Genomic DNA, 112520 nt, shown 5'->3' with positions numbered 1-112520 from the left:
TACAAAAGCATAGATAAACTTGAGGACATTATACCAAGAGAGAAATAAGTTTGGCACAGAAAGACAAATATTGTAGAATCTCACTTATTTTTGGAATTCAAAAAAATGTCAACTGATGAAAATTGTGCTATTTCTATCAGTAGGACAGTGGTGGGGTAAATGTTGAGATGTTGGTCAAAGGGTATAAACTTCAGTATAAACAGCAATTAATTTTGGAGATCTAATATACAACAAGGTGATTATAGCTAATAATACTATCTTGTATATTTGACATTTGCTAAGAGAGTAGATCTTGAATGTTCTCACTAAACACACACACACACACACACACACACACAATGGTTATCACCAGGCCTGTCAAAAATGTTTTTTTTTTTTTTCTCATTTTGTTTTTTTGGTGCTGGGGATGAAACCCAGGGCCTTGTGCATGCAAGGTAAGCACTCTACCAACTGAACTATATACCAAGCCCCAAAATGTGTTTATTTCTCGCTGCTCAGTTTTCTCCAAAGAGTTCTTGTGTTTTCTCAAAATACAGACCCTGAGTTCCACAAACAAATTTATCAAAAATATAAATAATGGGATTTGCCAATCAATTAACTTTGGGGTTTGGAAATTGGCATAACCATCACTTCCACTTTGTCAAAGGAGACAATAACTCATCCTTAAGGTGTGGGGACATAAACCCTTATCTTGGGATTAGGGGCTTCAAATTGTATGTGACCATTTAATATTTTCAAGTATATTAAATATGTTATTTTCTTATATTTGAAGTCATTAACAACTGTTTAAAAGTAGTCATAGAAGTATATTTGGGACATAACAAACAATTACTGCAAAAAGCACAAAAATAATATTTGTAAGAAAATATTAAAAATTATTTAAGAGACTTAACCCAATCCTTAATCCCCTGATAAGGATTAGCTCTGTGGTACTGATGGCAGGTAGGGTATGGCTGAAAGAGGTGAGTCATTTGGGGCATGTGTTTAGGATTTACATTTTGTATCTGGTGAATGGAGTCTGTCCCTCTGTTTCTTGGTGCAATGCCCTGAGCCACTTTCTTCTGACACATTCTTCTGCTTTAGGTTCTGTCTCTTTCTTGGTCCCTGAGAAATGGAGTCAGCCATCTATGGACTGAGACCCTAAACCTCTAGGGCCCCAAATACTCTTTTATTTTATTTTTATTATTACTTGTTCAAAAAATTACATAGCTCTTGACATCATATTTTATACATTTAATTCAAGTGGGTTATGAACTCCCATTTTTACCCCATATACAGATTGCAGAATCACATCGGTTACACATCCACATTTTTACATACTGCCATACTAGTGTCTGTTGTATTCTGCTGCCTTTCCTATCCTCTACTGCCCCCCCTCCCCTCCCCTCCCCTCCCATCTTCTCTCTCTACCCCATCTCCTGTAATTCATTTCTCTCCCTTATTTTTTCCCTTTCCCCTCACTTCCTCTTATATGTAATTTTGTATAACAATGAGGGTCTCCTTCCATTTCCATGCAATTTACCTTGTCTCTCCCTTTCCCTCCCACCTCTCGTCCCTGTTTAATGGTAATCTTCTTCTCATGCTCTTCCTCCCTGCTCTGTTCTTAGTTGCTCTCCTTATATCAAAGAAGACATTTGGCATTTGTTTTTTAGGGATTGGCTAGCTTCACTTAGCATAATATGCTCTAATGCATTCCATTTTCCTGCAAATGCCATGATTTTGTCATTTTTTAGTGCTGAGTAATACTCCATTGTGTATAAATGCCACATTTTTTTTTTATCCTTTCATCTATTGAAGGGCATCTAGGTTGGTTCCAGTCTAGCTATTGTGAATTATGCTGCTATGAACATCGATGTAGCAGTCTCCTTATAGTACGCTCTTTTAAGGTCTTTAGGGAATAGTCCGAGAAGGGAAATAATTGGGTCAAATGGTGGTTCAATTCCCAGTGTTCCAAGGAATCTCCATACTGCTTTCCAAATTGGCCGCACCAATTTGCAGTCCCACCAGCAATGTACAAGTGTACCCTTTTCCCCACATCCTCGCCAGCACTTGTTGTTGTTTGACTTCATAATGGCTGCCACTCTTACTGGAGTGAGATGGTATCTTAGGGTGGTTTTGATTTGCATTTCTCTGACAGCTAGAGATGGTGAGCATTTTTTCATGTACTTGTTGATTGATTGTATGTCCTCCTCTGAGAAGTGTCTGTTCAGGTCCTTGGCCCATTTATTGATTGGGTTATTTGTTTTCTTATTGTTTAACTGTTTGAGTTCTTTGTATACTCTGGATATTAGGGCTCTATCTGAAGTGTGAGGAGTAAAAATTTGTTCCCAGGATGTAGGCTCCCTATTTACCTCTCTTATTGTTTCTCTTGCTGAGAAAAAACTTTTTAGTTTGAGTAAGTCCCATTTGTTGATTCTTGTTTTTAACTCTTGTGCTATAGGTGTCCTATTAAAGAATTTGGAGCCCGACTCCACAGTATGTAGATTGGAGCCAACTTTTTCTTCTATCAGATGCAGAGTCTCTGTTTTGATATCAAGCTCCTTGATCCATTTTGAGTTAACTTTTGTGCATGGTGAGAGAAAGGGATTCAGATTCATTTTGTTGCATATGGATTTCCAGTTCTCCCAGCACCATTTGTTGAAGATGCTATCCTTTCTCTATTGCATGCTTTTGGCACCTTTGTATAATATGAGGTAGTTGTAATTTTGTGGATTGGTCTCTGTGTCCTCTATTCTGTACCATTGGTCTACCTGCCTGTTTTGGTACCAGTACCATGCTGTTTTTGTTACTATTGCTCTGTAGTATAGTTTAAAATCTGGTATCGCTATACCACCAGTTTCACTTTTCCTGTTTAGAATTGCTTTTGCTATTCTGGGTCTTTTATTTTCCCAGATGAATTTCATGATTGCTTTTTCTATTTCTGCGAGGAATGCCGTTGGGGTTTTGGTTGGAATTTCATTAAACCTATAGAGTACTTTTGGTAATATGGCCATTTTAATGATATTAGTTCTGCCTATCCATGAACAAGGTATATCTTTCCGCCTTCTAAGGTCGTCTTCTATTTCTCTCTTTAGGGTTCTGTAGTTTTCATTGTCTAATGTTCTATCTTCCAAGTGTTCTACTCTGCTGGTAATACTCTCATTTGAGTTTTTAATTTGGTTTATTGCTTCCTGCATTCCAGGATTTCTGGGGTTTTTTTGTTTTGTTTTGTTTTGTTTTATAACCTCTATCTCTCTGTATAGTTGATCTTTTGCTTCTTGGATTTGTTTATGTAATTCATTGTCAAAGTGATCTTTCATTGTCTGATTTTGCTGTCTAATGTCTTCCTTGAGACTCCAGATCATCTGAAGCATGTACATCCTGAATTCTTTATCTGACATTCCATCTGCTGCAGCTATTACCTCTTCTAAAGTTGAGTTGAACTGCATTGCTTGTGGGCCTTTCTTTCCTTGCCTTTTCATACTGCTCATGTTTCTTTCTGCTTTCTGAAACTATTGTGTTATTGATTTTCCCCCTATATATTTATATTGCTCTTGTACAGTTCCAAAGTCTCCCTTTTGTGGAGAAAGACAATATTAACAGTTCCCAATATGAATAATACATCATCTAAGCACACGTTTTCCTTATTACTACATTTATAGCTAGACTCTATGTCTACAAATGTTGGTTTAGATTATCATTTACAAATATAGTCATTAGTTTCAGGAAAGGCATACCATTTCTGGTAGCATGAAGAAAACTGAATTTCCGGTGTAGGATGTTATGTTTAGGGGGAAAGGAATGAGGGTATGGGTTAATCTAACTTAGCAACTTTGGAGAGCTCTAACCAATAGATGGGTAATTTATGGAAGAATGTATAGATTCAAACACCTATCTGTATTTATAAGATTACCCTACTTATAAATAATAAAATTTAGGGGGTTGCAAGTGGGATAGAGGGAGTAAGAAGGAGAAAAACAAATAACAAGGATAGAAAGAGAAAAAAGAGAGCGGGAAAAAGAAAATAAGAGAAAAAAGAAAAGAAATAAAAGAGGGGAGGGAGGTGGGGCATATGCAATTCTTCTATATTATATTATTCTAGTGATTCAGTTGTTAAAGATCTTTTTCATGCACAATTCTTGGTTTCACATATGTTGAGGTTGCAAGGACCAGAGGGGGAAGGGTAGAGGAGACTGGATGAATGGATGAAAAGAGAGACAGAAGAGAAAAAAAAAAAGAAAAAAAAAATGTATCTCAGAACTATGTTTTCTTTTCTTCCAGTAGGTGGCGCTGTCTATTCCTAGCTTGAGTCTCTGGGTTCAGGGTGGTGGTGGTAGTCAGTGTGAGAGGACTTGAGCTTCCACCTGTGGCCTCTCTACTCTTATTCTCTGAGATGTAAACCAGGTGCCTGATCCGCTGCAGAACCAAGCTGGTAGCCATGTCCACCAGTTGATGGGTTTTAAGGGTTGGTGGGATTTTCCAAGATGAGTTCCATCAGTTTTTCTCATAAGGTGTTTGATGAGGTGGGGGGTGTTGGGGAGACCTTATGTTTGTCCAGAGCTCAGTCCGGTGACCACACGGGCGGGCGGCTGGGGCCCTCCTCCAGTTGGGGTGTTCTGCCTACCACAGGGACGGGAGGCTGGGCCCCTTCTCCGGGTCGCGTGTTCTGCCTACTGTGCAGGCGGGAGGCTGGTCTCCTCCTCCAGTTGGTGTGGTCTATCTACCGTGCAGGCGGGCCGCTGGGCCCCTTCTCCAGGTCGTGTGGTCTGCCTACCTTGCAGGCAGGAGGCTGGGCTCCTCCTCCCCAAATAGTCTTTTAATCAGAGACGTGAAAAAGCTGACTAAAATAGTCATTATTCATACAAGTATGATAGATATGCATATGATTCTATAAAATTAAAAAAACATATATGTGCTTCAGTCATATGAAACTTATTTTTTGTTGTGATTTGTTTCATTCACACTAAAAAAAGTAAGCTATAACAAACAATCTTAATGTTTTCAATTTCAGTACAGTGTAAGTTAAACCACATAAGTGAAGAAATGAGGATATAATTTTTTTTTTACTTGAATGTCTATCTTCTTGTTCAAAACTTAAATAGCATCTAATGGTGGTATTACAAGCTCTAAATAAAAATTCAGAAAACTTGATGACTGAAGACAGTCTAACTAATATAATTCTACTTCTATATTTCTTGCATGCCTAAGAAATTATACATGAGAATGCTACAAATAAGACTATAGTTCAAGAAGGATATGGCATCTTTCTCAAATTTCTAACCATTTAGCTATAAATTCATTACAGATTTTGTAAAATCTTATTCTTCATATATGCATTAAACTCAATTTCAGGCTTAAGAGCAATTGCATGTAATTTTAATTAGGAAAAAAAATACTGAATTATTAAAAATAATTTCCCCCATAAGCATTGTTATAGAATTATTTCTATAAACCTTAATAGAATATCAAAAAAGTATTCATAAATCAAAGTAGGTGAGCATTAACTCTGAGAAGGGATTTGGCACCATAATGCATTCACTATAAATCAGGGAGTTGTTAAGTAAATTAATAAAACAATTGTTCTGAGAGCACTTCTACAAAACTGAATCAGACATTGTAATATATAAAATTGTTTAAAAATTAGAAACATATAAGATCTAAAAATGATGAATGTTTGAAATATCCACTGCAAAGCTTCCTAACTTGCTAAATGATTGTATAATGATGGACTATGTTGACCTCCACAGGACCATTGATAAACTAATACAAATACAGCACATTCAGCATAAATATAAAGGTACTCATATAGAGCAAATTATCTTGGTCTTCAATAACATCATTTTACTTAATTTGTATTTTATTATGAAGAACAAAAATATTACATTACATAGTACATTTCATCAATATTAATGTCAATATTTATTCAGTTTTGACATCTCTGAAAGTGGGCTTTTGCTTACAGTCAATGTCAAGTCATGGCTTAATTGCTATTATTTTTTCTTTGATGATTATAGAAATGAAAGCATATGTCTAAAATGAAAAAGAAACTATGTATTTAAAAAATATTTATCTGTAAAATATATTCAATTTCCAAAGAATGCATGATACACACATACATTTTCAGACTCTAATAATTTTGCAACAGCTATATAGACCTGAAGTTTACAGTTGGAATGCATGTGTATAGTCTGGTCTAATCCACATAAATTTTTACTTGGGAACAAACACATCTTTATGGAGGACAGTCTAGTATCTCTTCTGTAGAATATGTATTTCATACAATGTGTTTATTCATATAAGTAATGTCTATCATAGATGATAAGCATATAGTACATTTTCTAACCTAGAACACTTTTAAGAATATGTATCCTCATAAAACTGGTAAATTAACATAAATGAACAAGTTAAATCCCAGGAAAACAAAGACATATGATCACTGTCTATAGGGGTTAATTTAGAAACAGGGGAAAATTTAGAAAATTATTTCTTCAGAGGATACAACCTGCTCAGATGAAATTTATTCATAAAAATCAAACAGTGGTTCTTAAAGTAGGTTCTACAGAACTATAGAGTTTCAGAAATCTTTTCAGAGGCACTGCAAGTTCAAAATTTTTCTTAAAACAATATCAATTTCGTTCTGTTAAAATTGAACTAAAAATGTGAAAGCATTGAAAAATATGAAAGCATTGATATATAAAACTTCCACCATCTTAGTTTTAATCAAACTGTGTCCTAAACTATACTAGAATCATTGGATCTTCACTGTCATGCACTATATATATATATATATATATATATATATATATAACAAAAAAGGTAAATTTGGAAAAAAATAATTCTTTACATAAGGTAATAAAATGCATCTGTATTAATCTTGCACCAAATATCTATACACATATATGCATATGTATTTGTATATAAACACACAATATTAATATCCTGTGTGACAAAAAATATGTACTCATTTATTTAGGCCATCCTAGAATACTGAGTCATGGAAACTGTGAGAAAACAAAACTGTTATTTTAAACAACTTTGTGATAACCTGATGCAACGTGAAAGAAAACTAACAAAGCTAGAAATGGATTTCCTCAGTTTGTATGTTTTGGTGTGATAATTTTTTCTTATTTAGTTTGAAAAATTTTTTGCAACTTTCTCTGTGTACAGGATTCTGGGTTGTTAATTTCTTCTTGGTTCTTGTTAGTTTTTCTGTCAATGCCTTAAAAATGTTGCTCCTATGTTTTCTGCCTTTCATGATTTTTGATGAGAAATTTGCACCTCATCAAATCTATTTGTGCATATGTAATGTATCTATTTTTCTTTTTAAAAAACGACTTAACTTTTACTCTTTCGTTATGTTGTACATAAGTATATGTGTGTGTGCAAGTGTATGTATGTTTATATGTACATATATATTTTTATTTTTATAGTGTTTGGTGTTCTAGGTTTTAGAATACTTGCTTTGGTGCCTATTATAAATTTGGAACATGTGTACTCATTATGTGACCATAATTTTTTTCAATTCTGTTTTTCCTGCCTTGGTCCTTCCCACTTTTCCTTTTGACATTCCAATTTTGTCTATTGTCTTAATTCATTTGGGTTAGAGCAAAATACAGTAGACTGAGTGGCATGTAAACAATAAAAAAAAATTATCAACATTCTGGAGGATAGGAGGTATGAGGTCACATATCCAGCACATCCAGTGTCTTGTGAGAGTGGACTTCCTTGGGCATTTTTTTGCTGGACCTATGAGGAAAATGGGAAAGACCAGCTAGTTTTGCTGGGGGGGGGGGCTTTTTTCATAAATGTACTAATCCTAATCATGAGGATAAAACCATCATGATCTTAAGAGTCCCTTTTCTAATACTTTCACCTTGAGGGACAGGATTTCAACATATGCATTTTAGATGGACACCACATTTATACTATTGCATCTATGTTAGACCCATGTTATACGACAACTCTTAGACATTCTTATTTGTTTAGTTACACACATTTTGTTTCTTTCTTAGTTTATTGGCTTTCTCTATTCATTTATTTTTGTTTGTTAGCTTATTAGCTTTCTCTAAATTTTCACTTGGCTTATTTCCAGGTTTACAATTTTTTTTTTTTATGTTTTGCGTTTTCCAAAGAGTCTGCCAAGGTCATTATTTACCTCTATTGCTGTAGCTTTTACTCTTAGCATGTGCAGTCTACATTCATGTGTATGTGAATAAATAATCAATTGATGAACAGATAAGTGAGAGACTTTCTGCTATCCATGAGTTCTAAGAAGAAATTTACATGATGCAGTGATATATGGGAAAGAGTAATTTAAGTAAGATATCTAGGCCTCTGCTGAGAGAACACCTGACTTTGGGTGAGAAACATAAAATGGACCAGCTATGGAAAGAGCTAAGATGGAGAATTCCAGGCAGAGAAAACAGTAGGTGCAAAGACCCTGAGACGAGGAAGTTTGGGCTTCAGGAAGAGTAAGGAACCCTATGTGGATAGAAGAAAGTGCACCAGGAAGGAGTTCCTTCCCAATTTCTAGAAAGATTCCATTGTTAATAACTTATAGATCTTTTAAGCAGTTCTCAACTTAATTAATTCTTTCATTTTATTCAAGATTGTAACCTAAACTTCCTTTCATTTTATAATATCCTTGTAGTTCAAAGCCGTATCTTTTGCATACCTAAGATTCAGGGGAAAAAATTGACAGATAATACTCACCTGGAATGTATTCTCTGGTAAGTGGAATTTAATTGAAGACTAATTTTAAGTAGTTGGATCATTAGTAAATACACAGCTAATAGAGTATTTTTCTTCTTAATAATTGTAATTGTAGAGACTTGGATAACACATGGTTATATAATGGCTGTATTTGAGAACTCTAACTTATATTTAATGAAACCAAAATTAATCCTTGTGTGTGTGTGTGTGTGTGTGTGTGGTTCAGAATATTTTCTGGTAAAAGCTGCATGCATTATGCTATATGTGTTTATGTGTGAAAATACATTTATTCATATCATGTGTGCATCCTCAGGTCTACCCAATTGCCAAAGTGAATAGAATAACCAGACTCCTAAGTGTCACATTTATAAAATGGGAATTCATAGATTAAGTAAACTATGATCCTTAGTATTCTAGCTTTAATGAATTCCAATATTAATCCCACATGACTCGTCTGTCAGGAAGTGTGAGAATCAAACTGCTCCTTTTGTTGCCTTTCACTCACTGAGAAAACAGAGCAAAAAACAATCCCTTTGGCACATTCATCAAAACTGTGATCAGACTGATTAAAATGCAGATATACTGGGGCTTTTCTTTTATCTGCAGTCCAACAGTGATATCCAATTTGTTTGAATCTCATTAACACTCTTTTTCCATGCGTACTTTACTATTGTTTGCTGCTGTTGCTGGCATCTAATTAAACAAGCACAACTGGAAATGCTGAATGGACATTTGCTCTATACATTTCTCTGATATCATTTGAAACCTGTCTTCCTACCAGTAATGGACTCCTCAGGCATAGCAGAATGGTAATTTGGTGTTGTTTTGCACCGTATTACTTTTGTGTGCGGAATCGTAGGAACTTATAAATTTTTAAATTGAATAACACTCTGTATTAGGGATTTGCTTCCATTTTCTTTAAAGAACTTGCCACTTGTTATAAAGGCTTTTGATGTCTGAGTGACAAAGCTGCATTTCATAGGATATTTATTATTGGACTGATTTCTGCAGTGATACACTATGTGTTTCATTTCTATTCCACACATTTTCACTAGCCTCTTTTCCATCTAGGTGTTCCCACTCTAGTAAGTCAGACCCTGAGAATATCAGATTTGGTAAGTGTTATCTTTTAAAGCCCCATTTACTTTACAGAACTTTACTGTACTAGATGTCATTTTCTACTCATTTCTTTTTTGCCCTTCTTAAAAGAGCCACTCAGCTTCTGCTCACACGCTCCCTGCCCAACCACAAAAGGTGAAGTAGAAAAAAAAAAAAAAGAAAAAGAAATCAGAGAAACATGAACTTATTTTAAACTAAAGTCAATTTCTTTATTCCAAGTTAATTTTTATTCTACAAAATTTCATCAGGGATCATTAAGAGTAAAGGTAATGTCCTATATTAACTTCATGTTATGTAGAATTTGGTTCAGTGCCATGAACAACAGGAGATATATTGTTTATTTTTATGACTGTCCTCTCTTCTCATGTTAATGAGAATAACTGAATTCAAGCCTTGGTAATTGTTAAGGTAATTCAGATATAATCATATTTCAATTATTGTGATGTTATAAATCCAGATTGCACCATCTGATGCTTCTAGAGGGAACAATATAAACAAAAGAGAAAATCTATGCTAAATATATTTTAAAGGTTAAGAAGAAAATACATTTATTGTCCAGAATATAAAAAAGTAAATATATATCAATAATGATATGCATTATTAGTCTTAATTACCCTACTTTATTTCATCTGACTGGATGTGTTTATTCTCCTGAGAACTTTGCACTTAAAGATATTACTTTTATATCTGTTCTGGCCCAACTGCAAGAACTATTTTTAATCATATGCTAAATAAGGACCTAATATTTGATGAGAGTTAAGGAGGAGGTTCTCATGTATTATTTGTGGTGCAAACATTTTGGAGGGAAAATTTATGATGAATTTTGCTTCCTTTAGGCAGAATAATAATACTTCTAGGATTCCAGCAATATAATTAGTAACATGAGTACATAAAAACATATTTACACACCTACATATCATTCATTAAAACACATTTTGTAATGAAAAAAATATTGACAACAATTTAACTGACCCTGATAAATGACTATATTATTATAGAGGAAAAACTAAAATACCAGGCATCACTTCAAAAAAAAGAAAAATGAGACAGATCTATATTTACTGAATTACGAAACTTCATGATATTTTTATAAATGAAAAAATAATATAATGAATATTATGTATCATATTATTCCCTTATGTAAAAATATGTACCCTTGTATATATGTGTAATACATAGAGTATTTATGTATTTTTATGAGTTGCGAAAGGGAGATGCCAATTGCTCACAGTGGCTGCCTGAGGAATGAGGTTGATCAAGAGTATTAAAAGCACAGGGAGAGGAATTTCATTGGCTAACTTGTGTATATGAATAAGGGAAAGTGGAGCATTGATTTTTTTATTTAATAATTTTAGTCCTTTCCAAAAATATTATTCAGTTCTCACAGCTAACAACACTTTCTAATTATGCTTTCTTGGTGGTAGGTATCAGTGCACACTTTCAGTTTTGCATGTGGATGTCACCTGTAGTGTTGGGATTGGCAAAGCAAATGCATTTCAATCAAATTCCCTTGCAATTCTGATCCAGTTGAGAACAATACAGTGGCCTAAATAATATTTATTATTATTTCTTTCCCTTCTATAACAGTTTGACAAATCTAGTCTAACAAAGGAAGCACTGTTTAATGAGGTCATTCAGGGCATTTTTTTTTTCCCCCAAACTATTGCTCTGCTCTCCCCAGAATGGCTATGTTCTTCACCATGGTCAGAATTGGGCAACTGTAGATGAGAAGAAAAAAAGAAGGAGGAGGAGGAGGAAGAGGAAGAGGAAGAAGAAAGGAGAAGGAAACACCCTCAAAAATATTTTTCTGTGAGTAGAGGGAGACCTAAAGTGAGTGCATAATTTATTTCTACTCTCATTTCATTGTTGGTATCTTGGTCACATGAGTACATATAGAAAAAGGAACAGTGTCTGGGGTGTGTACCTTTCCCAATACCCTGTCCACAGGCAAACAATGTGTGTTCTATGTGTGCGTTTATAGATGAATGCATTCTTGAGATATGTGTATTCACTCTGTTAAAATTTATTTCAGAGTAGAGGACTGTGTTCTTTAATTAAATGGCAGCTTACCCCAGCATCAAAAAGTACTTCTGTCCATTAGAAAAATTAAGTTATAAATATAATAACAAAATTTCCTTCAACCTATATGAGTTATGTCAATTGTAAGTTGCAAAACACACCCATGTCCCATCTCATATTCTAATACTTTTAGTTCTTTCAAAGTTGAATAATATTGTCAAATTAATTAGAATCTCCTATCAAAATATCAATTATACAAGTGTACTCAAAGTGCCCAAATGGGGGATCTCAATCAGACATGCTGGGAATGTTACTATGATTATAACATTTTGCTATAAAATTACTAATGCCTTGGATGAAGAAAAATGAAATCAAGGATCTAGCTATTTTCTTTTAATTTTCAAATCATTCTACAAGGCTTCTTTTTAAGAATATATGAATATAGCCAGGCATGGTGGCACATCCCTATAATCCCAAAGACTCAGGAGACTAATGTAGAAGGATCCAATTTTGAAGCTAGCCTCTACAATTCAGTGAACATTGTCTCAAAAATAAAAATAAAATAAAAATATAGGGCTAGTGATATTATGCAGTAGTAGAGCACTTCTGGGTTAAATCCCCAATACCATGAGAAAAAAAAAGAATATTCTCAGATTTTTTAAATTATGTTTGTGTTCCAGGAAGCAATAAAGTTAAAGTTTACAAATAACTATACTACTTAACAAAACAAGTATTTTTTTTTACAAGATTAATGTAATACTTTTTGATTTCTGCTTGTATTTTAACATTTCACTTTCTTTAATGTCATGTATCTAATTAGTTTTAACAAGGGCTATCTAATTTAGGTCATTTCCTAGTGATGCATCAATGAACATAAATTGCAGTTCAATTGTCTCAGCTTTCATTTCTGAGTCAGTGACCCACAAAACACTTATACCACAAATGTAAAATGATTCTCTTAACACACAGTGATTTTCTAGTTTCTTTAATCGAGAGAGAGAGGGGGGGGGAGGGAGAGGGAGAGGAAGAGAGAGAATATGATATATATTCTCCAATCTACTGTTAACCCATTAAAATGAGCCATCTATTTCCGCGATGGATTTCTCATTACTCTCCACACTATCTACTGCTTATTTGCATCTCAAATTATTTGTCATTAAGTTTCTGTTCTCATAAGTGTTCTCAAACTTCTCTTTCAAAGATAATTGTTTAGTTATCTTTGACCCCATTCATTTTTATTCTTATAGTCATCGTCAATTATGGTGTAGTTTGGTAGCTATACCACATTAACAAAAGTCTGAAATTCAGATTCTAAATTTGCCAATTTCTGGTACCTGACTTTAGGTAACTTACTTAAACAGAATCTTATTCTGAATCTTATTCTTGTAGCTAATGCTGCTATTTTATAGAGATGTTATGAACTTCATATGGGATGAGTTACCAAAGGTATTTAATACAGGGTCTGACATACATTCATGACACTATTAATATTAGCTATAATTTACATCCTTAATATTTTTGATGAAGTATATGATGACAGTTGTTACTCCACTTTTCTGAGTACTCCTTAGTCTCTTTTATCATCATCCCTAACTCTAACTTCTTATACCTACATATTCCTCAAAATATTTGATAGTTCACATGCTCCCTTCAATGATTTTATTCTCTTTTCAAGAAAAAAAAAAATACTTCTCAAAGATGGCCAAAATCATGTAACCAGTACTTACCTTCTTCACAAAGAATTAGAACAAAAATTAAATAGCTTTATGTTGAGTGGAATAAATCATACTGGTAACCATGTTGCTAACAATTTGGCCACTGCCGAACAATAGGTGAAGGATAGAGTCCTAGTGGGCATCATCACTACAGATAATGGCAATTCTATGAGAGTCCACAATCATCCCAGGCTTGGAGCTGAGTTAGGGAAGCTACATGTCTTCATCACAGCTTTGCTTCAGATAAGAAATTTCTGCTGTTTTCCCTTAAATATCAAAGCTTAGGCTGCTGCTCCACAGTGCCACATAGTTATGAAACTATGCTGTCATATCACCAATATCCTCCCACTATCTCTTGGCCCAAAAGCACAGGCACCACAATTTCTGCTTTTATACAGAGAATATTCTCGGTATAACATCCTCCTTACCCAATATCTCTAGTACCTCTGCAGCAATTGCCAGAGAAGTTGTTCAAGTGGCCATGCAGTTACCCTACTATTGTATATGACACAACTGAGTGATCAACTAAAGTATCCTCTCCCTTATGTGAGTCCTAGAAAATTGGGTATTCAAACATAGTTCCTCCCAAATCATTCCAAAATCAATCAATTGCAGCCAGAAATATACTTAGGGACAGCAGCAATGCAAGAAAACCAAAACCAACATAAATTTCTAAGTTGATATCCTAAGATACATCTTTAGGAGAAAGTTATTTACCCTGAAAACCACCATACAAAAATGTGAGAGACAATTAATCCACCAGATGTGAAAAATCTCAACATTAAGACACCAAGTAAATAAGCTAACATGACATATCTAAAGAAACAAAATCACTCTTTAACAGCAGACCCTCTTTCAAAAGGATATTAATGAAATGTCTTGATATTAATTCAAAACATTATAATAAGGAAGCACAATGAGTTTCAACAACAATTCATAATGTGAATGAAAAATTCAGAAAGAGATAATTAAAAAAAGAACAAACAGAAATCTTATAAATAAAGAAGTCAATGTATCAGTAAAAAATAAAGTTGAAAGTCAGCAGACTAAATTAAGAAAAAGAAACAATATCTAAACTTGAAGACAAGTTTTTTGAAATATCTCAGACAAAATAAAAATTAATAAAATATTTTCTTTAAAAAAGAATAACAGTCTCTGAGGTATGAGACTGCCGCAGTCTGGCTGGGCACAAATCACGAGCCACTGAAGCAGGAACAAACTTTATTTCTGAACTCCACCAGCACACTCCACACACACTCCCCAGGAACTCTCCCCGATGCCATGCGGCTCCTCCAGGAACCAGCAACAGGAAAAATCCCTCCTCCAGCACTTCCCCAACCAATGGGAACTCTCCAGGAATCCCCACGAGAGCTCAAGCAGACCTCAACGGGAACTCTGCCAGAACTCAAAAGTCATCATCTTAATGGCTCGCTAGCGTCACCTCTCAACCACTACTTCTGGCAAAAATGCCATGCGTCATCTTGACTAGGCTGTGGCCCTCAACATCTCCCCCCTTCTGTTTAATTAAACAACAAGCAATGTGGCTTAGGGACCGTGCCTGTTAGGCTGTCCAATACTACATATGGTCCTTACCCATCATCGGATGAGCTGACCTCAAGGCGTCAGCCTCCTGTCTTAGGTTGGTACCACTGCAATTGGATCATACCCATCACTGACTACCAGTCCAGCATACAGCCATACTTGTGGATAGGCCTTTGCACCAGTGAGGGGGTGAGGTTCTTTGCCTCACCTCTTGTTGGCTCCCAAATTTGAACTTGGTGTCAGTGGGGGGGGGGTGAGGTTCTTTGCCTCACCTCTGTTGGCCTCCAAATTTTAGACCATCACTAGCAGAAGGGAGGAGGATGCAAAATGCCATGACACCAAGCCAAATGATGGCTCTTTTTGGAAAAATTGTACCACCGATGACACCATCTGCAAAGATACGCCAGCACTACCACAATTAGCTGCGTCAACAGATAGTTCACAATGCATACAAGTAATACATAGTCCAGGCAAGTTTTGCAAGCAGTTCAAAGCGGAGAAATCCATCAATATGTCCATTTCCTCCCAAAGTAAATCAACTCCTTGATTGAGCATTACTTGTTGAGTTATTATTCATTGATGCATCAGTTTATACAGTTTGTTTTGATAACTATCAAAGAAGCTGTAGTTTGGTTTTATCTTTGTCTTCACCAGCACTGGGATGAATATAGGAATTCTGGCAACGATGGCTAAAAAAAAAATATGTAACATTCCAACAGGTACTAAGAAAACAATTTTCTGAACAATTTACATTATCCTGAACAGAATTATTAAATATAATGAAAAGGAAAGGTGAAAGTAAACAAACAGATCTGTTAACCTCCTTATTTGTATACATATTAAAACAATCCTCAACAGCTGTTTACCCAATTTAAATTAAACCATTTAAATCACGTGAATAAAAAAAATTCGGATCCATTTTTTCATGAGCGCTCCTCATATATGATATATGGACATACGCACATACAGACATACAACACAAAACACAAGTGTGCACACAAACATACAACACATAAGACAATAGTAAAGGCCTTGTAGATTTACACAGGTGAAATCTCCATTGCAATGTTTAAAAACTCCACAGTCAAAAAATAAAACTGATCAGAAAAACATTAACCTAGGTCTGTATGAGCTCAAAAACTAAAATAGAACTTTATGATGTGGGAAAAGGCAATAATAAAATAGATATTGAAAAAAGCATCCTGGTTAATCACTGTCGCAGATGTAAGAATAGCCAAGCTGGAGCTTGGGATATCAGCTGTTATTGATTTGAGTCAAATCTTCTTTTTCGTCTGTAGAAATCACTTTGGTTAGTCTCTCTGGAATCCAAATCAGCTGCTGATCTCCATGTGGAAACACACAAACAGAACACCGACTCCAGACAATCACTGGGTCAGGACCTTTCCATTGTCCTGTTAGAATATCCTTCCAAAGTACCTTAGGCTTATGTACATTTTTTGGATACATATGCTTTTCCGCAGCACTAAGCCCTGATGAATCCAAATTTAAAAAGTTTATTAGAGTAAAAAGGGTTATTTTAAGTTTATCTTTAGGGGATATATACCCCTTTCCAATTCCCTCTTTTTGTTTTAATAAGTACATTTTAATAGTTTGATGAGCTCTTTCAACTATGCCTTGTCCCTGAGGATTGTATGGAATTCCTGTTATGTGAGTAATGCCAAATGATGAGCAAAATTGTTTAAAAGAGGTAGAAGTATAACCAGGACCATTATCCATTTTTAACTGTTTTGGAACGCCCACAGTGGCAAAATTTTGTAAGCAATGAGCTATAATATCTTTAGTTTTTTTTTCTCCGGCATGAAGGGAGCCCATCAAAAATCTGGAAGAAGTATCAACTGTAACATGCAAATATTTTAATTTTCCAAATTCTGGCAAGTGTGTGACGTCCATCTGCCAAATATGGTTAGGTATCAGTCCTCTAGGATTGACTCCAAGATTAATTTGTGGTAAAAAGGTCACACAATTTTGACATTGTTTTATTATTTGTCTAGCTTGTTCCTTAGTTATTTTAAAATGCTTTTGTAAAGTATTAGCATTGACATGGAACCTTTTATGAAAATTTGTAGCTTCTTCTAGTGTAGAGAAAATATGTATGTCATGTGTAGTTTTATCTGCTAAATCATTGCCCAAACTAAGGGCTCCATGCAATCCTGTATGTGCTCTGATATGTCCTATAAAGAATGTATCTTTTCTGTCCCAGATTAGACTTTGTATTGTGGAAAACAAAGAGAAAACAGTAGAGGAAGGGGAAATCCTACCATCATCTTCAAGGGATACTATAGCATTAACTATATACTGACTATCAGAAAATAAATTAAATACAGAATCTTTAAACATCACAAAAGCTTGTAATACTGCATTAAGCTCTACCTTTTGAGCTGATTGTTTGAGTACTAAAAATGTAAAAATTTGATCAGGGGTAATTACTGCTGCTGTACCATTATTTGACCCATCAGTGAATATATTTGGAGCAATCATGATAGGTGTTTTTCTTTTCATTTTTGGAAAAACTGCAGGATGCAAAGACCAAAAAGACAATAAAGGATTAGATGGTAAGTGGTTATCAAATGAAACATTAGATTTGCACATGATTATTGCCCAAGTATTGAACTCATTAGCTAACTCATCAATTTGATCCATAGTATATGGAGTAATAATTTTATTGGGAGAAATTCCAAACACTCCCTTTGCTGCTTTTATTCCTTTGAGTATTAATTGTCCTACAGCCTCAGGATACCTAGTAAGAATAGTGTTAGGATAATGAGATAAATGTATCCACAATAATGGACCTTCTTGCCAAAATACTCCTGTAGGAATATTTTTGTTGGTATTACAATAAATAATAAAGGCAAACTTATATCAATTCTATCCAAATGTATATTTTCCATGTATGTTTCAATAATTTTTAATGCCTTTCTTGCTTCAGCGTTAACATTCGAGCTGAATTTGGATCTGATGGACCTTTTAGGATATCAAATAAAGGTCCCAACTCTCCTGTTGGTATGCCTAGATAAGGCCTTATCCAATTTATGTCTCCTAATAACTTTTGAAAGTCGTTAAGTGATTTGAGTTGATCTACTCTTATTTGAATTTTTGGTGGATGGACCATGGTTGAGGATAATAGAACTCCTAAATAATTAATTGGAAAATTTAATTGTACTTTATCTATTGCTATCTCTAGATTATAATTTTTTTAAATAAATTTGTGTGGCATAACATTCTAGCACTGTGTTTTTATCTTTATGTGCTAATAATACATCATCCATATAGTGAAATATTTGTAATTCAGGATTTTGATTTCTAAGTGGCTGGATTGCTTTGTTAACATAAATTTGACACATAGTTGGGCTGTTAGCCATCCCTTGAGGGAATACTTTCCATTCATATCTCTGATCGAGACCTTCATGATTTAGTGCAGGGATAGTAAATGCAAAACGTGGACTATCCTCAGGATGAATTGGAATTAAAAAAAAAAAAAAACAATCTTTAATATCTATAGCTAAAACGTACCAGGTTTTTGGCAAAGCAGACAATTGAGGAATCCCCGATTGAGCAGGTCCCATAATAACCATCTCATTATTAATGGCTCTTAAATCTTGCAATAATCTCCATTTACCAGACTTATTTTTAATGACAAAAATGGGAGTATTATGGGGAGATACAGAAGATTGTATATGTCCCTCCGCTATTTGTTGTTTGACCAGGTCATGGGCTGCTTGTATCTTTTCTTTAGTCAGGGGCCACTGAGGAACCCATACTGGTCCTTCTGATTTCCAAGTAATTTTTATTGTCTCAGTGACCCCTTCTGAAAACCCAATCCATGTCTATCTATTTCTTGATCTATTTGTATTGGTGCTGCTATACCTTGTTCTTGTTCTCCTAATCTTTTTCCTTTCCTAAAACCTTGTCTAGCCCTAATAGTGGGTGTATTTGGATTGATGTTATTTGTTAATGTCAAACCTAATTGATCTAGGACATCTTGTCCCCATAAATTTATAGAAAAATGATCCAATACATATGGCTGTATAGTTCCTTCACATCCTTCAGGATCCTTCCAATCTAATACCATTGCACTTCTATGGGGATTAGTCGCCACTCCTAGGCCTCGAAGCGTTTGAGTGGCTTGTTGTAATGGCCAATGTTTTGGCCATTCTTGATGAGATATGATGCTAAGTTCTGCACCTGTATCCAGTAGCCCATTAACTTCATGTCCTTGAATATTTAGTTTTAGCATTGGGCGAGAATCTAAATTTAAAGACAGCATAGCCCAATCTACGCCTGTGGAGCCTAATCCCCTGGAACCTCTTTCTATAGTAGTACTACTGGAAAATTTATCATGTAGGCTGGGTGTTATTAATAACTGTGCTATTGTATCTCCTGGTGAAATTACTGATATACCCTTTGGAGAATTAGCTATAATTTTTATTTCACCTTCATAATCGGGATCAATTACCCCGGAACTTACCATAAATCCTTTTAGAGTAGAAGAATTGCATCCTAACAATAAGCCTACTGTTCCTTGGGGAAGGGGTCCTTTTACTCCTGTGGGAATGACTTAAACTCACATCTCTGGAGTTAGTACTGCTCTGGCGGAGGCGCAGATGTCCAACCCTGCGCTCCCTCTAGTTCGTCTGATGAGAGATCTGATGGATAATGTATCCTGGGCACTACCCTGATGGTGTTGCTGGGTTTCTCCATGGGGTTTCTGGGTTCCTCCAGTGCCCCGTATATTTGTGGCCGTGGGTCCCGGAGCATTGGGCCCCCCTGTCCGTTTTTTGGCAATGGAGCCCGATGCCTTTCTCCACAATATCGTGGGTAAACACCTGGTCCTTGTCCGTTTTTGGATAACGGAGTACCCTCTATGGTGGTTTGAGAACGGCATTCATTAGCCCAATGTCTCCCTCTATGGCATTGTGGGCAAATACCTGGTATTCTACCCCATTGATACCTAGTTTTGTTAAACCCTCCTCCTATGGGGCAATTCCTTTTAAAATGTCCTGTTTGTTCACAATTGTAGCATGTTTTTGGCCTGGCATCTAAAGCCTGTTGTACTGCAGCTGCCAAGACTTGCCCTTGTTCATTAATGTCTCTACATAATTTAATATATGTGTTTAAATCTCCATGTTTCCATGATCTAATGACCTCTCTGCACCAACAATTTGCTTACTCATAAGCCAGTTGTTTTATTAATGGCATTGCTTGTTCTGTATCCCCAAAACTCTGGTAGCTGTTTGAATAAGCCTATCTACAAATTCAGCGTAAGGTTCATTAGCTCCCTGTATTACCTTAGATAATTGCCCTTGTAAATCTCCATGTCCTTGTAAAGTCTTCCATGCCCTAAGTGCATCTGCAGCAATTTGTGAATATATAGCAGGATCATATTCAATTTGTTGCCATTGACCCTCATAAGGTCCTTTTCCTAACAACATATCTAGATTTCTTTGAGGGTAACTGGCTGTTGCATTTTGCCTAGCCGTTTCTCCATGCAAAATTCCTCATTGGCAACCTTCCATAACAAATATTGTCCTCCATTTAGCACAGATTTACACATGCTAGCCCAGTCTGCTGGCATCATGTCCGTCCAAGTTGGTAATGGATTCGACCATGCTTACAGTGAAGGATGCTTGGGGACCATAGGTTGTTTCAGCCTCCTTTAACTGCTTCACTGTTTTGAAATCTAAAGCATGGTGAATTTGCTGCCCTCCTGCCTGCTCAAGTACAGGGCATGCCAATCTTTGAGGTCCTGTCTCAGGATCCCATCTATCAACTACAGGGGTTGAGGGCCACTCAGCTGTCTCCATCGGTGGAGCTGTTGGTTGAATTATGCCCTCTGGTGATAGAACGGAGTTAGTAGCAACTCTCTCCAATGCCACGCGGAGCCTCCAGGAACCAGCAACCGGAAAAATCCCTCCTCCGGCACTTCCCCAACCAATGGGAACTCTCCGGGAATCCCCACGAGAGCTCAAGCAGAACTCAACGGGAACTCCACCAGAACTCAAAAGTCATCATCTTAATGGCTCGCTAGTGTCACCTCTCAACCACTACTTCTGGTAAAAATGCCATACGTCATCCCAACTCGGCTGTGGCCCTCAACATGAGACATCATTAAGTAAGAAACATTCAACTTTAGGGTTTCCCTGAAAACAAAGCAGAGAAAAAACTATATGAAATCTATTCAATGAAACAATAGTTCCAAATTTCCCAATCTTGGGAAATATATGGATATTCAGTTACAGGAGATCTATAGAAGCCCAAATAGACATGAGCAGGAAGATATTATATTACTCAAATTCTTAAAAGTGCAAGACAAAGAAATCTAAAATCAAGAGATAAGTCACATTTATATCTTATTATACTAGCAGCAGAATTCTCAATAGAATATTACAAACCAGGTTGAAACAAAATAATGTATTGTCAGTTCAGAAAGAAAAAAAAAAAAGCAAACCAAGAGTACTCAACCCAGAGATGTTATCCTTCAGAAATTAAGAAGGAATAAAAATACTCCAAGCCAGCTGGAGTTTTGGTTCAGCATTAGAATTTTTGCTTACTATTGGCAAAATCCTGGGTTTGCCTCTCGGCACCCAAATATAAAAACAAAATAAAACAAAAACAACAACAAATAAATTCCAAAATTAAGCAAAAACAGAGATTGAATCATAAGCAGATCAATTTTAAAAGGATACTTAGGAAAGTCCTACAGCCATAAGCAAAATATATCTACCATTATTAAAACATGAAAGACTACAACCAAATAGAAAAGCAGATATACAAAAGAGAAATAGGAAAGAATCAATTAATATTGATACAAGTCACCAAACCATGATGATGACCAAAAGAGAAGAAAAGAGCCAAAGAATATTCAAAGTAGGGTCTGGGGTTGTGACTCAATGGTAGAGCACCTGCCTACCATGTGTGAGGCCCTGGGTTCCAGCATCAGCACCATATATAAATAAATAAATAAAATAAAGTTATTGTGTCAAAAAATATTTTTAAAAAAATCATCAAAATAAACAAAAGATAGTTACCAAAATAGTCTTCACTTACCTATAACTTCAAATACGAATATAGTTAAATTCCACAATTAAAAAATATGAACTTGCTAAATACATTTAAAAGAAAAATGTCTCAAAAACATGGAACTTATGAGAAACTCACTGTCCCAGTAAAGACACAAATAGACTGAAAGGATGGAAAAAGATTCCCTATGCAAATACAATTGTATATTGTAGCATTTGAGGTAAGAACCAATTTAAGGTTCATCAGTTGTGCTGTGTTGGTACTGGGTTTCTTATTTGTTTCCAGTTATCGAGCAGCATCTATGTATAAGCAATATTTTACAGATACATATTGGCTTGTTTTGCATTGTCTTTCTCATAGAACTTTTGCTTATTTATAGTTCAGAGCTATTATCAATAAAATTACTGAGAGGACTCACATGTAAGTTACAGTAAGAATGTAGAATTTCTGAGCCACGGGATAGAAGTTTCTTTAATTTAAAAAAAAAAAAAAGGAAATCATTCTGTCTCCAAAAGTTTACATCATTTTGCACAGTCACAAGCATGTGTGAGTGTTTTAGTAGTTTTATATCCTCCCTGAAAATAAGTATTGCAAAACTTTTTAAATTTAGCACTCCCTGGATATAAAGTAGTATCTCACTTTAATTTTAATTTGTATTTTTATCGCTGAATATATTTTCATGGGCTTATGGACCATATTTTCCTTTGCAAACAGGATTTTTAGTAAAGTTGTCTCTGTATCTATAAGTTGTAGAAATGCTTGATTCTTGATTTAACTTCTTGCACTTTGGGGGGTCTTGATTAAGGAAGTCAGATCCTAGGACAACATGGTAAGGATCTGGCCTACTTTTTCTTCTGTTGGACAGAAGGTCTCTGATCTAGTGCCTAAGGTTTTTTTTATCTACTTTGACTTGCATTTTATGCATGGTGAGAGATAGAGGATTAATTCCATTTTGCACATATGGATTTCCAGTTTTTGCAGCCCCATTTGTGGAAGAGGCTCTTTTCTCCAATGAATGTTTATGGCGCCTTTGGCTAGTATGACATATTTATTTACATGGATTTGTTTCTGTGTCTTCTCTTCTGTACCATTGATCTACATCCCTGTTTTGTGCAAATACGATGCCATTTTTGTTATTATGGCTCTGTAGTATAGTTTAAGATCTAGTATTGTGATGCCTCCTGTTTCACTTTTCTTTGTAAGGATTGATTTGGCTATTCTGGGTCTCTTATTTTTCCAAATAAATTTCATGATTGCCTTTTCTATTTCTATGAAAAATGTCACTGGGCTTTTAATAGGAATTGCGTTAAATCTATATAATGCTTTTGGTAGTATGGCCATTTTGACAATGTTAATTATATCCAAGAGTATAGAAGATCTTTCCATCTTCAATTTTTTTCTTTAGTGTTCTGTAATTTTCATTTTAGAAGTCTTTCACCTGTATTGTTAAGTTGACTTCCAAGTAGTTTTTTTATTTTTGAGGCTATTTTGAATAGGGTAGTTTTTCTAATTCTTTTTCAGAGGATTGATCACTGATGTATAGAAATGCATTTGATTTTGGGGTATTGATTTTATATCCTGCTACTTTGCTGAATTCATTTTCTGGTGTAATTGTTTGGATCTTCTAAATATAGAATCATGTCATAGGCAAATAGTGATAGTTTGAGTTTTTCTTTTCTTATTTATATCCTTTAATTTTTTTTCCTAATTGCTCTGGCTAGAGTTTCAAGGACTAAGTAGAAGTGGTGATAGAGGGCATTTTTGTCTTGCTCCGATTTTTGGAGGGAATGTTTTAAATTTTCTCCATTTAGCATAATGTTGGTCTTTAATTTTTGTATAGATAGCTTTTACAATGTTGAGGAATTTTCCTACAATCCTAGTTTTTCTAGTGTTTTCAATATGAACTGGTGCTGTATTTTGTCAAATGCTTTCCTTGTTTTGTAGACTTAATGGGATCCTGTATTTCATTGATTGAAATTGATTTGTTAAAATTGTGTATGTCCTCCTGATTCAGTTTGAGAAGGTCATATGTTTCTAGAAATTTGTTGATGTCTTCAAGATTTTCTATTTGATTGAAGTATAAATTTTCAAAATGGTTTCTAATTAATTTCTGTATGTCAGTAGTGTACATTGTGATGTTTCCTTTTTCATCATGGATTTTAGTAATTCAAGTTTTCTCCCTTTCTCCTCATTAGCATAGCTAAGGTTTTTATCAATTTTGTTTGTTTTTTTCAAAGAACCAACTTTTCATTTGGTCAATTTTTTGAATTCTTATGTTTCAATTGATTTGAGTTCAGCTCTGATTTTAATTATTTCCTGTCTTTTATATGAAAATATATACATTTTATATATTTTATATTAAAATACATACATAACTAATGTGTTTCACTCTGAAACTTTTAATAGCATAAGTATAAATTTAACTTTAAATAATTTGTTTTTACTTTCTGACTTTTTTCTCTTAAGTGAATATGTATCAATTTCTAAAACAAATTAATTATCACATGTAATCTTTCTTACTTTGAAAAAGCATTTTATTCAAACCTTTTTTCTGAAATAATACTCATTTCCCATTATGAAGTTCCAAAGTAAACTGGCATTAGTAGAAGCCAGTAGGTATAATATATTTAATATTTTTAAACTTGAGCTAGCAAAATATATAATTATGTAATTAGTGCCAATTAAGAAATACAGATGGATATTTATGCAAATAGAAGTTGCTCATAGACTTTTCTATAAAGAAGACCTGGCTAGAATGCCAATCATGAATATCTCTTTAAATCTATTGGCTTTATGATTAGTGAAAGAAATCTAAATTGTCATAAAATATATGCAGATCTTTCTACTACCAATATTTTTCTCTTTTCTATTTCACTCAGATGGTTAACATTCTGCCCTTCAAGGTCTCAATTTAAATGTCAGTATAATAGGGGACATAAAGATTCATCATAACCATCAAGTCCTTCCCACCACCAGCACTGTTAGATTCTCTTCTTATTTGTCTACTTGTTAACTTTGTTTTCTTTATTAGCACTTAACATGGCTGAAAGGTATACTTATCCATGCAAGTATTCAGTTGCTCTGTGTCTCTAGTGTAGACTATAAGTCCTATGAGAGAAGAAGCTGATTCTCTTTTACATCTTGTTCAGTACCTCACACACTATTTGATTCTCAGTAAATGTTTTTTGAAGAAAGATAGAATAAATGAAAAAAATATCATTTGAGAAGATCTACACAGGACCATTTGTACACTATTTGAGGGATTGCCACACAAATAACAGGTGCAGGTGCAGATATAACTAATTAGTATAATGTATAATTAATTACTGGGAGGATAATAATGTACATCCTTCTTTGATCATTAATCTATCCTCATAATGTGACCAATATAATTTTCTAGACACTAAGAGGTATATTAGAATCTCAGCCCTGTTTTCTCCTTTTCTTCCTTTTCTCTTACCTGAAGCACTTGTTGTTTTGTCTCATAATAATTCTTTCCAAATGACTAGAGATATTATATGTCTTGCTTTATATTTACACAATTTTCACATCCTCCAAGACTGCAAACTCATCATTGCAGAAATTAAAATATTTTAATGTTTTTCTATAACATATATAAATTTATGTTTTGAGCCCCTATTATTTTAGGTAGCAGAAAAATTATCTTAGGCAACATAGCAAGTCAACAAATCTCTTTTGCTCAGAACTTGACACAGGTTATTGGTCAGGATTGGGGAAGAAGATAATTGGAAATATATATGTAGGCACGTCAATATTTTAATCAGCATTCACACTGGCTCCAGTGGGTCATCTCTGGCATTGTAGTCTTGGTTCACTGTAGTGTAAGGATAACATGTCTTGACATAAGGGCATTTAGAGGTTTGTGCTCATGGCACATCTTGTGGGGCACAGGCAACAGTCCACTGCCACATTCTGGCATTAGCACAGCTCCATAGAGCAGGGAAAAGGCATTTCATTTCTGAGATGCCAGTCTTTAATACTTCCTTGCTTTCTTCCTGACTCATCATCCTCATTAGAGTTCTATCTCATTGTAGCAGTGTTTTGATATGCTTAAAGCTGTCTAGTTTTCATTTCTGTCACTGTTTTATTCTGAGTAATATTGTAGACTAAGGCTTTCAAACTCAAGTGCTTTTCACTGCTCACCTACCATGATATCCACCCCTGTTGGCAATGAATTATCTTGGAGAACATTTAAATATATTTGAAAGAAAAGCCAGTAAGAAGAGAAAAAGTTGGAGAATAATTGCTTAATATTTGCAAGTACTATCTTATCATTTAAAAAGTTTGTAATATAAATGTGTATTAACCTTAGGCCAGTGTGGTCATGCTTAGCAATGGGGCTGGTAATGTTCCTTCTCTGACTTTTTTTCATCTCAGCAGTTACAGCATGTATGTTGCATTCAGTTTCCTACATTTATCATTGTTATTAACTTACTCTGCATCTGCTTTATCCTCTATTGATTTACTTTGGCTATTCTCCTGACAGTGGCTCATGATGCCAATGAGGCTGTGCATTAACAGGCTGCAGTTGTCTTTCTGGTCCTATGAACACTACTAGAATATAGGTGCTAACCTTGCACTCCTGAAAATTTTTCATTTCAGTGATACTCATTACTCCTGCTACATAGGTGATCCAGAGAACTCTAGTTACAGCATGCAGGAGTATCAAAAGCACTTGTGCTTCTCCTAGATTTGCTTCCAGGAAGGCCACATTCTCAATGAAACTAATAGATCCTTTACTGTATGAAGTTTAATGTTTCCCCTTTAACTGTCATTTCTCAGAGTTTACTGGTATTAGATTTCATCTTAAACATAGGAAAGACTATAGTTAGAAAAGGAGACTTCAAAATATTACTTTGAATACCCAGTCTCTCCATCAAGATTGTTCTAGAAAATGAGAACTCTTCTAACACTTGTTTGCCTGCTTGTACTCTTCTTGATATGCTCTCCCATCAGGGACTAGATTAAAGTATGCCTGTGCTTTGAAGATCCCCTCAGTGACATACAAAGGGCAAGGTTATTTTATTGACATTTTCCTTATCTCATCATCCTATTAGTTGACTAGCAGCTCAGTTTTTCACTACTTGCATTAAAATGCTACAAACTGCTGATTACTTATTATAACTTGATTTTTCTTCATGTAAGAAATAACCACAAAATCACTACTAGTAATAGTATGGATTGGAACTTGATTCTGGAAAATTCCAATTTTAAAACCAAGACAGAAGTGAAGTCAAGAAAACTTGAAGATATGTTTCTCATTATATAAATTCCTTAAAGTTCTATAGATTTGTATGTATTCATTGTTAATGTGGTTCTAGGTAATATTGTTCTAACATATAGTTTCTTTCTTCACCTTCAATATTTTTCAGGTTCAATTTGATTCCCCTAGCTAAAAAGAGAAAAATGAGGGATACATAAAACACAAAGCTAGAGCTCTTAAGGAAAACAAACAAACAAACAAACAAAAAACAAACAAAAAACAGAAGTACAAATGCATTACAAAATATTTGGAAAATTTCTATGTAACCAGTATTCAACAAAGTTAAAGAATATATACAAGATATATATAGGCAGGCTGGGGTTGTGGCTCAGTGGTAGAGTACTTGCCTAGCATGTGCAAGGCCCTGGGTTCAATCCTCAACACCACATAAAAATAAATAAATAAAATAAAGGTATTGTGTTCAACTACAGCTAAAAAATAAATATTTAAATATATTTAAAATTTTCCTTTTGCCCATATATATATCATTTGAGTGTTGTCATCAATCATTTTTATAAACAAAAATAATTGAAAATGGACAAAATATTGTCTAGGCAGTATTCAAAAAAATTTAAGGGGGATTCAAAATGAAAAGTTGCTCAAACTTACTATAAATTAAAGAATGAAAAAATCAGATACTTTTTTTTTTTTTAGACCAGATAATTATTTTGGAGTATGTTATGGTTTGGATATGAGGCATTCCCCAAAATCTCATGTGTGAGACAATGCAAGGTTTAGAGGAGAAATGATCATATTATGTCATCCTTAATCCAATTGGTGAGTTAATTCCCTGACAGGATTAATTGAGTGGTAACTGAAGGCCAATAGGGTATGGCTGGAGGATGTGGGTCATTGGGGGTGTGCCTCTGAGGTATATATTTTGTATCTGGTAAGTGGAGTCTCTCTTTTTGCTTCTGGACTGTCATTTGAGCTGCCTCCCTCCACCACACTCTTCTCCCATGATATTCTGCCTCACCTCTAGTCTTGAGGAATGGAGCCAGCTGTCTATGGACTGAGACCTCTGAAACCATGAGCCCCCAAATCAAATTTTCTCCTCTAAAATAATTCTGCTCAGGTCTTTTAGTCACCACCACCACCACAACAAAAAGCTGACTAAAACAGAGTATAATGAAGTAGTTTTTGAAAGTGTGAAGATTGGAAACATCTGAAGATTGCTCAGTAAGGATTTATTAGGTAGGTAATGAATCATGCTTATGAGTTGTAGTCCACTTGAGGATAATATAATATTTGTGTATATTAATTTCCTAGTAGGAAGTAGATGTGACCACTTGTTAACTGTTTTTTTATTACTAAATAATCATAAAATAGGTTTAAATACTCAAGTAAGCATAATTGAATAAATTACAAACATTTATGAAATATAAAACATTGCCCAGGCACTTGAGAAGCAAATAACGAAATTAGATACAGTATTTACCCTTATTGACTTTAAAAAGAAACATCCAGAGATTGTAATGTTAATTTACAAACTAATTCTCAAATCCATTAGCATTTTAGCATCTATCCTTCATAAGATCAATGAGGACAAAGGTAGTAAGCAGATAATACATTGTGAATGTTTTTTGATAAACACTTATCTATGAGTGGATCATTATGTTATTCTAAGTAATAAATTAACAGAAATACAGCGTCATAAACAACACCCATTTTACTATCTACAAGTTCTTTTGGTCAGAAACCCAGGAGGGCTATAGTGTTTTCTGCATAGGGTGTCACCAAGGCCAAAAAAAATCAAGGTGTTATTTGGGCTGGACTTTAAATGGAGACTCAGAGGACTCAAGTCCACTGACTAGTAACTTTGAAGTCATATGCAAAAAATTGGTTTTAACATGACACCTAACACAACCAGGAAATGCTCTCTCTTCATATTTTTAGTGCCCTGAAGTAGGATGATAAATCTTGAGGAAACACACTTAGGATTTTTTCTAGTCATTTGACTACTAAATGAAGTACAGTAATAAGTGTTAACTTTGAGAAGATATTTGCCTTCCATACTTACTTACAATTTTAAACCAAAAAACAAATAATCAGTAGTTATAAATAATACTATACCTCAGGTTGTTAGCACCAATAAAGGACACTCAATAATAAGATTTCCCTTAAATACATTCACAAGTCAATATGAAGAATTAATAATTTAAGACTAGTAAAAATTAGAGAAAAACCTAAATCTGAGATTAAATTTTATTGAGAAGACAAAATTTTGCCTGTCAGCAGGAAAATATAAAGACCCTAAAATTTAATAAGATTATTTATAAAAATCATGTAGTTTTAATGTTTTTACATTCACCTATTGATTGTACATACTCTCTTATAGTTGTAGAGCAGCAATTGAGTTTAAAACCTAGGTTGCCAGGCATTTTGATAAAACCAAAAGCCACAAAAAGGTTTACATTGTTAATAATACATCATACATTAGAAAGTTGATCTCAGAAAGTTTGAGGGCTGTACTCTTTGATCAGCAATAGTTTTAGATTAGAAGCTGATAGAAAAGCTCAGATTAAAATAGATATTATGGTATATTTACTATCAACCTGGTTGCTACAAGTTGCTTTTTCTCCCTCCATTGCTTTCCTGCCTGGGTAATTCTAGTTCATTCAACTATTACCCTGAGTTGCAACCTTTTAGGAAACACCTACTCCAATGGTTCTAATGATTCTCTTTGGTATTAGAACCCTGTATAATTATTTGTATCAAAGCAATTTTTATTCTCCAGCCACTTCTTATTTACATGTTTTACTTATCTCATATTTTTTACATTGACAGACAAAATCACATAATTATATGTGCTTAGTTTGCATTTCATGAGCATCCCTAAATGCCCCAGAGTGAGCAGTAGACACGAAATTCATATTTTGTGAGTAATTATCCTATTATCCTGGCTAATTATTTTTTTATTAAAAATTAGCCTACAGTATTAGTCAAAAGCCTCAACTGTATCCATTGATCTTTGATGGGGAAAAGGGTCACTTAACCACAATAACTGTAAAATGTGGTAGGTGAGGTTTGGTCTCATGATTTGGGCTGGACCAATTATACCCACCAATTTGTGTGTCTGGCCTCTAAAGAAATAGTAATTGAAAGACTAAAGACTGCAAGGAGAGCATCTAGAGAAGAGACTATTCCTGTGGTGTGGTTTCCTTTGTTCTTAAAAATTCTGCTGGGATTGTCAGTAGAATTGCATAAAATATTGGCATAATGATATGTGAGAAAAATTCCTAGCTGTAAAATATTTTTAGAATTCATACATGTAGAATATGCATTTATTATTTCCAGTAACCACTAAAATATAACAAAGGAAAAAAAAACCTCTCTAAAAACTATTTTCTTGGTCTCTACTGAAATAAAGATTACATGATATAAACTTGGTGGTTTGTAATCTGGAAATAAAACACTTCCCATGCAATAATAAAGAACCCTGTGTGGAAGTCTTACTGTACCCCAAAGCTTGTCTGTGATTTCTTTTTGCTACTGTAACATATTTTAAATCTCTGTTAAAACCCTTCCAATCTATGCTCTCTAGCATCTTGATATTCTTTTCAGTTATCCAGCCTAAGTAATCTTTGAAACATATATTCACTTACCCATATCTGTGTTCTTTTCTATATCATGTTATTCAAAAATACACAATCAGATTATATTCATAACTCTAGCCCCTATCCAACATCACAGATATTTTGCTCTTTTGTTCTTTCTTTATTTGTAATTCCCTGATCTGACATGAGAAACTAGATCCCATTATCCAAAGTGCATTTGCTTACTGGTTCAAATTTTGATGTAAATAATAGTTTCAGAAGTGCTACTGCCTCTGAAAAAAAAATGAATCTACTAATTAGATATTTATTTGGAGTTCATATATTTATTTGAACTTCCTTTACTTTAGCATAAATATACATAATTCTAATAATGTATTCAAAAGTTACTTGGGTTAATTATTTTCATCTAATTCAATATGATTATGTTATTCATTGAAATATGGCTTGGCTTACTTTAACTAATGTTTAATTTTATACATTTTCTTCCCATCCTTGTGAATTCTTTCTTTCCATCTATATATCTATAAATTTATTAATTTGCTTATTTATAAGTATGTAAAATCTTAAAATGGCTTGCAATGGCAGGGCTGTGCAAAAAGATACATTCACAGAAAGGTTAATTTCTCTACTTCCTCAAATTTGCCCATTATACTTATACACATGCCTTATAGGTAATCAGTTTCATTACTTTCAAGGTTATTTTTCTTTCATTTCTTGTGGCTCAAAACTGCAGATATATACGTATTTTCTTTATTTTTCATTTTTTCTTACATTAAAAGTAGCATACTATAGATAAGTGGTCAAGTGAGCATTTTCTGTAAAGGTACAGAGAATAACATGTTAGGCTTACTGGGTTAAAAAGCAAATCAAAGATACTATGTAATTATTTATGTAGCAAAAAAATCCTCAAATTTTAATTAGGTAAAATTTCATATACATATTAAAATTGCATATGATTTTTTTCAGTACATATCTGCTAACAAGAAGAATAAAATTGTTTTGGGGGGATATTTTTCTTAATTGAAATTCAAAGTCAGTGTTCCCATTATTAAAATTGATTGCAAAACCTCATCTGTTAATGCAGCTCTGTAATCAGATTTTACATATGTTGTCTTTGAATGTATCTTTTCTCATAGATAAATACTGCCAAATTCTGATTATCAACCTATGAGCATATGGTTTTAATTGAGCATATTTATCATTTGGAAGACATTTATAGAAGTATATTAGATTCTTCTCTTGATATGTAACTTTTAACATGTCATCAGATTGCAGATCAATCACTTCCAAATGAAAGTTAGGTGGAAGCTCCTCAATTACATAGTTAAATGGATTGTGAAATATGAAATTTCATTTGCGTTTGCATTGACATCTGAGAAATGTAGTGACAATGTCATTATAACTTTGAAAATAAGTTTGCTGCTTTTGGGGTGGGATTGGAGACCTTATTCCCTCTTTTAGCTTTTGACAATATGAATAGTAGATTGTGGAACTGGACATTATTTGTGATTCAAATATTGGCCTCCAAAAAAAATGACTCTGCCACAAAATAAACTTCAAAAATGTACATTGCTTTATCTTTTGATTTACATACAATTCATGAAAAATATTATCATGTATATGGCAAAAACTAATTTGTAAAAATACTCAGTGATCTATAATAGCAGTTTAGAGTGGTTCTTGACATCCTGAAGAATTTCAATCTCGGCCTTGAACTTAAAAAATTGAAACAAAAGTTTACCATTGCTAAAACATAAAACAGCTGTTTGTAAGGTCCCTCAGAATATGAAGCTTTTATTATAACACAAGCTCATAGAATTATCAATGAAAAATAATCGAAAGAATTAATTCCAAATAACAATGAGCATTGAAATTACTGGTTTAAATGCCCATTAGAGAGCTCGGGAGGCTGGGGCAAGAGGATAGCAAATTCAAAGCCAGCCTCAGCAACATAGGAAGGCCCTATGCAACTCAGTGAGACTCAGTGAGACCCTGTCTCTAAATAAAATAAAATAAGGGCTGGGGACATGGCTCAGTGTTAAAGCACCCTTGAGTTCAATCCCTGATACTCCCACACCCCAAAAAACACATTACAGTGAAATACTTCCTTCTTCAAAGCACTGACTCACAAATAATAATAAATATCATCAGCTTTAAACATCTTACATGGCTATAATCTCTGTAAATCTGTCCGGTTAACCTTTTATTATGCCCTACATGTAATTTTACTATTTTGAATTTCAACACTTCTTACCATATTCTATTTCAGATTCTACTGAATTAGTGTCTTCTCAACTTCTATTGTACTTTGGCCTGTAATTGTTAGTTGGAGATTATTCATAGATGCTGATTTCCTGTGTTACTTGGAGATTATTCATAGATGCTGATTTTTTCATTGATGCCTTCATATTTGATATTGACATCCTGAATAAATGGTACAGAAATATCACTTACATCTTTCTGTTCTTCATAATCCAATGAAAACAACAAAAAACCAATTGCCTTGAGTTTTAATTGATTATTGACGCTGTTCCTGATGTTCTTTCAACCATTCAAGTAAGTATTCTTTCTGGCTGAAAATTTCATCTTCTTTAACAAATTTATTGTCTCTAAACACACATTTTTGGCTATTCCAATTTAATTAACTGCCAATTAATGAATGTCTTTCATTGTCTGGCTGACAAATAGACTTAAAACCTTACTTTATTTGTAGTTTCATTTATAATGTTTTATTTTTATGGAGATATTCTGCTCTAACAAACTATTCTTTTATAATTATTATAATTTTTCTGGGAATTGCTTTTTTGCAAATGTGATGAGTACTCATGGTTAAAAAAACAATCAACCCAATTAGAGGCAAAAAACTCAGAAAACTATTTCTTCATGAAAGACATGCAAATGGCCAATAAACATGTTTAATGAGTTTTAATATGATTAGTCAATAAGAAAATGAAAATCAAGACTACAGTTGATATTACTTCATATTTTCTCAGATGATTTTCATTAAAAAATGGAAAATAACAAATATTGTCAAGGTTATGGAGAAATTGGAAGACATGGACATTGCTAGTGAGATATGAAATAGCATATCCACTTTCAACAATTCAAAAGTTGTTCTTAAAACTTTCAACATAATTTTACTGTACAATATAACAATCCTGCACTTAGTATTTTTACAAGAGAACTGAAAACAATAACACCAGGTTTGCATATAAATATTCTTAGAAACATGTTCATAACAACCCAAAATTGGCTCATGTCTAACACCACTACCTAGAAACCAAAATGTTACTAAAACTGCTTGTCATAATAAGGGCTAATGAATCTCAGGTTACAACAGAGGTCTTCAGTCTCTCCAACCTACAATTATTTCCTCAGTCTCCCAATGTGTTGTTGGAATAGTTATTAAATATTGGGAGAATCCTAATTGGTTTCCTGATATCTAGAATCAGGGCTATTATAGGAAATAGGACCAAGTGAACTCCTCTGACTCTTTATTTTTCCCCAACAAAGTAAGACAACAACAATGTCACACCTCATGGAGAATTACAGAGATTACAAAATGATGCAAGGGTGATGATTCCTACCATATCACCACCTGGATCATATGTGGGTCAGCACTCAAATCAAATATATAATAATGCTAAATTATTTAAAATGTAGTTTCAGCCTTAAGCAAATCTCAGTTGTGGTTACAGAAGTGTCTTTATTCTAATAAATTTAATGTAATCCCTGATATCTTATATATAGGTATATACAACTACTAACCTAAATGATGTTTTAGCTTGCATGCATATCAGAAAGATAAGAACAGTTGGTCTTTACATGGCAAGAGCAACATAATAATTCCATCATCTTGAGTAAGAGTTAAGGTAACTCTCTTCCTTATCATAATGTTGCTCAGAGAGTCCTTGATAACCTTACCCAAATTATACATTACAGAAATTGTATTTTGCTGATGCACTGCAAGTAGCAACCAACTCAGGTAACTAGGTAAGCATTTGCATTCCAGACAGAGAAAGATGCATCCTGAAAAGTGGCTTTTTAGTGGCTTTTTAATTTGCAGGCAACATATACCACATACAAGCATGTTGTTAAGCTACATTTAACATGTATCCTAGAAGACTGCCTATGCTCAGTAATATCTAAGCCAAAATAAAAACAGGCAAAAAGGTCACAGTATGTCTAAGCACCACGAGAGTGCATTTCTCGCTGGAGTCACATTACACTGCAGACCTAGTGCTATTGTTAGTATTGTTGTCAAACAGGAAGGCTAAAGGCAGCCTTTGTCAAGCTCTAATAGAGAAAATAGGGAAACAATAACTAGAATTGTTGGAGAATGACACTGACTTCTAATGGCAATTATTCTTAATTCAAATGCAGCTTCTTTACAGTACTTGGTTCTAGTAGACACTAAGCATAAAAATCACAAGATGCCAAGGTGCCCATTATGAGCTGTACATTATCTGCTCAAATAAATCATAAAACTAGATATTGGTAGCAGAATTATTTTATTAAATTGCAAATTGGTGCAGCAAATTTGGAAAGCAGTATAGAGATTCCTTGGAAAGCTGGGAATGGTACCACCATTTGACCCAGCTATTCCTCTTCTCGGTCTGTACCCAAAGGACCTAAAAACAGCATATTATAGGGACACAGCCACATCAATGTTTATAGCAGCACAATTCACAATAGCTAGACTGTGGAGCCAACCTAGATGCCCTTAAATGGATGAATGGATAAAAAATATGTGGCATTTATACATAATGGAATATTACTCAGCACTATAAAATAACAAGATCATGGCATTTGCAGGGAAATGAATGGCATTAGAGCAGATTATGCTAAGTGAAGTTAGCCAATCTTCCCAAAATACAAATGCTGAATGTCTTCTCTGATATATGGGGGGTGACTCAAATGGGGTAGGGAGGAAGAGTATGGGAAGAAGATTACCTCTAGATAGGGAAGAGTGGTGGGAGGGAAAGGGAGAGAGAAGGGGAATTGCATGGATGGTGGAAGGAGACCCTCATCATTATACAAAATACATGTATGAAGATGTGAGAAAAAAAAAGAATAGCATTACCTTAGATTAGGTAGAGAGAAGTGATGGGAGGGGAGGGGAGGGGAGGGGAGGGGGGATACGAAAGATAGTAGAATGAGGTAGACATTATTATTACTGTGTGTATATATGTGACTGAATGACCAATATGATTCTGCAACCTGTACTCTCAGAAAAATGAGAAATTATATACCATCTGATTCAAATGTATGATATGTCAAGGTCATTGTACTGTCATGTGTAACTAACTAAAACAAATAAAAAATTAAAAAGAAATTGAAACTGAATAAGTATGCCTAGGTTCAATCTGTTCCAGAAGGTGAACAAAGCCCATAAACTGTTGGCTGAAACTCCTGGTCTCTCCTCCTACTATTTAACTCTCTCTCTCTCTCTCTCTCTCTCTCTCTCTCTCTCTCTCAAGTCACATCTATAGCTTTATGAAGAATTTACTCCAAGAAGAGCATGAAGTAGGTGGAAAGGTCAATGCAAAATGAGAAGTTATGGATTAAGGAATTATTATTAAACAAAACTGAATTCAAAACAAAAATACATAATAGTGATAAAAATAATACATAGTGAAGATCTCAGTATCAGGAATCATTTTTGACAACTTCAAAATCCATTAAGCATAGCTTAAGTCTAAGAAAAAATAATATAAACTTAATGACAAAATTGAACATAAAACCACCTCTTAGTCTGTGAAACATCATGCAAGAAAAACATGTATATGAAATACTCAATTATTGAAGTTAATGCAACTGATATATTTCATATTCTGAAAATATTGTGGCAACTTTCAATGTCCCCATTTTTTAAAAAATATATTTATCTGTTGATGAACCTTTATTTAATTTATTTATTTATATGTGGTGCTGAGAATCAAACCCAACACCTCACACATGCCAGGAAAGCACTCTACCACTGAGCCACAATACCCCCATTATTATAAATAACAAAACATTTACCCAAGCAGAAACAACCCTTGAATAGTTTAATTTATAGATAAAATTCTGATCAAATATAATATATAAAATATAGCTAATAGAAATAAAGGAAAATTCCACAAATTTTCAAAATATTTTTAAAAATTATTAAAGTACTTTAGATTTAAATTCATAACATTTTAAGATCCAAAATACATATGGTATAGCTCAGACCAACATTAGAAGAAATCCACACATTAGAATAATAAATTACTCTTGAAATGATAGATACAAATATATAATACAAAATGATTCTGTCATTGGTAGAATCTAGAAACATATTCCTAGGCTTATCAGTATTGTACTATTTCTGTAATAAATTATCATAAACCTAGGGGCTTAAAACAATGCAAAATAATCACTCATTGGGCTCAGGTAGGTACTTTGCATAAGATCTCCCAGGCAGAAATCCAGGTGTCAGCTGAGTTGGGCTTTTATGTAAAGCATCTGATGGCAGATCTGCTCCCTGCTCTTTCCTGATGCTGGTTGAATTCAATCCCTTAGTTGAAGGTCAATTCCTTCTCACCTCCTAAAAGCTGCCTGTATTCCTTGGCACCTGATACACTTCATCTTTAAAGATAGCTGTTATGCAGGGCATTCCTCTTATGCTTCAAATCCCTCTGACTTCCCCTGCTGCCACATCTCTTTTTCTATTCTGACTCAGCTGGCAGACAACTATGCTTTAAAAAAAAGTTTTATTTTATTTTTAGTGGACAAATTATAATTATATGTTCATGGACTACAATGTGATGTTTCCATGTATTTTTACACATTATGGAATGATCAATCAGATCAATTAGTACCTTATTTATTAGAAATATCTATCATTTACTTGTGATAAGAATATTTAAAATTCTGTCTTTTAGGTCTTTTGGAATATATTATTATTAACTATAATCACTGTGTTGTGCAACATCAGCACTTATTCCTTTTATCAAAATGTAACTCTTTTTTACATGTTCATTGTATTTTTAAATGTTACATTAGGTTCATACAGATAATCCAGAATAACTGGCAAGGTTTAATGTCAACTGATAAGTAACCATAATTACTTCTGTGAAACCTTCTGCCGTGTAATTGAATATATTCATGATTGTGAATGGAGGTGAGTGTTTGCAGATGCCTGGCAGTCCAAAACTCTGCATGCCACCATGGGAAGGACATTGTGTATTTGTATACCCTCTGCTCCAAAAGCTAAGCAGAGGAAGATAAAATATGTAGAGAAACATTCAAGAATATCTGAACTCAGAAAGTATGATAAGCATCACCAAAATTGAGAAGATGGTAATATATATGGATACAAACACCTCTGAAAGCATTAAGCATTCTGGGTACAGTTCAATCCCTAGGAAGAAAGGCATCTAACATTCAGCTGAAGTAGAGTAGAGGGAACTTAAACAGTTCCGCTTGAGGGGGGAACTGGCACGCAACTCACTTCCTAAAACTTGTCTATAGTCATGGCTCTATTCCTACCTTGAAAAGGAAGCTGTGAAAAGTATGCTAAGATTGCTCTCTGGGTTGTGGTTTATAGCAACCTTTGTTCTGGAATGCTGTAAAAACACATTTTTTTGGCATCCTGATTAATTCAACTATTTCATGAAATCTGAAATGTCATTATGATATTTAGAGCTGGAAGAGGGTTTGGGAGTCAGGAGCAGGTAACATTAAAATTTCCATTTAGGAAGGGTGATCTCAAAGTAAGAATATAGTTTCTAAAGGCACACAGAAAATCTGCCACTCTAAATGCAAAGGAAATGCAACATTTCAAATCAAATGAAAAACAAAACAAAACAAAAAAGTGATGCTTACAAAGACAGCCAAGATAATCAAGAGGAACAGTTTTATTGAAAAATATGTCAAAAATGAAAAAAAATAAGTATAGTAAAAATTTATTAAAGGAACAATGACATAATTTCCTTAAAATTAAAGGAATTATAAAACTGATGAAATTAAATATGAACTTAGGAATCCATCTAAAAATCTTGGACATACTAAACATGGTAGTAAAAAGCCAATTGAGGTTATAAAAACTTATTTAAGCAAATGAAAAAAAAATATTTCTTAAGATAGTTCTAAGAAATTCATATAAACAATCAATGGTAAGGCTTAGGCTTAAATGAAATATAGGAATATCTGACATAAAGTATAACTTGATAGACTATAATGTGTTTTAAAGAATTTCTAGAATAAAATATCAGCAAGAAAGCATTAAAAGTAATATATGGAAAGTTAATTGTGGAGAAACTGCCAGTGTTTGAGATCTTATGCTTTCAAATCAATGGCTCACTCCAGTAATATAGAATAATAAAAGCAAATAAGCCAACCCCAAGAAATTTTATACTGAAGATGCAAAAAGACAAAAATGGAAAAAAGGGGAAAAAAACAAACAGTAGTCAAATCTATCAGAGAAGCACATTACCTACAAATAAAAGAGAATTTGATTCATAGCAGGTATTATATGAATACAAAGACGACAATCAAAAAAGATTTTCAAAACAATAATTAAAAAAGCAAATTTTAAATTCTATTCATAACTTTCATAAAAGTGTTAATGCAAAATAATTATTTTAATGATAAGAAAAGATGAGTATTTGAGCCACAGACTGACATAGTAGGACATTAAAATTTTTTAGAGCATTAAAATGAACCCCCCCTCCAAAAAAAAAAAACGTAAATCAAATAGTCAATTAAAGTCAATGTTGCAGCTTTAAACTATAAGGAACTCCTTTGATTTGCTGAAACATGGATGAATCTGGAAGACAACACAAGTTTTAAACTCCCAAATAAAAACATTTATAAGAGAAAAATACAAAATCTGTATTTTAAACATAAGATGAAAATAAATTGCCAGATGTGGAGGGAGGTCCACCTGTGTAATTGAGCAATTCAAGAGGCTGAGGCAAGAGGATCACAAGTTGGAGGCCAGCCCCAGTAACTTAGCAAAAACCTGCTTCAAAGAATTTTAAAAAATGTATATATTATATATGTAGCTTAGAAGTAAAGCATCCTTGGCTTCAGTCCCCATTAAAAATATAAAATAAAAATAATATAAATTACTTTATGCCAAACAAACAATTTCAAATGCCAGACAAAAGTTAATATTCTTAGGCACATGAAAATTACAACAATTAATTCAAGAAGATACAGAAAATGTGAAAAAATAAAGAATAAGCACTTATAATAAAAAATCAATACATTCATCATTTAATTAGGAAAAATACAAGTCCCAAAATTCATATGACAACATTGACAATGAAAAAGATACTTCATAAAAACTCTATGCATAATATTGGCATAAAGTAAGCATTTATAAAATAGGATTATTTATTGCTGCATGGGACTAGATCTAAAGATTATGTAGTCACAAATTCTCATTTTAACTCCTGGGTTCTTAATTTCTAGGCACAAAGGCAATAGGTTGAGATCTTTGAAGTCTCTGCTTATTAGGTTTTACATTCCATCATTCCATTCAACCTATTAACATCCACTGTCTTCACAATATTATTACCTTTTTTTTAGGAACTAAATAAGAGTGACATATTTTTCTATCTTTTACACCTGTCCCCAGTCATATGAATTCTTCCTCACGAAATTCATGGCTACTGCAAATTTTGTATAGAATTCAAGAAGTCATCAATTCTGTGACCATAACAAGCTGACACTATTTGTTCCTAGTATGAATGCATTGCAGTTGATACATGCATAACCAGAACTTTTAGGTTAGAGGAAAGCAAAGGGCTTATCATGAATCCAGAGGTAAAGTATTTCTCTCCAAAGACTTCTAAACATTAAAATGCAATTGTTTGGCAAAGAGGGCCTCTACCACATGATACTGGAGATAGCTAGAATGTGATACTGTCCAGAAATATGAAATAATACTAGTCATAGATAGAGCATACTGTCTTCATATGTGTAGAATAAATTATATTTAAGATAATTTATTTGATTTCCTTTAGTATATGGTTAATGTGCCTAATTTCTGATTTCAAGTCTCAAAAATAGAAAAGTGACATCCACAAGATGGCAGGATAAGAGGTCCTAGGCTTTACTACCCTCCACTGAGTCAACTACCCACAGACAGAATCACCTTGTTTAAAACTTCAAAACTTGGGAATCATCCTAAGGCTCCTGCATGTACCCTGGAACTGAATTAAAATCTTCACTGAAAAGGTAAATCAAAACAAAAAACAAAAACCAGTCTTGCTTTGGCTGCATTATTCCCTTCCCCCAAGTTGGCCATGCAACAAACAGAATTTCCCAGGCCTATTTTAATTTTTATTGGGCAAAAGATAAATTGTGATTCCTAAGTTGTAAAAGCAATTAAAAATACTTAGGGTTTTTAGTGATAAAGATGTAAATTCTCATCTTTTGTAAAAAGAAGTATTTTTTCCTGTGAGTTACATAAATAGAAAATATTGTCTCTTAATTATAATAATGATAATGCAATTCCTATGGCCCCCTTCATCCAAAAATATACAAACACTCCATGAGCTCTAACTAATTGAGTCTAGCTGCATCTCTCTGAAGTAACATAGCATCAGAATATTATTTCAAATGTGGTGAAGTATATTAAGAAACTTGTTCATAGGGATTTGTGAATCAGCAGTTACTGGTGGTATATCTTATGAATCTGTACCACAATTTTTTTTTTATTGGAGTTCTGGTCTATATTATTTTTTCTAACAGAAATCATGTTTCTAAAATAATCTATCATTTTTTAAAAAGTTTTTCCTAGATCAATTTCATTAAACTGCTATAAGGCTATGATTTAAAGAGGAAATCTCAATTTAAGAACATGTTAAAATAATTTAAAACATAAAGTATGTTTAGGAATTAAAACTGGAATCAATGAGTTCTATTGCATTTGAAAATCAGGTGACAAACTTCTTTTGTGTTCATTTAAAAAAGGAAGAGGGGACATAAACAGACTTCAGAGAAACTTCAGAATGTCTCCAAACAGGGAAAGCAGCTCAAAATCCAAAAGGAAGAACATATTTACCATGAGAATTTTAAGAACAGTAAGACTGAGTTTATGGGGAGGAAATGAGAGATCAGAATAAGAATTTGGAGTCAGGCCCGCTGGGCCTTTCTGTGTCATATACTTGAAAAGCATTTTGCCCTCATTTTTGCCTCTGATTAGAAATGGAAAAGAGCCTTGATTCACATATACAAATTAGCTTTTTTTAAAAAAAAAAAAATTTTTTTTTTTTTTAAATTTCCAGCCCAATTTCTTCTAAGTGTGAATCTCTCACTCTGGATTAAAAGGGATGAAATAATACAATTTAAACAAACTCCCTACTAGAAAATTTAACAACATACTTACCACCTCTTTTTTCCTACTAGAAAATTAATCATTTCAGAAAGAGACTTAGATGATAAAGGTGGCCTGTGTCAATCTAAGCTTTACTCTTTAGCTAATTTCCCTCTACGACTAAATTATTTTTTCTCTAATATTCTTTGCTCTTGTTAGTAGTATAGTTTTAAATACATGAAAGAGCCTATGATGCTAGTAAAACACCCCAGAACTTTTTTGAGGGCAGTTCTGTCAGTAGCCTGCAACATAGCAATGAGTTAAAACTCTCATCAAAAGCTTCTGTTTAGGATAAAGTGGTGAACTTTCCCATGCAAAGAACTGTCACAGCATTTCCCAGGGTTGTTGTCCTTGCTCAACATTCAGCTCTTTCATGACATGCCTCCAAATTACCTTTCCACCTTCACTTCTCCCCCCATACTAAATCTCTGGCCCCTTTGGTTGACTTGCAAACTTATAAACACAAAAAGAATTTTGACATCTCTGGGGCTTTGCTCTTTTTCTTCATTTGAAGCTGAAATTATAATGTCCTTCTTGGCATGGACCCCCTTCACCCATCTCAAGACACATGACTTCTTTTCCCAAAATGCATCCGTACTTACTCTCTGCTGCATTGCCATGCACTGTATGTACCTTCTCTTCTTCATCCATTTCTTAATTCAGCATACATGTATTGCTCTCCCATGTACCACACTGGAAATTAGGAGTATTCAGTAGGACAGAGTCACTTCCTTGGACTTCATGCTTACCACTTCTTTGTTCCTTGGTTTGGGGAATCAGTTGTCACCAATATGTCTGTTATATCTTGAAAAGTTCCCTATCAAGAAAAACCATTGCTCATGTATAAACCCTTTCTACCAATCCAGTTATCTTCCAGAATCAATCCAGTTATCATTCCAACAATGACCTTTGGGGCACATGAACGAACCTGCACTTTTTTTTTTAATTTTTGCAAGCTATACACCATTTATGCACTTCTAATGTGCTGAATTAGAAGCAAAAGGCATTGTAGAGCTCAAAATAATTTTAAAGATTATCTCCAATATTCTCATATGACAGAAAAATGGAAGCATGAGAAAATTAGGAAACTTTATCATAAGTCACAGGTTAAGTTACTGGTACAAACAAAACTAACATCAAAGTTTAGGTTTCCTTGCCATTCCCACTTAACTATCCCATAAATGGGTAGTTGGGTCATGAAGTATCACAGTAGTAATTAAATTACAAATTTATCATTCCTGTTTTAAATGTATTTGCATATTATTTCTGCTGCAAATGGCCAATTGTAGATATAAACATGACAAATTGCATTGAATTCAAAGGGGAGCCATCTCTCACATGGCCTGATAAAATTATCTGCATTCATTAGAGTGAAATTCTAGAATATTAAGTTGAAAAAAAAAAAGAATATAATATTGTAATCATGGCTATTTCAATGAGTGCAATTTAATGTAAAATAAACATAATAATTGTTCAGAACAACCACATACAAAAGTTTAAACACTTAAGTTTCTAAAAGACAAGATAGAGGTATATAAATATAGTCATTGATATTCTGAGGTGCCAGAGATACATTAAGCTATTTGTAGAAATAAAATATAAACAGTTAAGGAAAATTATTGGCACTGACTCATTGTGATACTTAGTACCTAGTGTGTTCTGAGTCACAGTACAATGTTGTAAAATAACATACTTTTTCTGGTTTACTGGCATGAGACTCCTAAAATCCTTGGAATCTCCAAAGTAGCAAATGCTTTTTTATGTGCTAGTGAGTTGACTGAAGTTAGCAGCCTGTAGGTGGCTTCAGTGTGGGGACAGGTCACTATGAAAATAGCATTGCATGATTAGAGACCAGGGATTTATATATTTATTTGTATAAATAAATTTATATAAATTTATATTTATTTATATATTTATTCATATATGGATATATATGTTCAAACCCTAACTCTAACCCTAAACCTATTTCTAAATTTAGTCCAATCTCTACTACTACCCCTAAATAGAAACCTCTTTATATATAAACCATAAATGGTCATATATTTTGAGATATACATTTAAAATTCACATAAAAATTCATATAAAAATTTATACATATACATATGTGTGTGTATATATATATGTGTGTGTGTGTGTGTGTGTATGTTTATATATGTTCTTTTCTACACCCATACCCTATCTTTAACACAAATCATAGCAATTCCCCTTAACATAAATTTATCCATGTATGAAACTTTGGGGAAGGTTGAGGGGTGAAGGTAAAGTTGGTCAGTGATGTAGCCAGCCATCCTAATGTAATAATGACCTCCATGAAAACCACAAAGAACAGGGATGAAAGAGTGTTCTTACAGCTGGATCTGTGGAGGTTCCTGGAGGGTGGCACACCCAGAGAGGGTATGGAAGTTCTTGCCCTTCCCACATACTTCTTAGTGTATCCTTTGCAATATTCTTTATAATAACTGGTAAATATAAGTGAAGTGTTTCCCTAAATTCTTTGAGCTGCTCTAGCAAATCAATCAAAATCCAAGAGTGGGTAAGAAGAATCTTGATATATAGCTTATTGTTCAGAAGTACCAATAATACAATCCGGAGATTGGCATAAGAAGCCAGGGACAGTCTTGTGTGACTGAGCCTTTAACCTGCAGGATCTGATGCTATCTTTAGGAAGATAATATCAGAATTGAATTGAATTAGACATCTGAGCCAATGTCGACTGCAGAGTACTTGCTTGGTGTATGGAGAAAGTCCCATCCCACACATTCAGTCACAGAAGTATTCTGTCATGGTTGTTGAGTAAGAGAAGCATTTTGGTTTGGTTTTCTTTGTATTCTCAGATACAGATAATCAGAGTGTGATTCCCTTCCACAGCCTTTTCTATTCTCTATGGGCCTGATGCTGCATTCTCTCCTTGGGAAAATGTCTTATTGATCATCCTCAGGGTTTGGTCTATGCAGGGAGACTAAATTAGGCCCCAGGAGTGTGAAATTGGTATATTCACAGTTCTTGTGTCTCACTGTGACTCCATTAAGTTGCCCCTTTAGAGTCTGGATGGAAGTCAATCTATGATTACATATAAACCATACTAGAGAGAGAGGAGTTACTGTATACATTGTTAAGAAATGGAGGCATACATGTTATAAAAAATATAATAATAATAATAATAATAATAATAAAGTAGAATTATGTTTCTAATTATTTTTATATAACTTAAATTACAGTCCTTTTATAATTCCATAGGTTTTACAAAATATTTTGCATTGTACATGATTTCATCTAATTTTCACAACCACACGAAATACATATTGCTATGCTCCTTTTGCCAGTGAGAAAATTTTTAAGCGCAAGAAAGTTGGATAATTCATTTGTGACCACAGAACCACTAAGAAGCCAGAAGTAAAACCTGGTCTCATGTCCTTAAATCCTGTGGTCTTCCTCAAAGATGACTCTGTCTATTTGCAAAAGGATTTGAAATAGACCTGTAGATTTTATACAAGACACTTTTAAAAAGAAAATAAGAAAACAAATTATAATTTGTAGTGGGTATTGCTAAAGAGAAAAAAGCTACTTTGATTAATACTCTGTGAGGTTAGCCACTGTTGTTTATAGGTCCCTGAGGGAACGTGTACCAATGTTTACTTTGGGAACACAAAATAAGTAGCCCAGGGTTTTGAGAAAACACTGCAAAGTTTAACCCTATAGATAGTTATTAGGAAAGTACAATTATCTTCTTTGGATGCAGCTGAATAGGTAGCCTGCCCAGCAACAAACAAGGATTACCTTTGACCTCATCTACTCATGTTTGTATTTATTGGACACCTACTGTGCTCCAGGCCCTCTTTTGGCTGTTGGGAACATATCCACCAACAGGACAGCTCTCTCTGCTTCTGGCCTCCCCCCTGACTTCTCACCACTCCAGTCTGTTCTCTACAGACTCCACAGAGACCCAGGACAACCTTCTAAAATGTACTTCTGACCATGTCCTGTCACGACCACCAAACTGTAGATTTTCAGAGATAAGAGATCACATTTGTTGGATTTGCCATTATATCTCAAGATCAGTCAAATCCCAACTCCATAACAGGTGCAAGGCTCTTCACAGTTTGTTCCCTGCCTCTCTTTGACCTCCGTCTCCCTTTTCTTGCCTTATACTGTTTTCTGCAGCCACATTGAACTCCTGCACATAGACTAAAGGGTGTACCAAGTTCCCTCTCCCCTTGGGCCTAAGAAATGCTGCTTCATTTGCTTTGAGGTTTCAGGCCATAGCCCTTCCCTTCCAGTTCTTTTTCTGGCAACTTTTAACATCCTTCTGCCTCAGTTCAGAACTCACCCCACTAGAAAATTCTCATAAGTGTCCCGGTAAACCAGTCCAGTGCTCTCCTGCTTCATTCTGCACTTATCTTTATCTTAACATATTGCCTGCTTACTTATCAAGGTGCCTCCTAAAACAGTAGATGGCACATATCAGATCTGCAGATGTTTTTTTAAATTACCGAAGTCTGTTTTTGTGCTGTTAGACAACCTGAGACTGGACAATCTATAAAGAATATAAATGTATTGGCTAACAGTTTTGGAGCAGGGAAGTGTTAGGTCAAAGTGCCAACATGTTTGGTGATTCTCATTCCAAGATGGCGCCTTGCATGCTGAGTCCTCCAGAGCGGGCAAGGCAAGGTGTTCACATAGCAGAAGGCAGAAGGGAGAGAGAAGGGGGATGAACTCACCCTTTTATAGTGGTATTTGTGCCACACATGAGGGGAATTAAATGAAAATTAAATTACAACATGAGTTTTGAAGGGAAAAAACATTCAAACCATGGCAGGATTATTTAATACATAAATAAATGATATGTGATACTGGACAGTTTGTCAGGAGTTTTGTTTTGTTTGCTTTGTCTTCCCTGAATCTATTACAGTGCATAGTTCATAGTGAGTATACATTGAATATTTTTCAATTTAAAATTTTTTTTTTTTACATTTTAGACCTTAAACTTTATTTTTTTGTTGTTTTTTAAATTTATTTCTCACATACATGACAATGATGGAGTGCATTACATTCATAATTATCCATTCACAGCACAATTTTTCGTAACTCTGTAAATAAAGTATGTTTACACCAAATTATGCTATTATATATGAGCTCTCTGTTTTTTGCATTAAAATTCTTAATACACCTTTATACCACAATTTATCATATCTCTGTTTGTATATAAGGTATGTTGACACCAATGACTAGGAGTTAAATGAATCTTACACACACACACACACACACACACATTCTTAGATATATTAGGATGATTATATGTTATATCAAGACCAAACAAGGGCACTCTTGCTTGGCTAATTGTCACTGTCCATAGGGTGTCCACTGAGGAAGCATTCTGCATATTCCCAAGTACTAAAGGGGTTATATTTACCAACTGTTCTCATCAGCAGATTGGCTGCCATAGTAATATGTTTAAACAAATCTGTGACTTGACTTTCCTGGTTAATGCCTTAAGTGCCCACCCTCCCCCAGGATAAAATATAACCTGTCTAGCATGATTTGCTCTGATAACTCTGCAATCACCTCTTTTTTTTTAAATCTTTTTTTTTATTGTTGGTTGTTCAAAACATTACATAGTTCTTGATATATCATCTTTCACACTTTGCTTCAAGTGGGTTATGAACTCCCATTTTTAGCCCATATACAGATTGCAGAATCACATCAATTACACATCCATTGATTTACATATTGTCATACTAGTGACTGTCGTGTTCTGCTACCTTTCCTATCCTCTACTATCCCCCCTCCCCTCCCCTCTTCTCTCTCTACCCCTTCTACTGTCCTTCATTTCTCCCCCTTGTATTATTTTTCCCTTTCCCCTCATTTCCTCTTGTATGTTCTTTTGTATAACCCTGAGGGTCTCCTTCCATTTCCATGCAATTTCCCTTTTCTCTCCCTTTCCCTCCCACCTCTCATCTCTGTTTAATGTTAATCTTCTTCTCATGCTCTTCGTCCCTACTCTGTTCTTAGTTACTCTCCTTATATCAAAGAAGACATTTGGTATTTGTTTTTTAGGGATTGGCTAGCTTCACTAAGGATAATCTGCTCTAGTGCCATCTATTTCCCTGCAAATTCCATGATTTTGTCATTTTTTAGTGCTGCGTAATACTCCATGGTGTATAAATGCCACATTTTTTTTATCCATTCATCTATTGAAGGGCATTTGTTTTTTAGGGATTGGCTAGCTTCACTTAGCATAATCTGCTCTAGTGCCATCCATTTCCCTGCAAATTCTATGATTTTGTCATTTTTTAATGCAGAGTAATACTCCATTGTGTATAAATGCCACATTTTTTTAATCCATTCGTCTATTGAAGGGCATCTGGGTTGGTTCCACAGTCTTGCTATTGTGAATTGAGCTGCTATGAACATTGATGTAGCAGTGTCCCTGTAGCATGCTCTTTTTAGGTCTTTAGGGAATAGACCAAGAAGGGGAATAGCTGGGTCAAATGGTGGCTCCATTCCCGGCTTTCCAAGAAATCTCCATACTGCTTTCCAAATTGGCTGCACCAATTTGCAGTCCCACCAGCAATGTACAAGTGTACCCTTTTCCCCACATCCTCGCCAGCACTTGTTGTTTGACTTCATAATGGCTGCCAATCTTACTGGAGTGAGATGGTATCTTAGGGTGGTTTTGATTTGCATTTCTCTGACAGCTAGAGATGGTGAGCATTTTTTCATGTACTTGTTGATTGATTGTATGTCCTCCTCTGAGAAGTGTCTGTTCAGGTCCTTGGCCCATTTGTTGATTGGGTTGCTTGTTATCTTATTGTCTAATTTTTGGAGTTCTTTGTATACTCTGGATATTAGGGCTCTATCTGAAGTGTGAGGAGTAAAGATTTGTTCCCAGGATGTAGGCTCTCTATTTACCTCTTTTATTGTTTCTTTTGCTGAGAAAAAACTTTTCAGTTTGAGTAAGTCCCATTTGTTGATTCTAGTTATTAACTTTTGTGCTATGGGTGTCCTATTGAGGAATTTGGAGCCCGACCCCACAGTATGTAGATCATAGCCAACTTTTTCTTCTATCAGACGGCGTGTCTCTGATTTGATATCAAGCTCCTTGATCCATTTTGAATTAACTTTTGTGCATGGCGAGAGAAAGGGATTCAGTTTCATTTTGTTGCATATGGATTTCCAGTTTTCCCAGCACCATTTGTTGAAGATGCTATCCTTCCTCCATTGCATGCTTTTAGCCCCTTTATCAAATATAAGATAGTTGTAGTTTTGTGGATTGGTTTCTGTGTCCTCTATTCTGTACCATTGGTCCACCTGCCTGTTTTGGTACCAGTACCATGCTGTTTTTGTTACTATTGCTCTGTAGTATAGTTTGAAGTCTGGTATCGCTATACCGCCTGATTCACACTTCCTGCTTAGCATTGTTTTTGCTATTCTGGGTCTTTTATTTTTCCATATGAATTTCATGATTGCTTTCTCTATTTCTACAAGAAATGCCATTGGGATTTTGATTGGCATTGCATTAAACCTATAGAGAACTTTTGGTAATATCGCCATTTTGATGATATTAGTTCTGCCTATCCATGAACAGGGTATATTTTTCCATCTTCTAAGATCTTCTTCTATTTCTCTCTTTAGGGTTCTGTAGTTTTCATTGTATAAGTCTTTCACCTCTTTTGTTAGGTTGATTCCCAAGTATTTTATTTTTTTTGAAGATATTGTGAATGGAGTGGTTGTCTTCATTTCCATTTCAGAGGATTTGTCGCTGATATACAGGAATGCCTTTGATTTATGCGTGTTGATTTTATATCCTGCCACTTTGCTGAATTCATTTATTAGCTCTAATAGTTTCTTTGTAGACCCTTTTGGGTCTGCTAGGTATAGAATCATGTCATCTGCAAATAGTGATAATTTAAGTTCTTCTTTTCCTATTTTGATGCCTTTAATTTCTTTCGTCTGTCTAATTGCTCTGGCCAGTGTTTCGAGAACTATGTTGAACAGAAGTGGTGAAAGAGGGCATCCCTGTCTTGTTCCAGATTTTAGAGGGAATGCCTTCAATTTTTCTCCATTCAGAATGATGCTAGCCTGAGGCTTAGCATAGATTGCTTTTATAGTATTGAGGTATGTTCCTGTTATCCCTAGTTTTTCTAGAGTTTTGAACATAAAGGGATGCTGTACTTTGTCGAATGCTTTTTCCGCATCTATCGAGATGATCATATGGTTCTTATTTTTAAGTCTATTGATGTGGTGAATAACATTTATTGATTTCCGTATATTGAACCAGCCTTGCATCCCAGGGATGAATCCTACTTGATCATGGTGCACAATTTTTTTGATATGTTTTTGTATCCGAATCGCCAGAATTTTATTGAGGATTTTTGCATCTAGGTTCATTAGAGATATTGGTCTGTAGTTTTCTTTCTTTGAAGTGTCTTTGTCTGGTTTAGGTATCAGGGTGATGTTGGCCTCGTAGAATGAATTTGGAAGTTCTCCCTCTTTTTCTATTTCCTGAAGTAGCTTGAAAAGTATTGGTATTAGTTCCTCTTTAAAGGTTTTGTAAAACTCTGCTGTATACCCATCCGGTCCTGGGCTTTTCTTAGTTGGTAGTCTTTTGATGGTTTCTTCTATTTCCTCAATTGATATTGGTCTGTTTAAGTTGTCTATATCTTCCTGACTCAATCTGGGCAGATCATATGACTTAAGAAATTTATCGATGCCTTCACTATCTTCTAATTTATTGGAGTATAAGGATTCAAAATAATTTTTGATTATCTTCTGTATTTCTGAAGTGTCTGTTGTGATATTGCCTTTTTCATCCCATATGCTAGTAATTTGAGTTCTCTCTCTTCTTCTCTTTGCTAGCATGGCTAAGGGTCTGTCGATTTTGTTTATTTTTTCAAAGAACCAACTTTTAGTTTTGTCAAATTTTTCAATTGTTTCTTTTGTTTTGATTTTATTAATTTCAGCTCTGATTTTAATTATTTCTTACCTTCTACTTCTTTTGCTGTTGTTTTGCTCTTCTTTTTCTAGGATTTTGAGATGAAGTATGAGATCATTTATTTGTTGGTTTTTTTCTTTTTTTAAGGAATGAACTCCAAGCAATGAATTTTCCTCTTAGAACTGCTTTCAATGTGCCCCATAGATTCCAATATGTTGTGTCTGTGTTTTAATTTATCTCTAAGAATTTCTTAATTTCCTCCTTGCCGCAGTCTGGCTGGGCACAATCAGGAGCCACTTGTCAAAAGAAACTAACTTTATTTTTAGAACCACACACACCAAACAAAACAGCCTCTCAGGAAAAACCCTCAGAGCCCCAACTGCCACCACCGGCTTTCCACAAGCCTCTCTCTCCAACACAAGCTTCTCTCCACCTCCCACAATCGTCCTGCTCTTGAGGCCGATTGGCTGGGTCACGTGGGCGGAGCCAAATGAGCAGCTCCGTGGTCTGAAAGGGCAGGGAAACAGCCCAATGAACATCACCGCAGAGGAGCCAATCAGCTAGATGTTGCTGGGGCCGCTGTGAGCCAATCATCAGCCGGCAGCTGGAAGTTTGCTGGCAGCTGGAAGTTTGCTGGGGCCCCTTCAGCTGTGGCTCTCAACACCTCCTTGATGTCTTCTATAACCCATTGATCATTCAGTAACCTATTGTTCATTCTCCAAGTGATGTATGCTTTTTCCTTCCTTCTTTTATCATTGATTTTCAGTTTCATTCTATTATGATCAGATAGGATGCATGGTATTATGTCTACTCCTTTGTATTGTCTAAGAGTTTCCCTGTGACATAATATATGATCTATTTTTGAGAAGGATCCATGTGCTGCTGAGAAAAAAGTGTAACTGCTTGATGTTGGGTGGTATTTTCTATATATGTCAATTAAGTCTAGGTTATTAATTGTGTTATTGAGTTCTATAGTTTCCTTATTCAACTTTTGTTTGGAAGATCTGTCCAGTGGTGATAGAGGTGTGTTGAAGTCTCCCATGATTATTGTATGGTGGTCTTTTAGACTCTTGAACTTGAGAAGAGTTTGATGAACACAGCTGCACCATTTTTAGGGGCATATATATTTATGATTGTTATGTCTTGTTGGTGTATGGTTCCCTTGAGCAGTATGTAGTGTCCCTCTTTATCCCTTTTGATTAACTTGTGCTTGAAATCTATTTTATTTGATATGAGTATGGACACACCTGCTTGTTTCCGAAGTCCATATGAGTGATATGATTTTTCCCAACCTTTCACCTTCAGCCTATGTATGTCTTTTCCTATCAAATGCGTCTCCCGTAGGCAGCATATTGTTGGGTCTTGTTTTGTGATCCATTCTACTAGCCTGTGTCTCTTAATTGGTGAGTTTAAGCCATTAACATTTAGGGTTATTATTGAGATATGGGTTGTTCTTCCAGGCATATTTGTTTATTTCTGTTACTAAACATGGTTTGTTTTCCTCTTTGATTATTTTCCCCCCTTTACTGTCCTACCTCCCACTGTTGGTTTTCATTGTTATTTTCCATTTCCTCCTCCTGTAATGTTTTGCCGAGGATGTTTTGAAGAGATGGTTTTCCAGCTGCAAATTCTTTTAACTTTTGTTTATCGTGGAAGGTTTTAATTTCATCTTCCATCCTGAAGCTTAATTTCGCTGGATACACAATTCTTGGTTGGAACCCATTTTCTTTCAGTGTTTGAAATATGTTATTCCAGGATCTTCTAGCTTTCAGAGTCTGTGTTGAAAGATCAGCTGTTATCCTGATTGGCTTACCCCTAAATGTAATCTGCTTCCTTTCTCTTGTAGCTTTTAAAATTCTCTCCTTATTCTGTATGTTGGGCATCTTCATTATAATGTGTCTAGGTGTGGATCTCTTATGATTTTGCACATTCGGCGTCCTGTAGGCTTCTAGGATTTGGGATTCTGTCTCATTCTTCAAGTCTGGGAAGTTTTCTCGTATTATTTCATTGAATAGATTGCTCATTCCTTTGGTTTGAAACTCTGTCCCTTCCTGTATCCCAATGACTCTTAAATTTGGTCTCTTGATGTTATCCCATATTTCTTGGATGTTCTGCTCATGGTTTCTTAACAGTCTTGCTGAGCTGTCTGTTCTTTTCAAGTTGAAATACTTTATCTTCATTGTCTGATGTTCTATCTTCTAAGTGTTCTACTCTGCTGGTAGTATTCTCAATTGAGTTTTTAAGTTGGTTTATTGCTTCCTGCATTTCTAGGATTTCTGTTTGTTTGTTTTTTATAACCTCTATCTCCCTGTATAGTTGATCTTTTGCTTCTTGGATTTGTTTATGTAATTCATTGTTGAAGTGATCTTTCATTGTCTGATTTTGCTGTCTGATGTCTTCCTTGAGACTCCAGATCATCTGAAGCATGTATATCCTGAATTCTTTATCTGACATTCCATCTGCTGCAGCTATTACCTCTTCTAACGTTGAGTTGACCTGCATTGCTTGTGGTCCTTTCTTTCCTTGTCTCTTCATACTGTTTGCATTTCTTTCTGCTTGGTGAAACTTTGTGGTATTGAATTTTCCCCCTATATATTTATATTGGTCTTGTATAGTTGCAAAGTCTCCCTCGCAGGCGCGGGCGGCGGCTCTGCCCCTCCTCCAATTGGGGCAATGTGCCTACCACACCGGCAGGCCGCTGGGCCTGTTCTGCCGGTTGGTAGCAGGTCCGCCTACCTTGCAGGCGCGGGCGGCGGCTCTGTCCCTCTGCGGGCTGCTAGGCTTGTTCTGTTGGTGGTCGCAGTTCTGCCTACTTTGCAGGTGCAGGCAGCGGCGCTGCCCCTCTGCAGGCCTCTGGGGCTGTTCTGCCTGTGGTTCGCAGGTCCGCCTACCTTGCAGGAGTGGTTGCCAGCTCTGCCCCTCAGCTGGCCACTGGGCCTTTTCTGTCGGTGGTCACAGTTCTGCCTACCTGGCAGGCGTGGGGGTGGGGTGGGGTATTGGGCGTCTCTGCCCCTCAGCAGGCCGCTGGGCCTGTTCTGTGGGTGGTCACAGTTCCGTCTACCTTGCCGGCCCGGGGGGAGGGGGCGGCTCTGCCTCTCAGCAGGCCTCTGCTCCTGTTCTGCCAGTGGGTCGCAGACCCGCCTACCTTGCAGGAGTGGTTGGCAGCTCTGCCCCTCCGCGGGCCACTGGGCCTTTTCTGTTGGTGGTCACAGTTCTGCCTACCTGGCAGGCGCGGGGGGTGGGGGGCGGCTCTGCTCCTCAGTAGGCCGCTGGGCCTGTTCTGTGGGTGGTCACAGTTCCATCTACCTTGCCGGTGCGGGGGGAGGGGGTGGCTCTGCCTCTCAGCAGACCGCTGCTCCTGTTCTGATGGTGGGTCGCAGGCCCGCCTACCTTGCAGGAGTGGTTGGCAGCTCTGCCCCTCCGTGGGTCCCTGGGCCTTTTCTGTCGGTGGTCACAGTTCTGCCTACCTGGCAGGCGTGGGGCGTGGGGGGGCGGCTCTGCCCCTCAGCAGGCCGCTGGGCCTGTTCTGTGGGTGATCACAGTTCCGTCTACCTTGCCGGTGCCAGCGTTCAGACTTTTTACTGCCTTGGTAAAACATAACTGATGTCATCTTTTTGATGCTATTGTGAATGGAATTTTTTTTCTTTATTTTTCAAATAGTTTATTGTTAATGTGTGGAAATGCAATTGATTTTTGTATGGTGAGAATTTTTACAAGGGTTTTTTGTGTGTGTGGGGGGGAGTTTGGTGAAAAGAATGAGCATCTACCATACTAAAAACTGCTGAATCATTTTTAGATGTGGTTGTTCCAGGTACTCCTGCCAGCTGTGAGGAAAAGCATCTGCTGCTCCACACTGCTCAACCCTCGAGGCTATCAGACTTTTACTTTTTGCCAGTTTCAGAAGTGTGAAATATCTCAGTATTGTTTGTTTTAGTTTTCTTAATCTGACTTAATTAATGAGGTTGTGAATATTTTTCATATGTTCCTTGGCCATATTTCTTCTATAAATTGTTTATTCACTGAATCTATTTTTCTAAGTTGTCTTTTCTTATGATTCCTAACACTTAATTTCATTTCATCATGACCTCAACTTTTTATATTTTTTTTTTTTACATTTTAAATTGCTGTTGAAAATCTGGACTAGTGGACTAGGGATATAGCTCAGTGATAGAGCACTTGCCTAGCACGCATGAGTCCCTGAGTCCAATCCCCAGGATCACAAAAAAACAAACTGAACCAAACAAAACAACCCCCACACCCACATCCCTGTATTAGTACCCAAACATCTTTGAAATTAAAGTTTAACAAGAATAGTCTCTGATTAAAAATTATTATACTAGTAAAATATGCATATAAAGTACATCATTAACAAAATTAAAAGGCAAGGGAGAGAGTAGAAGAAACTAATTGCAAAATACATATCTGATAAATGACTTGTATCCAGAATATACAAATAGCTCGAACACCTTGGAAATAATAAGATGAACAATCCAATCACAAAATGAAAATATTTGAATAGATATTTCATGAAAAAAAAAGATATGAGAATAGCTAACAAGCTCAAGGAAAGATGCTCAACATTATTTGTTATTACCAAAATGCAAATTACAACCACAATGAGATACCATTTCATACCCACTAGAATGGCTATAATAAAAAAAGATAATAAAAATGTTAATGAGGATGTGAAGAAATGGGAACCCTCATATACTGCTGTTGGGGATGTAAAAAGGCATAACCACTCTGGAAAACATTTTTACAGGTCTCTTAGAAATTAAACTTAATTCAACATGTAATCTAATAAGTCTCATAGGTTCTACCATGAAAATGAAAATATATGGCCATACAAAGACTTGCACATTGATGTTATTTATCATTATCAAAAAACATGGGATACAATAAACAAATTTGAAATGACCTAAATTTCCACCTATTGGTGACTTGTTATAGCCATATGGCAAAATACTATTTGGTAATAATAAGAGGGATATGTGCTATAATATTAGTGAAATCTCAAGCATTATGCTAAATGAAAGAAGCCTGATATAAGAGACCACATATTGTATGATAATATTTACTCAAAATATCCAACATAAATTCAGAAAGTAGATGAATGGTTCTGGGCTTGAAAGAAAAGGAGGTAATACTATAGATTCCTTTCTTGATGTAGAAAATATTCTACAGTGAAGGAGTCTTAATAGAAAGTAGGCATTCTTTGGGGGGCAGGTGATAAGAAGTTCTAAACTTTTTGGTGTGTGTGATAGCTATACAAGTTGTTAAGTTTCCAAAATGTCATTGAATTGTACTCATGAGATGGGTGAATTGCATGATATATAAAATTTGCCTTGGGGAACTGAGCGCGGTGGTGCATGCCTGCAATCCCCGTTGCTCGGGAGGCAGAGGCAAGAGGATTGCGAGTTCAAAGCCAGCCTCAGCAACTGTGAGGCACTAAGTAACTCAGCGAGACACAAAGTACATCCTGCAATGATCCTGGCTTCTCACCTAGAAGCATTTTCACACTGAGGTGAGGAGACAGAGAGCCTATAACTGGGGAGGTCTAAGGCAGTTCCAATTTGTGGCAGTTGTCAGAGAAAGGCTTAGGTGAGAAATAGATACATAAATATACATAGAGATCCCCCTGAGTCTATTGTTAAATACTAAGCTACACATATGTAGATGCAGAGAGTTCAAGGTCTGACCAGCCATAGTGCAAAGACTTTAGTGAACACATAGGGCATTCTATACACATGCCAGAAGAATCAAGTCTTAGTAATAGGGCTAAACTAGCCCTGGAGTAAAAACTACCTTAGGCCTATCTTAACAAAGCCAAGAAACAAGCCTTGAAAAGATCAAGCTAAATTACAAGGAATTGAATGAACACTGTACAAAAAGTAGTTAGACATTTAAGAATCACAATGCCTAGAAACTAATGAAAAAAAAACAGACATATAAAGAAGCAAGAAAAATGTGATATATCACTAGAAGAAAAAGAAATCAAGATTATGATACATATCAGCAACAAACCTAGAAATGACAAAAAGTAGTAGGCAGACTCAAGAATAGCTAATGATAAATAGATATAAACATAAAAATGATGAGAAAATAAAGAAAGAAGCTATGAAATAAAAAAACAAGTACTATTTATTCAGCTGGAAAAATATAACATCCGAAATGAATAATTCACTGGAAGTGAACAAATTTTTATAATGAAGAAAAGACCAGTTGTCTGGAAAGCCCAACAATAAACATTATCTGTCATGAAGAACAAAGACAAGAAAGAAAAAACAGGGAATCAATGAATAATTTCAAATAGTCTAACTTGTCATATAGGAGGAGTCCCAGAGAAGTAATAGAAAACATATTTGAGGAAAAAATGGTAGAATTTCTTCCAAATTCAATTAAAACTATAATTGCAAAGATCTAAGAAGTTTAATGTACACTAATGTATAGGCAAAAAGATTAGCCTTATAAATAAATTGCTGAAAATCAGTAATAAAGAGGAAAAAATTAAAGCAGACAGGAAAAAAAGATCCCTAATTGACAGGACAAGAAATATTAGAATGACTGAACACTTCTCAGTCAAAAACAACATAAGCTTAAGACAACTAAATATATATACATATTTTTTTCTTTAAAGTAGTGAGAGAAAAAAAGTCAACCTAGATTTCTATAATGAATGAAATAACTTTAAAAATGAAGGGAAATCATTTTTTTCTCTAGACCTAGAAATGCTTTTCCAACAAATATCTAAAAAAGATAACGATAAAGTTCTTTAGGATGAAGAAAAATAATATCAGATGGGAACTGGGCCTACACACAAAAATGAAGGCCATCAGACATGCTTAATTTGTAGATAATTATAAAGGGACTTAAATTTTTTGTATAAAAGGTAACTGACTAAGTAAATCAAAAATAATATTATATAATGAGGTTTAGGACACATGTAGACGTGAAATGTATGTATGACAAAAACAGCACACACAAAAAAAAAAACAGGAAAAGAAATTTGAAAAATACACTTTGCAATATTCTGATATATTAAGTGGTATAATATTAGTTAAACACAGACTGTGATAAATTAAATGTACATACTTAATCCTTGAATGAAGACAAAAAAAAAACATAGAGCCAATATTTGAGAAATTATATAAAGGAAGAAATAAAGGAAATGAAAGGAGAATGGATAGGTTAAATAGAAAACAACAAGATGCTAAGATCCAATACAAAATTCTATGAATAATTATATTTAATGTACAAAACTTAAATCATGATTGTTGGAATGGGCAAAATGTGAGCTCCCACTATAATGCTACCTATCAAAACATATTTAAAACTCACAGAAATAGGTTAATAATAAAATGATATAAAGATATGAATCTTTCAAACACCAATCATAAGAAAACTTCAGCATTCTATTCTTATAATTGATAGGTATCAAAAGACAAAGAGAAGATGTAGAAATTATTAACCAACTCAACTTGAACGACTTTCACATGATGCTCCATGCAACAGAATAAACATTCTTCCTAGTACACATGAACATACATCATGAAAGCTCAAATGCTGAAAATAAATCCCAATTAATTTAAAAGGATTAAGACAATATAGCACATGTTCTCAGAACCCCCCAAAAAATTGAAATCAAAGAAAATAAGATTTCAAAAAAATATAAGATGTATTTTTTAAAATTAATATTTAATATAATCTATGATCCATAAAAGGAAAAGGGAAATTAGAAAAGCTTTTAAATTGAATGATTCTCAAAATATATGAAAATTTTCAGAGTATAGCTAGTTTTAAGAATCTAGAAAGTAAATAACAAATTAAATCTAAAATAAGTAGGAAGAAAGAAATGATTAAAAAAAACAGTGAAAGAGAAATCTAAAAAAACAACAACAACAACAAAAAAAAAACAGAAAATGTAAATGAAATGATAAACACCAGGTACACTCATCAAAGAGAAAAAGATGACACATATTACAAATTCTATGGATGAAAGGGGGAAGCATCATTATTCATCTTAAGAGACATAAAGTAGACAACATAATGTCAATTAAATCATTTACACAAAATGGATAGAGTACTTAAAAGAAACAAATTATTAACATTTGCAAAAAAAAAAAAAAATCCCAACCCTAAATCACACATATATAAAAAAATAAAGTTATTCCCAGAGATGAAACTCTAGGCTCAAATGGTTTCACTGATAAATTTCTGCAAACATTTCAGATAGAGAAAAAAAAATGCCAATCTAACACATTTTTTTCAAAAATAGAGAATAAGGGAACCTCTCCCAACTATTTTTATGAGGCAAGCCTAATCCTGAGACCCAAACTAGAAAGATAACATAAGAAAAGAAGACTGCAGATTAATTGCCTTCATAAAGTCAAAAATCTTTAACAAAATATATCTAATACAATAATACAGTTAAAAGTGGGGTTTAGCCCAAGAATATTAGAAACACCATGAATATAATTCACAATATTTGCAATAAAAAATAAAAAAAAAAACTTTTCAATAAATGATGGGAATGCACTTGACAAAATTCAACATTTATTCATGATTATCAACAAAAAACAAAACACACCCAAATGCACTCTCAGTAAGTTAAGCATAGAAGGAAACTCCCTCAATCTATCAGGGCATCTATGAGAAAAAGTACAAATATCCTATTTAATAGAAGAATACAAATCTTTAGAATTTAAGAATACCTACTCTTTCTGCATAAATGCAACTCTTCTGTTTAAATTAGTGTTTCCTTATTGCACTTTAGATAAAAATAAAAAAAGTAATCAGACTAGGATACAAAAATCTTCTCATTAATAATGACTAAAACTTGATAGTTATTTTCCAACAGTCTCCCAATTTTATATAATCACCCATTAAACTTTTGCATATTAATTTTATCTTTTCATGTTATGCCCATGTTGTTTTCTCCATATAAATTCTCTCACCAACCAATCCACTATTTCCTTCCAGGCCTGATCAAAATTTTATCTTCTTGGAGTGAGGGATGTGCTCAACAGTAGAGTGCTTATTTGACATGCATGTGGCACAGGATTCAATTCCCAGCATCATATTAAAGAAATTATCATTTCTCTACAAATTTCTTCTATAACTTCTTTTATCCCGTGAGAGAATATTCCTTTATTTTTGCTCTTAGGACTCATTAAAACAAGTGGTAGCACATGGCTTAGTAATAATTTATGTTATCACATGGTTTCCTTTGTGGAGGCCAGTAGATCATGATAGAAAGACCTGTTAATTTGGAAGTAGGATAACTAGTTTTAAGTCCTTGTGAGATACTAGATGTGTGTATATTGGGACAATGAATTTATTTCTTTAAATCACAACTTACTTTGTATAAAATAAAAATATCAAATCTATCCTAAAGGCTTTCTGTGAGGATTCAAAGCAATTAAGTAAAAATCATACATAGTATAGGCCTATATGATAATGATAAAAAAATCTTTAATAATTAGTATTATTGTCAAATACTTCAAAAACAATTTTATCTTTATGTCTGTGCAAATTTCATCTTTGTATCCCACTTGGCTTCAGTCATACATATATACAATAAATGTTCATCAAGGATCCTTTAAATCATTTGATTCTGTAATTAAAATAGAAATGAAACTTAGAAAATATCAAAAATTTTGGGAAAAAAATGGATCAATGCAGGCTAATTTGTCAAGGACAGCAATGTATAAAAATGTAACTTGATTCTGTGGAGACTTTACAGTAGGATGTTAAAACAGGGCATAATTCTTCACATTACCTACAAGTTAAGGAAATGACAAAGTAAATGGAAACCAAACTAAATAATAAAAATAATAAATTACAGCATATTTTGAAGATAATGCACTTTTTACTATCTCCCAAGTATGCACAATTTTTCTATCTACCATTAAGAAAGTGGATAAAAGTTCCTTGAAACAATAGTTACAGTGAGAAATGGAATTAGACATAACTACTTGTAGTTTGTGCAGGTATTTCTTTTATGAACATAATGATAGTGGAAGAAGTAAGAAATAAAAAAAGAAGGGGGCAAAAATGAACAGAAAAAGATAGGAGGAAGAAAAAAGTGTATATATTCAAATTCTTCTAATAGTATAGATATATGTATCGATACACACACACACACACACACACACATCTAGTTTCACCAATTAGAAGATCCTTGAAAAATCTTATTTTTCTGTTTAGGGCTTATCATCTAATTTTGTTGATTTGTTTGTTTGGCAGTGGAGTTCTACCTTTCTCAGTAAAGGTAGAATGGAAAGTCCTAGAAATTCTCCCTTCTATCCCAAATTAAAATCATTGAGGTCCAGGAAAAAGCTGTGTCCCCAGGGTCAGTCTATCTGGACTTACAGATCCAGTCACAGGATGGAAAAAGAAAATGGCAGAATCCCAACCCATCACTACTCCACACATACAACAACTACATTTTTTATATGTTAGCATACTGTGAAAAAATTATAAGTATATACTGATTACTTAATAATTAAATAATGCCCTGTACTTAACAAAGGAAATGCCCAGTGAATATCTGTAAAATTTGTAATATCCTATAAATGTGAACAAATATATATTTAAAAAAAAAATGAAATCAACAAGAAATTCTTATTATTCCAAAGTAACCTGATGTGATCAAGTTTAATGTAACATTAAAAACTGCAGGTAAAATTATAAAATTGCATGCTATTTTCTCTTTCTAAAATAAGTGTGATTAAAATTGCTCAAATATTATTTGATATTCCTTTTATGTTAACATTAATTTCTGTTCAAATATTTGCTAAATTGTTATGTATTACAACCTTATTTCCTATTGTAATTACAATTACCTTAGTGCAACGAACTACTCAGGGTAAGCATCTCTAAAAGAGAAGGGAAACTAACATCCAGAAGTCATTTCATTACCAGTTTCAATAACTTTATTTCCCATCCTCTTTGTGAAATCATAAACTGACATTTGCTGCTTGCACTATCCAGGCCATTACAGAAGAAGGACATGATGAAATAAATTCTATATAAAATTAATTATCTCTTAATTTCATTTCCTTTTCTAAAATGAAAAGCAAATAAACAAATTTTTTTAGTATTTTTAATTTTAATAAATAGTGAAGTATACAAAATGTGAACTGGAAAAAGATAGATAAAGGTGTAATTAGCAGAAATAATGAACAATCTCTGTTATTAACTATTCAATGAATGAAAGTGCACTGAACATATCAAGTTAAAAATGACCTTGGGCTAGTTTTTAAAAGGTTACCTGGTACATCAGAATGTTGGCAGTAATGAGGTCTAATTGTAATAATATTCGATACCAGAAAGTTATCTATTTTGTCAACTGAAGGAAAAAAATTGTCCCTCCAATATAAATACATACAATGATGTAATTATACTCATAATTTATATTCTTTATATTCATAAAGACTAGGTAAGACACTTACCACTCTTGTAGTATTTAAATAAATGAAAGCATCTCATGTTATTATTCAAATGTAGTATTACAAATGTATTTCCTTATTTTGTGTATATTTTTCATAATTTATATTATTTATAAAGGAAGTGAATACCAAAACACATTACATACCACAGGAAAATGTGCTAGCTCACAGAATCAATTAGTACATTTTAAGGACAAATTTATACAATATGTTATTTTGGATGTGCTTCAAGAAAAATAATGAATCATACTTCAAAACAGAAATCCTTTTTACTAGTAAATGAAATAATTTATAATTGTTAAGCTCATTAGTCAGCTAAGACCCATTCTAGTATCATTGTAAAAAATTATTATGCCAAGCTCTTCATTATCCTTCCTTACATAAGAGCATTCCTCACACATTTAGTTGGCACCAAACATCTCAAACCTAAGTTCTCAGAAATCAAATGCTGCATTAAGATCACTTTACTAGATCTACAAAAGATATGAGAAAACTCTTAGCAGATTTAAAACATGGGATATTAGGAGTTATATTGGAGGCTGCTATGTTACTGACCAAATATGAAGCAGGAAAAAATAAGGAGTCACATAACAGGTAATAATAAAAGGAAAGCAGCAAGAAAAGACATCCATAGCAGCAGGAGAGTTAATTAGAAAAGCTGCCTTGTGAGAAAAGAGATTGAATAGAACTCGCTATTTCTGAATCAGTAAAACTGTAGGAACTGAAGGGATGGAGGAACAACAAATCAAGAAGTCAAGAAAGTACAATGTGGGTATGCTAGAAGAGAAGATATAAGAAAAGAAAAAGCACAGGGGAAACTGATTTGCCCATGAAGCAGGGGGTTATAAAAACATAAATCAAAAACTGAAAAACGTATTTTTTTCAGTTTTGGTAAAAATTAAAATTTAATACATCACAGATTATTTAATAAATCTTGACAAGAAAGAACCTACAAGTATTATGAATGTTCAAAAAAAAGTTGTAGGTAAAAGATGTTTATGTTTTATGACCACAGGATCACAGTGAATAACAACAACAAAAAGTTAAGTGACAGGATAGGCTGAAAGAAAAAAGTTACTTAAATTCTAGCTGTATTTACTGAGGAAAAAGAAGTTTCCTTGGATCTTTAATATTAATTTATAGACTTCTTCCTAAGATATTTGCTATTAACTACAAAATCACTATTAATCTTATAGAAATAGTAGCCCTTTTGCACCAAAGAATGTGATAAATATAAAAGATTGAAAATTAGTGTATTGGGGATGGGGATGTAGCTCAGTGATAGTGTTTCCCTACCATGTGCAAGGCTCAGGGTTCAATAACTAGCACTGCTTAAAAAAAAAAATACAACAGTAACAAAATAGCATATTACTGTTCATTTAAATGACAGAATTCATCATATGTAGAAAATTGAATTGGTTTAATTACATTATAAATTCATTCACTGGCTCTGTTTAAGATGACCTTATTACTTACAAACTATATAGCTTCTTCTGTTTTTCAGAAAACCTTAAATCTTTGGATAGAGTTTTCATGTAGTATACTTTAAATAAATGATGTGTCTAGCAGATTCAAATCCAACAAACATCACAAAGTTCCTCAATAGGGCTATGCTTAAACATGAATCTTAAGTTTTATAGAAATTATTTATTAAAATTCTGATTGCTTAGAGGTAACTTGAAGATGTTAATAAGTGTAGTATTATTGTTACACTTGGACTTCAAGTAGAATCATGTGAAGTCTTACATTCAATGGTAAGGTCCTGACTGGCTCCCTTGCACTTCTGATCACCTAGGAAAGAGGGAAATCATATGGTCGTGAATTAGCTCAATAAATCACTCTTAACTGAATACCATCTATCTCCCCCCAAATTGACTCTAATCAAAGAGCAGAAGTCATTTGAAAGATGTAAAGCAGGTTTCTAAAAGCAAGAGAGGAAATGTTTTTGGGAGCAGGAATGTAACTCAGGAAAATATTAATTTACAATGATTTCAATGACAAAACACAATGAATATTACACAAAATATTCAAACTTGTTTTTCTGAGTAAAAATGAACACAATAACAATTACTTCTTGCAAAGTGAATAACATTTCATCATGATTAAACAATGTCTTAATGTTATTTCCCTGGGGGCCAAGCCAAGCTGACCAATACCAAGAATCTAATACACTAAGTAATCATTGCTGGGGGAAAATATACTATGAAATTCTCTGGTGACCAGAGAGAGCAAAAGAGCTAAATACATCATCAGCCTTACTGCAATATTAGGAAAGGCATCCAGAACACAAGGCTTCTCTAGTCTTTCTAGTAATGAATAAAACTACAAACACATAAAATACCAATCAATGTAAACAGTATGTCAGAAGCTCTAACTCTGTACAAGTTTTAAAAATCTAAACAATTAGAATACTCACTTTAAATGTAATTCTTGATGAGAGTACACAGACACAAATTCTATACTTGCTCCCAGTATCTACTGAAATGATGGCTATTTACAGAAGAGACAAATGGGTTCTTTTTTGGATAGAGTATTTGGGAATTAAGAGAATGAATTATTAAAACTATGTTTTGGAAGCCAAAGCACTATATAGCAGACATAAATAGCAGATCTTCTTAGTCACATATTATTAAATTAATACTAATACTACTATCAATGTTATTTCACTTGATCTTTCCAAAAATCCTAAAGTGAAGCTGGTAGGCATTTTTATCCCCATTATATAAATGATGATATAAGTACAAACAGAGATAACCCAAAGATATGGTATGGTAAGTAACACATGACAAGAGATTTCAAATCTTTTAACTCCAATCCTAGATTTCTTATCACAATTATCAGTGTTTCCCAAAATATGAGATTAGTGCAAAGGCAAGGCATTAAATAACAATGAGTCATACACTAAGAACTTAATCCATTTTTAATTCTTTGTGAAATCATTCTTATATGTCAATAAAAAGTCTCACTTCTAACATTTAATAATCTCCTATTTAAGGGCAAGTAAGTCTTAGTGTCAGGTCTTATTAAGTAAAAGCAGCTAGCCAAATCATATAAATATTATTTTTATGTTTATGCTATATCCATGATCAGAGATTTTGGTTTTTCATTTTAGGTAAAATTTTTTCATTTTAAATTATTCATTTAAGTAATTTTATAGAAAACTCAAGTATCAAAATTATCTTAAAGTACACTTCTTAGATAAAGCAATACTTCAAGGCAGTTTGGAAAAGATTAAACATTAAATACTATACTTATTTCATTGTATCAACAAGAAATTCATCTAAATCCCTGGGGGAAAAGTAAGTAGAAGCTATAATACTGCCATAATAAAGGCAATTTTAAAGTGAACCATTGGTATTTCACCCACTTTTTAAAAAGCAGCATCTTATGTTATTAATTCCAATATTTTTATAACAAGACATACATAAATATAATTTCCTAAAAGATTCAGTGAAAAAAAATGTGATTATGTCTTTATTTATGCCCACTTGCTTCCTGCTACTCCAGTTTACAGAGATAATAATGAACCGTAGGATCATATGCATTCCTCCAATCCCACACCAATAAATTCAACATCATGTGTATGTATGTTTCTGTACTACCCAGAAGGTTAACAGTAACTGCCAAAACAGACAAACCCATGTGTGTGATGCCTAAATTACACAAGAAGGAAGAGAAACAGGCCCTGATCCAGATGGTCACTTGGAGACCCTGGTAAGAGGCTCTGTCAACTCATGGTTGTATCATCTTTTTATTTTATTTTATTTAGGGAAGAATTAAAATTTCTTCATTTTTTCTTTTTTGTAAGGACAACATGATCTATGTAGAAAATGTGTCAAAAATTATACGCATACATACATACACACACACACACAAGTACTAATGGTTTAGCAAAGTCACAGAATCGAGGTCACTATGAAAAATCAATTCCATTTCTTTATATGAATAAAGAACATTTAGAACTGGAAATAATTAAGAATAACATCACAAAATAGGAAATATTGGGTAGTAAATAAAATACGTGCAAAATTTATACTTTAAAACAAAATATTATCAAGAGAAATTAGAAAAGATTTAAAATGAGAGCAATTTGTGGTTCAGTAGACTTGATATGGTTAAAATGTATAAGTCTCTCAAATTAAATCTAAAGTAGGTCTTCTCCACCAGGTTTCTCAATTAGAATTAAGTCCTAATCCTCTATAGCATTCATTACAGATGACTTAACATTTCTTCTGTGAATACAGAATAGTACTAGCTATATACCAACCTTGAGGGAAATGAAAAAATAGTTATTCTAATTATTTTCTGTAAGATTCTGAAAAATGCTCAATTCCTCTTTCGTAGAAACTAAGCTAAGAAATACTGATAGATCACCATGAAAACACCTGATGACTTCTTTGTAGACATAAATTATAAGTAGATTTGTTTTAAATATTTATTTTTCAGTTGTTGTTGGACACAATATCTTTATTTTATTTATTTATTTTTATGTGGTGCTGGATCGAACCTAGGGCCTCTAATGTCCTAGGTGAGCACTCTATCATTGAGCCACAATCCCAGCACTATAAGTGGATTTTTAAGATTTATATAGAAGTTCAAAGGCCTAAAGTAACTAAGACTTATCATGAAATAGAAGAATACTTTCAGAGGACTTTGTGCCACCCAGTCTGTATACTCACAATAAAACTTTAACAATTAAGATAGGGAAGTATTGGCATGGGTTAGTTAAAATGATCAATGAAACAGAATACAGCTAGTCTCAAACAGTCCCATAAACATGTAGCAACTTTTCAACAAAGGTGCCATTATATTTCATTGGGAAAGTATTTGAATTGTAAAGAAAATTAATCTTGACATGTCCACTATACTCTTGACGTAGCCTTGTAGGAGCTGAGAATTCACAGAGGCATACTGAGATCATAAATGCCTCAGTTCAAAAATAATACACTTTTTCTCACAATCTACTCTACAGTGTATGCTACAGGGTCCAACCTAAGTATAAAAGGAAAAAAAAAACACACAGGTAAGAATTTTGTGTCTTTGATTCTGTTACTTTTTTCTAGGAGAGCTACATATGAACCACGTAAGATAATGTGTTTCTTTCTATTACTTGCTTTTCTTCCCTTAACAATATATCTTAGAGCTGTTTTCAGGTTATAACCATGTGTAACTGCAGGTACATATATCCACAACTACTTTTATCTAACTTCAGAGTACTCTAGAGTATAAAACATATTTAGCCACTTCAATATTAATGAACATTTAGGTTCCTTTTTTCTCTATTATAAAAATTGCCATAAAGAAATAATACAGCTGTTTTTATTAAATACTCTTAAGGTAATGCTTCTTTCAATGTGTTTACTGGTGATTTTTTTTCATGTTTTATTGATGAACAAACAATATGAAGAACTAATATCCATATGGTTTAATGATTAATCTATTGCATTGGTTAGTCTTTACTGACCTGTAGACTCTTATTAAACATAATTGATTTTTTATTCTCATAAGCTTCATGTCTTTTTATCATTAGGATTATTAATGATGTTTATTAACTATTTTATTTTGATTTTTAATGCATTTATTTATTTGTTTTGAGACTATGGTTGCCTGGCTGCCCTAAAATTTGCCAACCTCGGGCCTCAGCGTCCCAGTAGCTGGGATAGCCATGCATTACCACAACTGGCTTCCACAACTAGATTATTAACCTTTATTTGGAAAAATATATCAAACTTTTTCCTATAAGCCTGTGGTGTATTATGTTCTTCATAAGTTGATCTCCTCTTCCTAAGATTAGGAAATAAGATTCTCTTGTTTTTGTTTCTACTAGAGGTTTATAGTTTTGTTTGTTTGTTTGTTTGTTTGGTACTGGGGATTGAACTCAGAGGGCACTCGACCACTGAACCACATCCCCAGCCCTATATTTTATTGTATTTAAAGACATGGTCTCACTGAGTTGCTTAGCACCTCACCATTGCTGAGGCTGGCTTTGAACTCTCGATCCTCCTGCTTCAGCCTCCTGAGTCACTGGGATTACAGGCATCAGCCACCTCACCTGGCTTGAGGTTTATAGTTTTAACACTAATTAGCTCTATAGTCTATTGGGGATCTTAAGACAAAGTGGAACTTCAGTTCCTTCTAAAAAAGACATTTTCCCTAAGACCATTTATTATACTATCCACTTTTTATTTGAAATGATACATTTATCATGAAACAAATTATCTTTTACAGAGGAATCTGCTTATTTATTCCTGATCTAATACCACTAAGTTTTTATTACTATGCATTTTTAGCATGTTGTGAGATTAGGCAGAATAAGTTTTCCTCCATCACCATTCTATTTTAGCAAATTTTATTGGCTATTTTTATGTATATTCTTTTCCAGAAACTTTGGAATCACCATTTCAATATTAAAGGAAACTCATCTAAGATTTTCAGTTTGATTATATTGAAATTACTCATTCATTTTTAGAGGGAAATTCTCATTCCTTATAATACTCAGTCTTCCATCAAGAAATACAGTAGTCTCTCCATACAACCTTTGCAGCAAAATTAATTCTCATGTTAGTCTTTAGGATTTCTTAATTGCCCTTCTTATGTGAGTTGTATGCTTCACCCCCAGGTCAGTGATCATGAGTGAGCTAATCTGAAGATTGTTGGTAGATTTCAAAGTGGTATGGTAGGGATAATTTTAAAAATGAAAAAAGAATTGAAATAATTTAAAGATTAAAAAATATATAATACAGAATAATTACCTTCTATTATGGTTTGGATCTTAAATGTCCCCCCAAAGGCCCATCTATTGAAGGCTTGGTCACCCAGCCTGTGGCATACTGGGAGGTGGTGAAGCCTCTAGGAAGTGGGGCCTAGTAGAAGGAAGTTAGGTCACTAGGGCATTCCCTTGAAGCGAATATTGGGACCCTGCATCCTTCCTCTCTCTTTCCTTCCCAGCCACCATGAGGTAGAAAGGTATCCTCCACCAAGTGCTTCCAACATGAAGTAATGCCTTGCCACAGGCACAAAAGCAACAGAGCCAAATAACCACAATCTGAAATCTCTGATACCATGAGTCAAAAAAATCTTTCCTCCTTTAATGCTGATTATTTTCAGATATTTTGTCATAGCAATAGAAATCTAACACCTACTTATTCAAACACTGACATGAGAGTTGATGAAAAAGACATTCACTCATTCCACTGACTAAAATAAATTTCAGAAGTTAATTCTCTTAAAACTGATTTTTGGAATTACTGACCAATACCATTCTTCTCAAAATTCTAATTTTGATAAAATTTTAAAAACTCATGATAGATTTAGAAATCAGTGTCTTTCCTGAAGCTTTGATAGTTGGCATATTAGTAAGAGATTTCATTTTTTAAAAATTGATATTCTTTAATTTCTCCATGGTTTTTGACTCAGTAAAAAAAATAGTTTAAAAAAAAAATATATATATAAATAAATATCTCCCCCCAAGGTATCCCTCACATTGTTGGGGCCAGTTTCAGTTAAATGACAATTATCAAAAACACCTGGCCACTAATTCCCACCTATCTGGCCAAATGTCTGGAACCTCACAAAAGAGAAAGATTCTTCTGAGTTAATGTTTTGCCCATTCCTGAACACAGTGCTTTATAATGTGAATTGGAAAGGGAGTTAACTTCCTTATTATGTCATCCATTTATAGCTTATAATAACTAGGTTCCCCCCAAAACAATGCCAGTTCTGATATGGATAAGAAAAAGATAAGCTGGATCCCTGAAGGCAGGGATGTATCTCACTCTTTTACTACTTATCACAATTCCTGGTGCAGAGTAAATCCTTAGTAAAGATTTGGCAAAGGAAAGAAGGCAGATTCAAACTGATTACAACAAATAGCTTTGTGCTATAAAGAAAAAAAAAAAACACATAGGCAGATGGCACATCAAGGAAAAAGTATATCCTTAATTAAATTTTAGTGGCAGGAGCAAGAAAATTTCAGTTCTCATGCTATTCCCGTCTTGATCCATTTGGGCTGCTGTAACAAAATATCATAAATTGTGTAGCTTATAAACAATAAAAATTTATTTTTCATAGTTCTGGGGGCTGGGAAGCCCAAGATTAAGGCAGATGTGAAATATGAGGGCCAGCTTTCTGGTTCATAAACCACAACTTCTTATTTTGTCCTTACATTGTAGAAAGGGAAAGGGGTCTCCCTTGGGCTTCCTTGATAAGGGCACTAATCCTACTCATGAGGGTTCCACACCTCATGGACTAATCATATCCCAAATATCCTACCTCATGGAGGTAAGGATTTCAACATATGAATTTTTCCCACAAATACAAACATTCAGATAGTAGTTTTATTTTTCCTGACTTCATGGTGTTATTTAATAGCTCCACAGACAACTCTTTTATTTCAAATTCTTTTATAAGGTATGTGATTTTTTTTAAAAGAGAAATCCTATTAATATGTAATCTGTGAATTAGAACAGTGCTTTCTCCTGAGACTGGGAGATGGAGAGGGTAGAAGCTGACTAAGAAGAGACAGAGTAAACTTTCTAATGTAATAAAACTGTTAACATCTTGATAGGAATGAGGGTAATACAGATACAGTCACTTCTCAAAACATATTGAACTCTATCAATTAAATCCATGTTTCACCATAAATAAAGCTCACTGTCAATTAAAGGCAAATAAATATGTATATAAAATATTTTTTTCTTTTCTTTACTACATATAAAACATTTAAAAACTAATGTTCAGGACCGGGGCTGTAGCTCAGTGGCAGACCACTTGCCTAGCATTCGAGAGGCACTGGGTTCAATCTTCAGAACCACATAAAAATAAACAAAACAAAAAATAAAGGCATTCTGTCCATCTACAACTACAAAAAAATTAAAAAAAAAAAAAAAACTAATGTTCAAATCATGACATGTGGCCACCATAGTAGGATAAGTATCCACTGGGTAATGACAAGAAAATAATTAAAAAGGAAGAGCCTTTAAATATCATTTTAACATAAAATAAATCCTTTTTTAAGGAAGCAAATTACTGAATCATTTTATTCTGCTTAAAGGAAAAACTGATTAGACACAGCATTTAATTTACTTGATATTGTATATGTATCATTGAAATGGGACTTAATAAATGCTATCAAGGGTGAGTTCTATAAACATAACAGTTGTCTGTTTATATTTGTAGTAGCTTTTATTTTTCAAAATGAAGAGATTTCTATTTATAGTGCTAGCAATTTTTTTTTTTTGCCAATGGAGTTAATAAGATAAAGAAAATGACTTTAGATACTTGCCAAATAATGTAACCAACTCATTTTTTTAGCAGCACAGTTAATTCCTACGTTTAATTTTAATACTTTATTTATATTAGAGCAAAGTGCTTAGGATTAAATCAGTGTTTCCACTTACACAGTTCTAAAATATATTATAATTAACAATCAAATAATGGATACAGATATGCTATAACTTTGGAGATAATTTCAGTGATTTGTATAATTAAAATCATTTAAATTTCCATTCAATCAAGTAATAAATTATTAATCAACTATGAAGTTTTACATGTACCCAGAAATTTAAATTACATAAGACATCTATTTAATAAATGCATCATCTCGAAAAGGCAGCTATCGAAAATAAACTCATCAACTTAAGTAAGATGAACAGAAGCTGGAGAAAGTCCAAATTACTAAATGATTGGAAAATGGCTTAACAAAGGAAGCCTAAAATAATGTGGGTTATTAAAGAACAGAAAGCTGGGGTAAAATTTAGTAATATTTTTTATTCAGTAGTTGAACTAATAGGATGAGCACAGAGACCTTCAGTAATCTCTGTCCATTGAGAAACAGTCTAAAAAGATAAAGTCAAGCAGTGCCCTGAAATGACTGTTTAGGTACCTAGAAAAATTCCCTTTCCAATTTAAAGACTTTAGAGACAAATACCAAAATAGCTATAAAATTCTTATCTCTGAAAATATTTAGCCACAGTAGAAATTACTTCTTAAAACATATGTAGTGAATATTATGTGCTGTATGCCATGTCTACACATATACCCTTCACCACTCCAATGAACAAAGTGCAGCTTCTCACTACAGGGGAAATTTATCAGAACTTAAGGACCCTCTTGCCTACCTGAACAACAATCAGCAAAGCCAAGAAAGTACCAATCCCATGGATATCCCTCTGCCAACGACTGGCAACAGTCAGTATATAAGTACCCTGAGCTTCCTCACAACTCAAGCAGAATAACTTTGAGATGTGCTGTGACAATGGCTCTCAGATTTCTCCATTGTGATTCATCATCAGTTATCCACAGTTGTAACTTGTATAATAATAAAATTCATATTGAATAAAGCCCCTCACTGTCTCATTTTTCCAATATCCTACTGGTATTTCTAGGGATTACCTCTCAACTAAACTACTGGTACTCAAATTCTTGTTAAGAGTTTGCTTCTTTAGTACTCAAACTAAGGTAACATATATATCATTTCTATGTAATATCTCTTATACTTGTATTTCATAATCATTTTAATGGTTCCCCCAATTTTATTTAATTAAAAAACTTTATAAAACAACAAGAAAGCTGGGTAAAGAATTTCAGTTTTCCAAGATGAAAGAGTTCTTGGAATTAATTTTACAACAATGAGCACTTAACAATAAAATTTACCATCTTATCTACTTAATAATAGTTAATATGGTAAATTTTACCACAATTTTTTAAAACTACAGGTTTAAAAAAAATCAAAACACTGGACTAGATGATTGCTATTGAAGATCTCTTCCATTGCATAGTCTTTGAATTAGTATTAACAAGAATTACACAATTTATCACTATCCTAATACAAAGTCCATAAACAAAATTAGAACAGAAAATTATTTATTTCATAAATATTATCCATGATATTGTAACCATTAATCTCTATGATCCAAGGAATGAGCTTCCACAGCACACCTCATAGCATTCTCACAGTTAAACCTAGGTCAAGACAAGTCATGCCCATTTCTGCCACCTCATCCTGATTCTGAATCCCATTGAATAAGACCTTAGCATGCAAGACTGTCCTGTCTTGCCCAGCTCTATGGCAAATTTCAGCCACTGAGTTTATTAAATTGACTGAAATCAGCAAATCATCTGCCCATAAATTCCTAAGTTTCTCAATACAAGCTGATAAGATTTCTAAAGTAAATAAATTTTATTGTAATATTTATTTCCTAACAAAATATGTTTGTTATTAATTTATCATTATTAAATTATCTATATTCTTACTCTGGATTAAATTTAAAATTTTAAAAGATTATTTATACCTATTTAAGTGTATTGTGGAAATATATTTAATAAACACAAATTAACTATTCAATAGTGGAAATAGAAGAAACTATTAGTGATCAAAGTAGTAAATATTTAGCTCACCAATAAACACATAAGGCTCAATATCATTATTTATCAGAGAAACACAAAAATATAGTTCAGCCACAATAAAACCCACCCACATGGATAATATTCAAAATATTGCCAAAATCAAGAAGGAATTATTGGAGTGATATACTTCAAAAATATATGGATTTTGATTTTGTAATGTTTATACAGGTAACTATTATTTGTCAAAACACATCAAACTGTGTACTTAATTAGGTGAATTTTATTATTGGTAATTTATACCTTTTTCTATAAAATAACAATATGGTAAACAATATTTTAGTTCAATAGTTTCAAAAACATTTTTGATCATTTCCCCCTCTTAATGAAAAAAAAATACTTATAATTTACATAGGCACTCTACTGTTTAATGAAAGAATATACTATATAGTATAGTACATTTAAAAATAGGGATTATGAAAGAAAAGGATAAAGATCAAATATTTAAATAAACTATTAATTCATTAGTGAATTTCATGGCATAATATATTATTAGGTAACAGGTTCATCATGGAAAATAGTAGACATAAATCCATACATCAAAAATTATGTCAATATTCAGAACTTTTAGAGGTAGCCACAATATAGACAATGTATTTAATTTGTTATGCGACTGTCAAAAAATGAAAGGAACCCAACCTGTCATCTTCATTGATTCTACTTGCCATGTTAGTGCTATCTTTCAACCTATAGGCTATTTGTAGGAATTTTTTGAAGCCACTTATCCATACTATGAAATTAGTTTAATTAAAATTAGATCATGCATTCCATTAATCCATCTTCCTGAAAACAAAAAATGCAACAAACATGTAAAAGGCTAATAACAACTCCTCTTGCCTCAGGATGGCTCATTACACATGTGATGTGTATGCTTAACCATATTATATCTTAACCATATTTTTTAGGTAAAAGAAGAAACAATTTCTAATATTTCCTTCCTATATTCTAAAAGTCTTCTTGTACAAATGTGGACTAAACATGCTATACTTTAGATTTTTTTTCTTTTAGTCTAATTGCTGTGGCTAGGATTTCCAGGACTATATTGAATAGGAGTAAATAGTTTAGCCACAATAAAACCCACCCATAAGTAAAAAGAGGGCATTGCTATTTTGTTTCAATTTTTAGAAGAATGCTTTCAATTTCTCTCCATTTAGAATGATGTTAGCCTTGGATTTAGCAATACAATTTATATAATGTTGAGGTATGTTCCTACTATCCCTAGTTTTTCTAGTGTTTTAATCACAAATGTATGCTGAATTTTGTCAAATGTTTTTATGCATATTTTGATATAATCATCTGATCTTTGTCCTTAAGACTATTGACGTGATTAATTATATTTATCAATTTCCATATGTTGAACCAGGCTTGAATCCCTGGAATGAACCCCACTTGATCATGGTGTACTATCTTTTAAATATCATTTTGTATGTGATTTACTAGCATTTTATTAAGAATTTTGGCATCTATGTTCATCAGGGATATTGAAACTATCCTTATTTGCCGATGACATGGTTTTAAATTTAGAAGACCCAAAAATCTCCACCAGAAAGATTACAGAACTCATAAATGAATTCATCAAAGTAAGAGGATACAAAATTAACATCCATAAATCAATTGCATTCCAATACACCAATGATGAGTCAGCTGAAAGAGAAATCAGGAAAACTGTCCCATTCAATATAGCCTGATAAAAAAAATAAAATATCTGGGAATCAATCTAACAAAAGAGATGAAAGACCTCTACTTTAAAAACTACAGTACACTAAAGAAAGAAATTGAAAAAGACCTTAGAAGATGGAAAAATCTCCCATGTTCTTGGATAGGCCATACTACAAAAGCACTACACAGATTTAATGCAATTCCTATTAAAATTCCAATGATGTTCTTCATAGAAGTAGAAAAAGCAGTCATAAAATTCATTTGGAAAAATAAGAGACCCAGAATAATCAAAGCAATACTCAGCAAGAAAAGTAAAGCAGAGGCATCACAATACCAGACCTTAAACTATATTACAGATCTATAGTAACAAAACAGCAATGTTATCAGCACAAAAACAGACATGAAGACCAATAGAACAAATTAGAAGATACAGAATCAAACCAACAAAAATACAGTTATCTCATAGTAGACAAAGAAGTCATACCCATACATTCAAGAAAAGACAGCCTCTTCAACAAATGGTGCTGGGAAAACTGGAAATCCATATGTAGGAAAATGAAATTAAACCCAGGGTGGGAGGAAAAGGGAAGGGGTAGGAGAGTAACAAGGATGTGATGGTCATCATTATACAAAGTACATGTATGAAGACTTGAATTTGATGTCAACATACTTTATATACAAACAGAAATACAAAAAGCATGGTATTTATGTGTATTAAGAATTGTAATGCAAAAAAAAAATAACATTACCTTAGATTAGGTAGAGGGAATTGAAAGGAGGGGAAGGGAGGGAATGTGGGGAAAAGAAAAGTAGTAGAATTAAACAGACATTATTACTGTATGTATGTATGTGACTGTATAACCAATGTGATTCTACAATATGTATACTCAGAAAAATGAGAAATTATATCCTATCTATGTATGATACATCAAAGTATATAAGTGCATTCTACTGTCATGTATAACTAAGTAAAACAAATTTTAAAAATTAAAAAAATTAATAAACCCCTATCTATCACCCTGCACAAAGTTCAACTCAAAGTGGATCAAGGGCCTTAGGCATTAGAACAGAGATTCTGAGCCTACTAGTAGAAAAAGTACATCTAACTCTATACCATATTGGCTTAGGAACGGACTTCCTCCATAAGAACTCCTCTTGCCTCAGGATGGCTCATTTACACATGTAGGGAAAAGAAAAGTAGTAGAATGAAAGAGTAAAGGGCAAAGAGTAAAATCAAGAAATCAATAAATGAGATGGTATCAAGTTAAAAAGCTTCTTCACAGCAAAGGAAACAATCAAGAATGTTAACAAACAGTTTACAGAATGGGAGAAAATCTTTACCACATGCACCTCAGATAAAGCACTAATCTCCAGGAAACACAAAAAGCTCAAAAAATTAATGCAATCTAATATAATTCCTATTATGCTCAAAAAATTTAACAACAAAAACCTAATCAATAAACAGGCTAAGGAACTGAACAGACACTTCACAGAAGAAGAAATATGAATGGTCAACATATATATGGAAAAATGTTCAATATCACTAGCAATTAGAGAAAAGCAAATCCAAACCACACTATTCAGAAGGGCAATTATCAAGAATATAAGCAACAATAAATGTTATCGAGGATGTGGGGAAGAAAGTTCACTTATACATTGCTGGTGGGACTGCAAACTGGTGTAACCATTCAGGAAAGCAGTATAGAGATGCCTTAGAAAACTTGGAATGGAACCACCAAGTTGACCTAGTTATCCCACTCCTTGGAATATACCCAAAAGATTAAAAGCAACATATTACAGTGATGCAGTCACATCAATGTTTAACACACTTCAATTCACAATAATAAAGCTATGGAACCAACAGAGGTGCCCTTCAACAGATGAATGGATAAAGAAATGTGGTATATATTGAAATTACTCAGCCACAATACCATAAAGATATTGTGATGCCTCTTGCTTTACTTTTCTTGCTGAGGACTGCTTTGGCTATTCTGGGTCCCTTATTTTTCCAAATAAATTTTACGACTGCTTTTTCTACAGAAGAATGAAATTAAGAAGTTTGCCAGTAAGTGGATGACAACTATCATGCTAAATGAAATCAACCAGTACCAAAAATTAAAGGTAGAATGTGCTCTCTGATATGTGGATAGTAATCCACAGCAAGGAAGGGGAAGATTAGAAGTTCATTGGACTAGATAAAGGGAATGAAGAGAAGGGGGAGGGGGTGGAAATGGGAAAGACAGAATGAATTGGACTAGGTGAGACCATAATGAAAGCAGAAGGAGAGATGATCCTATAGTCATCAATTTACAATATAGTTTTGGAGACAGTACTTACATAAATCAACTGAAATTATAATAATGAAAGAGTCTGAGAAAGAAAGGTATACGGGGTCAGAGTGAACAACTAAGAAACTATCTAGATTGGGAGATCTGACACACTTTCCTGGGACTGTGACTACTGACCTCTACTGTTCTCCAAAATAATACTAAAACATGCACAAATGTAAACTGAAATATAAGCAATGACAGTGATGGATCCAACTAGTACAATGAAGCTTCTCTTGAATTAAAGCTGCCTGTGATATCATTTAGCCTTGATCATTTTCATATTAAGGCTGGTTCTATTCTTCCTCATTATCCCAAAACAATTCAAACATTTCAAACTAGCACCAAAGAGACCATAAACACATGAAAATGCATCAAAATTGAGTGGCAGTCTCAGTTACAATGCAGTGATTCAGATAACGTGGAGTCCATTCATAATTGCATTATAAAGACTATCTAAACATAATGCTAAGTAAAGTTAGCCAATCCCAAAAAACGAAATGCCAAATGTTTTCTCTAATATAAGGAGGCTGTTTCATACTAGGGTAGGGAGCATGGGAGGAATAGATGAACTCTAGTTAGGGTAGAGGGGTGAGAGGGGATGGGAGGGGGCATGGGGTTAGAAATGATGGTGGAATATGATGGTCATCATTATCCAAAGTACATGAATGAAGACATGAATTGGTGTGAATATACTTTGTATACAAGAGAAATGAAAAATTGTGCTCTATATGTATAATATGAATTATAATGCATTCTGCTGTCATATATAAGTAAAAAAATAATAAAAAATTTTTAAAAAGGAATAAAGAGAAATATCTAAACACACATACATACACATACAACAACAATACACTCACATTTAGGATACATGAGAATATATCCAAAGACTTTGAGAAACACCACTCTGCAAAACTATTTTCTTATCTTCCATTCCTTACAGAGTACCTCAAATAAAAATCAATTATTTGTACTCATATCTGTAAAATGCTTTGCAGCTTACAAAGCACTACACATATTTTCTATTTTAGTCCTTATTACAGTCCAAGGTAAATTATTTCTATTTCAGAAAAAAAGAACACTAAGACTGGGCGGCACTTCTTCAAGATACAACCCCAGTATAAAATTTCCCACAGTTGCCCCCTCCTATCAACTGACTCCCCTTCTAGTATTATTATCTGTTCCTCCTCTTTGCTCCCACATACAGAATACATCAAACATTGCCAACATTGCCACTCTTTATGTCATCTTCTGTTTAGCTGTAAGGCACACAGTTCATGACATATAACAGATACTCAACTAATGTTTATCAAATGGGCTCCTGTAGTTAAATTACAGAAAGTGAAGCTCAGGGAGATTTAAGCGATTTGCTCAATGAAATAGATGATCAGTAGCAGACCTAGCATTCTGATACTTACATTTGAGATCAAATTGGAGTCACTTTCCCTTTGGTCCATATCTCTAGTCTTTTGGATCAATACTATTGCTTCATAGGAAGCAGCAAAATAAAAATCACTTTCTTTTAAGAGTATCGTAAAGTATTATAAACGAAAACAAAGGTAGAAACATAATGTAAGCTCAAACATTAAAAACATTATCTAGAAATCATTTTATGATTTCAATCTACAGATATTATAGATCCATTTATGAAAAAATTAATACTAGTCTGACTTACCATTTTTTCTCTTAATCAAGAGATAACAAAGTTAACCTGAGAATCACAAATGGGACAGTGCCTCTTTGAACCTGAGTATATTAAAAAGCATTTTTATTTAAGAATCACCTTCCCTTTTTATGTCCAAAGTACTTTCTTATGTGTAATATTTTCTTATTTAATCTCTCTTCTTTAATTCTAATTTTTTTAAAAAAAGGTGAAATTGTTAAAACATGAAAACAAAGATATAATAATATCCAAAACTATCAGTATTTAATAAGCCAGAAGTAAAAATAATAAAGGGAGACAGACAAAAAAGTCATAAAAAATCATGGCTTTAGTTAGCTATGTAGATTTACGAAAAGGAGCTTGAACAACTTGAGAACCAGAAATATCATTATTATAATTATTCTGTCTATTTTCCTTGACAATAATTTAGCTTTCATTTTCTAGCAATAAGATCTTTAAAGTCGTACTTAGTTGTACTACCAGTTCTTTACACACTTCTGTTTTTGAGGTACACTTTATAAATTACCATTTAAAGTCATGTCTTTCAGACATAAATAATAATCTTTAAGGCAATGTTTAAAAATTAAGGCTATAAAACAGTGAAAAGTTATATCTTTGTATTTAATTGAAAAATTTGCATTCTTAACTGTCCACCACTCAACAATTAATATGTTGCTGAAAAAAGGAATATAGGTAAGTTAAACTGTTTTATGGTTTAGTAAACTGAACTGATGAACATGGTTTTTCCTGGGGTAGAAATTATTGCCTGGACTTTGTATGACCAGGATGTATATTATTACTAATTAAAATAAAAATTGAAGTAACAAATTAGCTAATTATTTTTTATTATTTTTACTACTAGGAATTAAACTCAAAGGAACTTTAGCACTGAGCTCCATTCCCAGCCCTGTTATTATTTTTTATTTTTTGAGACAGGTTCTCACTCAGTTGCTTAGGGCCTCACTAAATTGCTTAAGCTGGCCTTGAACTTGTGATCCTCCTGCCTCAGCCTCCTGAGTCTCTGGGATTACAGATGTGCACCACCATGTCCAGCTTAATTATTATTTTTGAGTTTGGGGTCTGATTTCCAATTTTCAATACTTTTGTCTGTTTTCCTTGAGAATAATTTAGCTTTCATTTTCTAGCAATAAGATCTTTAAAGTCATACTTAGTTGTACTACCAGTTCTTTACACACTTCTGTTTTTAAGATAATCCTTAAATTCTGTAATGATCATTTTCTATATATGCTATTCTTTTCTTTTTTTAAATATTTATTTTTTTTTTTTAGTTGTAGTTGGACACAATACCTTTATTTATTTATTTTTGTGTGGTGCTGAGGATTGAACCCAGGGCCTCACACATGTTAGGCAAGCACTCTACCACTGAGCCACAGCCACAGCCTTGTTTATTTTCTTAATGGTAATATCAAGATAGAAAAGTTGATGGGGAATATAGAGAAAATTGAGCACAAACCTCAAAATTGAGTTTACACTTTCATCTTTCCTTTTTATAGAAATGATTCACTGAGGTGATATAAAAGTAGCTTAAATTTGAAATAGTTTTTTTTTTTTTTGAGAAAACTCTTGTCACTTAGAATAAGGCAAACTTTCTGATTTATGTATATATAAAGATAAAGCAGTCAAGCAGTCAAGGCCAAATACTATTATCCAAATAAAGTTATTTCAGTTCCTTGAGCCCCAGTTGCCTTACTGGTAAAATTGAGATAATACCAACTACCTTGAGGGTTGTTTTAGGCTTTAGAAACAATAAACCAAACATTAAGTACAGAATGGCACAAAATAGGTGCACAGTAGACGGCAGCCACTGTAACTGTAATTCTTTGTTTCATCTGGACTTCTTACAAAAGTAGAAGGGGTAAAGTTCAAAATGATAGCTATTGAAGAAAACTTAGATTTCATAATGCAGGTTGAAATATGACTCATAAGTTCAAGATATAAGATTCCTAATATAACTTCCCACCATATCTCTCACCATCACTCTTTCCTCCATCCATGTCCTGTTTCAGCTCCAAAAACCTACAAGGTTGTCTTTTGCACCAAGTTTTCCAACACTCACTTCCCTCAAAAAACACCTGCTTCTATTCCCCAATTCTTTACCTCTATACCTCAAATTTAGATTAAAAGTCACTCCCTCTGGGAAATCTTCCTTGGATAGCCACATACTATAAATAACTATTTTTATTTGGACCTTAAGTTTCTCTTTGAGACACACATAGCAAACAAACTCAGCTCTATGTTGAGCTCTATTAGACAGAGAGTACATTTCAATATAGATAAAGAATTTCTATTATTTGCTTTGGCAAGAGGATAGATACTATGGCTTGAGGGGGTCCCTACCAATATACATGATGAGGCTTGGTTCCCATAATAATAGTGTTGAGAGGTGTTGGGGCTTTATGAGGAAATAATGCTTTTTTTTTTCAGGAGTATGCAAAGTTGGATTGGTAACTGAATTGGTAGCTATGAGAATGGATTGTTAAAAAACACAACTGACCATCCTCTTGCTGCCTCTCACATGAGCTCTTCTGCATGCACCTGCTCACCACTCTTACACACACTCCAGGCCATCTGCCCTGAGGCCCTCACCAGAAGCTGAACCGACATCCATGCATAGCACTTCGACTTGCAGAACTTTGACCTAAATCAACCTCTTTATACAGTACTCAGTCTCAGGTATTTTGTTATAGCAAGACAAACCTGACTACAACAAGTTTTAAGTGTTCTGTTTAAACATGTTCTAAATTATTCAAATTATATTTAAACAGAGTGTCAGTTATCCAGAAGGTTTCTACTATTTACTCATGTAAAAAGATGTTTAGGATATATTGAACTTTTCAAGAAAAAAATGAAAAGAGTAACAATGTTGAAACTGATATATTAATAGGCAAATTAGATATTAACAGGAAACCAATTATATCACTCTAAGAATAAACTATAAAGGCAACTAAAATAAGTCTATACAAAATCTTACAATGTAATTGATTTGTTGAAGAAGAAATTAAACTCTAGGAGGTTCTTTGGCATAGTTCAAGCCTCTTCTAACTAGAAACTCATTAGGCTGGCTATTAATATTTTATTTTCACCTAAAGTCTTATATCCTACCAGAAAACCACATTTGATTCAAAATTACTATATTTCATGAACTGAATAAAATATTGGAGGTATTCCTGAATGCTTGATTTGAATGTGTCCCCTAAAGTTTATGTGTTGGAAACTTAATTCCCAATGCCACAGTGTTGAGACCTTCAAGAGGTGATTAGATCATGAGGGCTCTGACTGCATGAATGGATTAATGACTTTGTCATGGAAGTGGGTTCATTATCTCAAGACCATATCTTTTCTCACGTGAGTGGCCTCAAGGACTTGATGCATAGATTTTATCCTTAGAGGATCCTCTACAGATACTGAAGGATGATTGTAATAGTAAATATATATTGATTAATATGTATCATATCCAGGTACTATCCTAAATTATTTTATAAATTATAATATTTACTATTTAAGTTAATAAGAGACAGATATTATTATCACTATTGAATAGTTATGGAAAGTATGTCTCAAAATGGTTAGTATTTGTCCAGAGTTATAACTAGAAAGGGTTAGAGTAATGATTTGAATTCATACCTTTCAACCAAACCATAAAGCCTACTCTCTTAAACTCCACCAAATCTATTCTCCTCAATGAAGTGCCCTCAAATACAGGAGAAGTTCAAAAGCTAGAAAGAGCATGGGGGCTGGCTGGGGTGGGGAGGACAATCAACAGTATCAAGTTACAAAGATTCTAAAGAATCTTGGGTTTAGCTTGCCTAAAGTATGCAATATCAACAGTTACATGGGTAGCATCCAAATTTCATAGGATTAAGAACTGGCCAAACAAAAGGGAAATATAGCAGAGCAGTACAGATGACAATAAGGAAATAACCTAAAGAAATCAGTCAACTGGACAGGGAAGAGAATTACAATTCTAATGAGGGGACACATGTGAAGATACCAGAAACAGGTTATCTGACTCCACCTTCCAGAAGAGATTCTTGTGCAACATTATTCAATTCCTTGGTTTCCTCCCTCCATCCAGCATAGTTTGCCTTATTTCCTTTGAACTATTCCATGTTTTTCTCTGCCAGATATGGACTGCTCCATTTTGTTTTTCTTGCAAACTACAACTTTTCGTTCAGCACACAACTTAAGGGTCATAACTTTGATGAAGACCTCATTCTCAAGGACAGTCTCCATCTTATTCCTGAGGCACTTTATATACAATTTCACAACCACAGGAAAAAGCTAATTTCCTATGACAAGGAACCATGTCAAATTACCTTTGAAATCTCATCATTTAATGTAGTGCCTGGCTCATTCCTCTTAAAATATGGTTCTAGGAACTAATCACAATAAACTAACTACACATAAGAAATGTATATTTTCTTAACAGAAAATCAAAGAATACTATTACTCAACAGTTTAAATAATTGTGCTCTTATTTTTATAAATATTCAGTAGAAATGATCAACTAAAGGGCCTTCATATTGGATTGGACTAGCAAAATTTACTTCAATTTTAAACTGGCACTGTCCTTTGAAATATCTTAATGTTTTATGGGATACTAAAAATTATCAGTTTTGGTTCAAAAATAAATATTCTCTTGAATGGCTGAAATCACTGTAATTTTTTTAAAATGACATTCAACTGAAATTCATTTCAAATATAACTCCACCTTTAGAATATCTGCTACAATCTTAATTATGAGAATATTGACCTCTCAGGGAACGAAGCCAATGAAAATCCAATCCCAAAGTAAAAAAAGAAGAAGAAGAAGAAGACGACAAAGAAGAGAAAATATCTTTGCTTCAGTTGATTATCTGGAACAATGGTCTCAAATGAAGAGAATTCTCTTCATGCCCACCAAAGCTAGGACTGGAAGAAAGCAAACCCCTTGACCCTGAGCAGAAAGGAAAGAAAAAGACAAGAATGATGGGGTGCAGAACCTCAGGCTTAGCTCCCCAAGCTAGAAGGGGGGCCCGTTTAATACACCATTGATCAAAACTGATCTAAAAGAAAACTCTGTTATGGAAAATTAACATATCACAGCAATCATATTTTTTCATTTAAATCATTGTGGATTGCTTTGACCAAATAAATTTCTCATTGATATATTGCTAATTATCATGGTTTATTTTTGATTAAATACTACTAGAAATATGCCAAACAAAAGAGGATGAAATTCACTTGGGATTGAAACTGTGGTCTAAGGAATGTGAGGATCTGAAAAAGATTCAATTGTTTTATGTATAGACAGCAGAATGCATTATAATTCTTATTACACATATAGAGTACCATTTTTCATATCTATGATTGTATACAAAGTATATTCATACCAATTTGTGTCTTCATACATGTACTTTGGATAATAATGATCATTACTTTCCACCATCAGTTCTATCCCCATGCCCCCTCCCTTCCTATGGAGATTTCTTGGAAAATTGGGAATTGAATCACCATTTGACCCAGCTATCCCTCTCCTCAGTCTACATACCAAAGGACTTAAAAATAGCTTACTACAGGGACATAGCCACATCATTATCAATATTTATAGCAGGACAGTTCACAATAGCTAAACTGTGTAGCCAACCTAGATGCCCTTCAATAGATGAATAGATAAAAAAAATGTGGCATATATACACAACGGAATATTACTCAGCAATAAAAGAGAATAAAATCATGGCATTTGCAGGTAAATGGATGGAGTTAGAGAAGATAATGCTAAGTTAGCCAATCCCTAAAAATCAAATGCTGAATGTTTTCTTTGATATAAGGAGGTTGATTCATAGTGGGATAGGGAAAGGGAGCATGGGAGGACAGAAAGATTCATTTTAAACCTGAATTTCTTGAAGGTTAGGAGATAATTTTACAGATAATCATAATAAATAATTCTTTTGGAGTTTCACTAACACTTTCTATTCTTCTATAATCTGACAACTCTGGTTGAATCTGTTCTTCAAGGAAAATGTTATTATCTTTTGACTACAGGGATAATACACTGACTCCTCAGGATATACCATAACTTATATGGCAATGCTAAATATTTGGCTGATAGTAACTCAAAAGAAACAATATAGCTACATTGCTGTCTGTTCATTCTGATAACTCAAATTATGAACAAAGATTCACAGTCAACATAGCTTATTTAAATAAAAAAGGGTCTTTCCTGAATATAATCACAAATAATATAATATAATCACATATAATAATATAATATAATCACATATAATGTTTGAATGTCCCAGTTATATAATAAAGACTCATAAGATACAATCTCTCTGAGTCCCTGCCTTAAAAAGGTAAATTAGAGTGTCTCATAATAAAAGAACTTTAGTAAAGTTGAAAGTATCTTTGAAAAAAAAAATTCTTTGAATTCAATAGAGGTCCCTTAATCCCCAGACACCATTGTGCCTGGGATGTTATGTTTAAAAGTTATAGAGACAACACACTTTCTCATTTGGGAGAAAAAGATTTGTGCCCTCCTCCAAGGAAAATGTAATACAGTGAGAGTAGAGTGAACTATAGCTGCAAAGACAGTTAAAGCTGGGAAACAAAGGGAGAAAAAAATTCAGGAGCTATATAGTTCAAGATGGTTTAGGAAATGTCCTCAGTGTCCACAGTATTCCTGGAGTATGCTGGAGCCCAAGATTAAAACAAGAAATGAAATTCTAACTTCTGTCAAGGTTCTACCTTGAAAAGAACCTAATTTGGCTGGCTATGGAATAGTAAGAAGACATTTCCTTTTCCCTTCTCCTGGATTTTTAATTTAGTTATAGAGCAAGCAGGATCTCCCAGATTTAGGCATAAAATAACCCTAAAGAATAATCCACATGAAACTCTTAAACAAATCAATCAAGACAGATGGAAAGGGAGGGGTAGCAGTCCATTTTTAGTCATATCCTACAGAAACACCTTAGTCCAAAAAAGTATTTTTAAAAAGATAATAGGAATACATTTTGGTTTCTAATCAAGATATTGAACTTGAACATTTTTATGGATTTTATTGGATTGGGCAACAATGCCTATATTTAGGAGCTAAGATTATAATATTTCCTAAAACAATGAAAATTTACATAAGAAATTGCTGTAATTTTATATAAAAAGACCATATCATTCTTTCCTCAGAATTCTCTATTCCTAAACAATATTTTACAAAGAAGGATAACAAATTCACATGTGAGGTCACATAAATGAAATTTCATAGAAATAATTTGAGAATCAAACCTTATTTTAACACACAGTGAAATTAGAGCCTTTAGAGCTTTGAAGAAACAGAAGTGTATAATATTAGGATTTTGAAATTGCCTGTTTTCCCAAAATTCCAAAATATATATAATTATGTGTGCGTGAATCACACACACACATGTGCGCGTGTGTGCATGCATGCACATGTGTGCACACACACACACCAACCACACACATTAGCTGTAGGCTTTCTCTTTAATGGTCAAAGCAAGGCTACTGAAAAGTTGAATCAACAGAATTAACTACTCTTGACATTAACACCATGATTTCAGTATCTATCATGAGTCACTAACAAAAAGCTAGAAGTTTTAAAAGGCATTTCTAATACAATTTTCAAATTCCAGATAACATGAACACATTAACAATTCAAACATTATAGACATGTTAAAAGCAATAAGAAATTACTATAGCACCATTATAATCAGTTATAGACAACTTATATCCACAGGGACACTGTTAGAATGCATCAGGGAACTTCAAACATGACACATTCTTGCTAGACAAGTTATTAAGCAGGTGCAAACATAATCAGACTATGGTATTCAGAAATTAAGGCCTTTGAAAGGGAATTAAAATCAGATAGTCAGCAGAGTGCAGTCACCTCAATTGAACACTGGTGGCTTTCTGAGAAAAGCAAGAGACCAAAAAAAAAAAAAAAAAAGGAGACAGTCTCTCTCTCTCTCTCTCTCTCTCTCTCTCCCCTCTCTCCTCTCTCTCCCCTCCTCTCTCCTCCTCTCTCCTCCTCCTCCTTCTTCTTCTTCTTCTTCTTCTTCTTCTCTCTCTCTCTCTCTCTCTCTCTCTCTCCCTCCCTCCCTCCCTCCCTCCTCTCTCCTCTCTCCTCTCTCTCTCTCTTCCAGTTTCTTGCCATGTGGTGACCTGCATGGCCTCAGGACTTTGCCTTCAGGAGAGCCATCCATGGATGTTCCCCCTCAACCTTGGCCACTGTCAGCTAAAATAAACTTCTTTTCTGTAAAACTTACTATCTATGTTATTCACAACAGAAAATGGACTAAGACACCAATTGAAAGTTGGAAAAAATTATCACATTCATATATCAAATTCTGAGAAATGCATCATTAGGTGATTTTGGTCATTGTTCAAGCACAAAATGTACTTATCCAAACTATGATGGCTGCAACATCACCAGGTGATACAGTCTTATAGGACTGCTATGGTACATGTAGTTTATTGTTGATGGACAGTCATTATGTGGGGCATGAGTATATGTATATATTTGATCCCTAGGTATACATAATTTTGATATACAATAGAAAGAAAATGTAAAACAATTCATCTCCTGCAGATTAGATTAACATTCTGGTCTAAAAGATAATTTGAATAAGGTAAGCCAGGGCACTTTGTCTCAAAATATGTTGATTTCTCAACCAAAGTTCTATGATCGGGGGAATAATTTTTGAAATACAATTATTTTGGGAGAAAGCAGCTTATACTACAGATCTCTTTCTGAATCCCATGGACTTAATATGGGAAAAAACCTAACTCCCTTTTTACTGAATATACTAATCAAAAACTGATATTAAATCAACCAAAACAACCAACCAGGATGCTTGAATTCACATTGTTTATTATCACAAATTTGAGGGTTTCAAAATGGTCAACAGTCCTAGCATGTTTCCTAAAGCATTTCAATTTCCAGTCTCCAAAACAACTGTTTCACACTTTCCATCAGAGATGTTACATACCCAGCTCTTAGTTTTCACTCAGAGGAAACTGCCATCATCTTTACACCTGAAATTAATTAAACTACATACCTCTCTACACATTTATTCTTCTAATCCCCATCACAATTATTAAATGTACCCAGTCCTAATAAGAACTAGCCCCTATATTATGCACTACAGCTTCCATCCTCTGTGATTTTACTCTTAATTATTGCATCTGACATTATTGCTGCTTCTGTCTTCTATTTATTTCTCCCTGTCTAGAGATGGTATATAGTGTCTTCCACATATAAAATCCTTCCTTTAATCACAAATTCCATCTCATACTCTGCAAAATATTGCTCTATTTACTAACTTTATCACCTCTCAAGAATTTATCAAGTGCCTTTAAATATAATATAAATTATTCATGAAAACTATACTAAATTTATAAAACTTTACTGCAAAGAATACCAATTGTATAGTAATTCATCTAATTTGTTTAGTGCTGATATAAACAGTATTTTCTAAATCCATTTACCTAATGAATTTTTATTTTGCTATTGTCTTAATTGTAAGTTGATTCTATTGATATTTCAAGGTGGCAAGATAACATCACAAATTAAGGACAGTTTGTTCTTCATCAGATATTTCTTTCTTTCTTTTTCTTTCCCTCAGTATAATAGCCAAAGTTGCCAGTACTGTTTTATTACTAAGGGTGATGTTAGATATCTTTGTCTTGAGTAACAAAGACTACAACAAAAAAGCAATAGCATCATGTATTTACACAATATTCCATAGTTTTCATCAACTTCAAATTTATCCCTCTAATTCCCTTGAGTGAAAATATCTTAATAATAGTACATATCACTTTCCACACTCTCAGGCCACATAGAAAAAATATTACACATGATATTCTCTTCAAGTATAACATACCTTTCCAACTTGTGATAGAATATGAAAGATTTAAAACATTCATCAGATCTTAGAAACAACCTCATGAATGTGTATATGAAATTAAGTAAGAAAAAAAAAAGCCTTACACTGCTTCTTGATTCATTACGCATGTAGCTCTTGGGCAAGAACAATTATTGGTGTCATCATATGTTAATCCTATATTAAATCCAAGCAGCTGAGCTATAATAACTGAAAATCCCTCCAAACTTATAGCATCTGGATACTAAAATAAAGACAATTGAAGAAAAGAGTATTTTAGTAGAAGAACACAGAAACAACAAATAACTTGAAACATTTTTGTTTCTATAAAACTTTACAATTAAATACTTTTATAGTAAGTACAATTTATAATCATTCATTTTGATTTTCATTGATGTGTATATTGGTGCTAATTTACTGATTAAGTAAAATGAACTAGTATAAAACATTAACTATGTCAGTCACTAATTTAAAATATAGTATGCACAAATTTTGCAATTTTGAACACATTATTTTTGATGCAATGTAAAATATTTCATTTTAATCAATTCATGCAATTAAAACATTTCAGTGTATTTATGTGTCAGGCACTGTATAGATGATGGACTTCATCCATACCTAGAGTTTATAGAAAGGGAGAAAAACAAAAGCAGAAATCCACAACAAACTTCTTAAAGGCAAACACATCATTAAAAGTTTCTTGAAGAAAACAAAATACTTCAAAAGAGAATTTTATGAAGGAGTATAAGGAAAAATATTAATATAAGGCAGTTACAAAAACCTCTTTGGTATGTAGGCTGATATGTTAAGGTTGGGAGATGACCCAACAATATAAATATGGGCAGGGTTCTTGAATGGCTACCAGTTAATAAATTATGGTCTGAGTGAAGGGAAGAAATGACAGGACAGAAGCTAGGGATATAAATACAACCATGATAAAGAAATTTGAGGTGGAAAATGATTTAAAATGGTGGCAGAGTGTCAATATATTTCATAATATTTAAATATATTATTCCATATTATTTAACTCTAATGATATTTTACATATTCTTTAATCACTACAAATAAAATTCTTACAGCATTTCTAATTTTGCTATGTGAATTGGTAACCTGTACACTCAGAAAAATGAGAAATTATACCCCATCTGATTCAAATGTATGATATGTTAAGATCATTATACAGTCATGTGTAACTAATTAAAACAAAAAAAGAAATTTATAGTAGAAAATTTTAATTTATACATAGAAAAAATAAAAAAAAAATTGTTTGTATGTATATGCATGTGTATGACTGAAAAAAAAATACATCTAGCAGTATAGAAAAAATCATTTGTAGGTATAATTCCCTAATATACTGTAATACCTGAGCCTAAATATCCCAGTGTTAGAATTTGAAAGAAAGTTAAAGCAGAACAGGACATGAGTGATGATCTCATTTGGGGGCATAAGGTTTACATCTGGAGGCATTAGTTTACATCTTGGGGCAAGGTGTAAAAACCAGAAGCTGGACGGTCAATGCTGGGTAAGAGAGGGGATGGTCTTCTACCTCTCTAGTTATCCAACTGAAAGTAAGCCTCTAGGATAAAGCCTCTAGGATAAAGTCATGTAGAAGTAGAGGCAATTTGTAATTTTATTACAGAATTTTAACAAAATCAATATGATATAATTATTAAATTCTGCAAAAACCAAACATTTTAGGTAATTTGGTCTTAGTTCATTATTTGGCTCAGGAGAGAACAGAATAATTCCAATACATTATGAAGTTATAGAGGAAGAATGAAAGAGGCAGAATGCAGATGTGATTAGCTATTAGCATGAACTTCAATGAGAGGAAGTTGACAGATAATCCTACATTTGAATACTCAAGAAACTTTATGGACATAGTCTTTAAAAATATGGTATAACAAACTATTCCTACAGATGTAATTAAGGGGGATCTTTATAAACACAAAATACACACTGTGGCATTAATATAAAAGTTTTTAAAACTGTGAAACTAATCAAGAGCTATGGGTGTTAGAATTGGATTTCCATTGTGATGCATAGTAAGTGGGAGGAGGCATGATCAAAGGGGTCTTTTCCAGTATTATTAATGTCTTAATTTGTGATCTTTGTGATGCATATACGTATGTATTTATTGTAAAAATTAATTATGACTTGCATAATTTTCTTTATATATTATGTACTTTATAATGAAATTTTTAAGCTGGGTACAGGGGCTCACACATGCAATCCCAGGGGCTCAGGAGGCTGAGGCAGGAGGATCAAAAATTCAAAGCCAGCCTCAGCAACTTAGTGAGACCCTAAGTAACTTAGTGAGATCCTGTGTCTAAATAAAAATATTTAAATGGGGCTGGGGATGTGGCTCAGTGGTTAAGTGCCCCTGGGTTCAATCCCTTAAAACAAAATGAACAAGGAGTTTTAAAACAGCAAGAAACTTTTTAAGAATTGAAGAAGAGGATTTGAGGGATGTAGATTATTCATGTGACTGATCTATCAAGATTTTTCAGTATTAATCTTGTAATACAGTTTGTATTAGTAATTTGTGTAAATATTGCATTTATAAGAATATATGCATTACTTGATAATGATAAAAAGTTCAAGAGATAACATTTTACCCTGGGGTTGCATGCTTCAACATGCATATATAGTTTAAGAAATTATTGCAAATAGTGCTAAGATGACATATAAAAGAAGTAAAAATAGAAAAATATCTATATTTGTAAAAATAGCATAAAGTATACACAAAGCGGTAATCACCAAGTCATGATTTTTTCAATTTCTTGAACTTGAAGGAATTATACAGGAATCTTTACATTTGCTCTAAGTATTTACTTAAAAATCTGAAGCAGTTTTCATGAATATTATGACCAGTTGGTGAATGGGTATACTATTTGTCTTATACTACTTCTGCTTGAAACTTATAAATATTTTTTAACATTCTAATATTTTGTTCTGACAAAACAACAACAAATATACAAAAACTGAAAAAGGAAGTTGTTGTAAACCAAATACTTTCATTAATATTCATAAAATGTAGTATAAGGCTTAAAAGTAGTAATGTATAAAGAAGGATAAAATTTACATACCATAGCAACACCTGCATCATAGTTTTTATTGCATATTGTTCCAGGAAATGTTGCTCCCATATATTTAGGATGTTTCCTGTAACTACACCATTATAGTATTGCCTTTTTATTAAGTTTGCTATTCAGAACATTATAATCTTATATATTAAGTTAAATATCTCATAAAATTTGGAAAATGACTTTGTAAACATACCAAGTTCCAATCTGGATAATACCCAATACATTACACAAAATGCTCAAATTATTGAAAACTGTCTCATTTAAATACCAACTTTCCTCACCTAAATCCTAGATTTGATGTATTTTATTATCTTAAATTCAACTTACTTACATTTATTATACATTCAATGTTTTGATCTCTAAATGTTAAAAAGAAGATAATTTTTAACTTGAGGAAGAAGCAAAGTTACCTGTCCTAAAGAGAAGTTTTTATTTAAAATTAAATTTTATACATTTCACACACACACACACACACATACACACACACACACACACACCAAATCCATTTGTTTGTTTTGATTTGGGGGATTTTTGATACTGGGGGTTGAACACAGGGGTACTTGACCACTGAGATACATCCTTAGTCCTTTATTTATTTATGTGTTCTTAAATGTTAAGACAGGGTCTCTCTAAGTTGTCCAAGCTGCCCATGAACTTGTGATCCTCCCGCATCTGCATCAGCCTCTTGAGTCTCTGGGATTATACATATACCCCACATACCAGGTCCCACAAATCCTTTTTAGTCAAAAACTAGACATGAAATACATTAACATATCATGGGTAATTTAACTGAACAGTGTCCTTTTTACATCCTTAATAAATTACAAATAATGTTGATATCATAAAAGTTCATGAAATGCAGATTATTTTCATATTAATTGTACTTTAAAATATACTGATAGAAAATTGACTGCTATTACTTTTTTTTTTTTTCTATTACTTTTATTTTAATGATATTTCCAACTACATTATCACCTCCCTGGCAAAAGGTATACACATATATATATGTGTATATATATGTGTTTATACTCATATACACATGCACAAACACACATATATATGTGCTTATATATAACACACATATATAAACATTTTTAAAAGCTCCTACAGAAAATTGAGCAACACAATATATTTACCAATTTATTAACTTAGTGAAATTATTATGCATATGTCTTTAATAATGTAGAACATTGTGCTTACATAAGTAAATGAGATATGTCATGGGGCTGTAGGATAAGATAGTTTTGTTTCCATGCTAAAAATCTTTGTAATATGTCATCAGCATCCCCACTGGTAGAAATTTGGTTTTTATGTGACCACAATTCCAAGGAAGACAGCATAACAGTCAATTTGAACTGGGTAAACATCTAAAAATAAGATTCAGGATATATTTTTCAAGCACATAATCAATACATTAAAAGAGTACACAAAATATAAAAAGTTCATTTGGTATTTTGAATATTAAGTTAATAATAGGTATCAAGTCATTAATTGGCCAGAATAAAATGAAAAGTATTTTCAATTATTTTTTTCATAAAATTGGAAATATGAAAAGTTTAAAACTTACAGTGTTGACAAGCCCAATAATCTGGACGATTTTCTGTGTTACAGCCATTATTTCAGATCCCATATAATCATACTGAAAAACAAGTTTCAGTTTTTAGCATTTTTAAAAAATACAAAGATAGCAATTTTTTAGATGGTGAACCTATCTTGATGATACCAGGCAGGAAAACAATTGTTTGTGTCACACATTTTAAAACATGCTACCAGAAAGATAATAAATTTATAATTATATAAAACAACAAAAATAAAGCATACATGGGCATTTAAAACGGATTCCTGTTTTATACGGTAGTGACACTTCATGACCAATGTAAATCCATATCAAGTACAACCACAATAATGGGATCCTAATTGGAACAAGATATACTTATTCTACATATGTATTTTCTGCTAACATGGAAAAATAATTTTAAAAGATACTCTCGAGTGGTTAAAAAAAAACAAACAATTATGCAGACCTCTCCCTACCATAGAGGAACTTCTTGAGTCAGGCATTTTCTATGAAACAGAGGGAATCAAAGTATGTTTCACTACATGCTTGGGAAATTAAGAAGAGTAAATAAACAAAGAAACAGAAATATTAATTGAAATTCAAAAACCTATCTATAGCAAGAAAGACAGAAGTCACCAAGATGTGTAATGAGGTTTACAGAGAACAAAGAGAAGAAAATACAAAAGGACACAAGGAAGATAATGCCCTTTATTTTTCGCAAATTCTGGAGAAGATATAGTTTCATATTTGGGGCTTAATGAATAACCTTCATCATTTCATTTTTTCATCAAAACGTTTAATACCTCGGTCAAAATCACCAATCTTACAAGTTGAAAATAAGGATTCCTACCAAAGTATAGGTGTATATATTCCTGGATGTTGATTCACCATTAGAATAGTTAATGAACTAGGTCCGCTTCTTACAGAGGTAGATAAAAACAGTAATGTCAAAATAACCATGTATTTCCATTGCTTGAATTTAAAATTAAATATACTCTAGGTACAATATTTTCTCTGTTGTACAAAAGATATTGCATCTGGTAGATGGTAGATAGAAGAAAAACATACAAATAAGAAAAATACAATTTGCAATAATCTGTAAATACTTAACCTTATCAAATAGTAGATAAATAGTTTTCTACATTAGATGTCATAACAACTCAAGTGGTATTGTGAGGTCCAAAAGTTCATAAGCCGTTTGTCAATATGTAAGAGAAACACAACAGTGCTCAATCAGTAGAAAATGTTACCTATCATCAAAATATGTTGAGCAAAATTGAGACAATTAAAAGAAGAAATTCAGTGAGATCAAACTGTCATCATTTTGTAAAGTCAGCAGTTGTCCTTCAGACTTCTAGGCCTGAATCACACAACTTTAACAAGCTGATAAAACCTAGCTATTTCTCTAAATATCTTTTCCATAAAATTTTTTCTCAACAACTACTACATCTCTCCCTGTTCTATAGTTTTATTTGATATACATTTCCATGGATGTACATAATGTATCATAGTGTAATTCTCTTGTTCCATATTTGTACCTTCCATTAACAGGTGCACTCTTCATCTGTGGATGCAGTTTAGTGGTAGAGCATTTGCATGGTGTGCACAACAATCTGGGTTCATCCCCAGGATCTCTCTCTCTCTCTCTCTCTCACACACACACACACACACACACACACACACACACACACAAACACACACACAAATAAAAGAAGAAAGCCAGGTGCAAGCCAGTAATCCCAGACTACGTGGGAGGCTGAAGAAGGAGGACTACAAGTTCAAGGCCAGCCTAGGCAATTCAGTGAGACCCTGTCCCAAAGTAAAAAGGGCTGGGGGTGCAGCTCAGGGTAGTTTTCCCTTGGGTTCAATCCCTAGTACCATGCCTGGGTTGCACACACACACACAAAAAAAAAAGAAAGAAAGAAAAGAAGTGATTTCTTTAAGGCAGAATTTCTAATGACTATGTGCTTACCAAATAGTTGACAAAAACCATGTGTGCTCAAAGAAAACAATATGGCCAGAAAGGCTAGAGTAGGTGAAGAGAAGGGAAAGATTGTCACAGGTGAGGTAAAAAAGATACAGGCTGAGCTGGGGTTAGGAGAGGCAGGTGTGTAGGGCACTCTAGGATAGTTTGGGCTTTTACTCATAATGGGATGTAAAGACCACATGTTGTTTATCTAACACTCATAATGTAAAGTGACTTTATTTGGAAATACTGAAAAAATCCATTTTGTCTTTAAAATTACCATCAAATTTTAATTCAGAGGAAGGAAGAAAGAGTGAGAAAAAGAAAGCAAAAGAAAAGAAGGAACACGTGACTTACCAAAGCTTTTTCCACTACGATGTGCATTTCTAAATATTGGGGTAATAGTTTTGAAATAAATTTTTCCTGAAAAAACAACAACAAACAAATGCATTATCAAATGTCATATGTATCAAATTTGTTAACAACAAAAGGTGGGATATAAAGAGGACAAAAATTTTAAACATAAAAATTAATAGTGAAGTATAAAATTTCACTTCAAAATATTCCAGGCATAAAAGATTTACAGTAATCCTGCTAGAGTAATGCAGAGTATTCTTTTAGGGACTGCATGAAAAAGAGAATTTGTGAAGACATCAGTTCTTTGTCTTCATCTGAAGACCTGTCTACACTGCCAGGTCACACTTGAGAATTCTTCACTGACTATCCTCCTAAAGACTATGGTAACATCAACTATGGCTCACTGAGAATCTTTCATTTATTCAGTAGGAAAGGACAGGAAATTATTTCTTCTACAATCTTCCAACACTTGAGAACGTATGGTCTACCCAGAAATTCAGGTGAATAATGTGGTTTGCCTATTAACCTTCTGGGTACACAGAAAAGAACACAGTGCAAAATGTCAGAAATTATTCAATCATTGCAGAACATAGGCCATGTGTAGCTCACTTGATAGCATCTGTCCTCCCCACCCACCCCCCTTTCTCCCACCATCTCCATATATATATTCCCCCTCCCCCAATACTTGGGATTGTACCCAGGGCACTCTAGCACTAAGTCACATCCACCGAGTCCTTTTCATTGTTTTTATTTTGATACCATGTCTTGCTAAATTGCTGAGGTTGGCCTCAAAATTGTGAACCTCCTGCCTCAGCCTCCCAGGTCAGTGGGATTGTGGGCGTACCCCACTGTGCTTGACCATGATGCAATATTCTTGATGATTTCAAGACAGTCATCTCTATATCATCCATTTATTATACCACATGTTAGCACATTTTCTCCTTTTCTAATGTAATCATTTAATGCTATAAAATTTCTTCTTACTACTGTTTTGTGCTACACAATTTTTGAGCTCTTTTATTTTTTGCTTATTTCAGTACATATTTTTACTTTCTTTTAAAACTTCCTCTTTGACCAATTTATTACTTAGAAGGGTTTTGTTTTGCATGAAATATCTTTCATATCCTTTTCTCTTTAACCTGCCTATTTCTTACACTTAAGAAAATTTGTCATTATTTTTATATTATATTGTAAATACTTTTATATTATATTACAAAGAGTCTTTATTTTTACATGCACTTTGCCAATCTTAGCTTTTACATTGGTGTATTTAGACCATTCATACTGAAAGTTATTTTTGATGTTGGGGCTTTAATTAGCTTACCTTGTTACTATTTGTTGTATCTCTCTCTTTTTTTTCCACTGTTTTAGTATTCTCTTTTCATTTTTTTCCTACTGTGGGTTACTTAAAAATGTCAATAACTGATTTTTATTTTTATTTATTTTTATTTATCTATCTCTAAAAAAGAGAGCAAGAGAGAAGAGAGAGAAAATTTTTCTAATATTTATTTTTCAGTTTTCGGTGGACACAACATCTTTATTTTATTTTATGTAGGGCTGAGGATCTAACCCAGTGCCCCACACATGCCAGGCAAGCACATTGCTGCTTGAGCCACATCCCCAGCCCCATCTATAGTTGTTTTTAAGAATATGTTTGTGTATGGACTTTTCTCAAGGAGACGGCTCTAGTGATTGGATCATGTAACATGATATTTCTAATGGAATTGACAATTTATTAGTTTGAGTGAGGTACAGAAAACTTACTCCTCCTCTTTAAGACATTTTACCTTCTCTTTATACTGTAGTTGTCTTAAATATATCTGCTAGGTATTCTGAAAACACATCAAACAATGCTATCATTTTTATTTCAAGCATCTTTATAACTTCTAATTATTTTCTAGCATTTTCTATTTTCTGTTTCTCTGCCAAGACTTCGTGTGTGTGTGTGTGTTAGTGTGTGTGTGTGTGTGTTTGTGTGTGTGTGTGTTGTGTTGCTGAGGATGGAACCCGGGGACTAATGCATGTTAGGCAAATGCTCTACCACTGAGGTACACTCCCAGCCCCATATTTTTAACCAATTCAAAGTATGTTCATTATTTCTTGTTTGGACTTTCTGTAACTATCTTCAACACCTGTCAGCTATTCCAACTTTTACATCATTCCATTCTTGGCATTTGCTGATTATCTTCTCTCATTCAAGTAAAAATTTTCTCAGTTCATGGTGTGAAAAGCATTTTCCTATTGTTTTCTGGGTGCACTGAGTATATAATGAGTCTCTGGACCTTATTTAAATGGTTTGACATAACTTATCTGATGCTGCGTGGGTGAAGACAGCATTTTCTGCCTTATTACTGCCAGCTAACTCAGCCTCCATGGATGCCCTAAGCCTCCATTGATACCACCTAGCTAGAAGGGAGCTTATGACTGTTTCTACTACACATGTGGCCTTCAATAATACTTCTTGGGAGTAAGGCTTGTTATCAACTAAGAGGTGCCAAAAATCAGTGGTTCCTACTCAGCTTTCTGACATACCCCAGAGTAGGGAATGGAAGTCTATGCTCCCTATATGGTTTCCAGTGACACCACAGAGAAAGGGGCTCTACTACCATCAAGGAGAATCAAAGTAACAGAATCAAAAAACACAGTACCTAACCTGCCAAGATACTATTTGTACATAGACAAGTAGACATCTTTGCCTGCAGGTGAGAATACAAGTTTCCCCACTTGGCTATTGCTGAAAGAAATGAAGTGGAGGGAGGCAAATTTTTTTCTTTAGCATTCTATGGAGTAGGATGTTTGTTTGTTTGTTTGTTTGTTTTTGGAAGCTTTGGTTTTGCCAAGTTGACATTTTTCTGATACTTTTAACAAAGAGAGCAAATTTTTCTTTGCAATTTTTGTTTGTATTTACCTACATTTGCAAGATGTGGGCTTCTCCTGCATCCAAGGTAACAAAAGCAGAGAGCTCACCACTGTCATACTGTTTCTTGTGTATAGCGGTGCCCGGCTTATCTGCTTCCTAGTATTTGGCTTTAGAGTTCTTAGGTTTGTCTGGCATAATAATGTCTAGGATTTTTAAGGTATAGGGAAAATTAGAGATAGTGTATCTATCTTGTCCATATCCATAGTCCTTAAAAATTTTAGATTATTTAATGACAAGTCGTAATGATTATTGAAATTAATTTTGAATTTTTAGTGTCTGATAATACTGACATAAAACTGATATTCATTAACTGTCGGTTTCTTTTTCAGCTAACAATCATAATGCATTTAGAAGTGTACCTTCAGTCGTTTTCCACTCAAGACTGAATTTGAACTATGAGCAAAGTGTTTGAAATATAACTGATATACATAAGAAGTCTTGACTAAATTAGTGATATGGAAAAGAACCTTCTAAAACTCTATAAATTCAAGTATAATCTTTAGGCAAAGTATTCAAAAACTTCTCACATTTAGTAAATGCATATGCTACTTTTGCCTAGTTTTGCTTTGTGATCTTCACATTGTCGAGTAGAACATTCTGGCTTCCATGATGGAGAGTTAAGTGCTGACAGATACATACAAGCCACACAGCTATCATCAAATTCTTGAGAAACAGAATTATAATAGGCATTTTGCTTTCATTTTGATTTTTGGCTCACTGATGCAAAAAAAAAAATCCTTTCAGATTTTTAATTTCAGATCAGGGATATAAAAAACTGGAAAAAACTTTGCTTCCATATATACAACGGAAAACCTGGAGAAACTACATATTAGAGATTTTTAAAAATACTTGGATTTAACTTGGGGTTTTCTACTACTAAGCTATATCCCTAGTCCTCTTTTTTTTTTTTTTTTTTTAATATTGCTGAGGCTGGCCTTGAACTTGTGATCTTCCTGCCTCAGGCTCTCTAGTAGCTGAAATTACAGGGCCAGCTATATTAGTGATTTTTATTCAATCTTTTAAGAGCTGAAATTGCAGATTAAGACATTAACCTAAATGTGAAGAGAGATGCGCCTACAGGGTGTAACAGGAACCAGACATTTACATACCTGCTGCTGAGGACACCAAATGCATGTAAGTTGATAACTATATCAGGTAGAATTTGGGACTGAATTTCTAAAGCTCAAGATTCTACAAACCTGAAAGTCTATGAACTATAAAAATAGTTGGTTTCTTAGTTTCTTACAGATTTTTTTTCCTCTAGGAATTCCATAAGCTACTAACAATAAAGAATGGAAAAAACAGGGGCTGGGTTGTGGCTCAGTGGTAGAGCACAAGACTTGTGCTGTGAGGCATTGGGTTCGATCCTCAGTACCACATAAAAGTAAAAGGTATTGTGTCCATCTACAACTAAAAAAATTTTTTAAAAAAGAATGGAAAAAATTAAAAAGATGTTGTTTTCATCAGTTTTTTTCGCTGCTGTGACTAAAGAACCCAATCAGAACAACTGTACAGGAGGAAAAGTTTATTTGAGGGCTCAAGGTCTCAGAGGTTCTAGTCCATAAAAGGCTGGTTCCCTTTCTTGGGGCTCAAGATGTGGCTGAACATCATGGTGGAGTGTGTAGCAGAGGGAAGCAGCTCACATCATGGTGATCAAGAAGCAGAGAGAGTCCTCTACTTGCCAGATACAAATATATGTATCCCAAAGCCAGACCCTAATTCCCACCTCCTCCACCCACACCTTACCACTTCAGTTACCACTTAGCTAATCCCTATCAGGTATAGTGCTATACTTTGATTCTGCTTGATGGTAGTAGTGTCCCTTTCTCTGTGGTTTCACTGGAAACCATATAGGGAGCATAGACTTCCATTCCCTACTCTGAGGTATGTCAGAAAGCTGAGTAGGAACCACTGATTTTTACCACCTCTTAGTTGGTAACAAGCCTCACTCCAAAGAAGTATTATTGGAGGCCACACGTGTAGTAGAAACAGTCATAAGCCCCCCTTCTAGCTAGGTGGTATCAAAGGAGGCTTAGGGCATTAATCCTGACAGGAATTAATTCATTGATATGGTTAAGACTCTCACAACCCAATCATTTCTCCTATGAACCTTCTTTCATTGTCTCACATATGAGCTTTCAGGGGACAGCACATCTCAATCCTAACAGATGTCATCTGGTGCTGGCTGGAAAGGGAGAACATCAAAATCTATTTCCAAAATCTATTTCCTCCATATACAATAGTTCCCTATAATAGAAAAGGATTAATCAACAGGGGAAAGGGCTAAGATGTTTGTAATATGAAGATACTGGTGAAACCCATTACCGGGGGTGGAAAAAATGTTTTACCTTGGCTGGGAGGGAAAGGAGTACTTTATAGATCCAGCATTACAGCTGAGAAGGACAAGGGTAGGTATATCTGTGGATTATATCCCCAAAACCAAAATTCACAGTGCCTGCCTAATATTGAACGTCAATCATAACACAAGACACTCCCCATGTTCTCTGCCTCATTTCAAGCCCGTATTCTATACTATATATAATATATAAAGAAAAAACATCAGTAAAGATAGTTGAAATCTCTAAAAGACTCAGATTTTGTCTGCAACAGAACAAAACAAAGCCAAGTAGAGAAACCCAAAGACAAGCAAGAAACAGACTTCTCTATAGCAAACTGTTGCTCACTGTAAGCAAGATATCACTAGGGAAATGTGAAGAAGCCTGTAGTACAATGGAGAGGCTACAACAACAACTAAGATCAAATATCCCCAATCGACTTACTAGATAACAATACTTTCAAACTAAAGACCTAGGCGAGAAAGAAAGTATACTCATCTCTGGTCCAAAAAAAATATTGCTTCCTTATGCAGTATGTCTAGTTTTTAAAAGAAAAAAATAAGGATGATTACAGATAAGCAAGAAAAAGCACAATCTGAAAGATTCAGTAATCATAAAAACCAAACTGATAGATGATACAGATGTTGAACCTATCAGAAACGGCATTTAAAACAATTTAAATTAATATTTTAAATGGTCTAGTAGAAAAGACTGTACAACATGCAAGATCAGATACTCAAATTCAATACCAAATACTGTTAGGTAGCAGTTTTTCATGAGTAGTGGGGTCAGGGGTTTAAGAAAATACTTAATACTGAGCCAATTAGTTAATTAACGGCCCTGTCTCAGTGGTACCACAAGGTATGATACGATAACTATTTAAATACCCTTTCCTGATCTCATAAATCATTTTTCTTACAACAGGAGGAAGATAGATAAATGCATGAGGTAAGAACCCAACGAGATGGGTATGCTCACTCAAAAGGACCTAATTGCTTAGATCTGCTCAAACATCATAGACCAGAAATTCCAAGACTTGGGAAAGAAGAATGATTCTGACCAGAGCTCACTAAGCATAAATTCTATAAAACAAATTCTAGTTAGAACCTGTCATCTGGATCAGGATGTCCAAGAGTTGCCCTTAGATTATTCACATATGATATTAGTTTTATGATATCACAGTAAGTTATAGCTTTTCTCTCCCTCCTTATGGGTTTCTCTTAAATACCTATGAGCTACAGAACATGTAGTAAAGGCTTGGAAATCTAACGCAGTCAGTCAATCCAGAACTGAGAGGTAATACTCACAGCACCCTCTGAAAACTTCCCCTAAAAACCGCAATAAAACTAAAGAACAAAGGAGAAAATCATTGCTCTCCTCTTCAAGATGATCTACCCTGTCCCTTGGGGGTGACTTGTGTGCCTTCTTTCTTAATAAATTTTGCTACACTTTTACTACATGACATGTCTTACTTGAAATCATCTCCTGCAAAAACACAAAAGCCAAGAAAATGATGCAAATCTCTGTTAATAATACTTCCAGCATAACCACCCAATACAGAAAGAGGTTGTCGGTGGCTATCCTCATGTGTCTACAAATGGTACTTTCTCAATAAGAACTTTACATTTTGTTTTTATAAAGAGGTATTGTTTACCTTACAATTAGAAAGGAACTAGAAAATAAAAAGGGGTTCTTTGTGCTTGTTTCTGAATCTTACATGTTATTTAAAATTTTCTCAGAAACTTCTAGACAAAATTCCTGAGAATCTGAAAGCAAACAGTGGAAGTTTACCAACAATTACAACTAATATATAACTTACAACAAAGCTTAAAAATGACTCACAAGGAAAATAGAATGGTGTGTTAACTCATATAAACTATAAATCCATGTAAGGACAAAAGATGTAGAATACAAGTTTTGGAGAAAACAAACAAATAGAACTACTAAACATCTGTGGAACCCTACACTATACAACTGTATAATACAGAGAGAAACACACCCACTAAAGTCACTGTCAGACATGATGAAATTCAATTAAAAATCAAAATCAAAAGTCTATCTAGAAAAATTCCAAAATACGTATACTTCTAAATGTTCCATGGGTTAATGGAGGAATTATAAAACACATTATAATAAAACATTATAATTACATGCCACATAGAATTCATGAAATGGTGAAATCAGTTAAAATGTGTAAGGAACTATAAATTCTAATATAAAATCAAGAGAACCGACAATAATTGTTAAACTCAAAATTTTCAGAACTGTATAAATTAACCACTGCTTATAGAATTCTAGAAAGTGGGCTTTCTTTCTTTTTGTTTTTCTTTCCTTCAAGAAATGGATTGATCTGGATAAAAGCAGTAACTTTGTGGGATTTAAGACCCATTACTGAGATAACAAAATAGGAAACTGCACACAATAAAGAACAAAGACAGAGAACAAGTTCAAAAATTTCCAAGGCAAATAATTACAACACATAGCCAAAAAAAAAAAAAAAAAAAAAAAAAAAAAAGTGGGATAGGAGGGAAAACTGTATTTCCAGAACTACTATTATTTGGACCATCCAGTTTCTGATTTTGGATGGGGTGTATGCAAAGAATCAAACCACTGTGGCCTAGACACAAGAAAAAAATAATCAATGCACCTATCTATGTGGATGGCTAAATGTTGATCTTGAACATACTAGAAAAATATGTTAGCTATTTTAAGTAATTTCAAACAGCAAAAGGAAATCATGTATAAATAACTAATGGAAAATATTGTAATGATATCTCCTGAGAGAAAATATATCAATTAAAGTATACAAATGACAAAAAGACATAAATTATGGATTTGAAAAATATGCTAACTGAAATTAAATATTCATTGGAGAGGCACAAGAAAGGAATTGAGCAGACAGAAGAAAGATCGGTGGACTTGGAAACATATCAGTTGAGATGATATGAGGAAGAGAAAGAAAAAAAAAGAATGAAGAAAAATGAACAGAGCTTCAGAAACCTGGGAGACACTATCAATGTATATTACACAAATACATAATGAGAATACCAGAAGGAATCAAGGGAGTTAAAGGGGCAGGAAAATATTTGAAGAATTAATAACCCTAAACTTTCCAAATTTGATAAACAAACCAACGAATATGAATTCACACATTCAAGAAGCTCTATGAACTCCAAGTAGTATAAACATAAAGAAATACACTCAGACACATGATAAGCAAACAGTCATAAAAAAAATCTTGGAAAAAAAAACAGGAAGAGGTATCATCCTACACAAGGAAGCCTCAATAAGATTAATAACTCATTTTTCATCAGAGATCATTAAGGTCAAAAGGTGATGGGCCAAATGCATGTGTTGAAAGAAACTGTCAACCAAAAATTCTATAAAAAATTAAGAGAGTTGAATAATGATTGCCTATTTTAGAAATATTTGATTAGGTAGCATGTACAGCTATGTGTCAGAATTCTAAAGGTAATTTTACAAGGCTTTTGGTAGTGATAGTGACTCTGTTCTTCTTGTAATGCTAAATTTATTTCAATAATAAATATTTTCTTTGAAAAAAATAGAAAATAAAGAAACCTTGCATAATGTATCAAGAAATGATACAATATAATTTTTTCAAATATTCTATATGAATTTGGTATATTTTATTTCTAGGTATAGAAAGCATAAATAAAATGTAATATTTCTATTCAGCAGCTAAGTAGTTTCTTTTCAGTATTGAAAATATTCTATAGAAGTAATTTCCTAGTATTTTATAACATCAGAATCACCACAGTTACCTGTGAGCTTAAATGAAATTTGTAGAGCTGGTCTTTCTGCTGAATATGGCTGTAATTATCTGCGAAGGTCAGTACATCTGGATTGCCATTTTTCACTTGGTAAATTATATGCTCAAATCTTGCTGAAGATTCCAGTGGTTCAATTCCATAGCTGATATTTTCAAACTGCAGAAATCCTCTGAATAAAAGCAATAATTATAAAATTTAAAAAATGATCCCATCAAAGCTATATCTGAGATGTTGTGAGAAATTTTTAAAAAAATCATAGTAAAGCACATGTTTTAAAAAGACTTTCTTTTCCTCTTTGGTTTTTGAAATCTACCACTAATTAACAGATACCAAATCTGCTTTGATTTTTCTCAGAGTTTAAAGAAGTAAATGAGTGAAGAATATTTTATAATTTCTGAATAACAACTGCATTCATTCAAGATATATTAACTAGGGTCAAATCCTGCCAGGAATCAAGATATTCACTGAGAATTTCAAGAAAAAAAATTCTTGTTCTTACAGAGGTGAAAGTAATGGATAGCAGATACACAGAATGGAAATCTAAAGAGATGCATTTCTATGAAAATCATGTTCAGACAGCGCCAGTTTTTCACACTGACATGAGTAAATAATGGAAATCAGGTGGCTAACATGAAAAATAAGTTTTTTTTCTCTACTCTAGTCCTTTCTTCCTCTGATAAATCTATAAGTAAGTTTTCCAGCATCAGTGATGAAAATAACCTATTTGTACATTTTGCCTATTAAGTATCTTCTTGTTAACTTATGTCTGTTATTAAACTGAGGTCATATTGTATGTGCCTATTATATTTAAATAACTAAGGATATTTTTAATAGCTGATATAATGATAGAGACCACAACAACAATATTTAGAGGGATATTGTAAAGTTTTCTTTTTTGAAAAGTATACATTTCTGCCCAGTATCCTGGAAATGTCTCCGTTCAGGGCTCCCTGGACTGAAGGCATTTGATTGAAACACTTAGATATTAACATTAAGACAAATCAAAGAAAGACCATGTTAAAAAAAAGTTTCAGATTCTTCCTGATTTGTGTCCACTAGCCACTGAGTTTCATTTTAAAGTTAATCCTACTTCTTTGCTATACAAATATTCTCTAAGATGCTCTAACCTGAGGCCAGAGCAGACACTGAGTGTCACAACAGAATGTGGAGATTCTGCAACATATCCTTGGTAATGGCAATGCATCTGAAAAACAGGATAAACAGTTAAATACATGAATTCTTTCTGAATAAAATAAGGTACTATCAAACATTTCAGAAGACTAAAGATATTACAACATTTTTAATAATTAGAGCATAAATTATACAGAATTATTAATGTAAATGCTTAGGTAAAAAGACATTTGACAACTATCTTCATACCATATGCATATCCATGAGTATTCCTTTGTACCTGGGTTTCATCTTTATCACGTGACATTTCCATGTACAACTGTAAACCCTATAACAGGTCAGAGTTATACAGAATAAAACATTTGAGGGCTGAGGTTGTGGCTCAGTCGTAGAGTGCTTGTCTAACACATGTGAGGCACTGGGTTCAATCCTCAGCACCACATAAAGATAAACAAATAAAGATATTGTGTCTATCTACAACTAAAAATAATTAAAAAATAAAAAAACATTTGTATAAAAATGTCAATATGGGGCTGGGTATCTGGCTCAGGGGTAGAGTGGCTTTCTAGCAGGTCCATGGATGGCCCTGGGTTCAGTTCTAGCACCAGGGAGGGGAAAAAAACCTGTCAGCACAGAACAGAATATCCTAAAGGTAATGATATGTTCATTTCAACAGAAACATATGATAATAAAAGTCTAAGACATCTGACTCTTACCATAACATATGAAGACTCAGATTGCAAAGATCCCGTTTCACTATATGTATAAACCAAAAAATTCTGGGACAGGAATGAGCTAAAAGCAAATCAACAAATAAAGTTTAAGTCATGAATTCAGTACAAATATACACATTAGAAAACATAAATATTGAGTATACACTTTTCAAACAATAACAAAATTTGATTAGAGTAATTTTAGTGTAGCACCATAGTTGAAATTCAGAGAACTGGTGAATCAGAGAAGTCAAGCTTTCTGAACAGTGATGTAGACTGTGACTCCTCTATTTAAGACATTTTCATTTGTGTCAGAATATATTTTAATTCAACATATATTTATTACTGTACCTGCTGCATGACAGGCCCTCTTGTGCAACCAAGTCTCTGGTCTTTATGACGGTCAGAGTCACATATTTCTAGCATGTTATATGACAATAAATACAGCCTTGGTGTTGTGTAGGGGTTAAAAGAAGATCTTAGAAGATGGAAAAATATACCCTGTTCATGGATAGGCAGAACTAACATCATCAAAATAATTTAGACTTAACAGACATATATAAAGTATTTCATTCATCATTGAGTGGATACCCTCTCTTCTCAACAGCAATGAATCCTTCTGTAAAATATACCATGTGTTATGCTACAAAGCAACATTTAGTAAATACAAAAAAAATAGAAATACTATTCTGCATGCTGTTAGATCATAATGGAATGAAACTAGAAATCAACAATAAAATTAAAAAGAAGCTACTCCAAAACCTGAAGACTACATAACATTCTATTGAATGATGAATGGATAGCAGAAGAAATCAGGGAGGAAATAAAAAAATAAATGAGAACAATGACACAACATATCAAAATCTCTGGGACACTATGAAAGCAGTACTAAGAAGAAAGTTCATTGCATTTGAGTTCATTCATTAAAATAATAAAAAGTCAACAAATAAATGACCTAACATTACATCTCAAAGATCTTGAAAAAGAAGAACAAATCAATACCAAAAGCAATAGAAGACAGGAAATAATTAAAATTAGAGCTGACATCAATGAAATTGAACAAAAGAAACAAGTGAAGATCAAAAATTGACAAAATAAAAAGTTGATTCTGAAAAATCAAATAAAATTGATAAACCCTTAGCTACACTAATGAAGACAGAAAACTCAAACTACTAAAATTGATGATGAAAAAGGAAATATCACAATGTACACTACTAAAATACAGAAGATAATTAGAAATTATTTTGAAATTTATACTCAAATAAGATACAAAATATCAAAGGCATCAACAAATTTCTAGAAACATGATATACCCAAAATGAGTCAGGAGGACATACACAATTTAAACAGCTCAATTTCAAGCAGTGAAACTGAAGATGCCATCAAAAGCCCACCAACCAAGAAAACCATAAGACCAGATGAATTCTCAGCCAAATTCTACAAGATCTTCAAAGAAGAATTAACACCAATACTCCTCAAATTATTCCATGAAATACAAAACGAGGGAACCCTTCCAAACTCATTCTATGTGGCTAGTATCACCCTGATACCAAAATGAGACAAAGACCATAAATGAAAGAAAACTTCAGACCTATATCCCTGATGTACATAAATGCAAAATTTATCAATAAAATATCAGCAAATCACATACAATAAGAAGATAGTGCACCAAAATCAAATATGGTTCATCCCAGGGATGAAAGGTTGGCTCAACATGGGGAAATCAATAAGTGTAATTCATCACATCAATAGACAAGAAACATATCATCATCTTAATAAATGCAGAAAAAGCATTTGACAAAATACAGCACACCTTCATGATCAAAACATTAGAAAACCTAGGAATAGTAGGTTTTACCATACCTCAACATTGTAAAAGCAAATCTATGCTAAACCCCAGGCCAACTATTTGCCAATAACATGATTCTATTGTGAGAAGATTAAAAAAAAGTAGCAGGATATAAAATCAATACACATAAATCAAATGCATTTCTATACATCAGTGATAAATCCACTGCAAGAGAATTTGGGAGAACTACCTCATTTACAATAGCCTAAAAATAATAAAATACTTGAGAATCAATCTAATGAAAGAAGTATAAGAACTCTACAATGAAAACTACAGAATACTAAAGAAAGAAACTGAGGGAGACCTTAGAAGGTGGAAAGATCTACAATGCTCTTGGATAGGCCAAATTAACATTGTCAAAATGGCCATACTACCGAAAGTATTATATAGATTTAATGCAATTCCTATTAAAATTCCAATGACGTTTTTCATAGAACTAGAAAAAAAATCATAAAATTCATTTGGAAAATAAGAGGCCAGGAATAGCCAAAGCAATCCTTATCAAGAAGAATGAAACAGAAGGCATCACAGTACCAGACCTTAAACTATACTACAGAGCAATAGTAACAAAAATTGGCATGGTTTTGGCACCAAAACAAATACGTTAACCAATGGTACAGAACAGAAGACACAGAGACAAACCCATATAAATACAGTTATCTCATACTAGACAAAGGTGTGAAAAACATACATTGGAGAAAAGATAGCCTCTTCAACAAATGGTGCTGGGAAAACTAAATATCCATATGTTAAAAAAATGAAATTAAACCTTATCTCTCACCCTGCACAAAAGTCAACTTAAAGTGGATCAAAGACTTAAGCACTAGAATAGAGACCCTGCACCTAACAGAAGAAAAAGTAGGCCCAAATTTCCACCATGTTGTCTCAGGAACTGACTTCCTTAACAAGACTCCTAAAGCACAAGAAGTGAAATCAAGAATCTATAAATGGGAGGGATTCAAACTAAAAAGCTTCTTCTCAGCAAAGGAAACAATAAATAACATGAAGAGAGAGCCTACAGAATGGGAGAAAACCTTTACCACATGCACTCAGACAGAGCACTAATCTCCAGGATGTAGAAAGAACTCAAAAAAACTTAACACTAAAAAAACAAAATAACAATCTATAAATGCAGTAAGAAGCTGACACTTCACAGAAGAAATACTGTCAATCAACAAACATATGAGAATATGTTCATTATCTCTAGCAGTTAAGAGAAATGTAAATAAAAACTACTCTAATATTTCATCTCACCAGTCAGAATGTCAATCATCAAGAATACAAGAAATAATAAAGGTTGGTGAGGATGTGGGGAAAAGGCACACTCATATATTGCTGTGGGAATGCAAATTGGTGCAACTGCTATGGAAAACTGTATGGAGATTCCTCAGAAAACTTGGAATGGAATCACCATTTGACCCAGTTATCCCACTTCTCAGCTTATACATAAAGAACTTAAAAATCAGAGTACTACAGTGATGCAGCCCCATCAGTGTTTATGGAAGCTCAATTAATAATAGCCAAACTATGAATCCAAACCACATGCTGTTTGACAGAAGAATGGACAAAGAAAATGTGGTACATATACACAATGGAATATTACTCAGCCATAAAAAATAAAATCATGGCATTTGTAGGTAAATGTGTGGAGTTGGAGAATACTATGCTAAGGGAAATAAGCCAAACTCAAAAATACAAAGGCTGAATGTCTATTTTGAAAAGTGAATGCAGATCCATAATGGGGTGGGGGGTAGAGAAAGATGAAGGAACTTTGAATTTTGCAGAGGAGAATGAGAAGAGGGGAGGGGCTGTGGGGATAGGAAGAATGCTGGAATGAGAGGGACATCATTAGCCTATATACAGGTATGATTACACTCTGGGTGTGACTCTGCACCATGTACAGCCAGAGGAAGGAGAAGTTGTGCTCCATTTGTGTACAATGTGTCAAAATGCAGCCTACCGTCATGTATAACTAATTAGAGCAAATTAAAAAATAAAAGAAAAAGGATTCTGATATACTATTTGATGGTGGAAACATTAAACACAATTTCATGTGATGGTTAATGATAAAAGGATCAATTCTACTCTAATATTTCATCTCACCAGTCAGAATGTCAATCATCAAGAATACAAGCAATAAAAGTAAAGAGGGTTGGGAAACTAAATTGAAGTAGCATTTCAATAGTTCACTCAAAAGTTCATGATAGAATGATATTATAAGTAATTATATATGTATTTTATAATACTAAGAGCAAACACTAAGGAAATTAATCATAATTAACAAGTTAGTTTTAAAACATTACCAAAAAATTAGGATGAAAACCTAAAAATATTCATATATCTCAGATGACAACATAAAGAGAGAAACAAAGGAAGAAATAAAAGAATAAAACACAGACAAATAAGAATATTTTGAGTTAATATCCTAATATACCAATAATTACTTAAGGGATAGTCTAAACACACATATACCCAAACAGTGAATGCCAGAATAATTTTTAAAAGAAATAGTTCACAACATAAGAACATGGATGGACTGACTATAAGAAGATGAAACTATATCATGCAAACATTCATAAAAATAAATTTCTTTATTACTATCAAAATAAGTAGATATAATAGTGAAAATAAAATCCACTAGAGAGAGAGAGACATTAGATAAGATAAAAGCACTGGCTGTTGTAATGCCCGCCTGCAATCCCAGCAACTCTAGAGGCTGAGGCAGGAGAATCACAAGTTCAAGGCTAGCCTCAGCATCTTGGCAAGACTGTGTCTCAAAATAAAACATAAAATGGGCTGGTGATGCAGCACAGTGCTAGAGCACCTCTGGGTTCAATCCCCAGTACTGGGGGGGGGGGGGGGGGGGGAGAAGGAGGAGGTAAAAAAAGGAAAGAAAGAAAAAGATGAAATAAAAGTACCAATCTATCTGAAAGACATTAACCATTTTAATTGTATAGGTAATGAACATCAGAGTTGGGAAAAAAAAAAAAAACAGAAGCAATCATCATTGATATAGCTAGGAGAGAGATAAACCCACAATAATAAATAAGCTATTTAAAACACTCAGGGTTCAAAGGTACTAGGCAAGAAATCAGTATGAATGTAGAACTGAAAAATTACATTAGTCAGAAATATATACATAAATTTGAAGATAAAGTT

The 112520-nt window shown here is 33.7% G+C and overlaps 1 protein-coding gene across 1 annotated transcript; it reads right to left on the bottom strand.

The window, feature by feature from the left end:
* Window positions 1-42866: 42866 nt before the first annotated feature.
* Window positions 42867-107596, bottom strand: LOC124102291 (disintegrin and metalloproteinase domain-containing protein 18). Its single transcript, XM_046458548.2, has 9 exons — window positions 107516-107596; window positions 106796-106872; window positions 105660-105837; window positions 96622-96687; window positions 94308-94379; window positions 93941-94107; window positions 92741-92822; window positions 89759-89895; window positions 42867-43135 (listed from the first exon to the last, which is right to left on the bottom strand). The coding sequence occupies exons 1-9, from the start codon at window positions 107516-107518 to the stop codon at window positions 43117-43119; spliced, it is 801 nt and encodes a 266-aa protein (XP_046314504.2). The 5' UTR covers window positions 107519-107596; the 3' UTR covers window positions 42867-43116.
* Between the last annotated feature and the right edge of the window lie 4924 nt (window positions 107597-112520).

Source organism: Marmota monax, unplaced genomic scaffold (genome assembly GCF_021218885.2).
Source record: "Marmota monax isolate L192 unplaced genomic scaffold, Marmota_monax_Labrador192_F-V1.1 WCK01_AAM20220418_F8-fsc00985, whole genome shotgun sequence".
Lineage (NCBI taxonomy): Eukaryota > Metazoa > Chordata > Mammalia > Rodentia > Sciuridae > Marmota > Marmota monax.
The sequence above is the reverse complement of the archived record's forward strand: the minus strand, read 5'-3'. Positions and strand labels throughout refer to the sequence as shown.

Bases quoted from the DNA above. Each gene is read 5' to 3' on its own strand.
- LOC124102291 (XM_046458548.2), bottom strand. The intron at 105,838-106,795 runs GTTAGAGCATCT...GCTTTTATTCAG, and splicing joins AGTGTCTGCTCTGGCCTCAG to AGGATTTCTGCAGTTTGAAA. The intron at 89,896-92,740 runs GTATGTAAATTT...TCTTTATTTTAG, and splicing joins ATGATGCAGGTGTTGCTATG to TATCCAGATGCTATAAGTTT.